The 144,179-nt window shown below is 33.4% G+C and overlaps 13 protein-coding genes across 16 annotated transcripts; 4 read left to right on the top strand and 9 right to left on the bottom strand.

Moving 5' to 3' along the window:
* Positions 1 to 56,360: 56,360 nt before the first annotated feature.
* Positions 56,361 to 58,811, bottom strand: LOC133031565 (putative disease resistance protein At3g14460). The gene is made up of 4 exons (XM_061105099.1): positions 58,763 to 58,811; positions 58,207 to 58,329; positions 57,303 to 58,104; positions 56,361 to 57,261 (listed from the first exon to the last, which is right to left on the bottom strand). Exons 1-4 carry the CDS (start codon positions 58,809 to 58,811, stop codon positions 56,361 to 56,363), a joined length of 1,875 nt encoding a protein of 624 aa, XP_060961082.1.
* A 23-nt stretch (positions 58,812 to 58,834) lies between these two features.
* On the bottom strand, positions 58,835 to 59,197 carry LOC133031564 (putative disease resistance RPP13-like protein 1). Its single transcript, XM_061105098.1, has one exon. It carries the CDS (start codon positions 59,195 to 59,197, stop codon positions 58,835 to 58,837), a length of 363 nt encoding a protein of 120 aa, XP_060961081.1.
* Positions 59,198 to 59,235: 38 nt separating this feature from the next.
* Positions 59,236 to 60,036, bottom strand: LOC133031563 (putative disease resistance RPP13-like protein 1). The gene has a single exon (XM_061105097.1). It carries the CDS (start codon positions 60,034 to 60,036, stop codon positions 59,236 to 59,238), a length of 801 nt encoding a protein of 266 aa, XP_060961080.1.
* Positions 60,037 to 61,853: 1,817 nt separating this feature from the next.
* On the bottom strand, positions 61,854 to 66,230 carry LOC133031562 (putative disease resistance protein At3g14460). The gene is made up of 5 exons (XM_061105096.1): positions 65,943 to 66,230; positions 64,870 to 64,922; positions 64,696 to 64,765; positions 63,433 to 64,560; positions 61,854 to 63,329 (listed from the first exon to the last, which is right to left on the bottom strand). The coding sequence occupies exons 1-5, from the start codon at positions 66,228 to 66,230 to the stop codon at positions 61,854 to 61,856; spliced, it is 3,015 nt and encodes a 1,004-aa protein (XP_060961079.1).
* A 57-nt stretch (positions 66,231 to 66,287) lies between these two features.
* Positions 66,288 to 67,688, bottom strand: LOC133031561 (putative disease resistance protein At3g14460). The gene has a single exon (XM_061105095.1). The coding sequence runs from the start codon at positions 67,686 to 67,688 to the stop codon at positions 66,288 to 66,290; it is 1,401 nt and encodes a 466-aa protein (XP_060961078.1).
* Positions 67,689 to 67,743: 55 nt separating this feature from the next.
* Positions 67,744 to 68,976, bottom strand: LOC133030837 (putative disease resistance RPP13-like protein 1). The gene is made up of 2 exons (XM_061103751.1): positions 68,356 to 68,976; positions 67,744 to 68,319 (listed from the first exon to the last, which is right to left on the bottom strand). The coding sequence occupies exons 1-2, from the start codon at positions 68,439 to 68,441 to the stop codon at positions 68,115 to 68,117; spliced, it is 291 nt and encodes a 96-aa protein (XP_060959734.1). The 5' UTR covers positions 68,442 to 68,976; the 3' UTR covers positions 67,744 to 68,114.
* An 11,650-nt stretch (positions 68,977 to 80,626) lies between these two features.
* On the top strand, positions 80,627 to 91,863 carry LOC115723477 (protein DETOXIFICATION 25). Of its 2 annotated transcripts, none has more exons than XM_030652967.2 (9): positions 80,627 to 80,877; positions 81,372 to 81,655; positions 88,397 to 88,938; positions 89,521 to 89,607; positions 89,702 to 89,758; positions 90,146 to 90,384; positions 90,753 to 90,871; positions 91,440 to 91,526; positions 91,706 to 91,863. In XM_030652967.2, the coding sequence occupies exons 2-9, from the start codon at positions 81,377 to 81,379 to the stop codon at positions 91,766 to 91,768; spliced, it is 1,473 nt and encodes a 490-aa protein (XP_030508827.2). In that variant the 5' UTR covers positions 80,627 to 80,877; positions 81,372 to 81,376; the 3' UTR covers positions 91,769 to 91,863. The 2 variants fall into 2 exon arrangements, with proteins under 2 accessions (XP_030508827.2, XP_030508828.2); XM_030652968.2 differs by lacking the exon at positions 80,627 to 80,877 and adding an exon at positions 80,941 to 81,053.
* A 6,691-nt stretch (positions 91,864 to 98,554) lies between these two features.
* On the top strand, positions 98,555 to 101,328 carry LOC115723215 (14 kDa zinc-binding protein). Its single transcript, XM_030652651.2, has 5 exons — positions 98,555 to 98,770; positions 98,870 to 98,927; positions 99,564 to 99,653; positions 100,899 to 101,016; positions 101,114 to 101,328. Exons 1-5 carry the CDS (start codon positions 98,580 to 98,582, stop codon positions 101,179 to 101,181), a joined length of 525 nt encoding a protein of 174 aa, XP_030508511.1. The 5' UTR covers positions 98,555 to 98,579; the 3' UTR covers positions 101,182 to 101,328.
* Positions 101,329 to 108,267: 6,939 nt separating this feature from the next.
* On the top strand, positions 108,268 to 110,725 carry LOC115723926 (protein PHYTOCHROME KINASE SUBSTRATE 4). Its single transcript, XM_030653387.2, has one exon. It carries the CDS (start codon positions 108,395 to 108,397, stop codon positions 110,216 to 110,218), a length of 1,824 nt encoding a protein of 607 aa, XP_030509247.2. The 5' UTR covers positions 108,268 to 108,394; the 3' UTR covers positions 110,219 to 110,725.
* Positions 110,726 to 112,097: 1,372 nt separating this feature from the next.
* Positions 112,098 to 115,198, top strand: LOC115721875 (uncharacterized). 3 transcript variants are annotated; one of them, XM_061104371.1, is made up of 6 exons: positions 112,098 to 112,480; positions 112,674 to 112,715; positions 113,500 to 113,670; positions 113,842 to 113,931; positions 114,050 to 114,169; positions 114,999 to 115,198. In XM_061104371.1, the coding sequence occupies exons 1-6, from the start codon at positions 112,250 to 112,252 to the stop codon at positions 115,053 to 115,055; spliced, it is 711 nt and encodes a 236-aa protein (XP_060960354.1). In that variant the 5' UTR covers positions 112,098 to 112,249; the 3' UTR covers positions 115,056 to 115,198. The 3 variants fall into 3 exon arrangements, with proteins under 3 accessions (XP_060960354.1, XP_060960355.1, XP_030506829.2); XM_061104372.1 differs by having other exon boundaries at positions 112,100 to 112,435; XM_030650969.2 differs by having other exon boundaries at positions 112,110 to 112,435; positions 112,545 to 112,715.
* Positions 115,199 to 116,099: 901 nt separating this feature from the next.
* LOC115723035 (uncharacterized) lies at positions 116,100 to 121,799 on the bottom strand. Its single transcript, XM_030652432.2, has 3 exons — positions 121,453 to 121,799; positions 118,255 to 121,333; positions 116,100 to 117,977 (listed from the first exon to the last, which is right to left on the bottom strand). Exons 2-3 carry the CDS (start codon positions 121,309 to 121,311, stop codon positions 116,433 to 116,435), a joined length of 4,602 nt encoding a protein of 1,533 aa, XP_030508292.2. The 5' UTR covers positions 121,312 to 121,333; positions 121,453 to 121,799; the 3' UTR covers positions 116,100 to 116,432.
* A 13,477-nt stretch (positions 121,800 to 135,276) lies between these two features.
* LOC115723344 (rhomboid-like protein 14, mitochondrial) lies at positions 135,277 to 137,689 on the bottom strand. Its single transcript, XM_030652787.2, has 2 exons — positions 137,226 to 137,689; positions 135,277 to 136,490 (listed from the first exon to the last, which is right to left on the bottom strand). The coding sequence occupies exons 1-2, from the start codon at positions 137,433 to 137,435 to the stop codon at positions 135,678 to 135,680; spliced, it is 1,023 nt and encodes a 340-aa protein (XP_030508647.2). The 5' UTR covers positions 137,436 to 137,689; the 3' UTR covers positions 135,277 to 135,677.
* Positions 137,690 to 141,554: 3,865 nt separating this feature from the next.
* On the bottom strand, positions 141,555 to 143,870 carry LOC115724083 (uncharacterized). The gene is made up of 2 exons (XM_030653537.2): positions 143,719 to 143,870; positions 141,555 to 142,893 (listed from the first exon to the last, which is right to left on the bottom strand). The coding sequence occupies exon 2, from the start codon at positions 142,853 to 142,855 to the stop codon at positions 141,656 to 141,658; it is 1,200 nt and encodes a 399-aa protein (XP_030509397.2). The 5' UTR covers positions 142,856 to 142,893; positions 143,719 to 143,870; the 3' UTR covers positions 141,555 to 141,655.
* Positions 143,871 to 144,179: the final 309 nt, after the last annotated feature.

Raw genomic sequence — 144,179 nt, 5'->3', positions numbered from 1 at the left:
ATCTTGAGTTAGCATCACCCTTTTTGGCCCACTTGCATTTAATTCAACCATGCACTTCTTTCTTCAGCAAAAGCTAAATTTTGCCGTTCCTTTTTTGTCTTTCTTCTTTCCTCCATTGAAGCTTGATTCCCGCCAACACTTCCTTCCAATTTATCCAATTCGACCAGCCTTCTCCCCAAAGCATTTTTTATCATCTGATTGTTACCAAAAGTCGATTTACTCCACAACTTGATGTTTTCTTTAACCATCTTCAATGAGCTTGGTCCTTGACCATACCAACGCCACTGCATTTTTCCACCAAACCTCAAAAAAATTGGAGGAGTTGTGATCCAACCACTGGTTATCAAACCGAAAAGGCGCGGGCTCCATTTAGGTAAATTGGAGTCCATGATTATTGGGCTGTGATCAGAGACTAATCTCACCATCATTTCTTTGTCTGACAAAAGGAAACATGATCTTCCATTTATTACTGAATAAGAATCGATCCAATCTGTTCCAAATGGGTACCGATCTGAAGTTCGACCAAGTGAACCTTTCGTTGTTTACTTTTGGATTCATAAGCCTCAACTCTTGAACTAACTCATCAAACATTCTCATACTTTTAGTACTAGAGGTACTATTCATTTTTTCTTCAACTCTTCTGACCACATTAAAATCCCCCCCTAAACACCATGATTCGCCACATATTGAACTCAATCCAGCCAATTCATCCCAAAAATCAGCTCTAATCTTATAAGAACAAGGCCCATAGACCCCTCAAAACCACCAAGGGTCTTTGCCATCAACTTGAATCAAAGTTGAAATCGAAAAATCACCTACCATCGAGTCTAAAATCGTGATGCTTCTATTGTCCCACACTATCAAAGTACCACCCGAGCTCTCTATAGCTGGGATAAGAATCAAAGCTTTGAAACGAGACCTCCAAATACTCCCAATAAAGCTTCCGTCCACTGCTTCTCTTTTTACTTGTAAAATAATTAAATCCGGCTCTTCGTTTCTCTCTATCCCTACTGCCCCTAATATCCATGTAAGAATCTTTATCGTAATCTTTTTTTGGAACACTGGACTTCTTCTGACTTTTATCATAGTTTATGTTAAAATTCAAATTTTTAATTCCCTGCTTTTCTTTTTCACTTCCTTCTCATTCCCTCCTTTACTACCTCTGCTTCCTCATTAGATACTATTGTCATTCACATGTTTGTCAAAGTTGCCAAGAGGACTTGCTCAATTTAGATTCCCCTTTATCAACTCCATCATTTCTGCTATCTATCCTTATAGGCAGTTTATGTTGCTGTTCTGCCTCACTAACACATTCTTTTCCTCTTTCTTCATGCCACAATTCATCCCCTCGATTCACCATGATGTTATCCTCATGTCACATAACTTTTATTTCACATAGAATATCTTCCATATCTTCACTGACTTCTTTCTCTTCGACACCTCCAACTCTTCAATATCATCACTGTCTGAGCTACTTACTGACATTTCTTCCCCCTGATAACTTTAATTGCAATCCTTTTTTTTTTCCTTTTGTGTTTTCAAAGATTTTTTCACAAAGTTTGCTTTAGTTTGTGAATCCTCCTTCCTTTTTCAACCTGATTTTCGCATTGAAATTTTTAATCCACTAATCCAAACAAACAATTAACAAAACTCTTCCATCCCTTTGAGTTTATTTCTTTAGAAATAATAATCGTTATCATTTTGTCTATTTTACGAACTACGAACACTCCCATTCTTCTCAAGCTGCTCCATGTTCTGCTGAAATTCTTCCATTGTTCCATATAACTAAGGTGTTGCATCAATGGTTATGGTGATCTCGTATCCTGTCAATCTAGTACTTTTGCATATTGGGATCAATCATCCATGCTTTGTTAAGGTGAGCATGAACACCTTCTGTTGTGCTCAACAACTATCAACACCTAAACGATATTTATATCCAAAACCAGTAAGTGTTAAGGATATGTTTCTTCCAGTAGCTAGTAGGGCTGGCAAATTCTTAGAGAACCTTCCATCACCATTCGAACAATGAAAGCCCCTACAGTGCATACTTTTGCATATTCTGATCAATCCTCCATTCTTCCGTGTCCACTCCATTTTTCCATATAACCAAGTTGTTGCATCAATGGATATGCTGATCTCGTAGCCGATCAATCTAGTACTTTCGCATAATGTGATCAATCATTTATGCTTTGTTAAGGTGAGCATGAACACCTTATGTTGCGTTCAACAACTATTAACACCTAAACGATTTTTATATCCAAAACCAGTGGGTGTTAAGGATAGGTTTCTTCCAGTAGCTAGTAGGGCCAGCGAATTCTTAGAGAACCTTCCACGTCCACTCCGATAATGAAAGCCCCTACAGTGCATATTTTTGCATATTCTGATCAATCCTCCATATTTCCGTGTCTACTCCATTATTCCATATAACCAAGTTCTTGCATCAATGGTTATGTTGATCTCGTAGCCGATCAATCTAGTACTTTCGCATATTGTGACCAATCATGCATGCTTTGTTAAGGTGAGCATGAACACCTTATGTTGCGTTCAACAACTATTAACACCAAAACAAGGGGGTGTTAAGGATAGGCTTCTTCCAGTAGCTAGTAGGGCCGGCGAATTCCTAGAGAACCTTCCATATCCATTCAGACAATGAAAGCCCCTACAGTGCATACTTTTGCATATTTTGATCAATCCTCTATATTTCCATGTCCACTCCATTGTTCCATATAACCAAGTTGTTGGATCAATGGTTATGCTCATCTCGTAGCCGATCAATCTAGTACTTTCGCATATTGTGACCAATCATTCATGTTTTGTTAAGGTGAGCATGAACACCTTATGTTGCGTTCAACATCTATTAACACCTAAGCGATTTTTATATCCAAAACTAGTGGGTATTAAGGATAGGTTTCTTCGGACAATGAACCTTCCATGTCCATTCAGAAAAAGAAAGCCCCTACAAAGTAAATTTTTGCATATTCTGATCAATCCTCCATATTTCCGTGTCCACTCCATTGTTCCATATAATTAAGTTGTTGCATCAATGGTTATGCTCATCTCGTAGCCGATCAATCTAGTTCTTTCGCATATTGTGATCAATCTTCCATGCTTTGTTAAGGTGAGCATGAACACCTAATGTTGCGCTCAATAACTACCAACACCTAAACGATTTTTATATCCAAAACCAGTAGGTGTTAAGGATAGGTTTCTTCCACAAGCTAATAGGGCCGGCAAATTCCCAAAGAACCTTCCATGTCTATTGGGACAATAAAAGCCCCTACAGTGCATACTTTCGCATATTCTGATCCATCCTCAATACTTCCGTGTCCACTCCATTGTTCCATATAACCAAGTTGTTGCATCAATGGTTATGCTGATCTCGTAGCCGATCAATCTAGTACTTTCGCATATTGTGACCAATCATCCATGCTTTGTTAAGGTGAACATGAACACCTTATGCTACATTCAACAACTATTAACACCTAAACGATTTTTATATCCAAAACAAGTGGGTGTTAAGGATAGGTTTCTTCGGACAATGAACCTTCCACGTCCACTCCGATAATGAAAGCCCCTACAGTGGATATTTTTGCATATTCTGATCAATCCTCCATATTTCCGTGTCTACTCCATTGTTCCATATAACCAAGTTGTTGCATCAATGGTTATGATGATCTCGTAGCCGATCAATCTAGTACTTTCGCATATTGTGACCAATCATGCATGCTTTGTTAAGGTGAGCATGAACACCTTATGTTGCGTTCAACAACTATTAACACCTAAACGATTTTAATATCCAAAACAAGTGGGTGTTAAGGATAGGCTTCTTCCAGTAGCTAGTAGGGCCGGCGAATTCCTAGAGAACCTTCCATGTCTATTGGGACAATGAAAGCACCTACAGTGCATACATTCGCATATTCTGATCAATCCTCTATACTTCCGTGTCCACTGCATTGTTCCATATAACCAAGTTGTTGGATCAATGGTTATGCTCATCTCGTAGCCGATCAATCTAGTACTTTCGCATATTGTGACCAATCATCCATGCTTTGTTAAGGTGAGCATGAACACCTTATGTTGCGTTCAACATCTTTTAACACCTAAACGATTTTTATATCCAAAACCAGTGGGTGTTAAGGATAGGTTTCTTCGGACAATGAACCTTCCATGTCCATTCGGACAATGAAAGCCCCTACAAAGTAAATTTTTGCATATTCTGATCAATCCTCCATATTTCCGTGTCCACTCCATTGTTCCATATAATCAAGTTGTTGCATCAATGGTTATGCTCATCTCGTAGCCGATCAATCTAGTTCTTTCGCATATTGTGATCAATCTTCCATGCTTTGTTAAGGTGAGCATGAACACCTTATGTTGCGCTCAATAACTACCAACACCTAAACGATTTTTATATCCAAAACCAGTGGGTGTTAAGGATAGGTTTCTTCCACAAGCTAGTAGGGCCGGCAAATTCCCAAAGAACCTTCCATGTCTATTCGGACAATGAAAACCCCTACTGTGCATACTTTCGCATATTCTGATCAATCCTCCATATTTCCTTGTCCACTCCATTATTCCATATAACCAAGTAGTTGAATCAATGGATATCGTAATCTCGTAGCCGATCAATCTAGTTCTTTCGCATATTGTGATCAATCTTCCATACTTCGTTAAGGTGAGCATGAACACCTTATGTTGCGCTCAACAACTACCAACACCTAAATAATTTTTATGTCCAAAACAAGTGGGTGTTAAGGATAGGTTTCTTCCAGTAGCTAGTAGGGCCGGCGAATTCCTAGAGAACCTTCCATGTCCATTCGAACAATGAAAGCCCTACAGTGCATACTTTTGTATAATCTGATCAATCCTCCATATTTCCTTTTCTATTCCATTGTTCCATATGACCAAGTTGTTGCATCAATAGTTATGCTGATCTCGTAGCTGATCAATCTAGTACTTTCGCATATTCTAATCAATTTTCATGCTTTGTTAAGGTGAACATGAACACCTGATGTTGCGCTCAATAACTACCAACACCTAAACGATTTTTATATCCAAAACAAGTGTGTGTTAAGGATAGGTTTCTTCCAGTAGCTAGTAGGGCCGGCGAATTCCTAGAGAACCTTCCATATCCATTCAGACAATGAAAGCCCCTACAGTGCATACTTTTGCATATTTTGATCAATCCTCTATATTTCCATGTCCACTCCATTGTTCCATATAACCAAGTTGTTGCATCAATGGTTATGCTGATCTCGTAGCCGATCAATCTAGTACTTTAGCATATTGGGATCAATTATCCATGCTTTGTTAAGGTGAGCATGAACACCTTCTGTTGTGCTCAACAACTATCAACACCTAAACGATATTTATATCCAAAACCAGTGGGTGTTAAGGATATGTTTCTTCCAGTAGCTAGTAGGGCTGGTAAATTCTTAGAGAACCTTCCATCACCATTCGGACAATGAAAGCCCCTACAGTGCATACTTTTGCATATTCTGATCAATCCTCCATTCTTCCGTGTCCACTCTATTTTTCCATAAAACCAAGTTGTTGCATCAATGGATATGCTGATCTCGTAGCCGATCAATCTAGTACTTTCGCATAATGTGATCAATCATTTATGCTTTGTTAAGGTGAGCATGAACACCTTATGTTGCGTTCAACAACTATTAACACCTAAACGATTTTTATATCCAAAACCAATAGGTGTTAAGGATAGGTTTCTTCCAGTAGCTAGTAGGGCCAGTGAATTCTTAGAGAACCTTCCACGTCCACTCCGATAATGAAAGCCCCTACAGTGCATATTTTTGCATATTCTGATCAATCCTCCATACTTCCGTGTCCACTGCATTGTTCCATATAACCAAGTTGTTGGATCAATGGTTATGCTCATCTCGTAGCCGATCAATCTAGTACTTTCGCATATTGTGACCAATCATCCATGCTTTGTTAAGGTAAGCATGAACACCTTATGTTGCGTTCAACATCTTTTAACACCTAAACGATTTTTATATCCAAAACCAGTGGGTGTTAAGGATAGGTTTCTTCGGACAATGAACCTTCCATTTCCATTCGGACAATGAAAGCCCCTACAAAGTATATTTTTGTATATTCTGATCAATCCTACATATTTCCGTGTCCACTCCATTGTTCCATATAACCAAGTTGTTGCATCAATGGTTATGCTCATCTCGTAGACGATCAATCTAGTTCTTTCGCATATTGTGATTAATCTTCCATGCTTTGTTAAGGTGAGCATGAACACCTTATGTTGCGCTCAATATCTACCAACACCTAAACGATTTTTAAATCCAAAACTAGTGGGTGTTAAGGATAGGTTTCTTCCACAAGCTTGTAGGGCCGGCGAATTCCTAGAGAACCTTCCATGTCTATTGGGACAATGAAAGCACCTACAGTGCATACTTTCGCATATTTTGATCAATCCTCCATACTTCCGTGTCCACTGCATTGTTCCATATAACCAAGTTGTTGCATCAATGGTTATGCTGATCTCGTAGCCGATCAATCTAGTACTTTCGCATATTGGGATCAATCATCCATGCTTTGTTAAGGTGAGCATGAACACCTTATGTTGCGTTCAACAACTATTAACACCTAAACGATATTAATATCCAAAACAAGTGGGTGTTAAGGATAGGCTTCTTCCAGTAGCTAGTAGGGCCGGCGAATTCCTAGAGAACCTTCAATCTCCATTCAGACAATGAAAGCCCCTACAGTGCATACTTTAGCATATTTTGATCAATCCTCTATATTTCCATGTCCACTCCATTGTTACATATAACCAAGTTGTTGCATCAATGGTTATAATGATCTCGTAGCCGATCAATCTAGTACTTTAGCATATTGGGATCAATCATCCATGCTTTGTTAAGGTGAGCATGAACACCTTCTGTTGTGCTCAACAACTATCAACACCTAAACGATATTTATATCCAAAACCAGTGGGTGTTAAGGATATGTTTCTTCCAGTAGCTAGTAGGGCTGGCAAATTCTTAGAGAACCTTCCATGACCATTCGGACAATGAAAGCCCCTACAGTGCATACTTTTGCATATTCTGATCAATGCTCCATTCTTCCGTATCCACTCCATTTTTCCATATAACCAAGTTGTTGCATCAATGGATATGCTGATCACGTAGCCGATCAATTTAGTACTTTCGCATAATGTGATCAATCATTCATGCTTTGTTAAGGTGAGCATGAACACCTTATGTTGCGTTCAACAACTATTAACACCTAAACGATTTTTATATCCAAAACCAGTGGTTGTTAAAAATAGGTTTCTTCCAGTAGCTAGTAGGGCCAGCGAATTCTTAGAGAACCTTCCACGTCCACTCCGATAATGAAAGCCCCTACAGTGCATATTGTTGCATATTCTGATCAATCCTCCATATTTCTGTGTCCACTCCATTGTTCCATATAACCAAGTTGTTGCATCAATGGTTATGCTCATCTCGTAGTCGATCAATCTAGTTCTTTCGCATATTGTGATAAATCTTCCATGCTTTGTTAAGGTGAGCATGAAAACCTTATGTTGCGCTTAACAACTATTAACACCTAAACGATTTTTATATCCAAAACCAGTGGGTGTTAAGGATAGGTTTCTTCGAATAGCTAGTAGGACCGGCGAATTCCCAGAGAACCTTCTGTGTCCATTCGGACAATGAAAGCCCTTACAGTGCATACTTTTCTATATTCTGATCAATCCTCCATATTTCCTTGTCGATTCCATTGTTCCATATAACCAAGTTGTTGCATCAAGGGTTATGCTGATCTCGTAGCCGATCAATCTAGTACTTTCGCATATTGTGATCATTCTTCCGTGCTTTGTTAAGGTGAGCATGAACACCTTCTGTTGCACTCAACAACTATTAACACCTTAACGATTTTTATATCCAAAACCAGTGGGTGTTAAGGATATGTTTCTTCCAGCAGCTAGTAGGACCGGCGAATTCCTAGAGAACCTTCCGTGTCCATTCGGATAATGAAAGTCCCTACAGTGCATACTCTTGCATATTCTCATCAATCCTCCATATTTCCTTGTCGATACCATTGTACCATATAACCAAGTAGTTGTCTCAAGGGTTATGTTGATCTCGTAGCCAATCAATCTAATACTTTCGCATATTGTGATCAATCATCCATGCTTTGTTAAGGTGAGCATGAAAACCTTATGTTGCGCTTAGCAACTATTAACACCTAAACGATTTTTATATCCAAAACCAGTGGGTGTTAAGGATAGGTTTCTTCGAATAGCTAGTAGGACCGGTGAATTCCCAGAGAACCTTCTGTGTCCATTCGGGCAATGAAAGCCCTTACAGTGCATACTTTTCTATATTCTGATCAATCCTCCATATTTCCTTGTCGATTCCATTGTTCCATATAACCAAGTTGTTGCATCAAGGGTTATGCTTATCTCGTAGCCGATCAATCTAGTACTTGCGCATGTTGTGATCATTCTTCCGTGCTTTGTTAAGGTGAGCATGAACACCTTCTGTTGCACTCAATAACTATTAACACCTTAACGATTTTTATATCCAAAACCAGTGGGTGTTAAGTATATGTTTCTTCCAGTAGCTAGTAGGACCGGCGAATTCCTAGAGAACCTTCCGTGTCCATTCGGATAATAAAAGCCCCTACGGTGCATACTCTTGCATATTCTCATCAATCCTCCATATTTCCTTGTCGATACCATTGTACCATATAACCAAGTAGTTGTCTCAAGGGTTATGTTGATCTCGTAGCCGATCAATATAATACTTTCGCATATTGTGATCAATCATCCATGCTTTGTTAAGGTGAGCATGAAAACCTTATGTTGCGCTTAACAACTATTAACACCTAAACGATTTTTATATCCAAAACCAGTGGGTGTTAAGGATAGGTTTCTTCCAATAGCTAGTAGGGCCGGCGTATTCCTAGAGAACCTTCCATGTCCATTCGGACAATGAAAGCCCCTACAGTGCATATTTTTGCATATTCTGATCAATCGTCCATACTTCTGTGTCCACTCCATTGTTCCATATAACCAAGTTGTTGTATCAATGGTTATGCACATGTCCTAGCCGATCAATCTAGTATCTTTCGCATATTGTGACCAATCATCCATGCTTTGTTAAGGTTAGCCTGAACACCTTATTTTGCGTTCAACAAGTATTGACACCTAAACGTTTTTTATATCCAAAACCAGTGGGTGTTAAGGATAGGTTTCTTCCAGTAGCTAGTAGGGCCAGCGAGTTCTAAGAGAACCTTTCACGTCCACTCCGATAATGAAAGCCCTACAGTGCATATTTTTGCATATTCTGATCAATCCTCCATATTTCCGTGTCCCCTCCATTGTTCCATATAACCAAGTCCTTGCATCAATGGTTATGTTGATCTCGAAGCCGATCAATTTAGTACTTTCGCATATTGTGACCAATCATGCATGTTTTGTTAAGGTGAGCATGAACACCTTATGTTGCGTTAGAACATCTATTAACACCTAAACGATTTTTATAAACCAGTGGGTGTTAAGGATAGGTTTCTTCGGACAATGAACCTTCCATGTCCATTCGGACAATGAAAGCCCCTACAGTGTATATTTTTGCATATTCTGATCAATCCTCCATATTTCGTTTCCACTCCATTATTCCATATAACGAAGTTGTTGCGTCAATGCTTATGCTCATCTCGTAGCCGATCAATCTAGTTCTTTCGCATATTGTGATCAATCTTCCGTGTTTTGTTAAGGTGAGCATGAACACCTTCTATTGCGCTCAACAACTATTAACACCTAAACGATTTTTATACCCAAAAGCAGTAGGTGTTAAGAATAGGTTTCTTCCAGTAGCTGGTAGGATCGGCGAATTCCTAGAGAACATTCTGTGTCCATTCGGACAATGAAATCCCCTACAGTGTATACTCTTGCATATTCTGATCAATCCTCCATATTTCCTTGTCGATTCCATTGTTCCATATAACCAAGTAGTTGCATCAAGGGTTATGCTGATCTCGTAGCCGATCAATCTATTACTTTCGCATATTGTGACCAATCATGCATGCTTTGTTAAGGTGAGCCTGAACACCATATTTTGCGTTCAACAACTATTAACACCTTAACGATTTTTATATCTAAAACCAGTGGGTGCTAAGGATAGGTTCCTTCCAGTAGCTAGTAGGGCCAGTGAATTCCTAGAGAACCTTCCATGTCCATTCGGACAATGAAAGCCCCTACAGTGCATATTTTTGCATATTCTGATCAATCCTCCATATTTCCGTGTCCACTCCATTGTTCCATATAACCAAGTTTTTGCATCAATGGTTATGCATATCTCGTAGCCGATCAATCTACTTCTTTCACATATTGTGATCAATCTTTCATGCTTTGTTAGGGTGAGCATGAACACATGATGTTGCGTTCAACAACTATTAACACCTTAACGATTTTTATATCCAAAACAAGTGTGTGTTAAGGATAGGTTTCTTCCAGTAGCTAGTAGTGCCGGCAAATTCCTAAAGAACATTCCATGTCCATTCGGACAATGAAAGCCCCTACAGTCCATACTTTTGCATATTCTGATCAATCCTCCATATTTCCGTGTCCACTCCATTGTTCCATATAACCAAGTAGTTGAATCAATGGTTATGGTAATCTCGTAGCCGATCAATCTAGTTCTTTCGCATATTGTGATCAATCTTCCATACTTCGTTAAGGTGAGCATGAACACCTTATTTTGCGCTCAACAACTACCAACACCTAAATAATTTTTATATCCAAAAAAAGTGGGTGTTAAGGATAGGTTTCTTCAAGTAGCTAGTAGGGCCGGCGAATTCCTAGAGAACCTTCCATAACCATTCGAACAATGAAAGCCCCTACAGTGCATACTTTAGCATATTCTGATCAATCCTCCATATTTCCTTGTCAATTCCATTGTTCCATATAACCAAGTTGTTGCATCAATGGTTATGCTGATCTCGTAGCCGATCAATCTAGTATTTTTGCATATTGTGATCAATTTTTCATGCTTTGTTAAGGTGAGCATGAACACCTTATGTTGCGCTCAATAACTACCAACACCTAAACGATTTTTATATCCAAAATCAGTGGGTGTTAAGGATAGGTTTCTTCCAGTAGCTAGTAGGACCGGCGAATTCGTAAAGAACCTTTAATGTACATTCGGACAATAAAAGCCCCTACAGTGAATACTTATGCATATTCTGATCAATCCTCCATACTTCCGTGTCCATTCCATTGTTCCATATAACCAAGTTGTTGCATCAATGGTTATGGTGAATCGTTCCATCTTCCTCAAAAGATTTGAAGACATCCATCAAATCCTCTTTAATAACTTCCCAGCTAGCTTGAAAGACTGCAATACTAAAACCATCAGGACCTAGAGCCTTACTACCTTCACAATTAAAGACCGTACTTTTAATTTCATCTTCTTCAAAAGGCCTTTCTTGTTGTCCCGCCAAAAAATCCAAAATTTTTTACCCCTTAATTCCTTCAATATTTCTCCCTCTTGTCTTCTCAGAAGTGTATAATCTCTTAAAAAAAATCTCTTCAACCCCTTAATTCCTTCAATATTACTCCACAACTTGATGTTTTCTTTAACCATCTTCAATTTACACATGAGCTTGGTCCCCGACCATCCCAACGCCACTGCATTTTTCCACCAAACCTCAAAAAAATTGGAGCAGTTGGGATCCGGTTATCAAACCGAAAAGGCGCGCGGCCCCATTTAGGTAAATTGGAGTCCAGGATTATTGGGCTGTGATCAGAGACTAATCTCACCATCATTTCTTGTTTGACAAAAGGAAACATGATCTTCCATTTATTACTGAATAATAATCGATCCAATCTGCTCCAAATAGGTACCGATATGAAGTTCGTCCAAGTGAACCTTTTGTTGTTTACTTTTGGATCCATAAGCCTTAACTCTTGAACTAACTCATCAAACATTCTCACACTTTTAGTACTAGAGGTACTATTCATTTTTTCTTCAACTCTTCTGACCACATTAAAATACCCCACTAAACACCATAATTCGCCACATATTGAACTCAATCCCCGCCAATTCATCCCAAAAATCAGCTCTAATCTTATAAGAACAAGGCCCATAGACCCCTCAAAACCACCAAGGATCTTTGCCATCAACTTGAATCAAAGTTGAAATCGAAAAATCATTCTTCCCCTCTTTCTTCATGCCACAATTCATCCCCTCGATTCACCATGATGTTATCCTCATGCCACAAAACTTTTATTTCACATAGAATATCTTCCATTTGTTCACTCACTTCTTTCTCTTCGACCCTTCCCAAGTCTTCTATATCATCACTGTCTGAGCTACCAACGGATATTTCTTCCCTCTGATAATTTTAATTGCAATCCTTCTTTTTTTTCCTTTTATGGTTTCAATGATTTTTTCACCAAGTTTGTGAATCCTCCTTCCTTTTTAAACCTGATTTTTGCATTGTAATTTTTACTCCACTAATCCAAACAAACAGTTAACAAACTCTTCCAACCCTTTGAGTCTCTTTATTCAGGTATAATAATCGTTGTCATTTTGTTTATTTTACTAACTACGAACACTCCCTTTCTTCCCAAGCTGCTCCATGTTGTGCTGAAATTCTTCTACTGTTCCATATAACCAAGTTGTTGTGTCAATGGTTATGGTGATCTCGTAGCCGATCAATCTAGTACTTTCGCATATTGTGATCAATCATCCATGCTTTGTTAAGGAGAGCATGAACACCTTATGTTGTGCTCAACAACTATCAACACCTAAACGATATTTATATCCAAAACCAGTGGGTGTTAAGGATATGTTTCTTCCAGTAGCTAGTAGGGCTGGTAAATTCTTAGAGAACCTTCCATATCCATTCAGACAATGAAAGCCCCTACAGTGCAAACTTTTGCATATTTTGATCAATCCTCTATATTTCCATGTCCACTCCATTGTTCCATATAACCAAGTTGTTGCATCAATGGTTATGCTGATCTCGTAGCCGATCAATCTAGTACTTTAGCATATTGGGATCAATTATCCATGCTTTGTTAAGGTGAGCATGAACACCTTCTGTTGTGCTCAACAACTATCAACACCTAAACGATATTTATATCCAAAACCAGTGGGTGTTAAGGATATGTTTCTTCCAGTAGCTAGTAGGGCTGGTAAATTCTTAGAGAACCTTCCATCACCATTCGGACAATGAAAGCCCCTACAGTGCATACTTTTGCATATTCTGATCAATCCTCCATTCTTCCGTGTCCACTGTATTTTTCCATATAACCAAGTTGTTGCATCAATGGATATGCTGATCTCGTAGCCGATCAATCTAGTACTTTCGCAGAATGTGATCAATCATTTATGCTTTGTTAAGGTGAGCATGAACACCTTATGTTGCGTTCAACAACTATTAACACCTAAACGATTTTTATATCCAAAACCAGTGGGTGTTAAGGATAGGTTTCTTCCAGTAGCTAGTAGGGCCAGCGAATTCTTAGAGAACCTTCCACGTCCACTCCGATAATGAAAGCCCCTACAGTGGATATTTTTGCATATTCTGATCAATCCTCCATATTTCCGTGTCTACTCCATTGTTCCATATAACCAAGTTCTTGCATCAATCTAGTACTTTCGCATATTGTGACCAATCATGCATGCTTTGTTAAGGTGAGCATGAACACCTTATGTTGCGTTCAACAACTATTAACACCAAAACAAGTGGGTGTTAAGGATAGGCTTCTTCCAGTAGCTAGTAGGGCCGGCGAATTCCTAGAGAACCTTCCATATCCATTCAGACAATGAAAGCCCCTACACTGCATACTTTTGCATATTTTGATCAATCCTCTATATTTCCATGTCCACTCCATTGTTCCATATAACCAAGTTGTTGGATCAATGGTTATGCTCATCTCGTAGCCGATCAATCTAGTACTTTCGCATATTGTGACCAATAATTCATGTTTTGGTAAGGTGAGCATGAACACCTTATGTTGCGTTCAACATCTATTAACACCTAAGCGATTTTTATATCCAAAACTAGTGGGTATTAAGGATAGGTTTCTTCGGACAATGAACCTTCCATGTCCATTCGGAAAAAGAAAGCCCCTACAAAGTAAATTTTTGCATATTCTGATCAATCCTCCATATTTCCGTGTCCACTCCATTGTTCCATATAATCAAGTTGTTGCATCAATGGTTATGCTCATCTCGTAGCCGATCAATCTAGTTCTTTCGCATATTGTGATTAATCTTCCATGCTTTGTTAAGGTGAGCATGGACACCTTATGTTGCGCTCAATAACTACCAACACCTAAACGATTTTTATATTCAAAACCAGTAGGTGTTAAGGATAGGTTTCTTCCACAAGCTAATAGGGCCGGCAAATTCCCAAAGAACCTTCCATGTCTATTGGGACAATGAAAGCCCCTACAGTGCATACTTTCGCATATTCTAATCAATCCTCCATACTTCCGTGTCCACTGCATTGTTCCATATAACCAAGTTGTTGCATTAATGGTTATGCTGATCTCATAGCCGATCAATCTAGTACTTTCGCATATTGTGACCAATCATCCATGCTTTGTTAAGGTGAGCATGTACACCTTATGTTACATTCAACAACTATTAACACCTAAACGATTTTTATATCCAAAACCAGTGGGTGTTAAGGATAGGTTTCTTCGGACAATGAACCTTCCACGTCCACTCCGATAATGAAAGCCCCTATAGTGCATACTTTTGCATATTCTGATCAATCCTCCATATTTCCGTGTCTACTCCATTGTTCCATATAACCAAGTTGTTGCATCAATGGTTATGTTGATCTCGTAGCGATCAATCTAGTACTTTCGCATATTGTGACCAATCATGCATGCTTTGTTAAGGTGAGCATGAACACCTTATGTTGCGTTCAACAACTATTAACACGTAAACGATTTTAATATCATAAACAAGTGGGTGTTAAGAATAGGCTTCTTCCACAAGCTTGTAGGGCTGGCGAACTCCTAGAGAACCTTCCATGTCTATTGGGACAATGAAAGCACCTACAGTGCATACCTTCGCATATTCTGATCAATCCTCCATACTTCCGTGTCCACTGCATTGTTCCATATAACCAAGTTGTTGGATCAATGGTTATGCTCATCTCGTAGCCGATCAATCTAGTACTTTCGCATATTGTGACCAATCATCCATGCTTTGTTAAGGTGAGCATGAACACCTTATGTTGCGTTCAACATCTTTTAACACCTAAACGATATTAATATCCAAAACAAGTGGGTGTTAAGGATAGGCTTCTTCCAGTAGCTAGTAGGGCCGGCGAATTCCTAGAGAACCTTCAATCTCCATTCAGACAATGAAAGCCCCTACAGTGCATACTTTAGCATATTTTGATCAATCCTCTATATTTCCATGTCCACTCCATTGTTACATATAACCAAGTTGTTGCATCAATGGTTATAATGATCTCGTAGCCGATCAATCTAGTACTTTAGCATATTGGAATCAATCATCCATGCTTTGTTAAGGTGAGCATGAACACCTTCTGTTGTGCTCAACAACTATCAACACCTAAACGATATTTATATCCAAAACCAGTGGGTGTTAAGGATATGTTTCTTCTAGTAGCTAGTAGGGCTGGCAAATTCTTAGAGAACCTTCCATGACCATTCGGACAATGAAAGCCCCTACAGTGCATACTTTTGCATATTCTGATCAATGCTCCATTCTTCCGTGTCCACTCCATTTTTCCATATAACCAAGTTGTTGCATCAATGGATATGCTGATCACGTAGCCGATCAATTTAGTACTTTCGCATAATGTGATCAATCATTCATGCTTTGTTAAGGTGAGCATGAACACCTTATGTTGCGTTCAACAACTATTAACACCTAAACGATTTTTATATCCAAAACCAGTGGTTGTTAAAAATAGGTTTCTTCCAGTAGCTAGTAGGGCCAGCGAATTCTTAGAGAACCTTCCACGTCCACTCCGATAATGAAAGCCCCTACAGTGCATATTGTTGCATATTCTGATCAATCCTCCATATTTCTGTGTCCACTCCATTGTTCCATATAACCAAGTTGTTGCATCAATGGTTATGCTCATCTCGTAGTCGATCAATCTAGTTCTTTCGCATATTGTGATAAATCTTCCATGCTTTGTTAAGGTGAGCATGAAAACCTTATGTTGCGCTTAACAACTATTAACACCTAAACGATTTTTATATCCAAAACCAGTGGGTGTTAAGGATAGGTTTCTTCGAATAGCTAGTAGGACCGGCGAATTCCCAGAGAACCTTCTGTGTCCATTCGGACAATGAAAGCCCTTACAGTGCATACTTTTCTATATTCTGATCAATCCTCCATATTTCCTTGTCGATTCCATTGTTCCATATAACCAAGTTGTTGCATCAAGGGTTATGCTGATCTCGTAGCCGATCAATCTAGTACTTTCGCATATTGTGATCATTCTTCCGTGCTTTGTTAAGGTGAGCATGAACACCTTCTGTTGCACTCAACAACTATTAACACCTTAACGATTTTTATATCCAAAACCAGTGGGTGTTAAGGATATGTTTCTTCCAGCAGCTAGTAGGACCGGCGAATTCCTAGAGAACCTTCCGTGTCCATTCGGATAATGAAAGTCCCTACAGTGCATACTCTTGCATATTCTCATCAATCCTCCATATTTCCTTGTCGATACCATTGTACCATATAACCAAGTAGTTGTCTCAAGGGTTATGTTGATCTCGTAGCCAATCAATCTAATACTTTCGCATATTGTGATCAATCATCCATGCTTTGTTAAGGTGAGCATGAAAACCTTATGTTGCGCTTAGCAACTATTAACACCTAAACGATTTTTATATCCAAAACCAGTGGGTGTTAAGGATAGGTTTCTTCGAATAGCTAGTAGGACCGGTGAATTCCCAGAGAACCTTCTGTGTCCATTCGGGCAATGAAAGCCCTTACAGTGCATACTTTTCTATATTCTGATCAATCCTCCATATTTCCTTGTCGATTCCATTGTTCCATATAACCAAGTTGTTGCATCAAGGGTTATGCTTATCTCGTAGCCGATCAATCTAGTACTTGCGCATGTTGTGATCATTCTTCCGTGCTTTGTTAAGGTGAGCATGAACACCTTCTGTTGCACTCAATAACTATTAACACCTTAACGATTTTTATATCCAAAACCAGTGGGTGTTAAGTATATGTTTCTTCCAGTAGCTAGTAGGACCGGCGAATTCCTAGAGAACCTTCCGTGTCCATTCGGATAATAAAAGCCCCTACGGTGCATACTCTTGCATATTCTCATCAATCCTCCATATTTCCTTGTCGATACCATTGTACCATATAACCAAGTAGTTGTCTCAAGGGTTATGTTGATCTCGTAGCCGATCAATATAATACTTTCGCATATTGTGATCAATCATCCATGCTTTGTTAAGGTGAGCATGAAAACCTTATGTTGCGCTTAACAACTATTAACACCTAAACGATTTTTATATCCAAAACCAGTGGGTGTTAAGGATAGGTTTCTTCCAATAGCTAGTAGGGCCGGCGTATTCCTAGAGAACCTTCCATGTCCATTCGGACAATGAAAGCCCCTACAGTGCATATTTTTGCATATTCTGATCAATCGTCCATACTTCTGTGTCCACTCCATTGTTCCATATAACCAAGTTGTTGTATCAATGGTTATGCACATGTCCTAGCCGATCAATCTAGTATCTTTCGCATATTGTGACCAATCATCCATGCTTTGTTAAGGTTAGCCTGAACACCTTATTTTGCGTTCAACAAGTATTGACACCTAAACGTTTTTTATATCCAAAACCAGTGGGTGTTAAGGATAGGTTTCTTCCAGTAGCTAGTAGGGCCAGCGAGTTCTAAGAGAACCTTTCACGTCCACTCCGATAATGAAAGCCCTACAGTGCATATTTTTGCATATTCTGATCAATCCTCCATATTTCTGTGTCCCCTCCATTGTTCCATATAACCAAGTCCTTGCATCAATGGTTATGTTGATCTCGAAGCCGATCAATTTAGTACTTTCGCATATTGTGACCAATCATGCATGTTTTGTTAAGGTGAGCATGAACACCTTATGTTGCGTTAGAACATCTATTAACACCTAAACGATTTTTATAAACCAGTGGGTGTTAAGGATAGGTTTCTTCGGACAATGAACCTTCCATGTCCATTCGGACAATGAAAGCCCCTACAGTGTATATTTTTGCATATTCTGATCAATCCTCCATATTTCCGTTTCCACTCCATTATTCCATATAACGAAGTTGTTGCGTCAATGCTTATGCTCATCTCGTAGCCGATCAATCTAGTTCTTTCGCATATTGTGATCAATCTTCCGTGTTTTGTTAAGGTGAGCATGAACACCTTCTATTGCGCTCAACAACTATTAACACCTAAACGATTTTTATACCCAAAAGCAGTAGGTGTTAAGAATAGGTTTCTTCCAGTAGCTGGTAGGATCGGCGAATTCCTAGAGAACATTCTGTGTCCATTCGGACAATGAAATCCCCTACAGTGTATACTCTTGCATATTCTGATCAATCCTCCATATTTCCTTGTCGATTCCATTGTTCCATATAACCAAGTAGTTGCATCAAGGGTTATGCTGATCTCGTAGCCGATCAATCTATTACTTTCGCATATTGTGACCAATCATGCATGCTTTGTTAAGGTGAGCCTGAACACCATATTTTGCGTTCAACAACTATTAACACCTTAACGATTTTTATATCTAAAACCAGTGGGTGCTAAGGATAGGTTCCTTCCAGTAGCTAGTAGGGCCAGCGAATTCCTAGAGAACCTTCCATGTCCATTCGGACAATGAAAGCCCCTACAGTGCATATTTTTGCATATTCTGATCAATCCTCCATATTTCCGTGTCCACTCCATTGTTCCATATAACCAAGTTTTTGCATCAATGGTTATGCATATCTCGTAGCCGATCAATCTACTTCTTTCACATATTGTGATCAATCTTTCATGCTTTGTTAGGGTGAGCATGAACACATGATGTTGCGTTCAACAACTATTAACACCTTAACGATTTTTATATCCAAAACAAGTGTGTGTTAAGGATAGGTTTCTTCCAGTAGCTAGTAGTGCCGGCAAATTCCTAAAGAACATTCCATGTCCATTCGGACAATGAAAGCCCCTACAGTCCATACTTTTGCATATTCTGATCAATCCTCCATATTTCCGTGTCCACTCCATTGTTCCATATAACCAAGTAGTTGAATCAATGGTTATGGTAATCTCGTAGCCGATCAATCTAGTTCTTTCGCATATTGTGATCAATCTTCCATACTTCGTTAAGGTGAGCATGAACACCTTATTTTGCGCTCAACAACTACCAACACCTAAATAATTTTTATATCCAAAAAAAGTGGGTGTTAAGGATAGGTTTCTTCAAGTAGCTAGTAGGGCCGGCGAATTCCTAGAGAACCTTCCATAACCATTCGAACAATGAAAGCCCCTACAAAGGCATACTTTAGCATATTCTGATCAATCCTCCATATTTCCTTGTCAATTCCATTGTTCCATATAACCAAGTTGTTGCATCAATGGTTATGCTGATCTCGTAGCCGATCAATCTAGTATTTTTGCATATTGTGATCAATTTTTCATGCTTTGTTAAGGTGAGCATGAACACCTTATGTTGCGCTCAATAACTACCAACACCTAAACGATTTTTATATCCAAAATCAGTGGGTGTTAAGGATAGGTTTCTTCCAGTAGCTAGTAGGACCGGCGAATTCGTAAAGAACCTTTAATGTACATTCGGACAATAAAAGCCCCTACAGTGAATACTTATGCATATTCTGATCAATCCTCCATACTTCCGTGTCCATTCCATTGTTCCATATAACCAAGTTGTTGCATCAATGGTTATGGTGAATCGTTCCATCTTCCTCAAAAGATTTGAAGACATCCATCAAATCCTCTTTAATAACTTCCCAGCTAGCTTGAAAGACTGCAATACTAAAACCATCAGGACCTAGAGCCTTACTACCTTCACAATTAAAGACCGTACTTTTAATTTCATCTTCTTCAAAAGGCCTTTCTTGTTGTCCCGCCAAAAAATCCAAAATTTTTTACCCCTTAATTCCTTCAATATTTCTCCCTCTTGTCTTCTCAGAAGTGTATAATCTCTTAAAAAAAATCTCTTCAACCCCTTAATTCCTTCAATATTACTCCACAACTTGATGTTTTCTTTAACCATCTTCAATTTACACATGAGCTTGGTCCCCGACCATCCCAACGCCACTGCATTTTTCCACCAAACCTCAAAAAAATTGGAGCAGTTGGGATCCGGTTATCAAACCGAAAAGGCGCGCGGCCCCATTTAGGTAAATTGGAGTCCAGGATTATTGGGCTGTGATCAGAGACTAATCTCACCATCATTTCTTGTTTGACAAAAGGAAACATGATCTTCCATTTATTACTGAATAATAATCGATCCAATCTGCTCCAAATAGGTACCGATATGAAGTTCGTCCAAGTGAACCTTTTGTTGTTTACTTTTGGATCCATAAGCCTTAACTCTTGAACTAACTCATCAAACATTCTCACACTTTTAGTACTAGAGGTACTATTCATTTTTTCTTCAACTCTTCTGACCACATTAAAATACCCCACTAAACACCATAATTCGCCACATATTGAACTCAATCCCCGCCAATTCATCCCAAAAATCAGCTCTAATCTTATAAGAACAAGGCCCATAGACCCCTCAAAACCACCAAGGATCTTTGCCATCAACTTGAATCAAAGTTGAAATCGAAAAATCATTCTTCCCCTCTTTCTTCATGCCACAATTCATCCCCTCGATTCACCATGATGTTATCCTCATGCCACAAAACTTTTATTTCACATAGAATATCTTCCATTTGTTCACTCACTTCTTTCTCTTCGACCCTTCCCAAGTCTTCTATATCATCACTTTGTCCGAGCTACCAACGGATATTTCTTCCTACGATAATTTTAATTGCAATCCTTCTTTTTTTTCCTTTTATGGTTTCAATGATTTTTTCACCAAGTTTGTGAATCCTCCTTCCTTTTTAAACCTGATTTTTGCATTGTAATTTTTACTCCACTAATCCAAACAAACAGTTAACAAACTCTTCCAACCCTTTGAGTCTCTTTATTCAGGTATAATAATCGTTGTCATTTTGTTTATTTTACTAACTACGAACACTCCCTTTCTTCCCAAGCTGCTCCATGTTGTGCTGAAATTCTTCTACTGTTCCATATAACCAAGTTGTTGCATCAATGGTTATGCTCATCTCGTAGCCGATCAATCTAGTACTTTCGCGTATTGTGATCAATCTTCCATGCTTTGTTAAGGTGAGCATGAACACCTTCTGTTGTGCTCAACAACTATCAACACCTAAACGATATTTATATCCAAAACCAGTGGGTGTTAAGGATATGTTATTTCCAGTAGCTAGTAGGGCCAGCGAATTCTTAGAGAACCTTCCATATCCATTCAGACAATGAAAGCCCCTACAGTGCATACTTTTGCATATTTTGATCAATCCTCTATATTTCCATGTCCACTCCATTGTTCCATATAACCAAGTTGTTGCATCAATGGTTATGCTGATCTCGTAGCCGATCAATCTAGTACTTTAGCATATTGGGATCAATCATCCATGCTTTGTTAAGGTGAGCATGAACACCTTCTGTTGTGCTCAACAACTATCAACACCTAAACGATATTTATATCCAAAACCAGTAAGTGTTAAGGATATGTTTCTTCCAGTAGCTAGTAGGGCTGGTAAATTCTTAGAGAACCTTCCATCACCATTCGGACAATGAAAGCCCCTACAGTGCATACTTTTGCATATTCTGATCAATCCTCCATTCTTCCGTGTCCACTGTATTTTTCCATATAACCAAGTTGTTGCATCAATGGATATGCTGATCTCGTAGCCGATCAATCTAGTACTTTCGCATATTGTGATCAATCTTCCGTGCTTTGTTAAGGTGAGCATGAACACCTTCTGTTGCGCCCAACAACTATTAACACCTAAACGATTTTTATATCCAAAACCAGTGGGTGTTAAGGATAGGTTTCTTCCAGTAGCTAGTAGGGCCAGCGAATTCTTAGAGAACCTTCCACGTCCACTCCGATAATGAAAGCCCCTACAGTGCATATTTTTGCATATTCTGATCAATCCTCCATATTTCCGTGTCTACTCCATTATTCCATATAACCAAGTTCTTGCATCAATCTAGTACTTTCGCATATTGTGACCAATCATGCATGCTTTGTTAAGGTGAGCATGAACACCTTATGTTGCGTTCAACAACTATTAACACCAAAACAAGTGGGTGTTAAGGATAGGCTTCTTCCAGTAGCTAGTAGGGCCGGCGAATTCCTAGAGAACCTTCCATATCCATTCAGACAATGAAAGCCCCTACAGTGCATACTTTTGCATATTTTGATCAATCCTCTATATTTCCATGTCCACTCCATTGTTCCATATAACCAAGTTGTTGGATCAATGGTTATGCTCATCTCGTAGCCGATCAATCTAGTACTTTCGCATATTGTGACCAATAATTCATGTTTTGGTAAGGTGAGCATGAACACCTTATGTTGCGTTCAACATATATTAACACCTAAGCAATTTTTATATGCAAAACTAGTGGGTATTAAGGATAGGTTTCTTCGGACAATGAACCTTCCATGTCCATTCGGAAAAAGAAAGCCCCTACAAAGTAAATTTTTGCATATTCTGATCAATCCTCCATATTTCCGTGTCCACTCCATTGTTCCATATAATCAAGTTGTTGCATCAATGGTTATGCTCATCTCGTAGCCGATCAATCTAGTTCTTTCGCATATTGTGATTAATCTTCCATGCTTTGTTAAGGTGAGCATGAACACCTTATGTTGCGCTCAATAACTACCAACACCTAAACGATTTTTATATCCAAAACCAGTGGGTGTTAAGGATAGGTTTCTTCCACAAGCTAGTAGGGCCGGCAAATTCCCAAAGAACCTTCCATGTCTATTGGGACAATGAAAGCCCCTACAGTGCATACTTTCGCATATTCTGATCAATCCTCCATACTTCCGTGTCCGCTGCATTGTTCCATATAATCAAGTTGTTGCATCAATGGTTATGCTGATCTCGTAGCCGATCAATCTAGTACTTTCGCATATTGTGACCAATCATCCATGCTTTGTTAAGGTGAGCATGAACACCTTATGTTACATTCAACAACTATTAACACCTAAACGATTTTTATATCCAAAACCAGTGGGTGTTAAGGATAGGTTTCTTCGGACAATGAACCTTCCACGTCCACTCCGATAATGAAAGCCCCTATAGTGCATACTTTTGCATATTCTGATCAATCCTCCATATTTCCGTGTCTACTCCATTGTTCCATATAACCAAGTTGTTGCATCAATGGTTATGTTGATCTCGTAGCCGATCAATCTAGTACTTTCGCATATTGTGACCAATCATGCATGCTTTGTTAAGGTGAGCATGAACACCTTATGTTGCGTTCAACAACTATTAACACGTAAACGATTTTAATATCATAAACAAGTGGGTGTTAAGAATAGGCTTCTTCCACAAGCTTGTAGGGCTGGCGAACTCCTAGAGAACCTTCCATGTCTATTGGGACACTGAAAGCACCTACAGTGCATACCTTCGCATATTCTGATCAATCCTCCATACTTCCGTGTCCACTGCATTGTTCCATATAACCAAGTTGTTGGATCAATGGTTATGCTCATCTCGTAGCCGATCAATCTAGTACTTTCGCATATTGTGACCAATCATCCATGCTTTGTTAAGGTGAGCATGAACACCTTATGTTGCGTTCAACATCTTTTAACACCTAAACGATATTAATATCCAAAACAAGTGGGTGTTAAGGATAGGCTTCTTCCAGTAGCTAGTAGGGCCGGCGAATTCCTAGAGAACCTTCCATATCCATTCAGACAATGAAAGCCCCTACATTGCATACTTTTGCATATTTTGATCAATCCTCTATATTTCCATGTCCACTCCATTGTTCCATATAACCAAGTTGTTGGATCAATGGTTATGCTCATCTCGTAGCCGATCAATCTAGTACTTTCGCATATTGTGACCAATCATTCATGTTTTGTTAAGGTGAGCATGAACACCTTATGTTGCGTTCAACATCTATTAACACCTAAGCGATTTTTATATCCAAAACTAGTGGGTATTAAGGATAGGTTTCTTCGGACAATGAACCTTCCATGTCCATTCGGAAAAAGAAAGCCCCTACAAAGTAAATTTTTGCATATTCTGATCAATCCTCCATATTTCCGTGTCCACTCCATTGTTCCATATAATCAAGTTGTTGCATCAATGGTTATGCTCATCTCGTAGCCGATCAATCTAGTTCTTTCGCATATTGTGATTAATCTTCCATGCTTTGTTAAGGTGAGCATGAACACCTTATGTTGCGCTCAATAACTACCAACACCTAAACGATTTTTATATTCAAAATCAGTAGGTGTTAAGGATAGGTTTCTTCCACAAGCTAATAGCGCCGGCAAATTCCCAAAGAACCTTCCATGTCTATTGGGACAATGAAAGCCCCTACAGTGCATACTTTCGCATATTCTAATCAATCCTCCATACTTCCGTGTCCACTGCATTATTCCATATAACCAAGTTGTTGCATTAATGGTTATGCTGATCTCATAGCCGATCAATCTAGTACTTTCGCATATTGTGACCAATCATCCATGCTTTGTTAAAGTGAGCATGAACACCTTATGTTACATTCAACAACTATTAACACCTAAACGATTTTTATATCCAAAACCAGTGGGTGTTAAGGATAGGTTTCTTCGGACAATGAACCTTCCACGTCCACTCCGATAATGAAAGCCCCTATAGTGCATACTTTTGCATATTCTGATCAATCCTCCATATTTCCGTGTCTACTCCATTGTTCCATATAACCAAGTTGTTGCATCAATGGTTATGTTGATCTCGTAGCGATCAATCTAGTACTTTCGCATATTGTGACCAATCATGCATGCTTTGTTAAGGTGAGCATGAACACCTTATGTTGCGTTCAACAACTATTAACACGTAAACGATTTTAATATCATAAACAAGTGGGTGTTAAGAATAGGCTTCTTCCACAAGCTTGTAGGGCTGGCGAACTCCTAGAGAACCTTCCATGTCTATTGGGACAATGAAAGCACCTACAGTGCATACCTTCGCATATTCTGATCAATCCTCCATACTTCCGTGTCCACTGCATTGTTCCATATAACCAAGTTGTTGGATCAATGGTTATGCTCATCTCGTAGCCGATCAATCTAGTACTTTCGCATATTGTGACCAATCATCCATGCTTTGTTAAGGTGAGCATGAACACCTTATGTTGCGTTCAACATCTTTTAACACCTAAACGATTTTTATATCCAAAACCAGTGGGTGTTAAGGATAGGTTTCTTCGGACAATGAACCTTCCATGTCCATTCGGACAATGAAAGCCCCTACAAAGTAAATTTTTGCATATTCTGATCAATCCTCCATATTTCCGTGTCCACTCCATTGTTCCATATAATCAAGTTGTTGCATCAATGGTTATGCTCATCTCGTAGCCGATCAATCTAATTCTTTCGTATATTGTGATCAATCTTCCATGCTTTGTTAAGGTGAGCATGAACACCTTATGTTGCGCTCAATAACTACCAACACCTAAACGATTTTTATATCCAAAACCAGTGGGTGTTAAGGATAGGTTTCTTCCACAAGCTAGTAGGGCCGGCAAATTCCCAAAGAACCTTCCATGTCTATTCGGACAATGAAAGCCCCTACAGTGCATACTTTCGCATATTCTGATCAATCCTCCATATTTCCTTGTCGATTCCATTCTTCCATATAACTAAGTAGTTGCATCAAGGGTTATGTTGATCTCGTAGCCGATCAATCTAGTACTTTCGCATATTGTTACCAATCATACATGCTTTGTTAAGGTGAGCATGAACACCTTATGTTGCGTTCAACAACTATTAACACCTAAACGATTTTTATATCCAAAACCAGTGGGTGTTAAGGATAGGTTTCTTCGGACAATGAACCTTCCATGTCTATTCGGACAATGAAAGCCCCTACAGTGTATATTTTTGCATATTCTGATCAATCCTCCATATTTCTGCGTCCATTCCATTGTTCCATATAACCAAGTTGTTGCATCAATGGTTATGCTCATCTTGTAGACGATCAATCTAGTTCTTTCGCATATTGTGATTAATCTTCCCTGCTTTCTTAAGGTGAGCATGAACACCTTATGTTGCGCTCAATATCTACCAACACCTAAACGATTTTTATATCCAAAATCAGTGTGTGTTGGGGATAGGTTTCTTCCACAAGCTAGCAGGGACGGCGAATTCCTAAAGAACCTTCCGTGTCTATTGGGACAATGATAGCCCATACAGTGCATATATTTGCATATTCTGATCAATCCTCCATACTTTCGTGTCCACTCCATTGTTCCATATAACCAAGTTGTTGCATCAATAGTTATGCTGATCTCGTAGCCGATCAATCTAGTACTTTCGAATGTTGTGACCAATCATCCATGCTTTGTTAAGGTAAGCATGAACACCTTATGTTGCGGTCAACATCTTTTAACACCTAAACGATTTTTATATCCAAAACCAGTGGGTGTTAAGGATAGGTTTCTTCGGACAATGAACCTTCCATGTCCATTCGGACAATGAAAGCCCCTACAAAGTATATTTTTGCATATTCTGATCAATCCTACATATTTCCGTGTCCACTCCATTGTTCCATATAACCAAGTTATTGCATCAATGGTTATGCTCATCTCGTAGACGATCAATCTAGTTCTTTCGCATCTTGTGATTAATCTTTCATGCTTTGTTAAGGTGAGCATGAACACCTTATGTTGCGCTCAATATCTACCAACACCTAAACGATTTTTAAATCCAAAACCAGTGGGTGTTAAGGATAGGTTTCTTCCACAAGCTTGTAGGGCCGGCGAATTCCTAGAGAACCTTCCATGTCTATTGGGACAATGAAAGCACCTACAGTGCATACTTTCGCATATTTTGATCAATCCTCCATACTTCCGTGTCCACTGCATTGTTCCATATAACCAAGTTGTTGCATCAATGGTTATGCTGATCTCGTAGCCGATCAATCTAGTACTTTCGCATATTGGGATCAATCATCCATGCTTTGTTAAGGTGAGCATGAACACCTTATGTTGCGTTCAACAACTATTAACACCTAAACGATATTAATATCCAAAACAAGTGGGTGTTAAGGATAGGCTTCTTCCAGTAGCTAGTAGGGTCGGCGAATTCCTAGAGAACCTTCCATATCCATTCAGACAATGAAAGCCCTACAGTGCATACTTTTGCATATTTTGATCAATCCTCTATATTTCCATGTCCACTCCATTGTTACATATAACCAAGTTGTTGCATCAATGGTTATAATGATCTCGTAGCCGATCAATCTAGTACTTTATCATATTGGGATCAATCATCCATGCTTTGTTAAGGTGAGCATGAACACCTTCTGTTGTGCTCAACAACTATCAACACCTAAACGATATTTATATCCAAAACCAGTGGGTGTTAAGGATATGTTTCTTCCAGTAGCTAGTAGGGCTGGCAAATTCTTAGAGAACCTTCCATGACCATTCGGACAATGAAAGCCCCTACAGTGCATACTTTTGCATATTCTGATCAATGCTCCATTCTTCCGTGTCCACTCCATTTTTCCATATAACCAAGTTGTTGCATCAATGGATATGCTGATCACGTAGCCGATCAATTTAGTACTTTCGCATAATGTGATCAATCATTCATGCTTGGTTAAGGTGAGCATGAACACCTTATATTGCGTTCAACAACTATTAACACCTAAACGATTTTTATATCCAAAACCAGTGGTTGTTAAAAATAGGTTTCTTCCAGTAGCTAGTAGGGCCAGTGAATTCTTAGAGAACCTTCCATGTCCACTCCGATAATGAAAGCCCCTACAGTGCATATTTTTGCATATTCTGATCAATCCTCCATATTTCTGTGTCCACTCCATTGTTCCATATAACCAAGTTGTTGCATCAATGGTTATGCTCATCTCGTACTCGATCAATCTAGTTCTTTCGCATATTGTGATAAATCTTCCATGCTTTGTTAAGGTGAGCATGAACACCTTATGTTGCGCTCAATATCTACCAACACCTAAACGATTTTTAAATCCAAAACCAGTGGGTGTTAAGGATAGGTTTCTTCCACAAGCTTGTAGGGCCGGCGAATTCCTAGAGAACCTTCCATGTCTATTGGGACAATGAAAGCACCTACAGTGCATACTTTCGCATATTCTGATCAATCCTCGATACTTCCGTGTCCACTGCATTGTTCCATATAACCAAGTTGTTGCATCAATGGTTATGCTGATCTCGTAGCCGATCAATATAGTACTTTCGCATATTGTGACCAATCATCCATGCTTTGTTAAGGTGAGAATGAACACCTTATGTTGCGTTCAATATCTTTTAACACCTAAACGATTTTTATATCCAAAACCAGTGGGTGTTAAGGATAGGTTTCTTCGGACAATGAACCTTCCATGTTTATTCGGACAATGAAAGCCCCTACAAAGTATATTTTTGCATATTCTAATCAATCCTCCATATTTCCGTGTCCACACCATTGTTCCATATAACCAAGTTGTTGCATCAATGGTTATGCTTATCTCGTAGTCGATCAATCTAGTACTTTCGCATATTGTGACCAATCATCCATGCTTTGTTAAGGTGAGAATGAACACCTTATGTTGCGCTCAACATCTTTTAACATCTAAACGATTTTTATATCCAAAACCAATGGGTGTTAAGGATAGGTTTCTTCGGACAATGAACCTTCCACGTTCATTCGGACAATGAAAGCCCCTACAAAGTATATTTTTGCATATTCTGATCAATCCTCCATATTTCCGTGTCCACTCCATTGTTCCATATAACCAAGTTGTTGCATCAATGGTTATGCTCATCTCGTAGACGATCAATCTAGTTCTTTCGCATATTGTGATTAATCTTCCATGCTTTGTTAAGGTGAGCATGAACACCTTATGTTGCGCTCAATATCTACCAACACCTAAACGATTTTTATATCCAAAACCAGTGGGTGTTAAGGATAGGTTTCTTCCACAAGCTAGTAGGGACGGCGAATTCCTAGAGAACCTTCCGTGTTTATTTTGACAATGAAAGCCCATACAATGCATACTTTTGCATATTCTGATCAATCCTCCATACTTCCGTGTCCACTCCATTGTTCTATATAACCAAGTTGTTGCATCAATGGTTATGCTGATCTCGTAGCCGATCAATTTAGTACTTTAGCATATTGTGGCCAATCATCCATGCTTTGTTAAGGTGAGCATGAACACCTTATTTTGCGTTCAACAAGTATTAACACTTAAACTTTTTTTATATTCAAAACCAGTGGGTGTTAAGGATAGGTTTCGTCCAGTAGCTAGTAGGACCTGTGAATTCCTAGAGAACCTTCCATGTCCATTCGAACAATAAAAGCCCCTACAGTGCATATTTTTGCATATTTTGATCAATCCTCCATATTTCCGTGTCCACTCCATTGTTCCATATAACCAAGTTGTTGCATCAAGGGTTATGTTGATCTCGTAGCCGATCAATCTAATACTTTCGCATGTTGTGATCATTCTTCCGTGCTTTGTTAAGGTGAGCATGAGCACCTTCTGTTGCACTCAACAACTATTAACGCCTTAACGATTTTTATATCCAAAACCAGTGGGTGTTAAGGATATGTTTCTTCCAGTAGCTAGAAGGACCGGCGAATTCTTAGAGAACCTTCCGTGTCCATTCGGACAATGAAAGTCCCTACAGTGCATACTCTTGCATATTCTCATCAATCCTCCATATTTCCTTGTCGATACTATGTACCATATAACCAAGTAGTTGTCTCAAGGGTTATGTTGATCTCGTAGCCGATCAATCTAATACTTTCGCATATTGTGATCAATCATCCATGCTTTGTTAAGGTGAGCATGAAAACCTTATGTTGCGCTTAACAACTATTAACACCTAAACGATTTTTATATCCAAAACCAGTGGGTGTTAAGGATAGGTTTCTTCGAATAGCTAGTAGGACCGGCGAATTCCCAGAGAACCTTCTGTGTCCATTCGGACAATGAAAGCCCTTACAGTGCATACTTTTCTATATTCTGATCAATCCTCCATATTTCCTTGTCGATTCCATTGTTCCATATAACCAAGTTGTTGCATCAAGGGTTATGCTGATCTCGTAGCCGATCAATCTAGTACTTTCGCATGTTGTGATCATTCTTCCGTGCTTTGTTAAGGTGAGCATGAATACCTTCTGTTGCACTCAACAACTATTAACACCTTAACGATTTTTATATCCAAAACCAGTGGGTGTTAAGGATATGTTTCTTCCAGTAGCTAGTAGGACCGGCGAATTCCTAGAGAACCTTCCGTGTCCATTCGGATAATGAAAGCCCCTACACTGCATACTTTTGCATATTTTGATCAATCCTCTATATTTCCATGTCCACTCCATTGTTCCATATAACCAAGTTGTTGGATCAATGGTTATGCTCATCTCGTAGCCGATCAATCTAGTACTTTCGCATATTGTGACCAATAATTCATGTTTTGGTAAGGTGAGCATGAACACCTTATGTTGCGTTCAACATCTATTAACACCTAAGCAATTTTTATATGCAAAACTAGTGGGTATTAAGGATAGGTTTCTTCGGACAATGAACCTTCCATGTCCATTCGGAAAAAGAAAGCCCCTACAAAGTAAATTTTTGCATATTCTGATCAATCCTCCATATTTCCGTGTCCACTCCATTGTTCCATATAATCAAGTTGTTGCATCAATGGTTATGCTCATCTCGTAGCCGATCAATCTAGTTCTTTCGCATATTGTGATTAATCTTCCATGCTTTGTTAAGGTGAGCATGAACACCTTATGTTGCGCTCAATAACTACCAACACCTAAACGATTTTTATATTCAAAATCAGTAGGTGTTAAGGATAGGTTTCTTCCACAAGCTAATAGCGCCGGCAAATTCCCAAAGAACCTTCCATGTCTATTGGGACAATGAAAGCCCCTACAGTGCATACTTTCGCATATTCTAATCAATCCTCCATACTTCCGTGTCCACTGCATTATTCCATATAACCAAGTTGTTGCATTAATGGTTATGCTGATCTCATAGCCGATCAATCTAGTACTTTCGCATATTGTGACCAATCATCCATGCTTTGTTAAAGTGAGCATGAACACCTTATGTTACATTCAACAACTATTAACACCTAAACGATTTTTATATCCAAAACCAGTGGGTGTTAAGGATAGGTTTCTTCGGACAATGAACCTTCCACGTCCACTCCGATAATGAAAGCCCCTATAGTGCATACTTTTGCATATTCTGATCAATCCTCCATATTTCCGTGTCTACTCCATTGTTCCATATAACCAAGTTGTTGCATCAATGGTTATGTTGATCTCGTAGCGATCAATCTAGTACTTTCGCATATTGTGACCAATCATGCATGCTTTGTTAAGGTGAGCATGAACACCTTATGTTGCGTTCAACAACTATTAACACGTAAACGATTTTAATATCATAAACAAGTGGGTGTTAAGAATAGGCTTCTTCCACAAGCTTGTAGGGCTGGCGAACTCCTAGAGAACCTTCCATGTCTATTGGGACAATGAAAGCACCTACAGTGCATACCTTCGCATATTCTGATCAATCCTCCATACTTCCGTGTCCACTGCATTGTTCCATATAACCAAGTTGTTGGATCAATGGTTATGCTCATCTCGTAGCCGATCAATCTAGTACTTTCGCATATTGTGACCAATCATCCATGCTTTGTTAAGGTGAGCATGAACACCTTATGTTGCGTTCAACATCTTTTAACACCTAAACGATTTTTATATCCAAAACCAGTGGGTGTTAAGGATAGGTTTCTTCGGACAATGAACCTTCCATGTCCATTCGGACAATGAAAGCCCCTACAAAGTAAATTTTTGCATATTCTGATCAATCCTCCATATTTCCGTGTCCACTCCATTGTTCCATATAATCAAGTTGTTGCATCAATGGTTATGCTCATCTCGTAACCGATCAATCTAATTCTTTCGTATATTGTGATCAATCTTCCATGCTTTGTTAAGGTGAGCATGAACACCTTATGTTGCGCTCAATAACTACCAACACCTAAACGATTTTTATATCCAAAACCAGTGGGTGTTAAGGATAGGTTTCTTCCACAAGCTAGTAGGGCCGGCAAATTCCCAAAGAACCTTCCATGTCTATTCGGACAATGAAAGCCCCTACAGTGCATACTTTCGCATATTCTGATCAATCCTCCATATTTCCTTGTCGATTCCATTCTTCCATATAACTAAGTAGTTGCATCAAGGGTTATGTTGATCTCGTAGCCGATCAATCTAGTACTTTCGCATATTGTTACCAATCATACATGCTTTGTTAAGGTGAGCATGAACACCTTATGCTGCGTTCAACAACTATTAACACCTAAACGATTTTTACATCCAAAACCAGTGGGTGTTAAGGATAGGTTTCTTCGGACAATGAACCTTCCATGTCTATTCGGACAATGAAAGCCCCTACAGTGTATATTTTTGCATATTCTGATCAATCCTCCATATTTCTGCGTCCATTCCATTGTTCCATATAACCAAGTTGTTGCATCAATGGTTATGCTCATCTTGTAGACGATCAATCTAGTTCTTTCGCATATTGTGATTAATCTTCCCTGCTTTCTTAAGGTGAGCATGAACACCTTATGTTGCGCTCAATATCTACCAACACCTAAACGATTTTTATATCCAAAATCAGTGTGTGTTGGGGATAGGTTTCTTCCACAAGCTAGCAGGGACGGCGAATTCCTAAAGAACCTTCCGTGTCTATTGGGACAATGATAGCCCATACAGTGCATATATTTGCATATTCTGATCAATCCTCCATACTTTCGTGTCCACTCCATTGTTCCATATAACCAAGTTGTTGCATCAATAGTTATGCTGATCTCGTAGCCGATCAATCTAGTACTTTCGAATGTTGTGACCAATCATCCATGCTTTGTTAAGGTAAGCATGAACACCTTATGTTGCGTTCAACATCTTTTAACACCTAAACGATTTTTATATCCAAAACCAGTGGGTGTTAAGGATAGGTTTCTTCGGACAATGAACCTTCCATGTCCATTCGGACAATGAAAGCCCCTACAAAGTATATTTTTGCATATTCTGATCAATCCTACATATTTCCGTGTCCACTCCATTGTTCCATATAACCAAGTTATTGCATCAATGGTTATGCTCATCTCGTAGACGATCAATCTAGTTCTTTCGCATCTTGTGATTAATCTTTCATGCTTTGTTAAGGTGAGCATGAACACCTTATGTTGCGCTCAATATCTACCAACACCTAAACGATTTTTAAATCCAAAACCAGTGGGTGTTAAGGATAGGTTTCTTCCACAAGCTTGTAGGGCCGGCGAATTCCTAGAGAACCTTCCATGTCTATTGGGACAATGAAAGCACCTACAGTGCATACTTTCGCATATTTTGATCAATCCTCCATACTTCCGTGTCCACTGCATTGTTCCATATAACCAAGTTGTTGCATCAATGGTTATGCTGATCTCGTAGCCGATCAATCTAGTACTTTCGCATATTGTGATCAATCTTCCGTGCTTTGTTAAGGTGAGCATGAACACCTTATGTTGCGTTCAACAACTATTAACACCTAAACGATTTTAATATCCAAAACAAGTGGGTGTTAAGGATAGGCTTCTTCCAGTAGCTAGTAGGGCCGGCGAATTCCTAGAGAACCTTCCATATCCATTCAGACAATGAAAGCCCCTACAGTGCATACTTTAGCATATTTTGATCAATCCTCTATATTTCCATGTCCACTCCATTGTTACATATAACCAAGTTGTTGCATCAATGGTTATAATGATCTCGTAGCCGATCAATCTAGTACTTTATCATATTGGGATCAATCATCCATGCTTTGTTAAGGTGAGCATGAACACCTTCTGTTGTGCTCAACAACTATCAACACCTAAACGATATTTATATCCAAAACCAGTGGGTGTTAAGGATATGTTTCTTCCAGTAGCTAGTAGGGCTGGCAAATTCTTAGAGAACCTTCCATGACCATTCGGACAATGAAAGCCCCTACAGTGCATACTTTTGCATATTCTGATCAATGCTCCATTCTTCCGTGTCCACTCCATTTTTCCATATAACCAAGTTGTTGCATCAATGGATATGCTGATCACGTAGCCGATCAATTTAGTACTTTCGCATAATGTGATCAATCATTCATGCTTGGTTAAGGTGAGCATGAACACCTTATATTGCGTTCAACAACTATTAACACCTAAACGATTTTTATATCCAAAACCAGTGGTTGTTAAAAATAGGTTTCTTCCAGTAGCTAGTAGGGCCAGCGAATTCTTAGAGAACCTTCCATGTCCACTCCGATAATGAAAGCCCCTACAGTGCATATTTTTGCATATTCTGATCAATCCTCCATATTTCTGTGTCCACTCCATTGTTCCATATAACCAAGTTGTTGCATCAATGGTTATGCTCATCTCGTACTCGATCAATCTAGTTCTTTCGCATATTGTGATAAATCTTCCATGCTTTGTTAAGGTGAGCATGAACACCTTATGTTGCGCTCAATATCTACCAACACCTAAACGATTTTTAAATCCAAAACCAGTGGGTGTTAAGGATAGGTTTCTTCCATAAGCTTGTAGGGCCGGCGAATTCCTAGAGAACCTTCCATGTCTATTGGGACAATGAAAGCACCTACAGTGCATACTTTCGCATATTCTGATCAATCCTCGATACTTCCGTGTCCACTGCATTGTTCCATATAACCAAGTTGTTGCATCAATGGTTATGCTGATCTCGTAGCCGATCAATATAGTACTTTCGCATATTGTGACCAATCATCCATGCTTTGTTAAGGTGAGAATGAACACCTTATGTTGCGTTCAATATCTTTTAACACCTAAACGATTTTTATATCCAAAACCAGTGGGTGTTAAGGATAGGTTTCTTCGGACAATGAACCTTCCATGTTTATTCGGACAATGAAAGCCCCTACAAAGTATATTTTTGCATATTCTAATCAATCCTCCATATTTCCGTGTCCACACCATTGTTCCATTTAACCAAGTTGTTGCATCAATGGTTATGCTTATCTCGTAGTCGATCAATCTAGTACTTTCGCATATTGTGACCAATCATCCATGCTTTGTTAAGGTGAGAATGAACACCTTATGTTGCGCTCAACATCTTTTAACATCTAAACGATTTTTATATCCAAAACCAATGGGTGTTAAGGATAGGTTTCTTCGGACAATGAACCTTCCATGTTCATTCGGACAATGAAAGCCCCTACAAAGTATATTTTTGCATATTCTGATCAATCCTCCATATTTCCGTGTCCACTCCATTGTTCCATATAACCAAGTTGTTGCATCAATGGTTATGCTCATCTCGTAGCCGATCAATCTAGTTCTTTCGCATATTGTGATTAATCTTCCATGCTTTGTTAAGGTGAGCATGAACACCTTATGTTGCGCTGAATATCTACCAACACCTAAACGATTTTTATATCCAAAACCAGTGGGTGTTAAGGATAGATTTCTTCCACAAGCTAGCAGGGACGGCGAATTCCTAAAGAACCTTCCGTGTCTATTGGGACAATGAAAGCCCATACAGTGCATACTTTTGCATATTCTGATCAATCCTCCATACTTCCGTGTCCACTCCATTGTTCCATATAACCAAGTTGTTGCATCAATGGTTATGCTGATCTCGTAGCCGATCAATCTAGTACTTTAGCATATTGTGACCAATCATCTATGCTTTGTTAAGGTGAGCATGAACACCTTATTTTGCGTTCAACAAGTATTAACACTTAAACGTTTTTTATATTCAAAACCAGTGGGTGTTAAGGATAGGTTTCTTCCAGTAGCTAGTAGGACCGGTGAATTCCTAGAGAACCTTCCATGTCCATTCGGACAATGAAAGCCCCTACAGTGCATAGTTTTGCATATTTTGATCAATCCTCCATATTTTCGTGTCCACTCCATTGTTCCATATAACCAAGTTGTTGCATCAATGGTTATGCTGATCTCGTAGCCGATGAATCTAGTACTTTCGCATGTTGTGATCATTCTTCCGTGCTTTGTTAAGGTGAGCATGAGCACCTTCTGTTGCACTCAACAACTATTAACGCCTTAACGATTTTTATATCCAAAACCAGTGGGTGTTAAGGATATGTTTCTTCCAGTAGCTAGAAGGACCGGCGAATTCTTAGAGAACCTTCCGTGTCCATTCGGACAATGAAAGTCCCTACAGTGCATACTCTTGCATATTCTCATCAATCCTCCATATTTCCTTGTCGATACTATGTACCATATAACCAAGTAGTTGTCTCAAGGGTTATGTTGATCTCGTAGCCGATCAATCTAATACTTTCGCATATTGTGATCAATCATCCATGCTTTGTTAAGGTGAGCATGAAAACCTTATGTTGCGCTTAACAACTATTAACACCTAAACGATTTTTATATCCAAAACCAGTGGGTGTTAAGGATAGGTTTCTTCGAATAGCTAGTAGGACCGGCGAATTCCCAGAGAACCTTCTGTGTCCATTCGGACAATGAAAGCCCTTACAGTGCATACTTTTCTATATTCTGATCAATCCTCCATATTTCCTTGTCGATTCCATTGTTCCATATAACCAAGTTGTTGCATCAAGGGTTATGCTGATCTCGTAGCCGATCAATCTAGTACTTTCGCATGTTGTGATCATTCTTCCGTGCTTTGTTAAGGTGAGCATGAACACCTTCTGTTGCACTCAACAACTATTAACACCTTAACGATTTTTATATCCAAAACCAGTGGGTGTTAAGGATATGTTTCTTCCAGTAGCTAGTAGGACCGGCGAATTCCTAGAGAACCTTCCGTGTCCATTCGGATAATGAAAGTCCCTACAGTGCATACTCTTGCATATTCTCAACAATCCTCCATATTTCTTTGTCGATACCATTGTACCATATAACCAAGTAGTTGTCTCAAGGGTTATGTTGATCTCGTAGCCAATCAATCTAATACTTTCGCATATTGTGATCAATCATCCATGCTTTGTTAAGGTGAGCATGAAAACCTTATGTTGCGCTTAGCAACTATTAACAACTGAACGATTTTTATATCCAAAACCAGTGGGTGTTAAGGATAGGTTTCTTCGAATAGCTAGTAGGACCGGCGAATTCCCAGAGAACCTTCTGTGTCCATTCGGGCAATGAAAGCCCTTACAGTGCATACTTTTCTATATTCTGATCAATCCTCCATATTTCCTTGTCGATTCCATTGTTCCATATAGCCAAGTTGTTGCATCAAGGGTTATGCTTATCTCGTAGCCGATCAATCTAGTACTTGCGCATGTTGTGATCATTCTTCCGTGCTTTGTTAAGGTGAGCATGAACACCTTCTGTTGCACTCAACAACTATTAACACCTTAACGATTTTTATATCCAAAACCAGTGGGTGTTAAGGATATGTTTCTTCCAGTAGCTAGTAGGACCGGCGAATTCCTAGAGAACCTTCCGTGTCCATTCGGATAATAAAAGCCCCTACGGTGCATACTCTTGCATATTCTCATCAATCCTCCATATTTCCTTGTCGATACCATTGTACCATATAACCAAGTAGTTGTCTCAAGGGTTATGTTGATCTCGTAGCCGATCAATATAATACTTTCGCACATTGTGATCAATCATCCATGCTTTGCTTTGTTAAGGTGAGCATGAAAACCTTATGTTGCGCTTAACAACTATTAACACCTAAACGATTTTTATATCCAAAACCAGTGGGTGTTAAGGATAGGTTTCTTCCAATAGCTAGTAGGGCCGGCGTATTCCTAGAGAACCTTCCATGTCCATTCGGACAATGAAAGCCCCTACAGTGCATATTTTTGCATATTCTGATCAATCGTCCATACTTCTGTGTCCACTCCATTGTTCCATATAACCAAGTTGTTGTATCAATGGTTATGCACATCTCCTAGCCGATCAATCTAGTATCTTTCGCATATTGTGACCAATCATCCATGCTTTGTTAAGGTTAGCCTGAACACCTTATTTTGCGTTCAACAAGTATTGACACCTAAACGTTTTTTATATCCAAAACCAGTGGGTGTTAAGGATAGGTTTCTTCCAGTAGCTAGTAGGGCCAGCGAGTTCTAAGAGAACCTTTCACGTCCACTCCGATAATGAAAGCCCTACAGTGCATATTTTTGCATATTCTGATCAATCCTCCATATTTCCGTGTCCCCTCCATTGTTCCATATAACCAAGTCCTTGCATCAATGGTTATGTTGATCTCGAAGCCGATCAATTTAGTACTTTCGCATATTGTGACCAATCATGCATGTTTTGTTAAGTTGAGCATGAACACCTTATGTTGCGTTAGAACATCTATTAACACCTAAACGATTTTTATATCCAAAACCAGTGGGTGTTAAGGATAGGTTTCTTCGGACAATGAACCTTCCATGTCCATTCGGACAATGAAAGCCCCTACAGTGTATATTTTTGCATATTCTGATCAATCCTCCATATTTCTGTTTCCACTCCATTATTCCATATAACGAAGTTGTTGCGTCAATGCTTATGCTCATCTCGTAGCCGATCAATCTAGTTCTTTCGCATATTGTGATCAATCTTCCGTGTTTTGTTAAGGTGAGCATGAACACCTTCTATTGCGCTCAACAACTATTAACACCTAAACGATTTTTATACCCAAAAGCAGTAGGTGTTAAGGATAGGTTTCTTCCAGTAGCTGGTAGGATCGGCGAATTCCTAGAGAACATTCTGTGTCCATTCGGACAATGAAATCCCCTACAGTGTATACTCTTGCATATTCTGATCAATCCTCCATATTTCCTTGTCGATTCCATTGTTCCATATAACCAAGTAGTTGCATCAAGGGTTATGCTGATCTCGTAGCCGATCAATCTATTACTTTCGCATATTGTGACCAATCATGCATGCTTTGTTAAGGTGAGCCTGAACACCATATTTTGCGTTCAACAACTATTAACACCTTAACGATTTTTATATCTAAAACCAGTGGGTGCTAAGGATAGGTTCCTTCCAGTAGCTAGTAGGGCCAGCGAATTCCTAGAGAACCTTCCATGTCCATTCGGACAGTGAAAGCCCCTACAGTGCATACTTTAGCGTATTCTGATCAATCCTCCAAACTTCCGTGTCCATTCCATTGTTCCATATAACCAATTTGTTGCATCAATGGTTATGGTGAATCGTCCCATCTTCCTTAAAAGATTTGAAGAAATCCATCAAATCCTCTTTAATAACTTCCCAGCTAGCTTGAAAGACTGCAATACTAAAACCATCAGGACCTAGAGCCTTACTACCTTCACAACTAAAGACCGTACTTTTAACTTCATCTTCTTCAAAAGGCCTTTCTAGTCGTCCCACCAAGAAATCCAAAAATTTTTACCACTCAATTCCTTCAATACTTCTCCCTCTTGTCTTCTCAGAAGTGTATAATATCTTACAAAAATCTCTTCAACCACATCTTCTTCTTCATCGATAAACGATCCATCCTCCCTTTCAATTCATGAAATTGTGTTTCTTGCCTTTCTCGCACTCAACATGTCATGAAAAAATCTCGAGTTAGCATCACCCTCTTTGGCCCACGTGCATTTAGCTTTCAACCATGCACTTCTTTCTTCAGCAAAAAATTTTCCATTCCTTTTTATCTATCTTTTTTCTTTTTTTAAAGCTTGATTCCCGCCTCTTCCAATTTATCCAATTCGACCAACCTTCTTTCCAAAGCATTTTTTATCATCTGATTGTTACCGAAAGTCGAGTTACTCCACGACTTGATGTTTTCTTGTCTTTCTCGAATTCAACATGTTATGAAAAAATCTCGAGTTAGCATCACCCTCTTTGGCCCACTTGCATTTAGCTTTCAACCATGCACTTCTTTCTTCAACAAAAGCTAAATTTTGCCATTCCTATTTTGGTCTTTCTTCTTTACTCCATAGAAGCTTGATTCCCGCCAACACTACCAATTTGTCCAATTTGACCACCCTTCTCTCCAAAGCATTTTTTATCATCTGATTGTTACTGAAAGTTGACTTACTCCACAACTTGATGTTTTCTTTAACCATCTTAAATTTACACATGAGCTTGGTCCCCGACCATCCCAACGCCACTGCATTTTTCCACCAAACCTCAAAAAAATTGGAGGAGTTGTGATCCAACCACTGCTTATCAAACCGAAAAGGCGCGGGGCCCCATTTAGGTAAATTGGAGTCCAGGATTGTTGGGCTGTGATCAGAGACTAATCTCACCATTATTTCTTATTTGACAAAAGGAAACATGATCTTCCATTTATTACTGAATAAGAACGATCCAATCTGCTCCAAATGGGTACCGATCTGAAGTTCGTTTAAGTGAACCTTTTGTTGTTTACTTTTGGATCCATTAGCCTTAACTCTTGAACTAACTCATCAAACATTCTCATACTTTTAGTACTAGAGGTACTATTCATTTTTTCTTCAACTCTCCTCACCACATTAAAATCCCCCTCCCTAAATACCATAATTCGCCACATATTGAACTCAATCCCCGCCAATTCATCCCAAAAACCAACTCTAATCTTATAAGAACAAGGCCCATAGACCCCTCAAAACCACCAAGGCTCTTTGCCATCAACTTGAATCAAAGTTGAAATCGAAAAATCACCGTCCATCGAGTCTAAAACCGTGATGCTTCTAGTTTCCCACACTATCAAAGTACCACCCGAGCTCCCTATAATTGGGATAAGAATCCAAGTTTTGAAACGAGACCTCCAAATACTCCCAATAAAGCTTTTGTCCACTGCTTCTCTTTTTACTTGTAAAATAATTAAATCCGACTCTTCGTTTCTCCCTATCCCCACTGCCCCTAATTATCCACGTAAGAATCTTAATTGTAATCTTTTTTGGGAACCCTGGACTTGTTCTGACTTTCATAATAGTTTATGTTAAAATTAAAAATTTTAATTTTCTGCTTTTATTTTTCACTTCCTTTTCATTACCCTCCTCCACTACCTCTCCTTCCTCATTAGATACTATTGTTATTCCCTTGTTTGTCAAAGTTGCCACTATTATGCCAAGAGAACTTGCTCGATTTAGATTCATATTTATCAACTCCATTATTTCTTCTATATATCTTTATAGGCAGTTTATGTTGATGTTCTGCCTCACTAACACATTCTTTTCCTCTTTCTTCATGCCACAATTCATCCCCTCGATTCACCATGATGTTATCCTCATGCCACAAAACTTTTATTTCACATAGAATATCTTCCATTTGTTCACTAACTTCTTTCTCTTCGACCCTTTCCAACTCTTCCCTCTGATAACTTTAATTGCAATCCTTCTTTTTTTTCCTTTTGTGGTTTCAATGATTTTTTCACAAAGTTTGCCCAAGTTTGTGAATCCTCCTTCCTTTTCAGCCTGATTTTTGCATTGTAATTTTTACTCCACTATTCCAAACAAACAGTTAACAAACTCTTCCATCCCTTTGAGTCTCTTTATTCAGGTATAATAATCGTTGTCATTTTGTTTATTTTACGAACTACGAACACTCTCTTTCTTCCCAAGATGCTCCATGTTCTGCTGAAATTCTTCCAGTGTTCCATATAACCAAGTTGTTACATCAATGGTTATGGTGATCTCGCAGCCGATCAATCTAGTACTTTCGCATATTGTGATCAATTATCCATGCTTTGTTAAGGTGAGCATGAACACCTTATGTTGTGCTCAACAACTATTAACACCTAAACGATTTTTATATCGAAAACCAATGGCTGTTAAGGATAGGTTTCTTCCACTAGCTAGTTCGCCAATGAATTCCTAGAGAACCTTCCATGTCCATTCGGACAATGAAAGCCCCTACAGTGCATACTTTTGCATATTCTAACCAATCCTCCATACTTCCGTGTCCATTCCATTGTTCCATATAACCAAGTTGTTACATCAATGGTCATGGGGATCTCGTAGCCGATCAATCTAGTACTTTCGCATATTGTGATCAATCATCCACACTTTGTTAAGGTGAGCATGAACATTGTATGTTGCGCTCAACAACTATCAAAACCTAAACGATTTTTATATCCAAAACCAATATGTGTTAAGGATAGGTTTCTTCCACTAGCTAATAGGGCCAGCGAATTCTTAGAGAACCTTCCATGTCCATTCAGACATTGAAAGCCCCTACAGTGCATACTTTTACGTATTCTGATCCATCCTCCATACTTCCGTGTCCATTCCATTGTTCCATATAACAAAATGGTTGCATCAATGGTCATGGTGATCTCGTAGCCGATCAATCTAGTACCTCGCATATTGTGATCAATCATCCATGCTTTGTTAAGGTGAGCATAAACACCTTATGTTGCGCTTAACAACTATCAACACCTAAACGATTTTTATATCCAAGACAAATGGGTGTTAAGGATAGGTTTTTTCCACTAGCTAGTAGGGCCAGGGAATTCTTAGAGAACCTTCCTTGTCCATTCGGACAGTGAAAGCCCCTACAGTGTATACTTTTGCGTATTCTGATCAATCCTCCATACTTCCGTGTCCATTCCATTGTTCCATATAACCAAGTTGTTGCATCAATGGTTATGGTGATCTCGTAGCCGATCAATCTAGTACTTTCGCATATTGTGATCAATCATCCATGCTTTGTTAAGGTGAGCATGAACACCTTATGTTGCGCTCAACAACTATCAACACCTAAACGATTTTTATATCCAATACTAGTGGGTGTTAAGGATAGGTTTCTTCCACTAGCTAGTAGGGCCAGAGAATTCTTAGAGAACCTTCCATTCTTTTTTTGTCATTCTTTTTTTGTCTTACTTCTTTTCTCCATTAAAGCTTGTTTCCCGCCAACACTTCCTTCCAATTTATCCAATTCGACCAGCCTTCTTTCCAAAGCATTTTTTATCATCTGATGATTGTTACCGAAAGTCGACTTACTCCAATACTTGATGTTTTCTTGCCTTTCTCGAATTCAACATGTTATGAAAAAATCTCGAGTTACCATCACCCTCTTTGGCCCAATTGCATTTAGCTTTCAACCATGCACTTCATTCTTCAGCAAAAGCTAAATTTTGCCATTCATTTTTTTGTCTTTCTTCTTTCCTCCATTAAAGCTTGATTCCCGCCAACACTTCCTTCCAATTTATCCAATTCGACCAGCCGTCTTTCCAAAGCATTTTTTATCATCTGATTGTTACCGAAAGTCGACTTCCTCCACGACTTGATCTTTTCTTGCCTTTCTCGAATTCAACATGTTATGAAAAAATCTCGAGTTACCATCACCCTCTTTGGCCCACTTGCATTTAGCTTTCAACCATGCACTTCTTTCTTCAGTAAAAGCTAAATTTTGCCATTTCTTTTTTGTCTTACTTCTTTTCTCCATTAAAGCTTGTTTCCCGCCAACACTTACTTCTAATTTATCCAATTCGACCAGCCTTCTTTCCAAAGCATTTTTTATCATCTGATTGTTACCGAAAGTCGACTTACTCCAATACTTGATGTTTTCTTGCCTTTCTCGAATTCAACATGTTATGAAAAAATCTCGAGTTACCATCACCCTCTTTGGCCCACTTGCATTTAGCTTTCAACCATGCACTTCTTTCTTCAGCAAAAGCTAAATTTTGCCATTCCTTTTTTTGTCATTCTTCTTTCCTCCATTAAAGCTTGATTCCTGCCAACACTACCAATTTGTCTACCAAACCTCACCATCATTTCTTGTCTGACAAAAGGAAACATGATCTTCCAATTATTACTGAATAAGAATCGATCCAATCTGCTCCAAATGCGTACCGATCTGAAGTTCGACCAAGTGAACCTTTCGTTGTTTACTTTTGGATCCATAAGCCTCAACTCTTGAACTAACTCATCAAACATTCTCATACTTTTAGTACTAGAGGTACTATTCATTTTTTCTTCAACTCTTCTGACCACATTAAAATCCCCCCCACCCTAAACACTATGATTTGCCACATATTGAACTCAATCCCGCCAATTCATCCCAAAAATGAGCTCTAATCTTATAAGAACAAAGCCCATAGACCCCTCAAAACCACCAAGGGTCTTTGCCATCAACTTGAATCAAAGTTGAAATCAAAAAATCACCTACCATTGAGTCTAAAATCGTGATGCTGGGAAAGAATCCCTATAGCTGGGATAAGCATCCAAGCTTTGAAACGAGACCACCAAATACTCCCAGTAAAGCTTCTGTCCACTACTTCTCTTTTTAATTGTAAAACAATTAAATTCGGCTCTTAGTTTCTCTCTATCCCCACTGGCCCTAATATCCATGTAAGAATCTTCGTTGTAATCTTTTTTTGGAACCATGGACATCTTCTGACTTTTATCATAGTTTATGTTAAATTCAAATTTTTAATTCTTTGCTTTTCTTTTTCACTTCCTTCTCATTACCCTCCACCACTACCTTTGCTTCCTCATTAGATACTATCGTCATTCCCATGTTCGTCAAAGTTGCCACTATTACGCCAAGAGAACTTGCTCAATTTAGATTTCCCTTTATCAATCCATCATTTCTTCTATCAATCTTTATAGGTAGTTTATGTTGATGTTCTGCCTCACTAACAAAACTATTCCATCCCTTTGAGTCTCTTTCTTCATGTATAATAATCGTTGTCATTTTGTTTATTTTACGAACTACGAACACTCCCTTTCTTCCAAAGCTGCTCCATGTTCTGCTGAAATTCTTCCATTGTTCTGCCTCACTAACAAAACTATTCCATCCCTTTGAGTCTCTTTCTTCATGTATACTAATCGTTGTCATTTTGTTTATTTTACGAACTACAAACACTCCCTTTCTTCCCAAGTTGCTCCATGTTCTGCTGAAATTCTTCCATTGTTCCATATAACCAAGTTGTTGCATCAATGGTTATGGTGATCTCGTAGCCGATCAATCTAGTACTTTCGCATACTGTGATCAATCATCCATGCTTTGTTAAGGTGAGCATGAACACCTTATGTTGGGCTCAACAACTATCAATACCTAATCGAATTTTATATCCAAAACCAGTGGCTGTTAAGGATAGGTTTCTTCCACTAGCTTGTAGGGCCAGTGAATTCTTAGAGAACCTTCCATGTCCATTCGGACAATGAAAGCCCCTACAGTGCATACTTTTGCATATTCTGATCAATCCTCCATACTTCCGTGTCCATTCCATTGTTCCATATAACCAAGTTGTTGCGTCAATGGTTATGGTGATCTCGTAGCCGATCAATCTAGTACTTTCGCATATTGTGATCAATCATCCATGCTTTGTTAAGGTGAGCATGAACACCTTATGTTGTGCTCAACAACTATCAACACCTAAACGATTTTTATATCCAAAACCAGTGTGTGTTAAGGATAGATTTCTTCCACTAGCTAGTAGGGCCAGCGAATTCTTAGAGAACCTTCCATGTCCATTCGAACAATGAAAGCCCCTACAGTGCATACTTTTGCATATTCTGATCAATCATCCATACTTCCGTATCGATTCCATTGTTCCATATAACCAAGTTGTTGCGTCAATGGTTATGTTGATCTCGTAGCCGATCATTCGCATATTGTGATCAATCATCCATGCTTTGTTAAGGTGAGCATGAACACCTTTTGTTGTGCTTAACAACTATCAACATCTAAACAATTTTTATATCCAAAACCAGTGGGTGTTAAGGATATGTTTCTTCCACTAGCTACTAGGGCCAGCGAATTCTTAGAGAACCTTTGTCCATTCGGACAATGAAAGCCCCTACAGTAAATATTTTTACATATTCTGATCAATAATCCATACTTCCGTGTCCATTTCATTGTACCACATGACAAGGTGGTTGCATCAAGCATTATGCTGATCTCGTAGCCGATCAATCGAGTACTTTCGCATATTGTGATCAATCATCTATGCTTTGTTAAGGTGAGCACGAACACCTTATGTTGTGCTCAACAACTATCAACACCTAAACGATTTTTATATCCAAAACCAGTGGGTGTTAAGGATAGGTTTCTTCCACTAACTAGTAGGGTCAGCGAATTCTTAGAGACCCTTCCATGTCTATTCGGACAATGAAAGCCCCTATAATGAGTACTTTTGCATATTCTGATCAATCCTCCATACTTCCGTATCCATTCCATTATTCCATATATACCAAGTTGTTGCATCAATGGTTACGGTGACTTGTTCCATCTTCCTCAAAAGATTTGAAGACATCCATCAAATCATATTTAATAACTTCCCAGCTAGCTTGAAAGACTGCAATACTAAAACCATCAAGACCTAGAGCCTTACTACCTTTACAACTAAAGACCGTACTTTAAACTTCATCTTTTTCAAAAGGCCTTTCTAGTTGTCTCGTCAAGAAATCCAAAATTTTTTACCACTCAATTCTTTCAATATTTCTCCAACTTGTTTTCTCAGATGTGTATAATCTCTTAAAAAAATCTCTTCAACCACATCTTCTTCTTCATCGATAAACGATCCATCCTCCCTTTCAATTCATGAAACTGTGTTTCTTGCCTTTCTCGCATTCAACATGTCATGAAAAAATCTCGAGTTAGCATCACCCTCTTTGGCCTACTTGCTATTAGCTTTCAACCATGCACTTCTTTTTCCAGCAAAAGCTAAATTTTGCCATTCCTTTTTTGTCTTTCTTCTTTCCTCCATTAAAGCTTGATTCCCCGCCAACACTTCCTTCCAATTTATCCAATTCGACCAGCCGTCTTTCCAAAGCACTTTTTATCATCTGACTGTTACCGAAAGTCAACTTGCTCCACGACTTGATGTTTTCTTGGCTTTCTCAAATTCAACATGTTATGAAAAAATCTCGAGTTAGCATCACCCTCTTTGGCACACTTGCATTTAGCTTTCAACCGTGCACTTCTTTCTTCAGCAAAAGCTAAATTTTACCATTCCTTTTTTGTCTTTCTTCTTTCCTCCATTAAAGCTTAATGTTTTCTTGGCTTTCTCAAATTCAACATGTTATGAAAAAATCTCGAGTTAGCATCACCCTCTTTGGCCCACTTGCATTTAGCTTTCAACCATGCACTTCTTTCTTCAGCAAAAGCTAAATTTTGCCATTCGTTTTTTGTCTTTCTTCTTTCCTCCATTAAAGCTTGATTCCCGCCAACACTTCCTTCCAATTTATCCAATTCGACCAGCCTTCTTTCAAAGCATTTTTTATCATCTGATTGTTACCGAAAGTCGACTTACTCCAATACTTGATGTTTTCTTGCCTTTCTCGAATTCAACAAGTTATGAAAAATCTCGAGTTACCATCACCCTCTTTGGCTCACTTGCATTTAGCTTTCAACCATGCACTTCTTTATTCAGTAAAAGCTAAATTTTGTCATTCCTTTTTTTGTCTTTCTTCTTTCCTCCATTAAAGCTTGATTCTCGCCAACACTACCAATTTGTCCAATTCGACCAGTCTTCACTCCAAAGTATTTTTTATCATCTGATTGTTACCGAAAGTCGACTTACTCCACGACTTGATGTTTTCTTGCCTTTCTCGAATTCAACATGTTATGAAAAAATCTCGAGTTAGCATCACCCTCTTCGGCCCACTTGCATTTAGCTTTCAACCATGCACTTTTTTCTTCAACAAAAGCTAAATTTGTCCAATTCGACCAGCCTTCTCTCCAAAGCATTTTTTATCATCTAATTGTTACCGAAAGTCGACTTACTCTGCAAGTTGATGATTTCTTTAACCATCATCAATTTACACATGAGCTTGGTCCCCGACCATCCCAACGCCACTGCATTTTTCCACCAAACCTCAAAAAAATTGGAGGAGTTGTGATCCAACCACTAGTTATCAAACCGAAAAGGCGTGGGGCCCAATTTAGGTAAATTGGAGTCCAGAATTATTGGGCTGTGATCAGAGATCTATCTCGCCATCATTTCTTGCTAACAAAAGGAAACATGATCTTCCAATTATTACTGAAATCAATCAAATCTGCTCCAAATGGGTACCGATCTGAAGTTAGACCAAGTGAACCTTTGGTTAATTACTTTTGGATCCATAAGCCTCAACTCTTGAACTAAGTTATCAAACATTCTCATACTTTTAGTACTAGAGGTACTTTTGATTTTTTCTTCAACTCTTCTGACCACATTAAAATCCCCCCCCTAAACACCATGATTCGCCACATTAATTACTTGTAAAATAATTAAATCCGGCTCTTCGTTTCTCTCTATCCCCACTGCCCCTAATATCCATGTGAGAATCTTCGTTGTAATCTTTTTTTGGAACCCTGGACTTCTTTTGACTTTTATGTTAAATTCAAATTTTTAATTCTTTGCTTTTCTTTTTCACTTCCTTCTCATCTCATTACCCTCCTCCACTACCTCTGCTTCCTCATTAGATACTATTGTCATTCCCATGTTTGTCAAAGTTTCCACTATTATGCCAAGAGAACTTGCTCAATTTAGATTCCTCTTTATCAACTTCATCATTTCTTCTATCAATCTTTATATGCAGTTTATGTTACTGTTCTGCCTCACTAACACATTCTTTTCCTCTTTTCTCATGCCACAATTCATCCCCTCGATTCACCATAATGTTATTCTCATGCCACAAAACTTTTATTTTACATCACTGGCTGAGCTACTTACTGACCTTTCTTCCATTGCAATCCTTTTTTTTTTTTCCTTTTGTGGTTTCAATGATTTTTTCACCAAGTTTGCCCTAGTTTGTGAATCCTCCTTCCTTTTTCAACCTGATTTTTGCATTGTAATTTTTGACTAATCCTCCGTTTGAGTCTCTTTCTTCAGGTATAATAATCGTTGTCATTTTGTTTATTTTACAAACTACGAACTCTCCCTTTCTTTACAAGCTGCTCCATGTTCTGTTGAAATTCTTCCATTGTTTCATATAACCAAGTTGTTGCATCAATGATTATGGTGATCTCGTAGCCGATCAATCTAGTGCTTTCACATATTGTGATCAATCATCCATGTTTTGTTAAGGTGAGCATGAACACCTTATGTTGGGCTCAACAACTATCAATCTAAACGATTTTTATATCAAAAACCAGTGGGTGTTAAGGATAGATTTCTTCCACTAGCTAGTAGGGCCAGCGAATTCTTAGAGAACCTTCCATGTCCATTCGGACAATGAAAGCCCCTACAGTGCATACTTTTGCACATTCTGATCAATCCTCCATACTTCCGTGTCACATCCATGATTCCATATAATCTAGTACTTTCGCATATTGTAATCAATCATCCCTGCTTTGTTAAGGTGAGCATGAACACCTTATGTTGTGCTCAACAACTATCAACACCTAAACGATTTTTATATCCAAAACCAGTGGGTGTTAAGGATAAGTTTCTTCTACTAGCTAGTAGGGCCAGAGAATTCTTAGAGAACCTTCCATGTCCGATTATGAAAGCCCCTACAGTGCATACTTTTGCACATTCTGATCAATCCCTCCATACTCTCGTGTCCATTCCATTGTTCCATAAAACCAAGTTGTTGCATCAATTGTTATGGTGATCTCGTAGCCATTCAATCTAGTACTTTCGCACATTGTAATCAATCATCCATGCTTTGTTAAGGTGAGCATGAACACCTTATGTTGTGCTCAACAACTATCAACACCTAAACGATATTTATATCCAAAACCATTGGGTGTTAAGGATAGGTTTCTTCCACTAGCTAGTAGGGCCAGCGAATTCTTAGAGAACCTTCCCTGTCTATTAGGACAATGAAAGCCCCTACAGTGCATACTTTTGCATATTCTGATCAATCCTCCATACTTCCGTGTCCATTTCATTGTTCCATATAACCAAGTTGTTGCGTCAATGGTTATGGTGATCTCGTAGCCGATCAATCTAGTACGTTCGCATATTGTGATCAATCATCCATGCTTTGTTAAGGTGATCATGAACACCTTATGTTGTGCTCAACAACCATCAACACCTAAACGATTTTTATATCTAAAACCAGCGGGTGTTAAGGATAGATTTCTTCCACTAGCTATAGTAGGGCCAGCGAATTCTTAGAGAACCTTCCGTGTCCATTCGGACAATGAAAGTCCCTACAGTGCATACTTTTGCGTATTCTGATCAATCTCCATATTTCTGTGTCCATTCCATTGTTCCATATAACCAAGTTGTTGCATCAATGGTTATAGTGATCTCGTGCCGATCAATCTAGTATTTTCGCATATTGTAATCAATCATCCATGCTTTGTTAAGGTGAGCATGAACACCTTATGTTGTGCTCAACAACTATCAACACCTACACGATTTTTATATCCAAAACCAGCGGGTGTTATCCACAACCTTCCGTGCCTATTTGGACAATCAAAGCCCCTACAGTGCATAGTTATCCCTCTCAAAAGGAGGATAGAAAAACTATGTGATTATAAATAAAGAAAACTAGCTACTACTTGTATTAGAGTTAGGACAAATGATTTTACTAAAAGAATAAAATTTTATTTGGAAAAAAATAGTTATTTTAATAATTGAATAAAAATATTATTTTGAGAAAATAAAGAATTTGGCTAAAGGATGACAGTTTTAGTTAAAAAGAATTAGAGTTAGTAGAAAATTTTTTAAATGAATAAAAATATTATTTTGAAAAAATAAAATTATTTGTTATAGGCATGAAAATTTATTAGGAAAAGATAAGAGTTAGGAATAAAATGAATATTTTAAGAAAATAGAGAATTTCGTAAGAAGAATTGAATTTTAATTGGAAAAATAGATTTATATTACTAATGAAAAGATTATTTTGCCCAATAAAGAATTTGGCTATAGGAATGAAATTTTTATTTGGAAAGAGTAGAGTTAGGAAAAATGATTTTATTAAAGGAAAAAATATTTTGAGAAAATGATTTGGCTAATGGAATGAAAATTTTATTTCAAAAAATTAGAGTTTAGAGAAAATGATTTAACTAACGAAATAAAAAAAAAAATATTTTGAGAAAATAGATAATTTGGCTAAAAGAGTGAAAATTTTATTTGAATAAAAAAATGTTAGGAATAAAATGATTATTTTGAATAAAAATAGATAATTTGGCTGAAGGAATTTTATTTGGTAAAGATAGTTAGGAGAAAATGATTTAACTAAAGGAATAATAAATTATTAGGAAATAACAGAATTAAGAGAAAATAATTTTACTAAAGGAATAAAAATTTTTATTTTGAGAAAATAGAGAATTTGGCTAAGGAATTAAAAATTTATTTTGAAAAAATAGAGTTAAAAGAAATGATTTCACTAAAGTTATAAAAAATTATTTATAAAGAATAGAGTTAAGAGAAAATGATTTAAGTAAAGTTATTAAAAAAAACATTATGTTGTGAAGAAAGATAGTTTAGCTAAAGGAATAAGAAATTTATTTAAAAAAATTAGAGTTAGGAAAAAATAATTTACTAAAGCAAAAAATAATTTTCTAAAGGAATATATATATAAGCACCAGATTCAATCAAGCATTATGAAAACAAGAGCTAATAAAGAAAGCAATAAGAGCTGATTAAGGCATGTAGACAGACAAAGTTGCAGTTTTAACTATAAGAAATTAATCAGACTTATCTCAATTAGACCGACCAACATCCTCGCTCGCAGTGTTCATCCACCCCGTCCCCACTGCCATGATGACCTTACTGAAACTTTAACCCCTGAAACCACATTTGAAACACATCACTTTTATGCATATATATCAATGTTGACACAGTGTATGAAATGAAGGCAATTGTTAACTAAGTAAGCTCATGGTATGTGTATGTATATGTATAGCTAATTAAATGCCTTAGAATAACTCTCACAACAGAACAGAACACAACAAGTCAGATCATGGTATGTGTATACAAATAGCTAATTAAAGGCCTTAAACTAAGTCTCACAACAGATGAACTCAGATCATGGCATAGGTATAGTATGTGTATATAAGTAAAGGCATTTAACAAACTTATTTGTGGTTATGAATGATGTTGTCTAAGCAAAGTTTATGTTGTCCACATAAATAATAATCATATATATCTAATAATAATAAGTAAAGGAAGCATAAGCTATCTTGCTTCTGTAATCCCACTCTCTAAGAAGGTTAAGTAACATTAAAAAAGCTAATGCCAAGAACAGAGACACCGTTATGTACAAGTTACTTTTCTGGTGCAACCACCACAGAATTTAATGTCCGATAAATTCTAGTTTGATCAGACGAAAAGCTAATATTCAAGTAAATAATTAAAAAAACCTCACAAAAGTAATGTAACCCCACTCTCTAAGAAGGTTAAGTAGCATTAAAAAACAATTACACAGTAAATAAAGGTTTTGTTCTATTAACCCAAAATTTAATCTTATCCCACCCACAACTCTTCCCTCTTATTTTCTATATTTTCAAAAGCTCACAGCAATCAAACAGAGAAGAAACAAAGGTGTCACCTTTCTTTGAAAAAAAAGGTCTGCAATGGCCTCAACATCTGATCATCATTCCCATTCACTTCCCTAATTAGTTTATACTATATATACTATATATATACACTAATTAGTTTACCGATTTTCTGTAAAATAACTCCCAATAATCTAATCCAATCGTAAAAATAATAATAATAAAAATAAAGGTTTTGTTCTATTAACCCAAATAATGGTCTTTCCCTCTTATTTTCAATATTTTCAAAAGCTAACAGCAATCAAACAGAGAAGAAACAAAATAATAAGTGATATGAAAGAAAGAAAGAACACAATTCATAAACATTACATTCACTGTAATATAACAGAACATAAGACAGTAAGCATCAAAGGTTTAACCTTTATACAGAAACTTGAAAAAAGGTGTCACCTTTCTTTGACAAAAAGGTCTGCAATGGCCTCAACAGTCTGATCATCATTCCCATTCACTTCCCTGCCAAAATCAGAGGCAAACACCCATAGACAACACTCTCTTGTTGAATCGAGAGACTCGAGAGAGAGAACAGAAAGAGCACTTGATTCTTCAATGATTAAGGTCAGCTAGGGTTTGGGTTATGGTTGAATTGATGGAATCGTTAATTGGCGGAGGAATAATAAGATGGTGAAGAGAAAGGAAGGAGAATTGGGTTTTGGGGGGAAATCGAAATCCAACATTGCCGACCACCGTTTTTTTGACCGTTGTCAATTTAAGTTTAAAAAAAACAAAACGGTCAAAAAAGGAGTAAGTGAGCTGTCACCCACCTTTTAAATAAAAAACAACGGTCAAATACAATCACATCCTCCTTAAATGAAACTACTAAGCTAAAACAAAAATAATAATAATTTTTAATGAGAAAATATATATTTTTTTTTGACAAAAGAAAGAATTTTTATTAAATCAATAAATTGTTTATTATTACAAAAATGAACTTCGAGAAAGCATTACTCACTCAATAATTTTTATCCAACTTAGAGCTTCTTGAATCCCAATCGCTTCAACAATTTCTAGTTGAATGCTTCCTCTAGTGCAAACTGATCTAGCTTCTTATAAGCTACATGTGTAATTTTGGACCACAAAAGAATAACTAAAACATTGAGATTGTTTAAAGATTGTGGCATCAGTATTCACCTTAATTGTTTCTGCATTTGGAGTTCGCCAATGCTCATCACCATCCTTCGAATTCAAAAATCCTAAGGATGTGTCTTGTGTCTTATCACGAGCACTTTTTCTACACATGAGTTCAGATGCCATTTTTGGAGGGGAGTAATTGCAGAAAAAGAAAATTCCGAAAAGGAAGAGCCAAAAAGAGGAAATTACCTGAAAAAGAAGAAAGAGGACACAAGCTTCATTTGTTTGAATTTCTGTTCTCTTTCTTCTATTTTCTTCCTTCCTTTAAATACTTGAGGTTTTATTTTTTCAATTGTAAAAAAGAAGGCAGTAGCCATGGATGAACAATTCTTAGTTTGGATTTTATTTTCTAATTTGAACATAAACTTCTTGAGGCTTGAATGGCTATGAGTCCTTATGTTTGGTATGATTAATTTTAAGCATATTTTAACACATTTGCCCTTGTTCATTCAAGTAAGCGAAGACCCGGTCCAACGCATAAGACTACTACATGGATCCTATTTCAATGGTACAAGACCTTTTCTCAAACCTTGTGCGAATCAATCTATCTGCTTTAGATCATAAAAAAGCGTATATAACTAGTTAATAAAATGAACCAGCACTAGTCATCCCATTCTTTTTGGTTTAAACCCCTACCCTATTGTTGCAGAAGTACTTCTAGATCTCATGGAATAAGGGAGAATTTAGAACAACACTTTCCATGTCTTGCTTTCATAGAAAAAAAGAATTTAGTAGATAAAATCCTCAAACCATTACCGCAGGCCAAAATTTAATTTGGAAAAGCAAGCCAGAGAAAAGAATTGTTGTTTATTGATTGTTATTTCTTGACCATGAATAATAATTTACTAAGCTAGATCTGATTCTAGAAAGTCTAGATCTAGTAGTTACAACTTTGGATGAAGTAAGTGAATTCTTAGATTTAAGTTTTTCTTGTAAATGGAATAAGAATATTTCATTTACCTTACATAACTTGAGAATTGATGTTTAAATATTGTTCTGCCATCTGGTTTGATATAGAAATATATTGATATAAGAGGTGAAACTTAATTTGTGAATTTTGAAAAATTCTCATAAACACAAGAAAATTCTGTTATCTCTGTGTAGAAATATTGAAGTAATGTTGTAGCAAACCTATAGCAACTGGGAAATTTCTGACTAAGGGGATTAATTATTTAAGCCACTTTTTAATATATCACATTTATTGCAAACAGTTTTCTAGTAGCAGTAGCATTACTTTAAGCGAGTTTAATTACATTCCTTTTAAATTTGAATCATTGTTCAACTATTTTCATTTTTTTTTTCCGTTTTATTTTAAGTTGTAATTAGTTGGTTTTACATTATATTTTTGTTTGCAATCTATGTGAAGGCAATCTTATTTACCACTTTATTACTTGTGTGACTGCGAATACTTCCGTATATTAATTTTCACAGCAATCACATATCCCATGCTACAAAAACTCATTCAACTTAATATTTTTCAAAGGGGGGCTTTTCTCATTATTCAATTCCTTTTGCTTTCTTTTTGAAAACAAGGCACTATGGATGAGAATGACTTATTTTGAAAACAAGGCACTTTCATCATCATCTGTTATGGTTAATTATCATATTTTTATTATTTGCTTCTTAAAAGTATTTAGGAATTAGTTAAAAAGATCTCAAATTTAGAGAAACTTATAAATAACAGCAAGTAGTTTATCATGCTAACAATTTTTCGTACTGTACTATAATATAGCTAAATTTATTCATATTTATACATTAGAAAAAACCTTTGTGTGATAATATAAGTGTTTTTTTCTAGAAATTAAAAAATATTAGTACAATTATATACATTGAGAGTAGCAGAAAATTTCATTTATGGCATTGGTATGTCGCCTAAATGGACCAAGAAAATTTCATGCTATACATTTAATTTTTATTTATTTTGTGATAGTTTCTTTAGTTAGTGCAACATATTAGTAACTTCTCTTCTGATTAGGAGTTGGTTCTTGTCCAATATGGGATGGAGTTTTTTATCCTTAGAATTGGAATATATGGGATATCACTGTATTAATATACACTGATCTAGTTGTGAATATCACTACATTGTTATAATGATTTGTGGTCTCTAACTGTTTGATAGAATGTCTAATCCATTGGGATGATACATCAAGACAAGAGGAAGAGGAATTGATCAACAAGAAACAGCCTCATCATACTCATACTCATTCTCATACATACTACTTTGTTATTAATAAAGGTACATATATATATTTAATGTAATATATAAGATGATTGACTGATCCAATTTAATAGGAATGATTTGATCTTCTGTAATTGTAATTAATATGTTTCCTTAAGGGGTTATGTGATTAGAATATAAAATTTCTAAAGCTTTATTTTAATTTCTAATAAAATGACACCTGAATTGGAAAATAAAGAAAGAAGGCATTCTTATAAAGTCTGAATTCAGATATGTATAGAAGAAAAATAACAAAAACATCTCTATTGTAAATAACAGATTAGAAGAACAATAAGTTAATCAAACAAACCTGAGATGTGGTAAATGCAAGCTCATCATTCAAATTTGACATTGGGTATGTGACTAATCTTGGTCCAGTACTCCTCATTCCCACTCTCCTCCTTGTTGTACTTTTTCTTCAACAGAGGACATTTAGCTATCCATAAAGAGGTGAGGGAGGTTGGAAACCAATCTTCTGACAATGTTTGTAACTTAGGGCAGTTGTAGATCTCAAGTGTTTGCAAGGAGATGAGTTGTCTAAGCCCATTTTTATCCAGGCCTTTAAGTTTTGAAAATCCATCGATATAAAGATAGGTAATAGTAGTAGGCAGTAGGCCTTCCTCTGGATATGATTCCACATCTTCATTATTACCAGATATAACAAGAGAGGTAAGATGGGGTAGTGTTTGGCAATTCCATCTCATCCTAAAAAATACATCTGATATATCAAGTGTACACAAACTAATAGGCAGATTACCTTCACCTTCACCTTTTGGGAAAGGCTCTATCAATGGACAATCTTTAATTGTCAAGGACACTAAAGATGAGAGGGAAGTCATCTTCTTTGGCAACCACTTCAATTTAGGACAATCACGAATGATAAACTCACTCAGCTTGGGAGCAAGAAGTCCACCATTTGGGAAAGATACAAAACTACTACAATGCTCGATAAATAAAGATGATAGTTGCTCAAGAGATTTCACATTGGACATTGAGAGGGCTTCAAAGTAGTGGCTGGATTGAATACGAAGAGTTTTGAGATTGGGAAATAAATCCATATGGAGGGATCTAAAGGATGATCCACAATTCCACAAACGAAGCACCTGAAGAGGAGGGTAATGGTAGACTGGAGTGAGAGTTGTAGGCAAGCATCCACTTGTAGAAATGGAAGAAGGATTGCTTGGCTTTATTGCATGTACAATGACTTTAAGTTCTCCAAGTGCCAAAATCTCATTTCTGTGATACATGGTAATCTTGGTAGACCTAACAATGCACACTCCTTATCTCCTTCAATTTTAATATATGTTAATGAAGGAAGAAGGCGAGGCAAATCTCCGATGAGCTTATAACAGTTAATAATCTCAAGGGTTATGAGCTTCCCACATGTTGCTGCCTCTTCAGTTTGCATTGAATGCCATTTCTCCCATGATGACATGCCATAGAAACATAATGTTTCCAATGATGCAAATGGCTTTCTCAAAGAACTATTCCCGTAAAACTCAGCACCAACAGTCACTACCAAAGTTGCTCTTGAGATGTAAAGATGTTTTAGCAAAGGAAGTTGCCTAAAGGGTGGCAAATAAGAGCAATGCTTACACCCATAAAGACTTACTTCAGCAAGGTTGCTAAACGAATCATTACCAACCCAATTTGGAAATTTTGAGCCTCGGTAATTACGAATTATGAGCTGCTTCAACACTGTGTTAGGTGAAAGCATTTCAAGCACAAATTCTCCATGTTTTGGATCAACAATAACATCATTAACAATCCATTCCATACTCAGTTTCTCAAGTTGATTCTTTTCCGGTACATTCACTTGATTCGTTGCTTTCGTAACATTGACCACATTTTCTAACTTCTTAATGGAAAGCTTTCCATGTACACTTTGAAGTTTGGCCAACTCTTCCAATTTAGCACCACTATCCTTTCCCACAACAAAAGTTGTCAACGTTTGAAGATTCCTCAAATTACTTATTTGACTTGGCATCTCAACTAGGCTATCTCCACTGATAATAAGATGTCTCAAATTCATGAGATGATGCATATTTTTGGACAGAGCTTCAAGTTCGTAACAATTTTCTAATTATAGCGTTTGTAAATTGTATAACACAGTTATAGATTCAAGCAAAATCACTATCTTACTGCCAAAAAGATCTAAATAGCGAAGATGTTTTAGTTTACCAATTGAATCAGATAACTCAGTCATATGAAGACCACAAAAAGATAGAGCTCTCAAAGATATCAACATGGATAGCAGATTCTGCACTACTTCCTTAGAAATACTTATTTCAGATGATCTCAAACCTAATGTTAAAAAGGTTCACAAACGTGTAATCTCAAAATCTAGACTAGATACTTTGTTATCACGATAAAGCTCCGTGACACAACCAAGGTGACGTGTCTTCTTCTCAAACCTAACAATATCTCAATTGTGCTCTAATAAAGAACTATATTTTCCAGAAACAATTCTAGCCAAATCAACAATAAGATCATGCATAATAAAACATGTGGCACCTGTCCAGGTCGTGGAATTTACAAAAATGACATAGATGCTAAGTCATCAAAATGCTCATCGCCAACTTCTTCCATTCTTCTATTCCCCTCGAGGTGCATCACAAGATTCTCAGCCATCCATAATAAGACCAATTCCTCTCTTTGAAATTCATTAGCCTTTTGGGAATATTGAACAAAAAGCAAAACACCTTTTCAAGTGTGGAGGAAGATAGTAGTAGCTCACTTCTAAAGCAGCTGGAACAGTCTTGCTCCTTTCGTGCGTCAGCTCCCATAGATTATTCTTTGCTATGTGTTTTCATCTTTCTACATCAAACGTCGATCTCAAGAGGCCTCCTAGAACTTTAGCAGCTAAAGGTAAACCATTACACTTCTTGGCAATTTCTCTTCCGATCCTTTCTAATTTTGGGTTCTCAATAAACTTTCTAGAGTTTCCACTTGAAGTGTGCTTCACAAATAGTGCCCAACACTCATCTTCTGATAATTCTCTTAGATGATGTATATCAACAGTTCGAACGACATTTGCAACTTTTCCATTTCTCGTTGTTACTATTATTCTGCTGCCTCTTGCCGCACCGTTGAAAGGCTTCATCAATTCTGTCCATTGAACATAATCATCTTCCCAAACATCATCTAGAACAATCAAAAACTTCTTTCCCATTAACTTATTTGACAAATTAACTTGAAGTAAATTCAAATTCATGTCACTACAAGCATCACCTGGGTTAACTCTTGAATGACAGTTTTTGTCACAGCCATGGAATCAAATTTATCTGAAACATACACCCAGGCTCTAGATTCAAACTTCTTCTTTACTCGATCATCATTGAAAAAAGTTTGAGCAAGGGTAGTTTTCCCTATCGCACCCATTCCCACTATAGGAATGACACATATCTTCTCACTACTATCTTCATCCGACATCAACAACTCCATTAAAGCATTCTTGTCAGTGTCTCTACCATAAATCTCAGGTTCATCTGGCAGAGAAGTCTTCGCACGTGAACCTTCTGATGGTTTCACCTCGACAACATTCTTTTCAAGGTTCAAGTTTCCAATTTGATTAGCTAAGTACTCCAACCTCTTAAGAATTTCTTCCATATTGGCATTCCTTACACGATCAGTTGAATCAGAAGGATTAGAGAAACAAGAGAACAACTTACTTGCCTTTCGTCTCGCTTTCCTTGACTCATAAGCTTTGTTGGGTTTCATAGCATTGTATTCAATATCGCCAAAGAAGTCTTCAGCATCATCGATAGCATCAAGAAGATTGTCCAGCCACTTCTCCACAGCAGGGTTTTTGATTCTCTTGTTCTCCACTTCAAACCGAACCGCAGCAAGAGAATTGAACGTTGATTTCAACTTGAAAAGCCTCTCAGACACAACAGATGAACTTTCATTTTTTCGCTTGAAGAAGAAGTCCTTAACATAAGGAGAAGCAATCTTTTCAAGCAAAACATCAAAAGAAGCAGAGAGAAGAGCACCAATCACAAGTTCAGCCATGGGTGCTACCAAGCTCAATTACACAGAGTAGTCAAAGATTCAGAATGAGGTAATTGAAATGATGGTTTTTTCAGTTTCGTATAAATTTAGCAAAGATTATATTATTATATAACACCATTTGACTGCCTTGGTAAATTGTCCCAAATTTCTAATCTTTGTTGTGATCTTTAATTAATTCAGACCAATGAGTGAGAGGCTTTAATTTAGAAAAAGAAAATTGTAACCAATCAGAAATGAAAAGGACAAATGTAAAAATGTCTAGCAATGGAAATGTAATGAGAAAATTAATGATGATAAAGCTTTTCAACTCTGGTAGGCCATCTTGTTTTGAGTACATGTGCAACCGTCTTGTAATTTAGAGAAACTTATAAATAACAACAACGACAAGTTTTGATGCTGTAATATCATGTTTAACTATCTATACTTTAGATGTGTTTCTTCTACAGACTAAAAATATTAGTATAATTATATGACCAGTTTATGCATAACAAATTGTGTTTGTGTAGAAATGCATTAAGAAAAATGGAAGTTGGGGGAATTGGTTCTTGTCTAATTACTACATCTATGTATAATATACAACAGCGTTCCTTCACATACTGAGAGTGAGAGCTATTAAAACACAAATCATTCCTCGCAGATTCTTCTCTGAAGTTTTAAGGGTGCAACACGAGGACTTCCGAGGAGCTCATCTAATGATTGATGGGATCTGGTGCATACATTCCTCTCAGATTCTCAATATACATAAAGCCTGCCAAGACAAAGTGAATAATGAATTAAGAATTTTAACCATAACAAACCAGACAAAAATGAGACCATTTTCTCATAAAATTGGACTGAGTTCATCGTTTCTATTTCTCTTTTAAGAACTCTATTAGTTCTCCATTTATTGTACAAGGTTGGGAAGCTTGTGATGATAATGATGTATTATTACAAAAGAAACTTGTTTAACATTAGCTCTAATCTAAATTCTAAACCTTTTGACTTTTAAAAGCAGTTTTAATCAAAGTTGAAAAATTGCTCTGATCTACTGAGTTTTGTATAACAACCAAAATCACTTCCTTAGAAAAGTCAGTGTGTCTAAATGGCAGTACAACAGAGTTTTCTTTATATAAAAACATAAAAACTATCTCCTGGTCCTGTAAAAGTAAAATCTAGAAAAAGTAAAAATGCTCTAACTGGGGAAAAATGGTGTAAATTGTAATATTCAAAAGAAAAACATCAAAAACATATATTGAGATAGATAAAAGAATTGTGAAGTTGGAACATGGATGAAATAAACAAATCATCAAACAATAAAACCAAACAAAATAAAATAAAATAAACACACTTTGAATTGGAAACTATTTCATTACCTCAAATACAAATTGCAAACTATTTCTTCTAATAAAGCCTGTCAAAACAAATTTAACAATGAATTATTAACACTTGTTACAGATTAGGAGCAGAGTTTGAACAAAAACAACTCTACAGATTAGGAGCAGAGCATCTCCTATAGTACTATTATACATAAAAAAGAATGGAAGAAGAATAAGTTAATGAAACAAACCTGAGATGTGGTAAATGCAAGGTCATTATGCAATAGTGACATTGGGTATGTGACTAATCTTGTCCCAGTACTTTTTCCTCCTACTCTCATGTAGGTACTTTTTCTTCACTAGAGGACAATCATATATCCCCAAAGAGGTGAGGGAGTTTGGGAATCCGTCTTCTGGAATTGTCTCAAACACAGGGCAGAACCAAATCTCAAGTGTTTGCAAGGAGGTGAGTTGTGTAAGCCCATTTTTGTCCGGGACTCTAAGTTTTGCAAAATGCCAGATTTAAAGTTCGGTAATAGTGGTAGGCAGTAGCCCTTCCTCCGGAAATGATTCCACATCTTCTTCTATTCCATATCCATTAATAGAAAGAGTGGTAAGATGGGGTAATGTTTTCCAATTCCATTTCATCCTCAAAAGTTCATCATAGGATATATGAAGAATAGACAAATTAACAGGCAGACCATCTTCAGGCAAAGTCCCTATCAACGGACATTTTGAGATTGTCAATGACTCTAAAGATGAGAGGGAAGTCATCTGCTCTGGCAACCACTTCAATTTAGAGCAATCACGAATGATAAACTCACTCAGCTTGGGAGCAATAAGTACATTTGGGAAAGATACAAAACTACCACAATCCTTGATAGATAGAGATGTTAGTTCCTCAAGAGATTTCCCATCTGACACTGAGATAGCTTCAAAGTAGTTGCTGGATTCAATGTGAAGAGTTTTGAGATTGGGAAACAAATCCAAATGGAGGGATCTAAACGATGATCCACAAGACTCCAAATGAAGCTCTTGAAGAGGAGGGTAATGGTAGAGTGGAGTGAGAGTGGAACAATGATTCCTTGGCTTTATTGCCTCATACAAAGACTCCGAATTCTCCAAGTTATCAATGCTCATATTTGTGACACATGGTAATCTTGGGAGACTTAATAATGGACACTCCTTGTTACCTGTACTTTCAATACTTATCAATGAAGGAAGAAAGCGAGGCAAATCTCCCTCGAACTTAGGACAGCTATTAATCTCAAGTGTTTCGAGCTTCCCATATGTTGTTGCCTCTTCAGTTTGCATTGAATGCCATTGCTCCCATGATGACATGTGGCTGAACCTTAATGTTTCCAATAATGAAAACGGCTTTCTCACAGAACAATTCCCGTAAAACTCAGCACCCACCGTCACTACCGAATTGCATCTTGAGATGGAAAGATATTTTAGCAAAGGAAGTTGCCCAAAGGGTGGCAAATAGGAGCAATGCTTACATCCATAGAGAGTTACTTCACCAATGTTGCTAAACGAATCATTCCCAACCCAATTTGGAAATATTTTGCCTGGATAGTAAATAATCTCGAGCTCCTTCAACGTTCTGTTAGGTGAAAGCATTTCAAGCACACCCTCTCCATGTTTTAGATCAACATTTACATCATTAACACTCCATTCCAACCTCAATTTCTCAAGTTGCTTCTTCTCTAGTACAATAACTTGATCTAGTGCTTTGGTAATATTGACCACATTTTCTAACTTCTTAATGGAAAGCTCTCCATGTAGACTATGAAGTTCTGCCAATTCTTCTACTTTAGCGCCACTATCCTTCCCCAAAACAAAAGTTGTCAAAATTTGGAGATTCGTCAATTTGCCTATTTGACTTGGCATCTCAACCAGGCTGTCTCCATTGATAATAAGATGTCTCAAATTAATGAGATGATGCATCTCTTTAGGCAGAGTTTGAAGATGATTGCAATCTTCTAATTTCACTGTCTGCAAGTTGTACAATTTAGTTACGAATTCGGGTAAAATCACAATTTTAGTCTTAGAAAGATCTAAATAGCGAAGATGTTTCAATTCACCCATCGAACTCAACCATATGAACACCACGAAAAGATAGAACTCTCAAACATTTCAACATCGATAGCAAATTCTGTACTTCTTCCTTGGAAATATTGATATTAGAATAACTTGAATCTAATAATGTTAAAAAGGTTCGCAAACGTGTAGCTCCAAAATCATAACTAGCTATCTTATTATCAGTATAAAGTTCCATGACACATCCAAGGTGACGTGTCTTCTTCTCAAACTTAACAATGTCTTCATTGTTCTCTAATAAAGATTTATACTTTCCAGAAACAATTTTAGCCAAATCCACAAGAAGATCATGCATCACAAAACAAGATATACCTCTCCAATCCATAGATTTTACAAAAAATGACATAGACACTAAATCATCAAAATACTCACCGCCAACTTCTTCCATTCTTCTATTCCCCTTAGAGCGCATGACAAGATTTTCAGCCATCCATAATAAGACCAACTCTTCTCTTTGAATTGGATAGCCTTTTGGGAATATTGAACAAAAAGCGAAACACCCTTTCAAGTGTAGAGGAACAAAGTAGTAGCTCACTTCTAAAGCAGCTGGAACAGTCTTGCTCCTTTCATGTGTCAGCTCCCAAAGATTATTCATTGCTATGTGTTTCCATCTCTCAGCATCTAACGTCGATCTCAAGATGCCTCCTAGAACTTTAGCAGCTAAAGGCAAACCATTACATTTCTTGGAAATTTCTTTGCCGATCCTTTCTAAATGTGGGTTCTCAGTAAACTTTCTATAGTTTCCACTGGAAGCGTGCTTCATAAATAGTACCCAACACTCATCTTCTGATAATTCTCTAAGCTGGTGTGTATCAACAGTTCGAATGATATCTGCAACTTTTCCATTTCTTGTTGTTACTATTATTTTGCTGCCTTTTGCCCCACCGTTGAAAGGCTTCATCACTTCTGCCCACTGAGCATAATCATCTTCCCAAACATCGTCTAAGACAATCAAAAATTTCTTTCCCATTAACTTATTTGACAAATTAACTTGAAGTGAATTCAAATTCATCTCATTAGCATCACCCGGGGCTAATTCTTGAAGGAGAGTTTTTGTCACGACCGTGGAATCAAATTTATCTGAAACATACAAATGAAAACAGAAACCAAAATCTGTAAAGAAAAACTAATAAAGAGTAGAGATTGATACAGTGGCAATGTAAACACAAGTGATGTATTTCAATCAATTTGTTGGGATATAAATTCTTCGCAACAATCAATGCCACATCATAATCTGAATCAACATTTCTGATGGTATCACCTCATCAACACCCTCCCAAGAATATCTTCGAATGAATTTTAGAGTGAATGACAGTGTTTCTTGAGCAATCCTGAGTAAGCAATTCTGACAATAACACCTGTGTTGCAAAATGACTGTGTTTTTGTTATGAAAATTCAAAAATGCTTGTTTGGAGTTTTGTTTGTGGTCTTTCACTGTTCATTCAGATGAGCTACTTCATCATATGTCTCACTCATTATAAACACTGACTAATCAGTTACATGTTTTTATTATAGAGTGAAATTACTTCACCCTAATGCAGTTGTTATGTCACTAACAACAATCAAGATCACACTAACTAAATAGTGAGAATCAAACAAATGAATCAACCTTATTGATTTGAGTCAGCACTATACAATTCGAGATTCAAGTCTCAATTTTGCAACAATGGCGATCAACACCATGGGAACTGTATAATCAAACACACATGCATTATGCTATATGGTACATATTTTTCATAACCATAATTTATATTTATACAAAAGCTTTGGATCCATATGGTACATAATTACAGAAGCTTAGTTCCCATGTTCTGATATATGTATATTTCTTTACGAAACAAATTTCGAAATAATGAGGAAAACTATGTCCCCTCGTTAAAAAATGCAGTGATTATTTGTTAAAATGAGGAAAATGCTACATGTTACTAATGAGTTAGTAAAAGAAGTAACAGAAAGTAACTAACTAGAACACATATAGGACCTAACTTGCTAATTCTGAGTTAAGTAATACAAATACATCAGCTAAACCAGTCTTAATACTCCCCCTCAAGCTGTATTATATATGCTCATTTCTTCTCTTTAAACACCTTCAACTGAGCTGGAAACAATGGCCTTGTCAGGATATCACCAAGTTGCTCTTTCAATGAATTGAAACATGAGCTGTTTTTATGATTCTCCCATGATATCAGAATGCAATGTGGTGAGCAGATTTGTTATCAGAATGCATTGAGGCAGGTCCTTTATGATCAACTTTCAACTCTTTGAGGACAGATAAGAGCCAAACAATTTCAGAAGCAGTAAGTATTGGCCATTGAAACAGTATGATGTTTCTTACTTTTCCAAGATATCATGACAGACTTTGCAAGGATAATATTAAATTGGGTATGTGACTAATCTTGTTCCAGTATTATACATACATAAATAAAAAAGAAAATGGAAGAACAATAAGTTAATCAAAACAATCTGAGATTATATGTCGTAAATGCAAGCTCGTCATACAAATCTAACATTTGGTATGTGACTAATCTTGTTCCAGTACTCCTCATTCCCACTCTCCTTCTGAGAGTACTTTTCTGAAACCAAAGGACAATTGGAGATCTCCAAAGAGGTGAGGGAGGTTGGAAATCCTTCTTCTGACAATGTCTCCAACTCAAGGCAGCCCCAGACTTGAAGTCTTTGCAATGAGGTTAGTTGTGTAAGCCCATTTTTGTCTAATCCACTAAGTTTTGAAAATCTCCATATTTTGAGATGGGTAATGGTGGTAGGGAGTAGCCCTTCCTCTGGAAATGATTCCATATCTTCTTCATTACCAATAATACCAAGAAAGGCAAGATGGGGTAATGTTTGCGAATTTCATTTCATCCTCGAAACTGCATCATAGGATATCCAAAGTGAAGACAAACTAACCAGGTGACCACCTTCACCTTCAGGGAAAGGCTCTATCGAAGGACAATCATCGATTATCAAGGTCTCTAAAGATGAGAGGGAAGTCATCTTCTCTGGCAACCACTTCAATTGAGGGCATCCACTAATCCTTAAGTTACTCAACTTGGGAGCAATAAGTCCACCATTTGGGAAAGATACAAAATTACCACAACTCTCGATAGAAAAAGATGTTAGTTCCTCAAGAGATTTCCCATCGGACGCTGAGACAGTTTCAAAATAGTCGCTGCGAACAATACGAAGAGTTTTGAGATTGGGAAATAAATCCATATGGAGGGATCTAAAGGATGATCCACAATACCACAAATTAAGGTATTGAAGGGAATGGTAATGGCAAAGTGGAGTGGGAGAGGTAGGATTACTTGGATTTATTGCCTTGTACAATGACTCTGAATTATCCAAGTAATTAATTCTTGTGTTTGTGACACATGGTAATCTTGGGAGACTTAATAATGGACACAACTTGTAACCTGTAATTTCAATGCTTATCAATGAAGGAAGCAAGCGAGGATAATCTCCAATGAGCTCAGGACATCCATGAATCTCAAGTGTTTTGAGCTTCCCATAAGTTGTAGCCTCTTCAGTTTGCATTGAATGCCATTCCTTCCATGATGACATCTCCCTGAATCTTAATGTTTCCAATGATGAAAATGGCTTTCTCCCGGAACAATTCCCATAAAACATAGCACCCACTGTCACAACCGAATAGCATCTTGAGATGGAAAGATCTTTTAGCAAAGGAAGTTGCCCAAAGGGTGGCAAGTAGGAGCAATGCTTACACTCATTAAGACATACTTTAGCAATGTTGCAAAACGAATCATTCCCAACCCAATTTGGAAATTTTGTGCTTGGGTAATTGAAAATCTCGAGTTGCTTCAACATTGTGTTTGGTGAAAGCATTTCAAGCACACTCTCTCCATGTTTTGGATCATCAACATCATCAACACTCCATCCCAACCTCAATTTCTCAAGTTGCTTCTTCTCCAGTACATTCATTTGATCCGATGCTTTTGTAATATTGACCACATTTTCTAATTTCTTAATGGAAAGCTCTCCGTGTAAACTTTGAAGTTCTGCCAACTCTTTTATTTTAGCACCACTATCCTTCCCCACAACAAAAGTTGTCAACATTTGGAGATTCCTCAATTTACTTATTTGACATGGCATCTCAACTAGGCTATTTCCACTAATAATAAGATGTCTCAACTTAATGAGATGATGCATATCTTTGGGCAGAGCTTCAAGTTGGTGACAATTTTCTAATTTTAGTGTTTGTAAATTGTATAATGCAGTCACAGATTCGAGTAGCATCACAATTTCAGTCTCAGAAAGATCTAGGAGGCGTTTGGTTGGGAGGAATGAAAATATAGGAATAGGAATGGGAATGGGAATAGGAATAGGAATGGAATGGAATAATATTTAAAATGCATAAAAAAAAATTGACAAAAAAATCATTAATTTTTTTTTCTTGTTACATTGGAATGGTCATTCCTTTCTTTTTAAAATGGAATAGCCATTCCACCAAAATGGTGGAAAGAGCATTCCATTGGAATGTCATTCCAATACTTTAAAATGTAACCAAACAAAGGAATGGAATGAAAATTGTTTCCTTTCCATTCCATTCCATTTCATTACCTCCAACCAAACGCCACCAAATAGTGAAGATGTTTTAGTTCACCAATTGAATTAGATAATTCAGCCATACGAAGAGGATTAGAGAAACTTACTTGCCTTTCCTCAAGCTTTCCGTGACTCATCAGAATTGTTGGGTTTCATAGCATCGTATTCAATATCGCCAAAGAAGTCCTCAGCATCATCGACAGCATCGAGAAGATCATCCAGCCACTTCTCCACAGCAGGGTTTTCGATTCTCTTGTTCTCCACTTCAAACCGAACAGCAGCAAGAGTATTGAAGGTTGACTTCAACTTGAAAAGCCTCTCTCTAACAGAACTTTGATTTTCTCCCTTGAAGAGGAACTTCTCAACATAAGGAGAAGCTATCTTCTCAAGCAAAAAGTCGAAAGAAGCAGAGAGAAAAGCACCAATCACAATTTCAAGAGCCATCAGTAGCAAGCTCAGTTGCACAGCCAAAGATTCAGAAAATGTAAAGAGCAGAAGACGGAAGCAAACTTACAAATTTGAAACATTGGATGACTCAAATTACAAAATTGATATGATATTAATTCATTAGTATCTATATTACAACTTCAATTGTATATAATCTATGCTATGATTATATAATATAATGCTGTTTATGTCATTGTATGTGTGTAATAATTGGCCGGCTGCTTAAAAAAACCAAACATTTCTTAGTAATAATCAAAATGAGTAACACTACTAAGTTAAATTACAATCTAACACAAAGTCAAATACTTCACTTAGAAAGTCAATGAGCATATATAGCAAAATGAACCGAATTGTAAAATAATATTCGAAGAACACTAAGTTCAAATACATACTAATTGCAAACTCTTCTGACAATGCTTGCAACTCATGGCAGTTCCAAAGCATACTTGTTGAGTTGTTATTTGTTTATGGAAATTTGGTTGATTTCTTTTTTGATTAATTAGGATAAATATTACTTTTTGATCCAAGGGTTACTTATGTATGTATGTATGTGTTTGAAGTTTTGTTTCATCGTTTGGTTTGTGGTCTTTCACTGTTCATTGAAATGAGAATGATGAGAATCAAGATCACACTAACTAAATAATGAAAATTAACTTTATTGATTTGAGTCAGCATAAAATTAGTACTATACAATTCGAGATTTAAGTCTCAATAATGCAGCAATGGTGATCAACACCAAAATTAGTTTTCGGAAAAAATTAGGGAATAGAATTAAAGCATTTCTTGTATAACCATAATAAGTCTATTTCTTGACTTGAGCAGAAGATGTGTTAGTTTCAAATTCACATTATTAACCAATAAAATCTGTTGTAATTCAGTTTCGTTAGTTTTCTGTTATTTTAACTGTTTTGCACCTGCTTTGTATTTCTTTTGCATATAAATAAATGCCTTAACTCATTATTGAGATTTAAGCTTTCAAATTCTTTCTCTGTTCTCTACTATGTTTTCTCTCTAAAGTCTTTACTTGTTTTCTGGTTTTTTACCATTACTGTTAGCTTGCTAAGCTTCTACACACATATTTTTCATAACCATAATTTATATTTATACTAAAAAGCTTTGGATATAATCCACTCAAAAATCCATATGGTACATAATTACAGAAGCTTTGTTCCCATGTTCTGATATATGTATATTTCTTAGTGAAATCAATCGAAATAATGAGGAAAATGCCACTGAAATCACCTGAAGGCAGTCAAATTCCAATGTCAAATTGTCTAACTTCAGGTGCTTAGCAAGGCAGGAACCAAACCAGAGAGCTTCCGTTTCAGCAGCATTGATCGAAAGCGGAAGCTCGAGCCAATAATGCATATAGTCCCCAGAATTATATCATCATACATTGAACAAACCAGAGATGTGCTAAGCTCCCAAATATTATTATTTGCAATGTGTTGCCATCTCTCAACATCCAACATCGATCTCAGTAGGCCTCCTACAACTTTAGCATTTCTTGGCAATTTCTCTTCCAATCCTTTCTAATTTTGGGTTCTCAATTAACTTTCTAAAGTTTCCACTAAAAGTGTGCTTCACAAATAATTCTCTAAGATGGTGTGTATCAACAATTCCAATGACATTTGTTACTATGAAAGGCTTCATCACTTCTGTCCACTCAACATAATCATCTTTCCAAACATCATCTAGAACAATCAAAAATTTATTTCTCATTAACTTATTTGACAAATTAACTTAAAGTAAATTCAACTTTATGTCATTGTTTGAATGAGAGTTTTTGTCACAACCGTAGAATCAAATTTATCTGAAACATACACCCATCCTCTAGATTCAAACATCTTCTTGACTCATTCATTATTGAAAAGAGTTTGAGCAAGAGTAGTTTTCTCAATCCCACTATGGAAATGACACATATCTTTTCATTATTTTGATAGGTAATTTCAATTTCTTAAAAATTATAGGTCCTCTCCTCTACTTTGGCATGTGGGGTGTAAGCAAATAATAAATTATTACACAATTGTTTCTGTCAAGTCCAATTTTCATGTTTAGTGTAGTCTTATCATAATAAATGATAAGTGATAATGATAAGGGACAAGATAAAATGAAATCATTTAAGCCATGTCCAATGCTGAAATTTAAATTTAGGTTAAATCTACATCAAAAGAGTATTATTTCATTACTAATTTTAAATTACACTAAACAGTAGTATTTTTTTCTTAAAAAAAAAAAAAGAGTAGTATTTTTTTTATTATATTATTTTATTAATATAAAAAAATATTTACTTCATAAGTAAATTATTTAATTATTAAAAAATAAAAAAAAAATACAGTGTGGTCTACAATGTCTTACTATTATTAGTAGGACACTGTAGACTCCCATTAAAATAGAATGGGTTTTAAAATTCGGTTGGACTATTTTGTAGAAAAAATTACACTATATATAAATTTTTAGTGTGGCATTAGAGATGGCCTTAGATCACAAATATCTATCTCACATCAATCTTATATTTTCCCATACAATAAACAAAAAGAAATTTCAGAGCACTCAGATTCATGTAAAGAATACAATCTAGAGAAGTATTATTCATTTTTCAAATAATATTTTATGTATATTTAATTATTGTGTATTTTATATATATTAAAAATATATATTTAAATGAATATAGAGAAAAAAAAAATTAATGTATGGTGTGGTGTAAATATTTGAGATAAAATAAAAATTATAAAATTTTGATTAGATATTTTAAAAATAAAGTTAAAAAATTGATGTGAGTGCTGTCAGTACTTATTTCTTTAGAGTACTCCTCATAGCTATTTTCAATAGTAATATGCATTTTTAAATTTCTTTTCTACTTGTTTATCTTAAAGCATTCACAAATTCAAAAAAGCTACCATAATATTTTTTTTTGTCATGTTATAATTTTTTTTACTAAGCATTACTTCTATTCACAATAAAAAAATTACTTGTTAATAAATATAATGGTATTTTAGATTTTTAAAAATATAAACTTTATAATATGACTTATTTGTTCATCTGTTCTCAAGAGTCTATCATATCACACTATAATAAATATCACTAAATATGATGTAACAAATTCACGTACAATATGAGTTTTTTGTACAATAATATTTCATAATAATTATTAAATTAAATTATGTGAGATTTAATATTTAATTACACCAATAGCAATCACAATTTTATGTAGTATTAGGCACCACTGATACTTGTATTCACTTATTTTATTTATACGTATTGTTATATTCGGTACTAGTAGTGCTCAATAATTTAAAAAATTTCATTTTATTTCTCTTCCCACAATTTCAATTCGCTACAAAAGATTAATAACGAAAATCTAGATTGTTATAATATTTAGTGTCACTTTGGCACAGCTGTACTATGGAAAAAAGTAGTTGTAGCTGTGCTATGAGAAAAAATAATTGTAACTGTGCTGTGAGAAAAAACATTTGTAGCAGAACTGTGGAAAAAAGCTGAACTGAGTGTTTGGTAAATTATAAATTTCAAAGTACTGTGAGTTGTTAAGGTTTATTATAATGATAATGATAATGTTATAATCTAGTTTATTATAATCACAAATATGTAAAAACTTATTTTATATTATTTTATTTTTTATATATTTTTAATTTTTTTTCAAATATTAATTTATATGCATTTGATAAAAATAATTTATAGTATTTTTTTATTATGTTTATCAAATGTAAAAAAATTAGAAACTCCAATATATAAGAAAAATTCTAGGTTGATGTTGTTTGTTAATATTAAAATAAAATATAAATTATATCTTTTATAAAATAAGAGATTTAATAATTATTTATTTTATTATAATTAGTTTATTTTATTGTTTTTTATTTTTTTTAATATATAATAAATAAGCAAATATGGTTTTAGTGCAAAAAAATTGTTATAGTCTTTTAATCAAAATAGCTTTTCCTAAAAGTTGGGTTGAAGCAGTTTTAGCTTTTAGCTGTAGCTTCTCCAAAACTTCTTCCAAAAACTATTTTTTGACTGCTTACCAAATACATTTTTATTACAGTTTTTTTTAAAAAAAAAATAGCTTTTAGCTTTTCTAAAAGCTGTGCCAAACGGGCCTTTAATTTATTATTGACGGGATTTGAGTTGAATCTCTATTGGACTCCTATCTTGTGGGGTCTAGAGCTATATACTAATTAGTTTAGTTCAAATTATTGTTTTTTTTTAGAGGAAATTACACTCTATACCCTTTTTATATTGTCCTCTTTTATTTTTACCTTCTTTTTTAAAATCTATCATTTTTACCTCTTTTTTTAAACATTGTACCAATTTTGCCCCTATCACTTCAAGATACTCTTCATGTGATTCTTTTATGTAAGGGTATTTTGGGTACAATACATATAAAAAGAGGTATATTTCAAATAAACATAAAATTAGAGGTAAATTTGATTAATTGATAAATAAAAGAGGCATTTTTCAACTTACCCCTTTTTTTTAATCAAACTAGTATTACGGTTTTTTAGAAATTTGAAACCAAACTAATTTAGGCCTTATTATAAAAATAAATTGTATTTTTAGAAATTACTAAAAAGAAATATGTATATTTTTTAAAAAAATATTTTTTTTTTATTTGGATCCCTAAAGTAGATAGGTCCTAAACACAGGCCTAGTCCGCCTTAGTCTAGGGTCGACCTTGAATTGAGTATTATATGAACAACCCTAAATCTCGAAGTTAAGAGAAAATGTAGAAAGGTACCACAAAAAAAGCTAAAAAAAACGTTTTGTGAAGTAGTTGTCAACCAATTTACAATAAATGGAAGGTGAAAGAGACTAGATAAAGTGAATGATCAAGTAAAGTATAAAAATGGGTGGTTATGGAGGGTTATGAGAAATCATGAAAAGAGAAGAGAAGGAAAGGAAGAAGAAGAAGAGAGGGAAGGAAGTTTGTTTATATATTTAGGTAAACATCCTTTTGAACCTCAACAACTATTCTTTTGGTAATTTATATAATAAAATACCTAACCAAAAATAAAGGTAAGTAAACTTTGTTGGTGTACATTATTGTTGATATATATCAACTTGAAAATTCAACAAGAAAATCATTCATTGGCAAAGTCTTCCTTCAAGAGAGGAATTATATGGGACTTGTGGGCAATCCTAGACAAAAGGGGAATTTGGTTAATATATCTTCATCTTCATCTCCATATTAAATATTTGGGCTTAAGCTCCAAAAAGATTATAAACTTGGATATGAGCTACAAGAAGAAGATAATTATATGAAGCTAAGAAAAAAAGAAGAGAGAAATTTAATTTTATTTATCTCTTTAACTAGATTATGTTATTAATGCTTTTGGGTTTTTTTTTTTTTTTTGTGCTAATTTGAAGTCTTGCAAAACAGATATAAAATCCAAACAAAGGGAGACAAAGCTATATTGACTATATTTTTATAAGTATGTTTATTTAATTAATTAGTTCTTAAAATTAGAAAAAATAAATAAAAATTCTCTTTTTTTTTCTATTTCTCCACTATTCCATGATTCAAAATTCTTATGATAAGGCATGTTTTGTTTGCTTATTAAAAAGAAACCAATAATTTTATGATAAAGCTTGTTCAAAAAGAAATGATGATGATTTTATGATAAAGCCATAGACCTTTTCTATAGAAAAAGTAAAAAGCTTATAAGATGACTTATATTGGAAAAATACAAATCATCTTTTTGGTGTGTGTACAATTTTTGTGAAATTAATCAATGTATCATTTAAAATTTTGGGAGAAATATTAAAATGTCACTGTTTAATATTTTTTTAAAGATTAAAATGATATTATTATTAGTGTAATTAAGTATTAGATTTTTATAATTTAATATAAAATATTACTAATTAATTGTAAGGCGCTATATCTAAGTAGTGTTAGTCTTAAGTACTAATGTCTTATAACAATACTCTAATTTTGTATACATTCAAATTGCATAGTGATTACACACAACATGTGTATTAAATACTAACTATTTGTATTTTTAAATAGAGAATATATCACTTTTAATTGAATAGTTAAAATTAATTACACGTAATTAGTGTGTGCTATTTTTTTTTAAAAGCAATGAATAAATTTATTAAAAATATAATAACATTATACAAGCTAGTTATATGATCATGTTAATCAAATAAATATTATACATGCATGTCATGATTATCGCGATACTTCTATACATCCAACAAAAACCTAGATCATCATATCTAGCCAAACAAGTTGTTCATCCATCCGAAGAGCATGCACAACTAATCCATGAGCAACACAGATTAGGGATACTATTGGAAATCTGGATGACAAACTTGTAAAAACTTTTAACAATGATCTTAAAAATATTAGGGTTAGGGAAACTTCATTAAAAAAGGAATCACGGTTGTAAAATATTAGTGTGTGCTATTTTAATGTATCTAAATCATTTAGTTTATCTTATTTAATTATGAAATATGAAAATAAATATAAAAACTTTGATTCCACTACATGATTATCGAGTATTGACCCACCTCAAACTTTGGTAAGAAGCATTATGTAAAGTTTAAGCAAAGTCCAATGCAATCTATGGTATTAATATATCATATTTTTAAAGAAAAATATAGAATCTAAATTATTATATTACAAAACAAAGTAGTGAATAACTTTTATAAAGCATAGGATATGGAAAGTATTATTTAATCTTTTATAAATTATTAAAATATTTTTTCATATGACTATAATTTATGCATATATTGTGCACCTCATTTAATAAGAAATGTGATTTGTTTTTAAGTGAATAGTTTGACTTTTCTTAATAAATTAAATAATTAAATAAAAAATATGATAGTAAACTTTGTGATATTTCCTTAAGAAACCCTCTTGCTATCTCTTAAGATTTTTATGAATTTATTCATTAGTTTCTAGCCTTTGGTTAGTTGCCTCCTTAGAATTAGTTTTGGTGATTATGTGGCGAACTTAGTTTAGGAGGAACAAAAAAGTATATAATGACAAAATAATTGCTCCAAATATTATTATCTTTTGGGGTCGTGATTTTCTTGCTGACTATTAGAGATTAAAAAGTCTCAAAATAACTCTCCTTCGAGTAGGAGCTTGTCGTCCTCATCTAATAGCTCTTCTAATTCTGTTTGGGTGTCGCTTGTTTGGGGTAATGTTAAGATTAAGGTCAATGCTGCACTTGGTGCTTCTAATTGGAGATATAGTAGTTCATGAATCCACATGTGAGGCTATGGTCTCTGTTATTTGGTACAATACTTTTTCTCTTGAAATGGCAGAAGCATTAGCTTTAAAACATGATGTCGTCCAATGCCACTTACTAGGATTTCAAATTGTATTGTTTGAATGTGATTTTAAAATTTAATAACCAGATTTCTTTGGCTTTTTTTTTTGGAGTTAGTTTTAGCAGATTTTAAATATAGTTTTTTTTTTTAATTATTTTCACTATATTAGTCTTTCTTTCTGTTCTAGAACTACTAATACTGCTACCCATCGGCAAAATATGCTTTGTCGGAAGTTATTAATAAGGTATAGTGGCCTAGTTATTCTTCTTGTATCCATGAGCTCATTTTCTGAGAAAAATTAATGCAATCAGTCTCCCCTTCACATTTTCTTTAAGTTCTATGCAAGGTTGACTCTGAGTTGAAATAGGTTATAAGCAAAAAAAAAAAAAAAAAAAAATGGGCCCTTATAATAAAGATAAATGTTATTTTTTAAAAAGTATTTTTTTTTTTTTAATTTAGTTCCTAAAATGAGTGGACCCTAGGTGCGGGCCTAACCCACCTTAACCTAGGACCAACCCTGGCTCTATGCTTGAAATTAAGGTGGTCTTTGTGATTTTTCTCAAAAAAAAATATATATTTTCCTTTTAAAAAAAAACAAAAATATTTTTTATCTTCATCAACATTTTATAATTTTTTATTGTATAAACTTAATAAATAGTATTAAGAGATTAGAGATACTTGATTCAAAATACAAATACTAAATATTTAATTCTAGAAGTAGAGTGACTTAGCTAATTAGTAATTTTTTTCCCCGAACTTTGACATGTACCAAATCATGCTCTCTGAACTTTTTTGGCCGTTAAAAATTCCCCTGAACTATTGAAATTGTTAGATTTAGGGACTTTTGTCTAATTTTAGTAAAAAAATTCTAATATGGATGAAAATTCAAGGGGCATGATTTAGTACATATCAAAGTTTGAGGGGCATCATTCATTAGATATCAAAGTCTGTGGAGCATGGTTTAGTACATAAACAATCACTGAAACAGTAAAATTGAATAAAATTAGACAAAGTCTTTAAATTTAATAATTTCAATAGTTCGGGAGAAATTTTTAATGGCCAAAAAAGTTTAGAGGGCACGATTTTGTACATATCAAAGTTTAAGGAGAAAAATTACTAATTAGCGAATCTAAAATTCAATTTGTAAATACATATATGAAGATTCAAAACTGTATATTTCAATGATTTTACTGAAGAATAAATATATGAAACTTCAAATTTTATAAAAGTGACTCCATTTATCATTGAAAAAAAGTTCAAAACCAAAGTATATTATTTTCTTAGAATATTTAATAGCAAACCTAATCTATAGCTCCTAAATATTTGACATATATTTATCATAGTATATACCAATCATATCAATAGGATACATAATAGACTAATAGAATTATATATGTTTTAAAGAAAGAATTATATATGTATGTTTTAAAATCAATTTGTTGTTATATATTTCGAAAATCATATATTGGAGCAATTAATGCCTCAACACAATTCTCCTTATTCACAAACTATATGGGGCCACTAGCATAAAAACAAAATAAAATAGGGAAAAATGATATTAATTTTGTTTTTTTATATTAATGTTTATGTATTTTGCTTGGAAAAATCAAATGTTTTTCATCAATAATTTTTAATAGAATATTGATTTTATTTTTCATCAATTATTATTGATTTTTTTTCTTCTAATAATTGAAAAGAGTAAATCATGCATACAATAATAATAAAAAAAATTAAAAAAAGATGCCTTAAATTTGAAAAAGAAAACACTGATAAATTATTAAATTTATGCCACTTATAAACTTAAATTTTAAATACTTGTATTATTATTTACTTGAAGATATATATTGAAAAAAAATAATTTGCAACATAAATACTTAAGTTTATCTTCCAATTACAAATAAATACTTAAGTTTAACTTTTGGCGGTAATAATACATAAGTTATGATTCCAGAACTTTTAAAAGTACCTGACTGTTAAGTTTAAGTAAATTGTCATGTGGTAATTTCTAATTGGTCCAAACCATTAAATTTTTATTTTTAAAATAATTAATTTAAATATACCAATAAAAAGATTAAACGTGGATAATAACTTAATATTTAATGATTAGGTACCTACAGAGTTCAAAAAATATAACTTAAGTATTATTACCGCCAAAAATTAAACTTAAATATTTATTTATAATTGAAAATTAAACTTAAATATTTATACCGTAAATTAAAAGTTAAAATCTTTATAACCCACATTTCAATGTCAATCTCAATCAACTAAGAAATATGTGAAGAATCTTCTTATTAGCATCATTACAATTTTACATGTGTAGAAAATGAAAACAACATTCCCTTTAGTAAAAATAAAATGATTAACACATTTTTTCTGAAGCTTTTCTAATAGAAAGTGAAGTTTCATAGTTTTAACTTAAATTTTTGGGAAAACTTTGCTGTTGTGGGGTAACATTTTTATTTATTATTTTTTAATATGAGGGCATGGGAAATGTGCCCATTCACATTAAATAATTCAATATTTATTTTAAAATATTCAATTATTTTTTAAAATAAATACAAAATATTATAAAAAAAAATTAGATCAAAATTTTTTTTATACCGAAATAGATAAAAAGTATACCACACCAACCGTTATTTAATTTGTTATATTTCAAAATATTAATTTTATATGAACAAATAGCTCTAATTATAAAACTTATTAAACCTTTTTCAAAAAAAAAGTTATTTAAACCTTATAGTATCATATTTGAGAAAAAAAGTTAATTTGGATCATATATTTTGGTGGAATATGTATTTTGTAATAAATCAACCAAGTATATTGGACCCAATTTTTTTTTCTTAATATCCAAAATACTATATGTTTTTCTTATATATTAAGTTTTACATATTTAAAATTGAAATTGGAAAAGAAATATATTTAATTTTTAAAAAGAAAAAAAATACACTTATCTCTTCTCTCTTCCGACAAATAACTTAACCAAAAACAAACCTGCGGTGGAAGTGTAAAGATAGAAAATTGTTTGTTTCAATTCAAAATTGTATTTAAATAATTTCATATCATATTTATTTAATTTTAATTTAATAATTTTTTAATCAATCAATTGATAATTTAATAACTAATTTTATAATATTTGATAAATATGGATTGTTTTATCATTTTTGTTCACATTAACTATTTTTTTATTAAATTGTGTAATAATAAAATTTTGTTTATTGGTAATCTCTAAATTAATTTTGAGGTGGACCAACTGTTACATAGATTTTGTCGATAAATTTTTTGAGGATCATTCTTGATATGTTAATGAGTTGGTGTATAGTTTTCAGTGATACAAACTAAAGCTCTACCAAAATCTAACAGAACAACCTAAATCTCAATCAAAATCTACATAGCAACTCACAAAGAAACTACTGGAGCAACCCAAACAGTAAATTTAAAAAAAAAAATTAAAAAATAATATATGGAATAATTTATTTTATTTTTAATCTTTCAATAAAAAAATCCAAATAAATAATATTATAAATATAAAGTAAAAAAATTTTCCTGCCCAAATAGAAATTGTTCTTTATTTCAAGGTGCTCGGTGTTTTAGTACACTTTTATATTTCAGCATTGAAATTTTTTCAGTCTATTGTTATAATAATTTAGATCCACTTACAAATTTTCAATAGACTTACCAACAAATTAAATATATAATTTTTTTTATTTTACAAAAAAAGTTCTACCAATTTGAAAGTGATTACAAATGTCCAATTTTACCATATTCTATATTTGAAAGGAAAGTGAGTTGTGTCCACTCTAATTTTGAAAAGCACAGCAAATATTCCTTTCCTTGTTAAAACATAAAAGTTAATAATAATAAAAGTCAATTATGGTAATAAACACCTTAATCTTTGTCCTCTTAGTAATAATTTAGAATAATATATAAATAAATATGGTGACAAATGAGGACCTCCCCACTTCAACCTCAATCTCAAATATTTAGCACTTTTTAAATGTGTCACTTTATAATTAGTTAAAAATATTCTTTAAAAAGTTATTACATTAAATCAATATTTAATTACACCAACAACGATATTAACACGTAGGAAGATGTTAAACACCACCTGTACCTTTTAATATTTCTCGCTAAAGGACACACATAGTATCTAACACTCTTATAAAGTGTAATATTTTTAATAGTATAATTTAATATCGAATTACATTTATTTTAGTTTAATAAAAATAATAGAGTAATTTACGGTATAAATACTCAAGTTTAATTCCCAATTGCAAATAAATACCTAAATTTAATTTGTGACAGTAATAATACTTAAGTTATATTTTTGGAACTATGTAGGTACTTGATCATTAAATATTAAGTCATTATTCACGTATCATTTTTCTTATTGGTATATTTAAATTAATTTTAAATTTTTTTTAATGATTTGGACCAATTATGAATTGTCACGTGACAATTTACTTAACACTTAACAGTCAGGTACCCACAAAAGTTCCAAAATTATAACTTAAGTATTATTACTGCCAAAATTAATTTTAAGTATTTACTTAAAAAGTTAAACTTAAGTATTTATATCGCAAATTACTCAAAAAAAAAAATATATATATATAAAAAACTTTTAACCAATTATAAAACAATTCAAAATAATGCTATGTAGCTTAGCAACCAAAACAATGCTCTATAATTTTGGATAGGTAAGCCTTTGAATAAATTTAAAACAGGTTTTAATTATATTTGTCTGTATGTAGTATATCATTTAATGAATTTCACAATTTTTTTTATTTATTTTATATATGATAATAAAAAAGAAAATTAATTAATGAGGGGAAAAGAGTCCTTAAATTGCGTCTCACCTTTCACCAATCGTGGTTTATTTTCCTCCACAACCAAATTCAGCATATTCATTTTCTCAGCTCCCAAACACTTTGGTATAACTACTATTCTTCTTCTTTATATTTATATATAATATATTTATTATAAAGTTTGTCACTTGACCTATAGACGAAGACTACACATACATAAATAGACCTCTCTCTCTCACACACATATAGAAATATATATATATATTATATATTTTATTTTCCCTCATATATTTTCCGTTACTTTCTCACCTCCCAAACACTCTTCATTCATACTGGTAAGCATATTCTCCCTCTCATTTTTCTTTTCTAATTCATTTTATTTATAAATATTTTACAATAAAGTTTATTTCTTTACCATATATGATACATATACACAATCACACATTTTTTATTTTGATATATATATTTTCCACTACTTTCTCTCCTCCCAAACACTCTTCTTATCTTACAGGTAAGTCTTCTTCTTCTTCTTCTTCTTCTTCTTCTATATATATATTTTTTCTACCATTTATTTATTTATATATTTTTTACAATAAAGTTTATTTCTTTACCATATATGATACATTCTTACACAATCACACATTTTGTTATTTTTGATATATTATTTTCCATTACTTTCTCTCCTCCCAAATACTCTTACAATAAATTTTACATGCATACAAAAAAATCACACTTTTTTTTTTATATATTTTCCATTACAATTTTCACTCCAACCAAACACTCTTTTTTTTCTTCTCTATATAATTAATTTTTTTTATATTTTTTTTAGGGAAAATGGGGTCAAATAATAATGATAATAGTAAAAATGGTGGAGAATTAGAAGAGAGGCTTTTGGAGAATGAGATTGAAATTAATGAAGGTGATTTGAAATGGAGAGTTTGGAGAGAAATGAAGTTAATTTGGAAAATAGCATTTCCTTCAATGTTGGCTAGAACGACGTCGTTTGGTGTACTCGTTGTGACTCAGTCATTTCTCGGTCACGTCGCTGAGTTGGATCTCGCCGCTTTTGCTCTTGTTCAAACCCTTTTCCTCCGTTTCATTAATGGCATTATTGTAAGTATTATTCTACTAATTATTTCATCATTTTTATTAAAATAAAATAAGTCATATTCAATATTAAATTCTACTAATACTAATATTATATTTCATAAGAATGTGAGGCGTTTGATTGGGAGGAATGAAAATATAGGAATAAGAATAAAAATGGGAATATGGATAAGATAGGAATGAAATGGAATAAAATTTAAAATGCATAAAAAAATTAATAAAAAAATAATTAATTTTTTTTCTTGTTACATTGGAATGGTCATTCCTTTCTTTTTAAAATGGAATATCCATTCCACCAAAATGGTGGAAAGAGCATTCCATTGGAATGCCATTCCAATACTTTAAAATGCAACCAAACAAATGAATGGAATGAAAATTGTTTCCTTTCCATTCTATTTCATTACCTCCAACCAAACGCCACCTTAGTGACCATAATTGCCCTTTAGCATTGAACACCATTAATATCTAATACTTTCTATATATGTCACACCGTAATTTTTAGCGATAATCTTTAAAAGTTATTACATTAAGTTATAGAGAATCGCTAAAAGGTGTTACTCCTGTCTAACACTCTTCTCAGTGTTATATTGCTATTAGTTGAATTAAGTATCGAGTCCTATATAACTTAATTAAGAAAATAATTTTTAGAGAATATCGCTAACTAATCATAGGGTGCTACCTATAAAAATTGTTAAGCATCACTAGTGCTCAATACTAATGCTCTAAATTAGATAAGATCTTATACTTAATTACACCAATAATAATATTAAAACATTAGAAGATACTAAACACTATTAATATCTTTTAGCGTTTCATTTTCTCTTTAATAAATTGTTGATTTGGCTTTATTAAGGTGTGGTGGTACTTAGCATAATTATAAATGGTATTCTATATAATAAAGTGTTGTTAGGAATTGGACACCTTAAGCTATTCATCACCACATGATAAGTAGTGATTAATAAGTTGTTAACATTTTCATGTTATTTGTTGCTTATCCTAATAGTAAAGGTAGTAGAGTGTTACTTTCACATTTTAATATTAAGTCTCACATATTTTAAATTGATAATTATTATAAAAAAATTATAAATTATTCTTAAAATATGTTATACTATATTATTGGTACCTAATAATAATATTTTTTTTAATATGATAATTTCTTAAAAACACTTATGATAATATATCTTAAGAATTACATATTGTATGGGTTCCATATATTTTAATTTAATAATAATAAAGAAAATGGCTTTTTTATTTTTATACTTCAACATAATATTTTTTTTTGTATTTTTACGAAATTTTAAATAGAAATTCCTAGCGGAGTAATCTAAATCGCAACTAAAAATCGTATAGCAACCTACACAGAAATTATCGGAGAAACCACTTTAAAAACTCAAACTGTAAATTTGAAAAAAAATTAAAAAACAATAGTAATGGGTTAATTTTCTTAAAAAAAATTATTAACTATACTTGTAAAAGTACTCCCAACACAAGTTTTTCTATTTTATTGTTCAAAATATCTCATTAAAACTTTTTTTTTTATTTTTATTTTACCTCATGTATATAAATAATATATTTATAGGGATATGATTTTGTCCTGTTATTGTACTTTCACGGATTGTAATTCGTGATGTACGGCAGCCGTCAGATGAGAGAGTTATTTGATCTGACGGTTGAGATTGATCTAGGATTAATTAGGGTTAAAATGTAGAAACGTACCCTGACACTCATTTAATGTACCCTGAGACCCATCTAATGTACCACGGAATACATTCCGTAAAAGTACATCACGGGACAAAATCATATCCCTATAATTATAATACACAAATATTTAAATATTATTATATTATATTTATTTACTTTTACACTTATAACTAATCAGCTATATTATAAAAATAATAAAAAATTATAGGCACTAAAACTTAAAAATTTCTTAGCACTAAAAATTTAAACTATTATAGCTCACTTAATATACATGTATTTTAAACACTTTTTTATTTTTTTATCTATATTTTACCTTTATAAATATTATACATTAACTATTGAGACATTTCTAATACACCATACACTATATTAGTTTTAATAACAACACTCATTAAAGATATACTACTCAATATTAGGGGTGTTCACAAAGTATCCGATCCAATCCAATCCGCACGATCCAATCCAATCCGCAAAATGCGGATATCCGCACTTGTGCGGATTGGATTGGATTAAAAAATCTAAAATCCGCACTTGTGCGGATTGGATGTTGTTTGACCTCAAAAAGTAACCGATCCAATCCAATCCACACTTAATTATATATATTTTTAAAAAATTATAATATGTAATATATATTAATTAAAAAAAGACACAAACTTCTAATTTCTTAATCTTTTTTAGTAATATATTGAGTTGGTGCATTTTCTTTATTTTGAAATAAAAAGCACAAGAAACATAATTCTTATTCACATAGACACATACACATAAAGTTTAAATATATATATATATACTAGCTTATTTATTTTAGTAATTAGATACATATATATATTTTAGTGTAAATCTAAAGATAAGTATATATATATTGATATATATGTATATTGGTTTAATTTGTATATAAATAGAGATGGAAATAGATTAGTATTGGAGATTAAAAAACAATAGTCTTTTTCTTAATTTTTTTTTCTATGAAATATTAAATAATTTATTATTAAAAAAGTAACCAATCCAAAATAACCGATCCAATCCGCACTATTGCGGATTGGATTGGATTGGATTTAAACTCTTATGCGGATCGGATTGGATCCAAAATATGAAATCCGCACTTAGTGCGGATTGGATGTTGTTTGACCAAAAAAGTGCGGATTGGATCGGATGAACACCCCTACTCAATATTATTAAATAATAATATAACTTAAGTGTCATTCTATTCTTTTTTATTATTATTATTATTGCTATTCTCTAAACTAGTCTTTAATGTCATTATCATTGCTTTTTTAAACCTATGTTAACTAGTTAATATTATTATTTATTTTTTATTATAGAAAAAAGTTAAAAATATTGTAATATTATAGTTTTTAATGATTGACATTATTGACTGTTATCTAAATAAATTATTAAAGAAGTAATGGGAGTGATTCCCTAAATTTGTAATGATCAAACAAAGAGAGTAAATACAAAAGTTTTTCATTTTTTTGTCTTAAAAAGTAAAAAGAAAAGTTATATACGTTGCAACTCTACATAGTTCAATCACGTGACAACATATTTGACTCACGAAACATATGTGTTTGGCTTTTGTCATTTTACGTAATATTTTTTTTTTATTATATTATTATTGGTATAATTAAATATTAGATTTTATATAATTTTAAAAAATAATTTTTAAAAAATATAATTTGAATAAAAATACTCTTGTAATAATAAGACTTGGTGTACTACATTTTTTATGTGACTACATTTCCTATATTCCCATAATATGACAGTCCGACCATCGAATCCCATGACAGTCCGACCATCGGACCATCGGACCCATTGTTTTTTCTTTTTTTTTTTGGTTTTCGGTGGGTTGCACGGGTTGAGAGAGAGAGGAAGAGAGAAGGGGTTGGGTGGTCCTCGGAGGTCGTGGAGGTGTCGGAGCCGTGCTCTTTGGTTGAGTCGTGCATGGAGGTTGTGGGTGGTCGTTTGGGCGAGAGAGAAAGAGAGAAGCTTTGGAATTGTTTGGTTCAAATGTGAGAGGTATTATGGGAATATAAGAAATGTAGTCATATATGGCATATGGTATAACATTTAGGTTTAGAAAAATAATATTAGAGTTTATTATGTATAGAATTTCAAATTTCCCAAAATATTTCAGTAGATTTTTTCTATCTGTTTTAATATTTAGAATATTTTTTAGTATATTTTTATAAATTTGTATATTATAGTTATTTAAGATTACAATTATTTTTTATAAAACTTCTAATCATTTATATTACTGAAAATAAAATTTAAATATTTTGTTGGGTGTTCAATTTTTTTGGCTCTCTAAAATATATAAAATTTTATGTAATAATCCTAAATAATTATAAGATGCAGATCACGAAAAAAATAAATTAAAATATTCTTTTAAAAGTTGAATACCAAAATAAATATATCAAGATTTAACACTTTTCACTTTATTTATTTTATACAAGATTTCTTTTGTTATAGCTTTGATACTAATTTATGTCATTCTAATTTAATATATCAGAATATTTTTTTTAATTATATCTAATTGAAAAAAAAAGTTTTAATTCTTAAAACCTTTAAATAATTAAATATTCCTTGTCGAAAAAAAATAAATTAATAATTTAGCCCCTTTCTTGTGAGTTTTTAAATAGATGAAAGGATAATAATTATTGTTACTTATTAAATAAATAAAATGATATAAATTAAATAATAGAAGGGAATAATTAAATTGATATAAAAATCCCTTTATTTTTAAAAGTAAATAATTTTCTTGAAATGTACTATATCACATGCTTTTGAAAGATCCAATGCAGAACTTTTCAAAATATTAGCTCTAAAAAGTCACCCAATATTTTCAATTTTGATACTCTTAGTGATGTCTAATATTTTATATTGTTTATATTGTAATTAGACTAAATATTTTAGATTTTTATTCATAAAATTTAATAACTGCATAATTTAATTTAATAATTATTTAAAAAATTACTACTAATGGTTTTATAATTGTAGGGATATGATTTTGTCCTGTTATTGTACTTTCACGGATGTAATCCGTGATGTACGGCAGCCGTCAGATGAGGGAGTTATTTGATCTGACGGTTGAGATTAATTTAAGGGTAATTAGGGTTAAAAAGTAAAAACGTACCCTGAGACTCATTTAATGTACCCTGAGACTCATTTAATGTACCACGGAATACATATATCACGAGACAAAATCATATTCCTATAATTGTATTAGACACTACTAATATTTAATAATAATGTTTTTTTTTTTTAGAAAATTATCACAATTTTTACCTAATCAAATATACGATAATTTGCAATGAGTAATTATGTAATTAGTGAGGGACAAAAATACTTATTTAAAGATAAACTCAAATGTGGATGAGCAATAATTAAATAAATTAGAGAAAAACTACAAGAGTTCTTTTTTCTTTTCTTTTTTTTTTTCTTTGTTTTTTTTTTTTTTGCAAGAAAGTTCATTTCAAACTTTTAAATTCAAAATTATATTTATTTATGGGGCAATGTTATATATATTTCTGACAAAGTCAGCTTAATTTTAGATCAGAATTCAGAAACTTTAATTTGGTCCCCTCTAAACATTTTTTTATGAGAGGTCCCTTCTAATTTTTAATTTAGTATATTATCTGACAAAATCTTGTTTGTTCAGATCTTGGCTTTTCTTTTTGGTTAAATGTTTTTGTTGAGAAGACAAGTTTTTTCTTTTTTATGTATAATTTTTCATTTTTAATTAATTTTTAAATTTTCCAATGAATGGTATGGTCTCTATCTCTATTAGTTATTATTATATTATTATAAGACTATTATAAATGAGTGGTAGAGTTCATTTGACAATATTTGTAAGAGAATTGCTATGGAATATCAGTGGTACCCAGCACGCTCTAATTAATTATATTTTTTAAAAATTATTATATTAAGGGCCCGTTTGGCACAGCTTTTGGAAAAGCTAAAAGCTGCTTTTCAAAAAAGCTGTGACAAAAAGGTGTTTGGTAAGCAGTTAAAAAACAGCTTATTGAATAAATTATGGAAAAGCTACATCTAAAAGCTAAAGCTGGTACAACCCAACTTTTAGAAAAAGCTGTTTTGATTAAAAGACTTTATAATAAATTATTTTTACTAAAAATTTATTTAATTATTTATTATATATTATAAAAAATAAAAAATATTTTTTAAATGAAAAATATTTAAATTTCTAATTTTTTATTTTATTTTAAAAAAATATTTTATATTTATATTTTTATTATTAATAAATAATATCAATTTATGTTTTTTATAAACTACAATTTTATCTTTTGCAAGTGATAAAAATATAATTTAAAAATATTAAAAATTATTTTTATCAAATGCATATAAATTTATACTATAGAAAAAAATAATTAAAAATATAGAAAAAATAAAAAATTTATATAACATATTTTTTTATATATATTTGTAATTATAATGAACTAGATTAAAATATTATCATTATTGTAATAGAATTTTAACAACTCACAGCACTTTAAAAATTATAATTTACCAAACACTCAGCTCAGCTTTTTTCCACGGTTAACATACGTTGCTTTTCCCACATACAGCTACATTCTTTTCCCCATGACACTTGTTGCCAGTAACCTAAATTATATGTGACTCGATACTTAATTGTATCAAATTATTTGATATAACACATCAAAAAATGCTGGACACTAATAATATCTTTTAGCATTTCTCTATTTGTAATTTGCCTCATATTTTTTCTTCCAAAAATAAAATTATAATTTGCTCCATAGTTATAATCTTTAAAAAAACAATACACAATAATTTTCAATTTTACGTTAATAGTGATTAAAAGTGAAAAAATTGTAAATAATAATAAAGTTGTTAATATGTTATAAATTTCAAGGGAAAAAACTTTATAAAAGTCGTATGGGAGTTTCAAATCCTATTTATTCTTAATATTTTGTTGTGACTAAAATGAAATTTAGTCGCAAAAGATTTTTTTTAGTGTTATGTTATATATTATTATCCCTCTCTAATTAAAATTTTTGATTTTGGATATGAAAATAGTTGGGAATGTCAAGTGCAACCGAAACCCTATGTGGCCAAGCATATGGAGCAAAACAATACCACATGATGGGAATTTACTTACAAAGATCATGGATTGTCAACATCATCACCGCGACGATAACTTTCCCTCTCTTCATTTTCTCATCACAAATCCTTAGAGCGCTAGGCGAGGAAGAAGATATTGCCGTTGCAACGGGGCAAATCTCGATATGGTGCATACCATATCTCTATTACTTCGTGTTTAGTTTCACTATCCAAATGTACCTTCAAGCTCAACTCAAGAATATGGTGGTTGGTTGGCTTTCGGCCTCATCATTCGTGCTTCACGTGCTGTTGTCGTGGTTTTTCGTGTACAAGCTCAATTGGGGTGTGGCCGGTGCTCTTGGTGGCTTAAATATCGCGAGTTGGGCTTCGGTTATTGGACAATTCATCTACATTTTTGGAGGTTGGTGTCCAAACTCTTGGAAAGGTTTCACTACTGCTGCTTTTAGTGATATGTGGCCTGTTGTAAAGCTATCAGTGTCATCTGGCCTTATGTTGTGGTAAGTATTTTTTTGAAGCAAAACGTAAAATTTATAGTTTTTTCATAAAATAATAGTTGAACATAAAACAGAACAATTAGAAATAATAGTAGAACAACTAAATAACAACTGTAGAACAATAATAAAAACTTAATATAATACACATTATAAAATTTACACAATATTTTTTTAAAAAAAAATTACGCTCCACAGTAAAAAAGTAAAAAATTTAAAAATTTCAGTACGTGGTGTAAATAATCCAATGTTAAATTATACACGTAATTTTATGTAATTTATTTGTGGGTCCCCTAGTGAAATGATTTTCTTATGTTATTTTGCACTTTGGTCCATTTTCAATAATTCTTTACAAAATAGCCTCCAACACTTAAGACTGCTGGTCGAAATTTTAAACAAAGGTTTTTTTGTAAAGAATTATCATAATTAGGCCGAAGTACAAAATAACTTTAGAAAATAAAAGAGTCTATTTTACCAATAGAAAATAATTTTGCAAAATGACATTCATATAAAATATTATATATATAATTACTAATATTATTGATGAAATTAATATAATTATGTTTTGTTTTGTTTTGTTATGTATAGTTTGGAGTTATGGTACAATTCGATTCTGGTGTTATTAGCTGGATATATGAAAGATGCAACAACTGCCATCTCTGCTTTCTCTATTTGGTAATTAATAATTAATTAATTACAAATCCAAATTGTAAAACTATTTCTTAATTCTTATTATATTAATTAACAAAAATTAATTACATGTTTGCAGTCTCAATATTTCAGCTTGGGAGTTCATGATTTGCTTGGGATTTTTAGGTGCTGCATGGTAAGTATATATATTAATTCATTTAATGGGTTTTTTTTTTTCCCAAAATGATATTTTTCTTAAGTTACTTTGTACTTGGGTTTAGTTTTGATAATTCTTTGTAAATTTTAGATAAGTTGATCCTTAGGCTATATTGCAAAAAATTATTAAAACTAAGCCAAAGTGCAAAATAATAATAATTCTTTTTAAATTATTTTATACTTTGGTTTAATTTAATTGCTATCGGTTTTTTAATAGTAAATAAGAGAAATTCGATATTGAATTACACTAATAACAATATGACTCTTCGTGATATCTATTTAAACACTAATAAACTATCCACTCTATTATCATTTGTCATATGAATTGAATATCGAAATAATTATTTTTTGTTTGGTGGATTTGTAGTGTTCGAGTATCGAACGAGCTAGGGCGGGGAAATGCAAAAGCAGCGAAATTTGCAATAAAAGTGATTATGGGGACATCCATTGTGATAGGAGTTATCTCTTGGATTTTGTGTTTGATATTTGGTCGACAAATTTCTTATATTTTTACAGATGATGAAAAGGTGGCTGATGCTGTAGCAGATCTCTCTGTTCTACTTGCCTTTTCCATCTTATTAAATAGTATTTATCCAGTTCTATCAGGTAATTAATTATATAATTGTTATTAATGTTTTATTATTAAAAGGGTTATTTTATACTTTGGTTTAGTTTCGATAATTATATAAGAATTATCGAAATTAAACTAAGCAAAAGTATAAAATGACTTAAAAATATAATATTAAAATGTATTTATTCAATTTTATTAGGTTTTATTATTAAAAGGGTTGTTTTACAATTTGGTCTAGTTTCGATAATATTTTGCAAAATGACCTCTGACACTAAACAGAAGGTCATCTTGCAAAGAATTATCAAAATTTAGCAAAAATATAAAATGACTTAAAAAAATAAAATCTCGTAATTTACATCTATATTTAATATATAAATATATTTTTATAATTATTTTATTGTAGGTGTGGCTGTTGGTGCTGGTTTACAAGGAACAGTTGCTATAGTAAATATATTTTGCTATTATTTGATTGGGATACCATTGGGAGTTGTTCTTGCTTATGTGATAAATCTTGAAGTAAAGGTAATTTTCTTAATTAATTTTAATTTATATTTTTAATGAAAATGAGTATTCTGCTATTTATCTCGAGCAATTTCATAATTTATGTTGGATAGCCAGATTCGTCGACATTTTGAAAAAGTTAGCGGTTGAGCAACTTTTTCAAAGTTGTTGACTAATCAACCTCATGGGCCATATAGCCGATCTTGAAATTTAGTAGGCTATAGAAAAAAAAAAATTGAATCCTTATTATGAAAAAATATAGTATTTTTTAAAAATCAAGAAAAAAAATATGTAATTTGATGAGGAGAATTTGTTTTTGGGTTCCTAGGCTAGATGGGCCCTAGACACAGGTTTAGCCCGTCTATACCCAAAGCAGCACCTAATAGATCGGGAATAGTGAAATTGTTCCAATCGGAATGAATAGCTTTATTATTATTTATGAATAAGTAATAATTAGTGAAAATAATTAATATATTTTAATATTATTTTATTCAATAATATTCTTATGTCGAAATAGTTACCATTAATTTTTTAGGTGGAATTAATCATTGGTTTAAAGTATGTTAATTATGGATTAATTAATATGTAGGGATTGTGGATTGGAATGTTGTGTGGAGTATTAGCACAAACAATTACACTTTCGATTATTACATGGAAAACAGATTGGGATCTTCAGGTACCTTCACTAATTATATTTACATATAACTTATATAAATTAATATACATACTATCATTATTAATATTTATAAAAAAAAAATTAAAAAAAAAACGAAATTACCTACCCTAGAAATCTGAATATTTTTTTACTAATGTATTATGAAACTAATTAATTGTGTTATTGCTATGCATTTTTAGGTCCGAAAGGCATCTGAACGACTTAACCGATGGTTCTTGAAGCCCGATGATGAACTCAGTTAATTAGCATTAAACATATTTAAATTTTATGCTATTGAAGCCCTCATATGTCATAACTTCATCTTTTAAAATATATTGCACACATAAATTTTGGTTTATTTATAGTAGTGTGTGTCTTTTATATTAGTGTAATAGACAAATATATTTTTGAAAAATAGGAGACATAGTTCATTAAAGAACTTTTTTTAAACCATAAAAGGGTAAATACCATTTTGGACCCTATGTTTTGCAAAAGTTACAGATTGGACCCTATGTTTTGTTAAATGACAAAATGGACCCTGTATTTTCTAAAATAGTAAAAATAGGACCCTGAGCTTAATTTTTGACAACTTTTTTTTTAATACAACCAACTTGAAGACAATGCTTAATACGAATAGATACAAAAAATGTAAACAGTTTTGTCATAGCACTTTTAGATCGGTTTATAATTAAACTTTATTTTGACAAAAAAATCAATTCAGGGTCCTATTTGTACTATTTTAGAAAATACAGGGTCCATTTTGTCATTTAACAAAACACAGGGTCCAATTGGTAACTTTTACAAAACAGAGGGCCCAAAATGGTATTTACCCACCATAAAATGAAGTAGATTTACATAACTTATAAATAAATTTAATTTACATAGATAATGCAGTTACTCTCAAAGGCCTATTATTATTTATCAAAATGTAATAATCATTTGAAAGAGTATAAATTTGTTACAAATTTGTAATTGTTGTAATAACTCACAAAATTATCACATTAAGGATGTAAAAATGAGAGTTACAATGTTTTGGTATCAAGTGACAAATAATGATGTTACAAAAATGACACAAGAAATTACAGGCGACATGTCACTTGAGCGTTTTAGGTCATTTTGAATGTTGTTAACCACTTGGTAACAATACCAAGTGTTGGAATGTTAAGAGAATAATTTGATAGAATTTCTTAATACAATAAAGAAGAATTGAAACTGAGCAGAGAGAGAAAACAGGGGAGATGAACTGAATGAAAAGTGAGGGAAATTGTTACTGCTCAATCAATGAAATTGAGTCAGTAAGAATCCTTTTTATATTAACACAAGTCGAGCAATTACAATAGAGTTAGTTAGGATCAACAACTAATTGTAACAGAATTACATCAATTCTTTAACAGAATAAACTGACCCTAAACTAACACGTGACACAATGAATTAAGTAATTGCTGTTGATTCACTTGTCTCAACTTCAGCTTCAGATATTCCAATATACAATTTTGTGAGTGAAAAATATTGAAGTTTTTAAGTGTATATTCTCATGGATTATACATGATAGGCTTTGGTTGTTGCTTGGTTCAATTTTGTGTTATTCAAGGGCTTCAACATTATCAAGACTAGCGTAATCGATTCTCGAATTTACTTAGTGATATTCATTATCAGTTATCTTTTTTTCTTAATATAATTATTAAACATATTCGTAAAACTACTAATTATGCAGCACATGGTTTTACTAGATATGTTTTTAGGAGGATATTGATTCTCTTTATATGGCAGATTTTAATGATTAATAATAGAGCATATTTACTCTCTAAAAAAAACTAAACAATTAAGAGAATCTAAAGATACTTATACATAATAGCTAAGGTGTACTATAACTACAACATAATACATCATTATGAAGTGAAAAAAGTTATAGTTATAAGTTTTTCACATGTCAAAAATGGATTTTGTTCTATTAGGGCAAAAGTATGTCCCTATCGGGGTCATGTCTTATTAGATGAATGAGACAAAAAATGTTATTTTTCAAAATGCTTTATATAAAATGATCTTTTTATAATATTTGAACACTTTGCTAGCATGTAAGAACTTGTTAGTATGAATTAATCGCGGAGAGATTCGATATTCTTTTTCCTAATATATTTAAGAACATGTCTATTCAAAGAGAAACGCTAAGAGACACCAGTATACTTATCACTTTTCAAGATTTTATTTTTATTTGTGTAATTAAGTATCGTGTCTTATATAGTTTAATGTAATAACTTTCATCGGTAATTAGTCACAAGACTCTAGGCACCAAAGCAATTAGGCCTAACCCTCAGCATAGGCGGGCTAGGCCTGTGCCTAAGGTCTACCTAGCCCAAAGTAGGGCCGGCAAAACGAGTCAGACACGATAACACGACTAAAATCTGCACAAGAGTTAGCGGGTTTGGGTTTGCCTTAAATAGATTTGATTCGTGTTCGGGTTGACTCATTTAACTCGTTTAATAAATGAGTCATGTTCGAGTTGACACGGCTAACACGAAACTGACCGTTATATGACCTATTTAAAGTTATTTTAGTACTTTGACATGTCATAAATGAGTTATAAACGTGTTAAATACTTTGTAAACGTGCCATTAGTTGTCATGTTTAAACAAAATATACTTATAAATGTGTTACACGGATCGTGTCGTGTCAACCCATTTATAAATGGGCAGGACCGGGTCTGAGTTGAAATGGGTCATAGGCAAAAAAAAAATTAGGGCCCTTACTATAAAGATAAATGGTAGGGGTGAGCAACGGTCGGTTTGGTCGGTTTTTTACACAAAAAAAAATCCAAAATTCGGGTTTCGGTTTTTATGGTTCTAATCCGAAAACCGACCGACCATTATAAAAATATAAAAAAACTGACCGTTTATCCACGGTTTTGGTCGGTTTAAACCGACCAAACCGAACTTTATTTTTTTTTTTTTAAAAAAAATAAGTTTTTAAATTTTTTATAAATATTTGAAAACCAAAAAAATAAAGTATTGTATCAAATATCATATAATTTAAAAATAAAACTTTCTTAGTTAAATAAATAATGTAAAATAAACTTTTTTAAATTTGTTGAAATTATTTGCGCTACTAATAGGATAATGAGTTATATTAAAAAACTAGTATTATTTTATGAATGTGTGTATATAATACGTAAATGCATCAAATATCATCCATAATCAAAATTATATATCATATGCTTAAATAATGAATAATTGAGACTTTAAATAAAAAAGATATAAGTAAAATTATTTTAATAAGATTGTATATTAAATATGTACAAAAATAATATATATTATATATAATATATATGTTCGGTCGGTTCTCGGTTTAATCGGTCAGTTTGCTATTGACACTAAAACCGACCATGTTAAGGCGGTTTTAACCAAAGGCGGTTTTTTCGGTGTTCGGACGGTCGGTTTACTCGGTTTAGTCGGTTTCTTGGATTTTTTGCTCACCCCTAATAAATAGTATTTTTAAAAATTATTAAAAAAAAAAAAAAAAAAAAATATAGGACGTGATTTTCTCTGGTTTTGCCCTTGCAGGCCGGGAGGGTGGTGCTATGGCTAAAACAAGGTCCGAGAATCGTGGAAAATCAAAATGCGCTACTAAAATCTCACGAAGAAAGGCCGGGAAATGGCAACGGCGATGCGATCTTCTTTGAGGCGATGGAGCGAATTGATGAAATTGGCCCACTGGAAGTCACAGATGAAGAGGAAGTCCCAGGGGAGGATCGGTTCTTTGAGGGAGAAGATCGACAGGAGTTTCGTCCTCTGTCCCCTGATACTTCTCTGAGGATGATTCAGAAGCAAGATGAGGTTAGGGAAGATGCTCGGAATGATTTTCTGCATTTCCTCATGGCAAATAACCAATGTAACAATGATCTGCGACAAGGTAAGGATTCCATTCCCCCTATTTTGCGTTCAAATTCTGTGATGAGAAACCTAGAAACTTCATTTAAAGATACGGAAGCGGGCGAATGGGAAAGTAAAAATCACTTTTGATGACATTGAAGAGGAAATTTTGTTTTGGAAACCTTCAATTGTGTGCTATGTTCTTGGAGTTAATCCTCCATTGCACATTCTTGAAGGTTTTGCCAAAAGGATATGGTACGATCGGAGTTGACGGGGTTAAAGCATTGGCTCATGGAATTTTTCTCATCAGATTTACATCTCTTGAGTTTAGAGATCGGGTTATGAATGGGGGTTATGTTTTTAATAGAAGACACGTAATCTTGAAACCTTGGAACCACAATATTAATTTCAAGAAAGAGGATGTCAAGTGTGTACCCATATGGATACAACTTGAAGATCTTGAGCGAAATATTGGGGCCAAGGTCTCTCTTCAAAATTGTTGGGCGAGATTGGTAAGCCTCTTTTGGAGGACTACATTACTAAAAATCGGGAAAATTTGGCCGAACTATGCTCGAGTTCTAATTGAAGTACGGATGGATCGGCACCTCCCATCCATGATTGAATTCGAAAATGAACATGGTTGTATTACTTCGGTGAGTGTCGAAGTACGAGTGGAGGCCGATCACATGTTCTCATTGTCTTGGGATTGGTCATTCGGTGAGAATGTAAAAAATGCTGCTACCACTCTTAAGCAACAATGGGTGGTCGAGAATGATAAAGAAAACGAAACATTCGAGGTAGATTCGATGGCTTTACCAAGATTGCTTCGAGGGCTAGAGTAGACAAAAATAAAGAACGAGCATGCCTACTACGGTAAGGATGGGGAACACTTTTCGGGCACTTAGTTTTGAAGAACAAGATGGGAACATTGAGGAAAGACATGGTGAATATGGTGTTGACATGGTTAGCAATGGTGAACGGAGAATCTTGATGATACGAGAGGGGGGAGGACCCTCTCTTTCCAATGGATAGATTGTTATGTTGGAATGTAGAGGGGCCAATCATCAATCTAAACAACGGTTAATCAAGCATTTCATTTTGGCTCAAAAAGATTGATTTTGTTGGTCTCCTTGAGACAAGGGTAAAGGCTTCAAAACTTGGAGCCTTGTACTCGGAAATGTTTTTAATGGTTGGTGTTTTTCTTCGAATATTGCTTGGCACTCGGGAGGGAAAATTGTGATTGCGTGGAATCCTTGCGGATTTCTTGTTGATATTATCAAATGTACTAGTCAACTAATGCATTTGAAGGATTTAATAGCCTACTCACGGTTATTTATGCTTCAAATAGTAGGGAAGAGAAGGTCTTTGGAAGGATTTATGTGATCTTCTACTAGTGAAAATTGGTGTATAATGGGCGATTTCAATGATATTCTTGCCAGGGTAAGGACTCATCTGATTTCCTTACTTGTGTCAAATAGTAGGATGTTAAAGTAAGAACGAGAATGATAGGTCTTATGGCCAATCAAGCTTGGATTGGGAAGTATGAATTTCTTTGGCAGGTATTTCTTAATGAGGGGCTCTTTGACCATGAATTATGAATGCATAATAAATATTTGTGAGAATATTAGTTTAATTTATTTTTTTTCAATTATTTTAATTATTTTTTTTATTTTACCTTAATGGATACCCGATGGATTCCCCATAACCGATGGGTATTCCCCTACCCCGAATCCGTTGGTTATTAGACGGGGATGGGGCGGGGATGGGGGTATAAATAGGTAGCGGGGATGGGGGCGGAGATTGATAATATACAAAGTCAAGCTACAAAACGGCCATATTTGCAGGAGAGTTTGCATCGAGATGGAAAGGCTAGCCGTGAGCGGTTGATACAAAAGCGACGAGGCTTATTCATATGTTTAAACAAAGCTAAATTGGAGTGGATTCAAGATGGAGACTCGGGTCTGCCTTATTTCATGCTTGCATTAAGCATAGAATAAGGCAAACCCAAGATCCTTTCCATAGAAAATCAAGGGGCAAAGTTGAGCGGATCTGAACTTATTTACATCGGCATTCTGGAGTTGGATTCAAAAGCTTACTTGGAAGCTTCAAAGAGAATCAAGGTTGTAGATAGCAAGGTATCTTAGAAATGGCCGAATTCTCTCTCCAAGTCGGTGATTCACTTATACGGTGTTCACTAAAGATGAGATCAAAAAGGCGATCCAATTTCTTGTTCTGACGGAAACAAATCTCGGGGCGAGATGGATTTTACTGAGTGGATTTTATCAAGACAATTTGGGAGATTATTGGTGAGACATATGTCTTTGAGTGCAATCTTTTACGAGTTCGAGTAACATCTTAAAAGAAATCAAGTCTCATGTAATAACTTTTATCGCTAACTAGTCACAAGACTTTAGGCACCAAAGCAATTAGGTCTGATCCTTGGTATAGGCAGGCTAGGTTTGTGTTTAGGGTCTACTTAGCCCAGAATAGGGCCAGCAAAACGAGTCAAATACGATAACACGACTTGAAACTTGCACGAGAGTTAGCGGGTTTGGGTTCGCCTTAAACGGGTTTGGATCGTGTTCGGGTTGACTTGTCTAACCCCTTTAATAAACAGGTCGTGTTCAGGTTAACACGGCTAATACAAAACTGACTCGAATGACCTATTTAAAGTTATTTTATTACTTTAACATGTCAGAAATGAGTTATACAGGTGTTGAATACATCATAAGCGTGTTAGTGTCGACCCGTTTATAAACTGATCGTGTTCGAGTTTTATTTTCGATCATGATTATTAAATGAGTTGTGTTCGGGTCAAGTATATACCTCTTATAGTTCTTAACACAACACGAACACGACCCGCGAACACGAATTACTACCCCTAATCCAAAGGCCTAAAAAAATTAATCTCTTCTAAAATTATACATTTTTTTAACTAATTTTGAAAAATATCATATTTTTTTTAAATAAGAGCCATTTTTTTTTCTTATGATCCATTATACTTCAGGTCCGAACCTAGCAATGCTCCTATTCAAGTCACTATAATGGATCTCTATATGTATATATTTTGGCTTAAAAATTGTTGTAACATTTTGTGTCATTTTTCAAAAAAATACAATAAAAAAGTTTTATGTGATGTGATGTGTTAGTATTTCATTGGCCTTAAATAGGAAGAATCAAAAAGTTTGGTCTCAAAAAAAATGGTGAAATGAGAAAGATAAACATAAACAACAAAACTGTGTCAGAATCGAATTTGATGATAAATAGGAGCCGTTTTGCAGTACTAAACTCACATTTCTCAACAACCCTTTTTCCTCCTAAACCTTCCCTACTCTCTACTTCCATGGCTTCTGAGAAAGAAGCTGCCTTGGCTGCTCTTCCTTCTGATTCTCCCACCATGTATGTATCTCTCTTTCTCACTTTCATCTTTTCTTTCATGTATTTAGATTCATCAAATAGAAAAAAGATTGATTTTTCTTTTTTATTTGAAATGTGTAGATTTGACAAAATTATCAGCAAGGAAATCCCCTCTACTGTGGTTTTTGAGGATGATAAGGTACTCTCATTCCATTCCATTTTGTATAATTGTTTTTGGGGATTTTTTGTATGAAGAAAATAAAAAACTAATCTTAGCTGCTTATTTATGCTAATGGCATTCAAATATGTTTGATTAAGGGAAAATTGAGAAATGGGTATTATGTATTTGTGTGTGGTTTTGTGTATTGTGTTTGATGTTTGCTGTATGATATATGAATATTTTTGGACTGAATTTGTAAAATAGGACAAAAATTGAAGATTACACTCAAAATAGGAAAAGGGATTTTTTTCCTTTGATCATGTTAAAGAAAGTATTTTTGACTGAGTTGTCCAAAGCTATAAAAGTAAAGTGTTTTCAAGCTTTCAGCTGTATCATAATTAGATTTTAGATATCTCAATTCATGTCAATCATAATTATTGAGAATTTCTGTGTGATTTTCTGAGAATTTCTCTTAATTATTGAGTGGATCTGTTTAATGGAAATCTGATGGCTTTGGAGGGGTCAGTGTGCACATAATATTGAGATATTTCCTACTGAATTCAACACATATGTCCTAACTAAATACTCATTACTTGTGTTTAAGTGAACTTATCAGTTACTTGATATGATGATGCTTTAGCAGATAATCATCTAGTTCTGTTGTATTTGATACAGGTTCTTGCTTTTAGGGATATATCTCCTCAGGCTCCCACACACATTTTGATCATTCCCAAAGTTAAGGATGGTTTAACTGGTCTTTCCCAGGTATTTCATAGTTCTTTTTATTTTCATTGTAACTCGCCTTTCACATGCGTAGTTTCTTTTTTCTTTGTAAACCAAGAATTTCCCATTTTTTTTTCTTTTTATAAAATCTAATATAAATTTTGGCTCCTAAATGCTGTAGCTTGTTGATACAACAGGAAATTATATCGTTTGATTATCGAGTTTGCCAAGGAAGGATTCTTTCTTGTTAACTAATTCTTTAGATTTCTCCATGTTGTCAACTGAAAAAGAAACTAAAACTTTGTTCATTCATATATGGTTTCTAGTTGCTACCTTGTTAGGCCCTAGGATTAGTATGGTGCGTTAGAATATAGTAAATAAAAGGGTGTGTGACTCATTGTATTGGGGGTTAGTTTTGAGAGTTAAGAGGGTTTGCAATGAATTGAGTATTCTCTCTTTGCATCACAGGGGCCTAAGGGCTCCCATAGTTTGGCTACTGTTTTATTGGTTTTAAAAAACTTGAGCTTGAAAAACTTGGTTCTTATCATAACTTAAATAATGTTAAGTTGGGAAGATAGGTTAAGTATTTTTGGGAAAAGTAATAAGTATGATGATATGTTCAATGAGTTTATGCTTCGAAATAAGAACTCAAAGCATTCGGAGAGTTTCTGGTGGTTTATGTTCAAAAAAATGTAGTGAAAGGAAAAGGGAAAAAGAAAGTCTATATGCATTTTAATGTAGAACTTTTAATGGTGCAAAATAAGGTTAAACCCGAAATGGAAATAGAGTAGAAAAAGTTAGGATGTTCATGTGCTTGCTACCGTGAAAGACCAAGTTTGTGGTTTCTTGTGAATGGTGGTGAGCCTAAGCACAAGCCATTTTAAAAGATAAGCTCACTTTATGGTCAGAAATTCACAATGTTCTATGGATGAAATTTGTTCGAGTGTATAAGTAAATATACTTCACTTTCTATAACAAGTGTTGATCTTTATCATATCTGTTTAGTTATGGATTTTTTTCAGTGTGTTGATATTAGTCTCAATATAGGATTTTGGAGGCTGAGTTGTCATATTCTTAGAGGCCGAGATGATTGATTAAGTGTGGCTAATACTTAGATCGCTATTGGTTGGCTAGTTAGGAGTGTCTTTGTTCCCCTAGCCTATAAATTCTTATGCTGAATTTTGTGAGATACCAAACTGTCTCGAAAAGTTTAAAACTTTCTCATTCTTTCAAGTATTGGATTAGATCAATAAGTATCATCTTCTTTCTCTGTACTTTGCTTACCAGGCTGAAGAGAGACACTGTGACATTCTTGGCCGACTTCTTTACACAGCTAAGCTAGTCGCCAAGCAAGAGGGACTCGATGATGGCTACAGAATTGTGATCAACGACGGGCCACAAGGATGTCTGTATTCTTAGAGTTCTAATTTTTTACGATAATTCTATTACGTCTTAATATGTATATCCGAAACTAACACAACAATTAATCTCTTGCTTTGCAGGTCAATCTGTTTATCATATTCATGTCCACCTGCTCGGGGGACGACAAATGAACTGGCCACCTGGCTAAAGAACGATTCGATTTGCAGGTCATCGGGACAAAGATTGTGTGTCTCTTCAATAGATTGTTTAGATTATCTTCCTTTGCGTAATGTCAAAGACTCAAAACTAGTTTTAACAACAATAATTGGATTGTTTCTGATGGCCTTTTGTTGTTTCTGATGAGATTTGTTTTAGTTCATGGTGTTATGAGGTATGCATACATGCTGTCATCGCAATGAGCGTGAGCATGTATGACACTCGAGTACCTTATGTGTTGTCACTGACAACACACTCGAGTACCTAGCAACGAGCTTGCAGGTTTCGAGTGCTTGAACTTTGAATCGAACCATGTTAATTAGATTAATCCAACTTAATGATAAACTTCTATAAAAAAATGGGCTAATTTGAATTATACTAATCCATTTTTTGTGAGGAGCCTTTGTTGAATCCATTCTATACTCAACTTTGATCAAATTTAATTATATTGATAAATTTTATCGATTAAATTTATGTGCATAAAATACATATGATATCAAATTACAAAATACGATATAAATATTATTAAAAACACAATGTACCAAAATTGTATTTCAATCACAATTAACCAACAAGAAAATAATTAAATTTCGAAAACACAAAATTTAAAGAAAAATAAATGAAATACGCAGAATAACAAGAACACTGAATCAAAATTAAAATATTTACATTGATGTTTCTACATGAACAATAAAAGAACCAATTATACTAATTCAACTAACAAATTGGCTTACTCCAATTCAATAGGTTTTGCTATGAAATCATGTCTACAATGGGAGTGTTACAATGGAAGGCTCGAGAGTTTTTGAGCAATAAACACCCAGCATAGAGATTCACTCGAGCAAGAACAATAGGACACTTTTACAACTCGAATTCTTGAACATCAAGACAAATCACAAACCTTCTCCCTCTCTCACCTTCTACTCTTACAAAATCTCTTAATGTGTTTTTTAAAATCCAATCCTAATTCTCAACCTTTCTGAACTTTAGTCAAAAATTGACGTAAAAGTTCTAATTAAATAGGTAGCCAAAATAAGTGATTGGCTACCTAGAGAACAAATCAAGTTGTAACAAATGTCTCAACGAAAGGAAACTAAATAAAAAAATCAGTTGTTAAACATACAAACTAACTAACCGAAAATCAATCATAGTTAAAGCATTTGAGTTAGTTATGTGAGAATTACAATTACTACATTAAATGGTGTGTCTACACATACAAAATAAATATTATCATTATTATTATTATTATTATTATAACATCCACACATTTGATTTGATAGATGTTTAAACATGAGTAATACTAGTGTAGACAAGGTACCCCATACCAAAATGCCTTTTCACATTTGCTCTTTTCTTTACCAATTGACACTTTGCTTAATGGGTATGACATATCCCAAAATTTCAATAATTGACTAATCAAATTGTCCATACAACTTTATTTACACCAACTTTTTCTTTACTACTCATAGTACTCTTTGTTTTATATAGTTGGACATAAGTATATGTTTGGTTTAATTGATCACTAGACTTTTCACTAAAATTTGGTAACCTTGTAGGAGAGCACAATTTTCAACCTCTAATTTTTATGACCTTAAATATTTTTTCCTAGTATTTATTTCAACTTTTTTTTGCTTCCCTTTTTCTTCATTGATTTTGTTTTTGTTTTTTGTTATTGGATTCAATGGGTTGAATTGATCACTCACTTCTCACTAAAATTTGATACCTTAAATATTGAAGTTAATTAGGTGTCTTGAATATTCAAAAAATTCCTTAAAAAAGAAAAAAAGGTTCAAAATTTGAAGTCTAGCATAATTTGTAGTTTGAATACTAAAGTTCTTAATAATTTCTAAAAATTTAATGTGATATATATCCATATGAATATTGATTTATAATTTTTTAGTGATGTATTTTTAATACATCCTTTTTTTAATAAAGATGATAATAATGATTAGAACGAATGAGTTTTCTTTCTTTCTTTTTCAAAAGAATCCTAATTTTCTTTTAAATCTTTTTCTCCACCAAATATAAATTGGAATATTATTAAAATTCATGGGATCTACTATATGAATTTTCTTATCCACTAGTATAATAATATATAAATATACATAGATACATGATTTGTGATTGATGTATAATTATATACATGCAAATATATATTAAACAAATTGGTGATAATAAACCCATTTATAGCTAGGTCCGGAAAATGAATAATTACAAAAGAAATTATTTGTAGTATTCTAATAATTAGTTATAGATTCCATTCACATGATCATCTAAGAAAAATCCTTTTCACCTCAATTAAACAAGAGCATTAAAAATAGTAGAAAATCTAAGTATTTTCTATCTAACAATTTTCATGTATATAAATATAAATATGTGTATATTGAATTATATATAATATTTATGTATATATATGTATAATATAAATATAATAATAATCTTATCTGCCACCCAATAATATAAAGTCCAAATATTATGAATTATGATTAATTTATGATTGAGTATGGTGATATATATGAACTTACTTGGATTATTACATAGACAAAACTATCAATTCTAGCTCTTCCATCTTATCCATCTAAATTCCAAAACATCTCTTCATACATAAATTGTTTTCACATAAATAAAATAAATATTTTAGCAAATGAGAAATTCATTGGTGTATGATAGAAGAGTAATGATATGCATTAAAATTAATATGCATCAAAGTATTAACACTCAAATAAGATCATATAATTCATATCCTTCACCCTAATAATAAATAAATAAAAATTGACACATTAATTAATTTTGAATAATAATAAAGATATTGTTTGAAAAAAAAAATTAAAGATAAAGATATTATAACAAAATAGATACTTAGTAATTAATAAGTAGAGAAATAATAATAATAATAATAATAATAATAATAATAATAATAATAATAATGTATTTAATTCTTATATTAATGCAAAGAGTATTACTATACATTAACTTAAAAACTAGTACTATATAAAATAAAATCTTAGTGCATGCAGTGCAGCCTTACTTGAAAAAGTGGTGAGAACTTGTCTAAAAATATAGATAAATATCCATGTGTATATATCTATAGCTACTCTTTATTTTTATTTTATTTTTATGTTTTTATATATATTTAATATATATTGGTTTGACAAGTTGCAAGTACTTCTTCCTTCTTCTCTCTATAAAGCCAAAATTCTTTCAATAAATAGCCAATTATGGATCTAACTACCAATAATGCATTATTTTCTATATAATAAATGTACACACAAATTTATACATTATATATGTGAAAACACACACATGCCCTACACACTTCACTAGACTTAGCTAGCTATAAAAAATACATGGAAGCATTAATTTAGCAACATTTTGCTCAATAAGTGTGATGCTTCTTTTAATTTCTTTTTCTAATAATAAATATTAATTTTGAAGTAGAAAAAGCTAGCTAATTTATTCTTATTTTTTTTAACAAATTTTGCAGATCACCAAACCAATTAAAAGCGACATTGTATAACTAGTATAGAAGAAATTATTAATCTTTATAAAACATTTATAAAAGGAAAATATTTATTAAGTTTAATCTATGTATATTGTAGTTATTATTTATATTTTTGAAAGGAAGACACGTGACATTCTTAATACAAAATTAATTGATTAAGGCCTGCTAAAAAGTTCAACGAGATAATGGGCCAAGATTATATAGAGAGATGGGCCTCACAACCATTCAAGATATAGAAAATTTGTGTTCGGGGTGCCCCACCCCACTTAAAAAAAGAAGCGGTCAAGATCCTCCAGATAAGCGATTGGAATACGTCTTGAAGGGTTCTCTAAGAAACAGCCTACTGAGACCCAATCTCATGTCCAATCAAGTTCATGGGTCGAATCTATCAAGAGAACTTGATTCATGTCTCATATTTGTCCAGATGACAAATTATTCATATCTTAATCTGGACCTCTCTAGATCCGGAAGGGCATCTCACCCAAAATAAAGAAAGGTTCTCTGATAGCCTTCTGGATGAGCAGAAGGGAATACATCTAGAAGGGCAACCTAAGAGGAGCTCCGGAAGCCCTTACTAGCATGGCAATCCACTGATGCCGAATTCCACAAGATCAAGTCCTTGTCCTTGCGTCAAACCAAAGGAGTGCATATACCACCAAGAGAAGGATACCCCGTGTCCAACAGTCACCTCCCTAACACAAGAGTGTACGAAAACAGTGCATGCATGCTGCCTGTCAACATTAAGTGACCCCTATCCGTACAGAAGATCATGGCCTCACGGGCTGGGCCTCATTCCATGGGCCCAAAGTCATTGTATTAAGTGTATTTACCCCATTGGTAGATTAAGTTTAATGCAAACCCTAACAGGTCACGAGTATACTATACTCAGATCCTAGCATATAAATACAACATTATACTTTCATTGCAAAGGGTTGGAAGATTGTGATTCAAACACTATGCCAATGTCTAAAGTTCTTAAGCCATTCTAAGAACACTTGTATAATACATCCAAGGCTATTTAGCCCAATACAACTAACTTGTAAACTAAGATTCTTTAACGTTCCAACCACAAGAAAATTATCATCTCTATTTCTTCATTTTGATTTATTTTCTTTAGTTTTATTATATTTCGTATCAGTTGGCAAAAATCTCAGTAAACAGTAGTATATTAAAAATGGATTATATCTAATTTGATAAATAATATTAATAAAAAAAATATTTTCGATCAATATTGTCCAAGGTCAACCCTGTGATGCGGTGGTTTTTGATTAAAAGAAAATTTATTGGCCCCTTAATTAAATATGTAGTATTTTCAAAATCATATACGAAGAAAAAATATGTATATATATTTTTAAAAAGAAAAATATATATTTTTTGAGCCCCTGGCATGAGCCTAGCCTGCTTTAGAAACTCTGCTCTACACACCACCAGATGAACATGAGAGATGCAATTACGTCGGTCAGCCACCATGGGCGATCAATCTAGATGGCAACTTGAAAATTTTCAAATGAAAGTAAAACTTATTTGTGAAGCCAATAAAGCAAAGCAAGACAACAAGAGTAGGGATTAATTGAGTCCCTAAATTGCCTTAAATTTAGGGATGTGTTATTACTTTTTCTTAGGCAAAAACCCTAGCCTTATTTTGAGGCTCAATTTTCTTTAGGGTTGCCCTACAAAGAAACATATCAATTATATTATAGAGGTTATAGACAAGACACACAACACCCCACAACAATAGACAATACTATACCTTTGTCAAATATTAATGTCAAATAATTATATAATGGACCTTCTAAAACATTCCCAATATGACTTTGCAATAATAATTTCACTATTACAAATTTTGTGATTTGTTAGCTTCTGCCACCATTCTGTGCCACCAAATTTGTGTTGAGGCCACATGTATGTTCCATACTCAAAATGTCAATATATAAACTCATGATCTGTATATATACACACACTTCATCATTTCTCAACTCCAAAAAAAGAAACCCTACATAAATATATTAATATACATATATATATATATGATCATATCAAACCTTCTGTCATTTTTGTTCATATACAGTTTGCAAAAACAAATTAGCTTTTAATTCTCGATGGATAATAATAATAATAATAATAAAATAGCTTCCCAAGATTGATAAAATAATATAATATTGAAACTCAATCATAAGTTCATATTTATTTTTTAAAAAAATTAAATCATAAGTTCATATATATAACCCTTGCATACGTACATGTTTCAATGTACTTGAATAATTCTAGTTCATTTTTATTTAATATTTTGTGATTATAATTAATAATAATGGTTCAAATCTGATGGAAGTTCTTCTGTCCCTTTTATTGTTATGTAAGTTTGAACTTGGAGAGAGTAGAATTATAAGTTACTTAGATTAAGAGAATACGAAACTTAAATAGGGCCTATTTGGAACATAAATTCATTGGTTAATTGAAAATTAAATTAGTTTTTATTTCTACCAAGTTAATTAACCCCATACTAAATGCTCGGTCTTGGGCATAGATAGGTTAGCCCTGTGTTTAGGGCTCACTAGTTTAAAACCACTATTTTTTTTAAAAAAAAATTACACATGTTTTACTGATTTTAAAAAATATCATATTTTATGCTAAATAAAAGCTATTTTTTTTTTAATCCATTAAATTTCAAGGGGAACCTTGCAAAGCCTCATAATGTATGTGAAACAACATTACAAGAGATAATATACTATTATTAATGAATTTTATTATGATATATTATTTAGAACAACAGAACTTATATATTTTAATTTAATAAATTATAAAAAAAAATTACTAATGACAAATAATAATACTCAAATTAATATGTTGATTCATTATTAAAAATAATGTTTCTAGTATATAAATTTTTGTCCAAACACTCCTAACTATTAAGTCATAATCCTATGATAAAGTTTTAATAGTTAGATAAATATTATGTTTGTGATTTAAATTATCGAAAAATAAATTTGTGTGTGTATTTTGTCCCATATTGTTTGTGTGGGTAATTTGTGAAATTTATATTACATTCATAACTATCTAATCTTAATCCTACGATAAAATTTTAGTAATTAAATAAATATTATAGAAAATTTTGCCATCAATGAGAGTTTTTTAATTTGTTTTATGTATGATCGTCTTTTTAAGACTACTTATAAATTTTTTTAAAAATTCTAAATAGCTTATAGCACCAAAAATAATGTTTAAACAATTATTTATTACACCTATAAAAAAAATAATCGCACGTACAACAAAATATATAAATCTTATTTTTGATTCTGTAAACCGCTTGTGATTTTTTGAAAATATATAAATCTTATTTTTAATATTGTAAACTACTCGAAATTTTTTAAAAATTTACAAGTGATACTAAATAATTACAACGTAGCTGATGATAAAAAAATTAGACTAATTTTTAAAAAAAAAATGTTAAAACAAATAAAGAATTTACCAAAACACTCCTTTTAGAAGTGAAGTGAGACTTACCCAATAATACTATATGTATGTGATTGAAAATATTGGTATTGGTTTAATTGAATAATGAAACTCCTATCTCATGTAATAATAGTATAATATATAGTCATATTTATATGTGGCTTATTTTGAGCCACGTCTCCCAATACCATCTTTTTCTCTCATTGTTTTTGGTATGTGACTTAACACATAACTATATATAAACACACATAATATGTATATACACCATATTCATAATCCAAACTATGTGTATTTACACACATACACAATACCATATATAAATTTATCTCAAAATCATCAAAAGAAGAAAGATCACAACAACAATGATGATTTGATGATGATGAAGATGATAACAATGGAGGAGAGATCATCAAGAGTAGAGAAAACCAATTCAACTCCAACAATAATGGCTGACGACTCAACTGAGATAAGCATATTCGATGCTCAAAAATACTTCAACGACCTCAACCTTCTAAACCCTCCTCAAAAACCCACTTCCACTCCCGCCGTCGCCGGCGCCGGCGCCGCCGTATCCGGCGGCGGAGGTGGCGGAAACCGAGTTTCACCTCTAGCCGAAAACATCGCCGAGCCTTCCAGATTCTCCTCAGCCTCTTCCTCAATCGATAGCTATAACAATATCAACAATAAAACTCACCGGAACTCACAGACGATGAGAAGAACCCGATCTTTCCGATCAACCGCCACCACACCCACCGCCTCTTCCGAAGCCAGCTGGAACAGTCAAACCGGTCTCCTCTCCGCTCCTCCCGGATCCTTATCCGTCTCATTCAAACACCCACTTTCTTCCGACAAACGCACGGCGGCCCCGGCGCCGGCGCCGCCGTTCTCCGGCGGAGTCAGGTGGCTAAATTTAAGAAGAAAGTGTCCTTGTCTCTGCAAAAAATCCGTTCAAGTCAAAGAAAATCCTGTACGGACAATATCGGAAAGTCATATCCCGATACCGCAAATAGCATTACCACCATCGCCGTCGCCGTCGCCGCCGCCTGCGGCGGCCGAGAGATTAGTACATTGTAGTATTAAGTCAACAATGGCTGAGATTAGATCTGGTACAATTGGTAATAATACTAATTTCGAACAGAATTGGGGAAATATCAATTCTCATCATCACCATCATCATCAAATGAGAAGATCGTTGCAGAGTAATAATAATGGAAAATCAAATATTGGGTTTACTTTTCCAATTCTGAATAATCAAGCTTCATCATCATCATCAACAACAATGGCGGAATTCGAAGATCCAGCTAGAGATTCACTCGAGATATTCAGTCCACCATCTCATAGTAATCGAATATCATTAAATAATAACACTCGTAATTTCACTTTCTTAACTAGTCCCACATCGAGAATGAGAACACTCAACGCCCCCTTTATTAATAACACCACCAATGGTCAAATCAGTAATATTACTTATGTCGACGTGGACGACGGAGCAAGCGATGCCAGCTCAGATCTTTTCGAAATAGAAAGTTTTACAACTCAGCAAACGACCACAACTGAATCCACAACGACCACAGCGGCTCACCCTTCCATGTTCCTTTTCAACCGCCAACGGCGAGATTCCCTCGAAGAAGCGGCCGCAATGCGGCGGTTTCCTCCGATCTCCGCTGCTTTGTATCATCCGATTTCGGGTTTGACGGCGGCTGATTATGGTTACGAGCCTAGTGAAGCTAGCATTGATTGGAGTGTGACTACCGCCGAGGGGTTTGATAGAGCGAGCGTGGCTAATGCTTCCGAGGCTGATTTTGGGGAATATTTGGTTGCGACGTCGTCGGGGCAGCCGCCACATGTGGCGGCGGTGGAGAAGAATAGGAGGAGGTCTTCGGGTAATGGGTTGTTGATGAGTTGTAGGTGTGAGAAGGCGGTAAGTGTGGGGCCAGGTCCGAGGCCGATGTCAAGGGTTGTGACTCGGCCGAGCTCTTCTAGTGGTGGCGGTGAGCGTGCACGGGCGGTGGGGCAAGGGATTTCGCTTTCGTCGAGCTCTACTTTGGCCATGTGGGCGGTGGGCCAGAAAGGTTGAATTTTGTCCAATTCCGAGTTGTATTGAAAGAGTTATGGTCAAAATACGAGTTTTTTTGTGGGGCTAGGTCAAGCTCGACGGGTGGTGTCTGTGGCGGTGAGCACGGACGGGTTTTGGGGCCGGGGATATCGCTTTCGTTGAGCTCTACATTGGCCATGTGGGTGGGTCAGAGAGAATTAGGGTTTTCTTTTTTACAAACATGTAGTGTGCATGGGTGCATGCATGGCTAAGACTCTATCCAGTTCCCTCTCTTTATATTGCTTGGTTATTATTTACTATTTATTTTTGTTTTATTCAATTTTAATTCTTTATTTTGTTTGTAAGTAGTAATAGTAGTAGTAGTAGTAGACATTTTTCCATGATGGTCATGTTATGTGTTTTGTTTTTTTATGTTAGAGTTTGTGTTTTTAATGATTTTAGTTTCGATTTTATGTTGGGATTGTGGAATATTCGTGTCTGTCTGTTATTAATATTTAGGAATTATTTAATAACACTTGGTTGCTATAATACAATTTCTGTCGATGAATCTAACAAAATGCCTCAATTATAATGTTTCTATAATGGATGAGATATTATCATGTTTTTTTAAGTTAATTAAAGTGAATCTTATAAGTATTTAATAATTAACTTATGTTAACTTTTTAGTTTCTTAATTATTTTAATTGTATTTGTTATGAATAACTTGACACTAACTCATAAACCATTTCCTAAATTATGGCATAATTATTGTAATTAAAAATAATAAGATGAACTTGTCATGATGATATACAAATATTTTCACTTTTTTCAACAAGTTTTGTATATCAATTTTAATGTTTCTCCACGTAAGACTGATTGAGAGTTAATATTCTATTGTAAGACGAAAAAAAAATTACTTAAATGCTTATCTAATAATAAAATTTAACATAATATACTCCTAATTTTAGAACTAGTGTATGAATCCGTTTCAAAAAAAAAAAAAAAAGAACTAGTGTATGAGTATTTAAAGTTATTATACTTAGTTACAGTTAGTTTAATTAAATAAGATTTTTATACTGTAATTATATACCTGTGATTTCTAGCTATATCGATAAAATATCTCAAAATATAACCTTTGAGAGAAATTCCCAATTATTCCCAGATTATTTCCATAATTTGGAGAATATTATTTTACAAAAAAATAATTAAGAGAACAAAATTCTACAAATATAATAGTAGAGGGCAAATATTATCTATTATTTTTTTGAGGGGAAAATGTTATCTAATATTACTTCATATAAAGAAAAGTATTATTATTATTATTATTATTATTATTATTATTATTATTATTATTATTATTATTATTTTTGTAAAGATACGTTCGTTAATGATAAATTAGACTTTTCCGGTCGTTACAGAAAATGTTTATAGAAATAGTAGCAACATTAAGATACCCAAAGTGGTTATGAGTAAAAACTTATCTAACGACATTATGAGCCATAAAGTTACAAGTTCTAGCAGTAATACAAAATAAACAAGAAATAAAAGAATGAGCGATTCCTTTACAAAATAAAGAGTATTTTTCAATTTCCTATATGAAGTCTAAGTCGTTGAGAGAGTTGATTACAACTTTAGAATCATTTTCTACCAGAATAAACTTATGCCCTTTGTCCTTGGCAACCTCAAGAGCCAAATAAACCGTTGCAGCTTCACTACAAAAGCATCAGAAAAGTCTAACTTGGCCGTATATACCCAAGCCACCTTACTCAAGTTATCTCGAGCAACAATTGCAACACACATATGCTCCCCTCCTACTTTAACATTGCAATTTAATTTGAGTCAATCTTGGGGGAGGTTTCCAAGCTGCGGGAGGGATCGAAGATGATGAAGGAAAAAAAAAAATATTATCTAGTATTACAAAAAAAAATATATTATCTAGTATTAGGGACATAAGTGTTACAAAACAAAGAAAAATGAGGACTAAAGTGTTATAAACAAAAAATTGAGGTACCTAAAGTGATATAATAAAGAAAAGTTCCAAAAGAAGAAGAAAAGAAAAAGAAGAAGACAACAATGGAGATTGGAGAAAACTCACTGTATCAGCAATTACACAAGCTGTCAGGGGTGAAGTCAGAAGAAGCCCTTGACCAATTAATCTCAGCTCTCTGGCAAACCAGGAAGACTGGTCTCCGTGGTCACCATGACAAGTCTCATTTCAAGACCCTTCTCAATCTCCCTTCTCTCTCAGACCTCGACCCTGTAATCAATTTCCTCCTTTTCTTCTTAAATGGAGTTTTTTGCTTGGTGGGTTTTGGTTTTTGTGTGCTCTTGTGAATGAAAGTTTTGCTCTTTTGTGATTTTTGAACAGGTTTTAGCATGTCTTCGTTGTATGATTAGAAAATGTGCTTATGGAAATTTTAGTGGAGATGATGTTCTTAAGGTTGTTCCACCTGATTTGCCTATTGAGCTTCAGAGAATTCTTTTGATTTTGTTTCAGAAGTATCAGAGTCAGTGGAAACAAGATGTTTCAAAGGAACAGGTTCCTCTCTCTCTCTCTCTAATCTCAATCTCAATTGTGTTTCACTACTAAGTTTTATGTAGTGGATTATATTGAAACTCTTGCATTGAATCAAATTACATAATAAAAATATTTCAGCTTGAATGTACAAAAATTCCAATATTTGCTTCAATTTCAGCTCTCTCTAAGAGTCTATCTTTAGTAGACACAATGCCCTGTTGAGATTAAGCTATACTTCCATTCTGAATTAGAAAGAAAGAAAAAAAGGGTGTTTTAAATTATACGATTTGGACAAGAACAAAAAAACTCTAGCAAATAGCAAAAACTATGAGCAATTCTATTAGCAGACCGATAAATAAACAATAAAGAGACATCGCTCATACAAATCAAAAAGTTTTCGACAATCATCAACTACTAGAGCAAACATCAAACTCATAGATAATTGACTATGAATAGCATGAACCGCTACTTAACAATCTGTCTCAAGGACCGCCATCAACCATTCCTTATCCTTAATCCAACTTAAAGCTTATTGGATAAATGCGACGTTTTAAAATGAGACATTTTAACACACTTTTGAGTGAGGTTGATTAGTAAATTAGTGTGAGGTCTTTGTAGATTTGTCTTCTCCTACATGTGTACATCAAAATTGAATATTTGTATAATTAAAATAGTTATGAGGTGAATGAGAAATTGTCAACTAAAGTGAGCTAAATGAGAAGATGAATATACAGGATTTATGCTTGTATTTTAATAGCTTACTTTCTTATTTCTTATGCTCTTATTCATTTTGTAAATTCCCTAGCGTTTATTGCCAAGGACCAATGTTTCATATCATGATAAACTGAGCACACCACAAACTTTCACACCTTTCCAACCTTCGTCGAATACTTCGGCTCGCCAGAATGATCCTATTGCTCAATTAGATCAGACTGGTATTGGAGCTGCATCCACACCAATTGTCCCCGAAAACATGGTAGGAGGAATGAATCTCTTACTTGTTTTGTTTTTTGGTTTCGGTTTCTTTTGTTGGGGGTTTGATTTTATTGTATTTTGTTCTTTGGACAAGCACATACAATCAATCTATAGCTGAACTGAAATGAGCAGTTGGTTGGTTCTAATAAATGGCTATTCAACTAATCTGCAGGGATCTTTTCCGAACCTCAAGTCGATGACTTGGAGCATGGAAAATTGCAGCTCAGACCAAGCAAAGAAAGTAGCAATTATCTCTCTAAAGGTTTGCAGATAATTTATAACTGTCTATCATTCTCTTATCTGTTTGTATAGTTTACATAAGGATGCATAATTTTTTTGCTTTCTTACACCGAAAACATTTTCTCATTTTGTTTTGGTAGCTGCAAGACTATTTGAAATCTTCTTCAGGTGAAGTGGAAGTGAAGTTTCAACTCACTAAAGATACACTTGATGCTATGTTGAGATCATTGACTTACATTAATGATCAACTTTCTGGAATGGTAAGCTAAGCTGGATGTTTTCGATTTTCATTTACATTGTTTGGCCTTGATGAAAGAAACAATATTGGTAGAGTCAGTCTAGGAGAAAAGAAAAGAAAAAAAGAACTTAAAGCTGAGCCTCATAAGGAACTAGAGGCATACCGGTTAGGCCAGCATTGACCTAGCCATGAATACCCGAAATCCATCCAAATCTGCAACACAGTTAAAGGAGTTCGGTTATTGTTTTCTCACGCCCAAACCCGAACTCAACACATCTTTTTCTTAGTCATTTGAACTTAGAAGAAGAAGTTGTATTAAAGTTTCAATCGGACAAACGCGAACAATGTGCCCCCTAAGTAGTTTGGATTCTCTCTTTTTAGTTTTGATAAGCAAATTTATTCATACATTCTTTCTTTAATGCATTGTAACATAGAAATGAAACTTCAAATTGACATTGGTAAGAAATTATAATAAAAATGAAAGAAAACTGATCATTAGTGTAACTTCTTACAGAAAAGCTAAAAGGTTAATTAAGAATGTATTAATTTCTCATGATTTTTTTGGAAAGCTTGTTTGGAACGAAAACTATATTCTAACTATTTAATTAGAGGTAATTGAAAAAACTTCAATTCACTAAGACAAGCGCGAGAATTAGTGTAATTATATCGAAACATGTATAGGCTTTATTTCATTTGTAAATTACTAACTGTACTGCCAAACATGACAATGAATATCGAAAGTGCTATTTGACATCCACAATTTCGTAGCCTTTCGCTTTTCATCTGTCTAGAATTGCAGTTATGGTAACTTCCAAACACGCATTAATTCTGAATTAACTATAAAATTGCAGGTTGGAAGTTCTTCGGAGGAACCGATACAGAAGAAGCAAAAGCAGACAGATACTTGAGCTTAACTTTGATTTTGTTTGGCTCATTCAGATTACATTTTAGTGTATAGACACTAACCTTGTAGAATATATAATCTTATGTGTAATAACAATCTTAACAAAACATGTTACATTGTAATTCATTTGTTTTTCTTTCTTTTTTTACAAGGATTGTTGATTTTGATCAGAAACATGTGATATGCATGTTTGTTGTTGTAGTAATTTGGATCATACACGATAACTCGATTCAGACACGAATTGACTAACATGGTAAATTATAAAATTTAAAAACGGGTAAATACTATTTTGGATCCTGTGTTTTACAAAAGTTACCAATTGGACTCTCTGTTTTGTTAAATGACAAAATGGATCCTGTATTTTTCAAAATGGTACAAATAGGACCCTTAATTTAATTTTTGACAACTTTTTTTTAATATAACCAACTTGAAAATACGAACAGATACAAAAAATGTAAATAGTTTTGTCATAACACTTTTAGATCGAATTATTATTAAATTTTATTTTGATAAAAAATCAGTTCAGGATCCTATTTTTACTATTTTGGAAAATACAAGGTCTATTTTGTCATTTAACAAAACAGAGGATCCAATCAGTAACTTTTGCAAAACATAGGATTCAAAATGGTATTTACCCTTTAAAAAACTATATGGGAAAAAAATGAAATAGGTATTTTTATAAATATATTTTTAGTCATTTTCATATAATAAAAATTAGAGAACATAAACTTTATGATGAGTTAATTTAACTTATTTTGTAGAACAAAAATATTTTTTTAAAAAAATTCAACTAATTTAATCTTTAAATAAATAAAAGCAAAGTCTTATTGAAGCTTCTATCTCAATTTGTATATAATCTATTTCTTCCTCAACTCACCATACTTTGGAAGAAAATTATTGTAAAGTCAATCATTGCATTTAAAAAAGAAAATAAGTTCCACTTTATGATTGCCCTTATAAACTTTCACTCTCAAGATTTACAACTTTGGTCATGCAATCAATACAAGAATCAATTACTTGTGAGTTAAGGAAAAATAAAATCAAGGGAAAAGAGAAAAAACAAATATTTATAGGATCAAAATCTCAACATCTACATCCAAAGGAATAAATAAATTACAATGTACATAAGTACAATATCAACAACTATAAACATGTTTTTTTTTCTTCTCAATAAAACTGAACAACTCACTCTCACATTGTCAAACAAGAGATGGGAAAATTTTTCAAACTTCAAGAAATCAAACCAAAACTCATTCTTGAAGAAACCAATCAAAAAAATACCAAAGAAAACCACACTACCAAGATCAAAAACTGATACTCATAACAAATAAATAATAAAAAGAAAAATCCCAAGCTGCAAAAGTGTTAACCATTTTTGTTCTCACTCAGAATCACTTGAGCTCGAGCTCGAGCTTGAGCTGGAACTCGAACGAGATTTTGCTTTACGAGGAATTGACTTATCTTTAGTTTCGTCCGTCATTGCATTTGGTGGTTCATCAGCAGAAACTGAGGATTCATGTTTCGGTTCATCAGCAGCATTCGAGCTACCTTCTTTGACACCAGTTGCTACGTTGTCTGGTTCCATTTCGGTGGAAGAACTCACTACTTCAGCTGATTTATTCTCAGAGTGCAAGGGTGTTGAAAGCTCATCAGAACTACTTTCCGAGACTTGCTTCAACGCTGTATGAATATCATCCAAAGATCGAGCTTCAACAACTTGAACATTAGAGGCGGTTTCAAGGGAACTCGATTCATTTACTCCAACTTCAGCTAATATGTTCTCAGAGTTCGAAGGTGTTGGTGTGGGAAGCTCATCAGAAGCCATGTGAATATAATCTGAAGATCGAGCTTCAATCACTTGCACATTAGATGCGGTTTCAAGGGAACTCGATTCATTTACTCCAACTTCAGCTGATTTATTCTCAGAGTTTGAGGGTGTTGGTGTGAGAAGCTCATTAGAAGCCATGTGAATATCATCTAAAGATCGAGCTTCAATGACTTGATCATTAGAGGCGGTTTCAAGGGAACTCGCTTCATTTACTCCAACTTCAGCTGATTTATTCTCAGAATTCGAGGGTGTTGCGGGAAGCTCATCAGAAGCCATGTGAATATCATCTAAAGATCGAGCTTCAACCACTTGCACATTAGAAGCGATTTCAAGGGAACTTGCTTCATTTACTCCAACTTCAGCTGATTTATTCTCAGAGTTCAAGGGTGTTGGGGGAAGCACATCAGAAGCCTGAATATCATCTAAAGATCGAGCTTCAATGACTTGCTCATTAGAGGCAGTTTCTGATTTATTCTCACCGGGACTACTTTCAGAGACGTGCTTCAAAGCCGTGTGAATATCATCCAAAGATCGAGCTTCAACAACTTCCAATTCAGAAGTAGTTTCAACGGAACTTTTGAGTTCTTCCATAATCTTTTGCTCCTCAATTATACTAGGAAGAATCACTTCCTCAACATCTGCTCCCTCATGAAGTTGCTTAAAAGCCAAATCAATATCATCAAGTGACCTTGCTTCAAGAACTGGTAATACCGGGCTTGTTTCTATCAGCTCGGGGCTGGTATTTCCAACATTAGCTTGCTCTAGCATCAGCTCGGTAGGGAGTGGTGGCTCATCAAATTCTTTCACACTGAAATCCCCAACTGTATCCAACTCAGACAGTAACTCTTCATCAATATCCTTTATTTCATCAACCTCTTCCTTGACATATTCTTCTACCAAAAGCCGAGTGTTGTTATCATTATCAGTTCCATCGAGAATGCCATTCTTCAGATCAATTTCGCTAGAGAATGGTTTATATTCAAGAATGTCAGCTGGGATTGCAGCAGAATCAGAAGTCTCAGAAGGTAAGTTGGTTGAAACTTTGTCCTCAACGCTTGAATCCTCCTCGTTAGTCTTTTCCACGATAACAGCTGGTTCCTACAAGATATCAGAGTGCCCCCATAATTAATCTTCCATGTCATGATCGAAATAGTTATGATCAACTGTTGATGACATCAAAAGTACTTAGCAAAACTATGAACAAAAATGCTTTTGATAAGAAAAAAACATAAAAGACCCTTGATAGAACAAAGTAACAATCTTTACCAGTTTCGAATAAAAAACCATTTTTGTTTAACATATAAGAAAGAAAAAACAGGCACAAAACTCCAAAAGAAAAAATGTCAAAGAAAAAAAAAACAGCTGTATGACTTACATCAATAATACCATGATCACCACCAGCACATGCTTCATCCATAGGTTGCTGTTTCTCCAATTCTGATGGAGACTTTTCTACAGATGCCATGTCTTCATAATCAGTACTCGAAGAAGCCTCTGTCACATCAAAGTCCTTGACTTGACCGGCATTGTTTGCATCTGAAGATGATGAGTGGAGTTGGTCCTGTTCAACCTGAGTAATTTCTTCTTCTTGTGTTGGATGATCCAATTTATGGTCATTCTCGGAAGAACATGGATGGATCATCGAAGATTGCTCGATTACATGTTGAATGACTTCATCCTTGAATGTCTCTTCTTCTACCAATGATCTTTCAGATGAAAAATCTAATTGGATTTGATCCTGATCAAGATGAACCATTTCTTCTTGAACCACTGGCTGTTCCACAAAAGATTCAGACTCTAAAGAAGACAGATTGGAACAAACCGACGCCTGCTCAGCAACAGTTGAAGATTGATGTTCCAGTTGTGGAGTGGAAACTAGATCTTCCAAAGATATCTGATCACTTAAAGCCACTGTTGTATCCAACTTCACATCTTCATCTTGGAGCACTGCAATGGGGATTTCAACATCACGAGTTGACAAGCTCGCATTCTCATGCTCGTGAGGAATTTGTCTTTCCTCATTTATAACCTCAGGCTCTCCAGATGAAGCTAGAACTTCACCCGAGTCTAATGGAATTTCATCTCCTGCATCTACCTTAGGGGAATAAGAATCCATCTCTTCACAAACAGGTGACTCTCGGGATTCAAACAAAACAACATTTTCTGCTGAGGTTGGAGGGTTAATTACTTCAGACATTTCTACTTGCAAATCCGATGAAACAGAGGATAAAGAGAGTAACCTTTCAGCCGTCGGGGGGCTTATATCATAAACAGGGTCCTTATTCTGATTCTCCTCCAAAGAAGGTTCTGCTGAAATGACCCCAAAACTTGGTGAATCGTCCTCATTTTTCATATCGGTTATTGGTTCATCCACTTCTGATAATGAAGATAAGCTAGACCCGCTACTGTAATCCTCTCTGCCAACTTGTTCTGGTTCGACATGAGCAGCTGCTTCTCCTCTTTCAGACACATTCGAATCCATTTCGTGGTGATCTTCCACTTCCCCTAAATCATCTTTGGCTTCATCATCATCATGTTGAATATCTCTTTGAGAAGCCTGTGCCATATCCACTGATTCAACATCTTCAGACGATCGACTTCCCCGTTCGAGAAGATCAGAAGCCTGGTAAATGGTGGAAAGTAGTTCTTCTTTCGAAAAATCATGTTCAATAATGAGTCTCTTCTCATCTGCATCAGCCAATGAACTCACAGAATCTGTATCAGGAACTGAGCTCAACTTTGACTCACTAAGTTCACTTGATTGCCTCTGGAATGATGGATGATAGCTTGTTCCTTCTGAAGCCATTCGTTCTGGCACGAAAACAGGCTTCCACTTGATGTTTTGCTTCTCTTGTCTCGAATTTCCCAACCCCGACGGTCCCATGCTGAAACTTTCATACCTACGAAACATGTCTTTTTGGTGAAAAGGCAAAAACTCCTGCTCGAAATTGTCTCCCTTGAGATCAGGTTTCTCTTCACTAGAGTCATAAGGAAGATCAAATGGATTTCTTCTTGGCAACAAAATTGAAGGAGCCGAGCCAGGAATAGGCGGTAATCCCATATGATCATACGAATCGAACGGAGCATCAAAAGGGTTTTGTCTAGCTGTCGAAATTGGTGCAACATTGAAAGGAAGATCAACACTATCTAAATCTATTAAATTCTTCTCAGCCAATAATCTAAAGCTTTTTCTTGCTCTTCTCCTCGCAATGAGATTCTCCAACCGTTGGTTCCTTTCGAGTTCTGAAGTCCCTAAGTCCATAAGATTCTTTTCATCATCTTCTGTCCATTTGATTGCAGACTTACTTTCATCCTCCTTCCCAACATGTTGTTCTTCTTCTTCATCATCTTCATCATTGTCATCGCCACCATCCTCTTCTACCTCATCATCTCTATGGTTTTCAGATTCTGCATCAGACTCAATACTATCACCACTATGATGAGAGTCCTCCGAAGCACCATCAGACTCATCGTGGGATATAAGAGGAGCCTGCGTCGTTTCTTCGTCTAAAAGAGGATGTAATTCATCAAGCATTGGAATTATGTCAGCCATTGAAGCATCAGGTGATGAACTCTCCGCTCTATCAGAGTCCGAATACGAGGAATCATCATCATCCTCATCCTCATCTTCATCCTCATCCTTATTTTTACCAGCTTCATCATCATCATCACCGCCACCACCAGGCGAAGAGGACTCCAACTCCAAGTGATCTTCCTTGTGAGCACTAAGAGACTCTTCAAGCGATTTAGTGAATTCCTTCAAAAGAATCTCATCCCCCAAATCTTGAACCAAAGAATACTCATTCTCAACACCTTTCTCATCACTCAAACCCCCTTCAACTCTCAATTCCTCCTCAAAAGTTTCCTTTTTCATTTCAAACTGAAAATCAACAAACTCTCTCTCATCTTCCTCCTCAATCTCACCCTTAATCTCACTATGAATTTCTCTTGAACTCTCATCAATGAGTGGCACACGATCAAGTGAATCAACATCAGTCTCCAACTCAACCCTAACCCTTTCATCATCAAAAGACTTCACTCCTACCCCAACTCCTTCTCTATCATCTTCAACATATCTTTCTATAATAAAGCTCTCATCTTTATCAACAACAATTGTACCATTCCCAGAAACCCCAACAGCTCTAAGAGAACCAACATCATGTGTTAGTTTCTCCTCCTTTTCGATTTCGATTTCGGGTATGTTAGACTGCCCAAAACTCAAAAGGGTTCCAAGCAAAATAGCAGTACAGACCAAAACAGGTGAAGCAGACAAAAACAAAGAAAACAGAAATGGAAATGATCTGTACATAAACATCAAAAACAACACCATACCCACAAGAAAAGGATGATATTTAACTGATCTAAAACAAGCTTTGATCAAAACTATTGCCAATTTCCTCATCCGTACTCCAATTTCCATTAAAGATCCCATTTTTTTTTGTGTCGAAAAATTCCTACATAGTTCAAATTATGATAATCAATCAACACTATAGATCCACAAAACAAATAATTACTCAATAAAGAAAACACAAAACCCAACTCAAAAAATCAATATGATCATAAAGAAACTCACCTCAAAAGTTGGAAAATTGGAAATCCAAGAAGAATCTGAAGAATAAAAAAAAAAAGAGATTTTTATTTCTAAGCACAGAGATTATTAAGGTGATACTATCAATCCAGCTTGGACCAGAGAGAAAGAGAGAGATTGAATAAGAAAAGGAAAATCGCAAGGGAAAATGAAAGCAAATGTGGAAAAAGAGAGAATCTTTGGCTTTGCTATGTACTTTTGGGCCAAAAAGAAATGATTTTTAGAACAGAGATGATAAAACAGCCATGGTGGGTAGCTGTAATTTTTTTTCTAGAGAATGGGGCGGCACGTAAAGGAGAAAAAGAAATGGGAAAATATGAAAATCAAAAGAAAAATACTTTCTTTTTTTGCTATTTTATATGTTTATATCAATATGATATTATCATTAATAATTATGGGATCATGGGATTATTTAAAGATGTAATCTTTTTGTATAGTGATTCTTAGTGATAAAGATACAATTTTTAATTTTAACATCACCTTTTTACAATTTTATTTGGAACCATTTTGATCATAAACAACAATTTATAATTATACATGTAACAAAATATGTACTAAAAATAACAATATTATATATATGTATAATGTATATATATATATAGTGTAAGTCTTTGGATGTAATATTTAGTGTATATTTTAATACTCACACAATTACAATTTTATTTGGGACCATTTTGATCAAAAACAACAATTTTAGATTGGTGTGTATGTTTTCAATCTATTATAATGATATATGTAACAAAATATGTACTAAAAATATCAATATTTTTTTTTATAGTGTAAGTCTTTGGATGTGATATTTTAGTGCATATTTTAATCTTTATTACTAGTTGGCTTCTTACTTTTCATTGTTTAATAAGGATTGTTTTTACCTATTCAAATTTGCAGTGGTTGGTTTTGTCATCTTACTATTGAGGAGTGGAGGAATAAAACACATTAAAGTTAACATGTTTCATGGTATTTTCATAATCCTTTTTTATTTTTATTTTTTGGAAATGATTATGTTCATAACATGAGATCACAAATAATAGAACTATTATCTTTTATACTTGTAAAAAAACAAGAAAAAAAAAAGAACTTTTTAAGTTACATTTTGAATAATCTACTTTAAAAGAGTTCTTAATCACCAAAAAATACATTTTAGTGTAACTTTTTTTATTATTATTTGATTAGAATAAGAAGTTGATGAAGTTCTTTATAAACATAATATTTTTTTCAAGGAAATCATACAAACACTTCTCAAAGTAATATTTGACAAAATCAGCCTCGAAATCTCCAAAATTCAAGAGTTTAGAAAATTAAATAATCCCAATCTTAATTAGTTTCATCTTGCATTAAATTGGGTTACTACATTGCATTAAAAATGACAATTTATATGGTTGTTAGGTACTAATACATTGAATAGTGTTTCTCTTGATATAATAATGGAAAAGAATCTACTAAATTTGACTAAAATTAATACTCTATTTAATTAAATATATAAATCGAGAATGTTAATGGGTAGATGTGAAGCTTAATTTAATATATAAATGGAGAATGTTATATAATTAATTAAATAATTTTTTTTAAAGAAATAATAAAGAGAAATTTTGACAACTGTGAGTGTGTGTGAAGTGGTGTAATTATTAGAGATGTTGGTCTCTTTTTTTGAGAAGTATTTTTAATTAAAAATGTTTGATTGCTTTGTTTACAAGTTGGGAGTTGGGAGTTGGAAGCTGTGCTTGACACAGATTTTGTTCTCAAATGATCTTTCTTTCACGTTCTCTTCCCTATCATATATAATTAAAATTATTTGTAAATTTTTAGAAAATTTTAAAATGTTTATCATATTAAAAATAAGATTTAAACAATTATTTATCACAAGTATAATTTCTCTCATATTACAATTATTTTAATATTGTTATAATTTTTTAATAACAACTCTTTTTTAATATTATGATTTTTTTATTATACTTATTTTAATAATATTTTCAAAAAGTAATTATATAATTTTTAATTACGTTATATTTTAAGAATTATTACACAATATTATTATAATTTTTTTAACAAAAACTATTTATTAATGTTACAATTTTTTAATAATAACACTTTGAGTTTGTTAATATAAACATTAACCAAAATAATACTTATCATTTGTCACAAATAAAATCTAAATGTAATTATAAATTCATAAAATCTAATAATACAATTCTTACATTAACCAAATTAAATATTAATACATGTGTGACAAATATCAAATTGGTGTGAAGAATCTGTAGCTTGCATCATTAACATCATTGATGGACTCACTATTGACTATACTAAATTTAACCAAAACTAAATTTAACCCAACTTGAGGTCGGAGAATGTCTCGTCCGGAGATGGCCATGGCCACATCTCCGACCTCAAGTTGTATTGAATCTAACAGGGAGGACATTTTGTTTATTATGATAAAATTGACCGTTTACAACTTGACAAAAATTGTCAAAAAATTTGTAAAGTGCGGCATTTAGTAATCCATAAGTAAGTTTAAGAAAATAGAGGATCCAAAATAAGAGAGAGAGCCAGCCGAAAAGAGGAATTAAAATACAGAGTAGCAAAACCGAAGCGAGAGCACCAAACAAGAAGCTGAACTTTGTTGAAATGGAAATGATCTCAGTATTCTCGTTTGTTGCATTATTATTCTGCTGCAGTGTTGCGTAGTTCCATGAGAAGACATAAGCAATGAAAGCCACAAAAAATGCTGAGATCATTGTTAGAATTTGTGAATAAGGTGAATGAGGTTCCATCCCAAAACCAATTGGCAATGGGAGGAGTAGCCCATTCCTCTTATATATTCTATTTTCTTTCTACACATTAGCAATGTGGGACTCTCTAACATCCCCCCTCAAGATGGTAGCTATTTTATTTGCTCACCATCTTGGACAACTCGATCATAAGCGGCTCTTTTTTGGCTCACTATCCCTGATCACAAGTGGCTCTTTTTGCTCTACTTTTCGGATCGGTATTTTTTGGATTTTTGGTGGCTCTTTTTTATTTTTGGCTCACTATCCCCGAATCACGAGTGGCGTTTTTTGACTTTGGCTCTTGGATCAAATTTTTTTTTTTTTGGCTTTTTGGTGGCTCTTTTTTTTTTTTCGGCTCTACTTCGATCGGTTTATTTTTTGGGGTTGAATAGTCGCTAGAGTTTTTTTTTTTTGTTTTGCTCTGATACCATGTTAGAATTTGTGAATAAGGTGAATGAGGTTCCATCCCAAAACCAATTGGCAATGGGAGGAGTAGCCCATTCCTCTTATATATTCTATTTTCTTTCTACACATTAGCAATGTGGGACTCTCTAACAATCATCGCAAATTGTGTGTCGAATGGAGAAAAGGGCTTTGATTGAAATTTTATTTGGATAAAGGCAGCTAAGATAGATATGGTGAACATAATAATTGTATGATCCCACATTATTCGTTTCCTGATTTTACTTAAACCAGATCAAGTGTTTCCATGCTAGCTCCTAAAAAGAGTTATATTTTCTTTTTTTCATAAGTGAAAATAGTTATATAGTTGTGGGGGAAAGTCCTTCCTCAATGAAGACAAAAATGAAGTGAAGTCTGATTTTTTGGGGGAAAGTCCTTCCTCTTAAAATTAGTAATAGTCTGATTTTTTGGGGGAAAGTCCTTCCTCTTAAAATTAGTAATAGTCTGATTTTTTGTTTCACACCGGACAATAACAAATTTCTAAAGTTTTTTTATAACTCTTAAAATTCCACACAAAGATTATAATGAAATATGAAGTGAGGCCCTACCTGTTGAACAAATATTTGTGTAGAATATTACACAAATATTTATGATATTTTGTCATGAATCATAACTTTTTATTTTTATTTTTAAATTTAGATTTTAAGTTTGCTAGTGCCACATATAATCAAATAACATATATATTTAATTATTTACCCTAATTAATATGGAAAAAAAAATAGAATGTTAATTTTCAATATATAAAGATAAATAAAAATAAAAAGTAATCTAATAGTTATATAAATGATACTTTTTATCACCATAGAAATAATTTGGAACCTTAAAAAATGCAATAACAAAAAATAACATAGTAAAACAAAAAAATTATCCAGATACTTTCTCTGAACACTATAGAAGTAACTATAAAAGTAATTTAAAACAATTAATAAAGATAATGATAGAAGGAAACTACTTATTTTAACATTATTAAAATAACCTAAATAATTACATGCATAACAAATAGTAACCTAGTACTTTTAAATGCCATAAAAACTAACATATGTCAGAGACAACATCACAAAGTAACCCGATACATTTTTAATACCACTACCATTACACATGTAGTCTATTGGCAACATCAAAAAGTAACATAATATTTTTTTAACTCCACTACCATTACACAAGCAACTTATTGGCAACATCAAAAAGTAACTCGATGATTCTAAAGTAACCTGGTACCTAGAATATTAGTTGTGTACTATTTTGACTGATTTTAATGCAAACATAACATTTTTTTTTTTCATTTTTGTCTTTTATTATATTTTTGAAAGTAACTTGGTACTTGAAATATTAAATTTTCTTGTTCTTCTATATTTTTTTACACATGTAACCTATTAATAATATCAAAAAGTAACCCGATATTTTCTAAAGTAACTTGGTACCTGGAATATTGAATTTTGTTAGTAACATAATTTTCTATCTTTTGTCTTTTATTTTACTTTCTAGAGTAATATTTGGTACCTAAAATATAAAATTTTGTTGATGTGCTATATTTTTTACACATATGTAACCTATTCGCAACATCAAAAAGTAACTCAATATTTTCTAAAATAATTTGATACCTGAAATATTAAATTTAGTTGATGTGTTATATTTCTTACACAATGTAACTTATTGACAAATCAAAAGTAACTTGATGTTTGCTAAAGTAACTAGAACCTGAAATATTAAATTAGGTTTAGTGTGTTATATTTTGACTGATTTTAATGCAAAAGTAACATGTTTTTTTGTTTTTGTCTTTTTGTCTTTTATCCTGTTTTCTAAAGTAACTTGGTACCTGAGAATTTAAAAAATTATCATTGCATTCTTTTATAAAATATAATATCAAAATGTTAATTTATATTCAAATAAATAAAAAAATACTTTGTAACGATTAAATCAAAAATAAAATAAACCGTCTACAAATATTAATATAAAATAGATTTTTTTAAAGAAAAAATAAAATATAAATTTAAACTAAGAAAGAATAATTATGTAGAGTTAAAATAAATAAAATAATTATAATATAAAAATAATATAAATGTATATATATTAATGATTTGCTTTAAAAAAATATTAAAAATCTCTAAACATAAGTTAATAAAATGAAAATGTGGCTTTATTTAATAAAAACTTAAAAATATAGAAATATTTTTGCATACAACTAACTTAAATTGTAAAAAAACCATAAGTTAAATCAATCTCTAATTTTTTCATATTTATATAATGGGGATTTATGTAATCCCTCACTTGTGATTTGAAGTGTGAGATCCCTCACATAAGACAAATTTTATTTACTATAGTTTCAGGTTAAATTTTTACTTTTGACCGTTTATAACAAGTTTGGTGACTGTTTTCAATAGTTATATTGAGAAATAAATTATTTTTATATTGATTTATTTTTTTGTTTTTAAATGACATTTAATTTTGAGGGATAAAATTGCCAATTTAGTTTTTTCTATTGTTTGGAGAATTGTATGGATAACAAGGAGAAATGTATCTTGAAAGAAGAAATTTGTATTATTGAATTGTGTGAGTTCCAGAATATTTAATCAAACTAGAGTGATTACTCCAAAATTTCTATTGCATATATATATATATATAAAAATAAATATATTTTGCTGGGATATATATGATTTTGTCTCGTTATTGTACTTTCACGGATTGTAATTCGTGATGTACGACAGCCGTCAGATGAGGGAGTTATTTGATCTGACAGCTGAGATTGATCTAGGGGTAATTAGGGTTAAAAAGTAGAAACGTACCCTGACACTTATTTAATGTACCTTGAGACCCATTTAATGTACCACGGAATACATTCCGTGAAAGTACATCACGGGACAAAATCATATCCCATATTTTGCTAACAAGGAAAACAAAATTATATCTAATATTACGGATATATTGAAGCAACAATATATATCTCCTAATTGAAGAGACTAAAAAATTTAATTTTTAACTGATAATTGGATTTGTTCACAAATTAGTTTAGTTGGATATTTATTTTTCTCGAACCTAGTATTCTATTTAAAAAAATCTCAAAATTAAACCAAACCAATTAAATGCTCAAATAAAACTAAATCAACTTATAAACAAATTGGTTTAGTTTGAAACCATATTTGTAATTCGTAATTGCTCTTATGTTTTAAGTAATTATTCTTTTTCTTACTAAATTTTTTTTTATAAAATTTTTAATACATAAATATTAGCAATAAAAATATATCTTCAAAATAATATTAAGCCAATATCAATATATAGCTTAAAATTGTTCCCAGATATCAATATTTTATAAATAAAAAATATTAAGCAATGAAAAAAATATATGGAAATATTGGTACTAGAACTTCATGGATATATCAGAGGTATTTTCAATATCAACAGAAATTTAAGAAAATTTAAAAATATCTTAAATATTTGTCTAACAATATGAAAAATATTGATATAACACGCAAGTGCACTTATTATTTTTACAAATAACTCGAATAAAGTGTGATTGTTTTCACGAGATTTGTAGCTAAGTACCAATTAATTAAATTCTTATTTCTATTTGGCAATCAAAAATTAGATTTTAAACTAACAAAGAAATAACAAAAATTGAAAAATGAAAGCAATAAACAAGATTTGAAAAAAGATTTAAATTCATATTCATACATTGTAACGGTACAAGAGAACTAAGATAATACGTTGTGAATAAAATGGTCAGGAACTATAATAAACAGTTGCTAATACGTTTTACTGATGCACGTCACTTGGTGTGAGAAATTTTGATTCAGATTGTTGATGTAGTTTGGATCTCGATAAAAGTATTGTATATAAGAAAGATTATATATAACAGGACCAACATGCAATTAGCCTGTCTTTACTATAAGGACCAGCTTAAATTAGCCTAAATTCTCAGAAATCATGAACTCTTGTTCATGTTATTAGATTTTTTGATTCGCTTGCTAAAATCCTTCAGAGACAAGATTCATAACTTTTATTTTGGGAGTCTAATAATGTAGATGGCTAGGAACTTGATTTGTTCCCTTTAAGTGTTAATTCTGGGACTGAAAAGCTATGCACAAATTTAGGTCGTAAAGTAGATTTTACTAGTCAGTTAATGGTACTAAATGATAAAGAGGTAATTAGAAGGGTGAAATAGTAATTTGACCAATTCCAATTATGAACCAATACAAGGAGGGTAAACTACTGGTATTGATTATATCAATGGACACTGTAAGTAACTCACTAAATATAAGTAACCAATATATGCAAAGAGCTGACTATTGGGTTCCTTAAAAGGTATTATGCTCGTGCATTAAAGCAGTTGGACAATAGAGGACCACCATTCGTACAGGACACGTGTTGCCAAAAGGTTTAACCTTGAAAAATAAATTCCTGGAATAATCGTCTAAAAAAGGTGTAGGGGTGTGCGCACTACCATGGTTTGACACAGGGAACAAGATATGACCGTGTTAGAAAAAGCATAACCGTCGCTCGGCGATCCGGGTATATCCTCAAGGTAGATGTCCGCATCTCTTTTGGGCGATCAACGTCCGTGATAGGCCTTTCGAGTAACCTTCTGGGTATCACTTTAGGCCAAATTTGATCATGGGCACTCCAAAACTCGGAGTAGGGGTAAGCCTTCCATGCCTAGGATGGCATGCTGAGGCTAGGTAAATCTCCGTGTATCCTTTGGTCTTAATTTATTCTGGATTCGCGGGGCCTCTCCATGATTCATTAATTAAAGGACTTTATTAAGTCTAATTAATAAATAAGTTAAATAGAAATTTTATTTGATAATTAATTTTAATTATTAAATAAATAGTTTTGACATTTAAAAAATTAAAATTAGAAAATATGGTATTTGTGAAAGAAAAGATAAATTATTGAACAAAATGGCAAAATTGTCACTAGTGGGGCCCATTATATGGTCGACCACTTTAGGAGAATTTTTGGCTAATTTTTATCATTTTTTAATGCCATATAATTAAATCTAACCCTAGGAGAAATCCTATATAAGGAATAAGATGACTCTCATTCTCATCCAACCTATTATTCTAATTTTTTAACTTTGTGAGACAACTAGAGACTTGAGAGTCTCCTTCTATAGAATTCGAATCTCCCTCTCTCTCCTTCTTCTTTATTTTCGAGCATTATAGTGAAAGAGTACATGCCCACCCATAGCAATTCAAGTACTCAATCATAGTGTGTAAGACTATGAAGAATCCAACACTTGAAGGAGAATTGAGCTCAGATCTTGATAATACTCTACGACAGAAAGGAACAAGGGTTAGAGATCTGAGTGGAAGGAGACATATTATTTTGCTGCAACCAATGTAAGGTTTTCTTAACTTTAAATGTGTTTAATTCCATTGTTTTAGAGAATTCATATTTAGAGTGTTAATCAACATGCATGTTAGTAAATTTAGATCCTGATAAAATATTTCCAACAAGGAGACCATCCATAAAAGCAAGAAGTATTACCTCGGGGAGCCCCTTCTTCAACCACGGCGACTTCCCGAGTGGTTACATTATTTAAATAATAGATGCAAGCGATGTAGTCGCGGTCCTCTTCATCCTCAAGCACTGGAACTTGCTGCCATGTAGGGTACTTGGGGTCCTTATAGCCATAGTGCATTGATCTTTTCCGAGAAGACTGCAGGACTTCAAGTTATGGTCATGAAGCAGGAAATCAGCTGTTCGTAAGCCAAAATTCTATCACAAGATTAGGGCTTAGTAATTAGGGTAAATGCTATTTTGGACCCTGTGTTTTGCAAAAGTTACCGATTGGACCCTCTGTTTTGTTAAATGACAAAATGGACCTTGTATTTTCTAAAATAGTAAAAATAGGACCCTGAACTGATTTTTTATCAAAAGAAAATTTAATAAGAATCCGATGTAAAAGTGTTATGACAAAACTGTTTACATTTTCTGTATTTGTTTATATTTTCAAGTTAGTTATATTAAAAAAAATTGTCAAAAATTAAGCTCAGGGTCCTATTTGTACCATTTTAGAAAATACATATTTTGTCATTTAACAAAACAGAGGATCCAATTGGTAACTTTTGTAAAACATAAGGTCCAAAATAGTATTTACCCTGGTAATTATGAGTGTAGTACAAATTCAATGAATTACTCAAATATGAGCAAAGTGAAACAAAACAAACACATTACAAAATTAAAGTTAAATATTCAACAAACAAATAAAATTAAAGTTTATGTTTTTTTTAATAAAATGTTAAGGTTAATTAAAGTTAATTACATTTATTTTAATATTAATTTATGTTTATTTTGCTAAAAAAAACCGCAATTTTTTATTTAATAATATCACCAAATTATTAAATATCCACTATTATGTAAAATTATATATGAGAAAGGAAGATATAAATTCAAATAAGAACAAATTTTCTCCAAAATTTTCTCTAAGGTTGCCTAACTTTTTGCTTTTTCAAAAATAATTAATGGTTGAGAATAAATAGAGGAATCACACACCACAAAATAAAGTGAAGTATTACATAATTAGCCTTATATAATTTAAGGAAAAAATACATATTTTACGTAATCCCATAACAATCGTCATCGAATAAAATCCACACTGACACTAAATTTTGAGTTTAAATCAACTACCAAAAATTTTCAAGATTAGAATTTTGAGCTGTTTATTAAAATTTTGGTGATCTGGCAAAGCACATAAAAAACATAACATAAATAAAAGACGCGTATTTTGCAAAAAAAAAATAATAAAAGACGCGTGGGGTTTTTTTTTTTTTGAGTGTAAAGACGCGTGGGTTACACGCGTTGGTGAAAGGAAAAACATATAAGATAAATTCTCTTATATGTATATTGTTCTATATATATCACGTTTTTCCTTTTTTTTTTTTTTTTTTTTTTTGTTTTTTAAATGAATTGTTTTATGACCAATTATATAAAACCTCACTAATATTTGAGGGATGTGAAACCTCAATATATTTTAGGCTAATTAGTAATTTTTCCTTTCGAACTTTGACATGTACTAAATTGTGCCCCCTGAACTTTTTTGGCCGTTAAAAATTCTCCTCGAACTATTGAAATTGTTAAATTTAAGGACTTTTGTCTAATTTTAGTAAAAAAATTCTAACATGGATAAAAGTTCAAGGGGCATTATTTAGTACATATCAAAGTTTGAGGGGCATGATTTGGTAAATATCAAATTTTGGGGAGCATGATTTAGTACATAAACAATCATTGAAACAGTAAATTGAATGAAATTAGACAAAAGTCCTTAAATTTAACAATCTCAATAGTTCGAGGGGAATTTTTAACGGCCAAAAAAGTTCAGGGGTACAATTTAATACATGTCAAAGTTCAGGGGAAAAAATTACTAATTAGCTTATATTTTAAACCATTAGATTGATATAAAATATGTACTTTTGGTATCTTATGATTAAGATAGCTTCATTTATAGTAAAGGTATATGAATTTTAGCTGAAATTAGTAACCGGCCAATATTAGTGTACCATTATCTATTAAATAATTTTTTAAAATTAAAAAAGTAAGTACTTACTTAAAAAAAATGAATGAATAAATAAGTAGTAGTAGCACTTTAATTAAATTACAATAACCTATTTTTTTTCAAAATTACAGTGTAACTTATGTTATTTTTTTTTAAGTGACACATGTTATTACTAAATGTCATTTTATTTACTACTTGCTTGAGGCTAGCTCAAGAGAGCCTCAAGTGACCATAAGAGAATATGTGTGTGTTGGAGGTCCTGAGTTTGAGTCCCAAAATATACATTATAATATATAAACGCTTAAATTAAAAAAAAAAAAAAAATCTCATTTTATTTTGTTTTTTTTTTTCCTATTTTGTGCTTGTAATATTTCAAACTTCAATTATTTTATGATGTTCTAAAAATTTAGGTTTTTCTAATTAGATTTTGTTAGAAACAAATAATAAGTTAGTAAGAGATTATTGGGTAAGTCTACCATGCACTTAAAGGGTATTTCGGTAGACCTCTTATCTATTTTGACATCTAAGACAAGACCATCTCCAATAGATGGTGTATATTTTGGATTAAATTTGGCCTATTTTTTGTATTTGTCCTCCAATACACAATGTGCAAATTAGCTATAACAGTAAATATTACCATTAATCGCCGCACGCGAAGCGCGGCCTGTTTCCTAGTATCTATATAAAGAAGAGATATGAAGCGATGATGTGACATTTTAAAATTACTCCAAATACTTTTAATTATTTTCTCCTTAATTAATCTCACTTTTTAATTTTTTATTAGGGTAAAATGATTTAAAATACAATTTTATCCTTAATCTTCTCTTCTTTTTTAATAATTTATAAATATTTATATACAATTCAAAAAAAATTAATTATTTTAATTTTTTCATTAAAAAGAAAAATACACGTTAAGTATATAAAATAATTATATATGTTAACAAGTCTTTTTAAATAGTTTGGATATTTTTTTTCAAAAAATTAATTATTCTAATTTTTTTTCTCAATTAGTTTTTTTTTTCTTTAATTTAGTATTAGGTTCTTCACTATAATATTATTTTCATAATTTTTTTTTTGATAAGTATATTATTTTCATAGTTGATTATTAAGTATTATGAAATTCTTTTCTCAACAGGTACATAACTTTTTTTAATATTTGATATGATTTTATTATTTACAACAATCAAATTAATTAAATATAACTATTATAATGTTAACTATATATAGATATTAAAGTACTAGTATTTTGTTATATACACAACTTATAGTACATAACAAGATAACATCTAACTAAACTACACAATATTAGTATGTGAGTATATGATATTTACTCTGAATATAAATTATTATTCATTATATGAAATATTGCTCCATATATATAAATTAATTTTCTAAATATATTCTGTACAAGTTAGTTCACGGAATAAATTATTATTCATTGTATGCATATATTGCTTCATATATATACAAGTTAGTTCATAGATATAAATTATTACTCATTGTATGCATATATTGCTCTATATTTATACAACTAAATTCTTGGATATAAATTATTACTCATTGTATGTATATATTGCTTTCTATATATACAAGTTAGTTTCTGAAAATCTAAATTTACTAAATAAATGAATTATATTAAGTTTACATTTTGAATCCTACACAAAACAAAAGTCATAATTTTACTAAATTATCCACCCATTAAATAATAGGAATAATTGCGGCAAAAGTTTCCAAAAATTTAGATTTGATGCAGATTAGTCCCCAAGGTGACATTATCTGTAAGTCCGTTGGTTCCTTTTTTAACTGATCCGTTAAACTCAAACAAAGTGCCACGTGTCAATTTTTTATTGGTCCAAATAATAATTTTAATTAAAAAAATTAAAATAAAATAAAAATTAAAAAATATATTTTAAAATTATAAATTTATTTTATTATATATTTTCTTTTGTTTTTTTCATTTTTTTTTTCTTGTTTATCTTTTTCATCATCCCAGCCAAACACGAGAGTTCAACCGTAGCTCCACCACGATTTGTGGCCTCCATTCATGGCCTGCGGTGACCGGAGCACCACCACTGTCGCCCACATCCGAGAAGGAGAAAAGGAGAAAGACGGACAGGAAAGGCGCTCGAGGGTGGACTGTCAGGGTTCGGGTTTTGATTTTTCTAGGTTCGACGAGAAGAGATAAAGACGAGATAGAGAAAGGGTGGGCTCATGAGATCGGGCAGGAGGGAGAACTGGGTTTTGGGATCTGGTGTTGCAAGTTTGTTTTTTTACAGAAAAAAACCCCAAAACATAGTGTTGTTTTTAGGCCAGATCCGTGGTGTATGCGCGAGGAGGAGATGAACTCTTGGTGGTCTTCGACTGTGAAGGCTAGATCTGTGGTGGTGGCCTCCATTTTTGACGACGAAAGGCAAAGCTTCGTCAATGGCAAAAGAACAACCCAACCTCAGCACTTTTGGTTCTTAATACATATATGAATCATAACACACAGTATCTTATCACACATTGTCATCACATACGATAATCTACTCTCACTCATACTGATCAGACATGAAGTGTAACCTATCCTACCTCGAGCTATTCTCACACTCGACTATATTACATATTAAAATAATTTAAATATTATTATAAATTAAAATAATTTTTTTATTTATTATTTTTTATTATTATATAAAAAAAATATTATAATAGAACTGCACAAAAAACAGCTATATTCCTTAATTTATTTTAAAAAATAGGTAAAGAAATTGTTGAAATGCTCTTAAAGCACTAATAGCTCATAAAGTATAAATATAAATAAATATTGTTAAAAAGAAACTCCATCAAGCTAAAATAGTTCAAAATTTTAACTCAGTGTTTCTTCAAATATTGTATTCTGAATGCTAATTATTCAATGAAGTTATTATTTCATTTTTAAAAAAAAAAAAAAAAAAAAAATATTGTATTTTAACATATATGTAAATATTGATATATTTTTTAAAAAATTCTTATAGCATTAATTACAAATAGAGCAGTAATTAACCGATTATTTTAATTTAAATATTCATTTAAATATCAGAAAACTATTTTACAAATTCAATTTTAAATATCTTTGCAAAAAAAATAAAATTATATACTTCCATTTCTGGGAAAGAAAAATTCAAACTTACAAATTTAAAATATACATTTTTTTTTTCAAAAGACCAAAAACAAATACTAAATTTGCAGTTCAGAAACTTATTTACCAATTAAACTCTCTAACTTAGGACATCCTTTCTATATCGTTGAATAATGAAAAAAAAAAACATATATAATATTTTCCCATCAAACTTTGCCATTTAAGAGTTGAAGAGTTTGGTCTTAGAATAAGCTCTGTTTGTGTGTATATTCCTAATTCAGGGAAGGAATGAGAAACCATCAATGGCAGATCAATTTCGATTTCTTCATATACATCTTTGCCAAACTATATGATAGTCTCTAACCCCCAAATACATCAAAACCCCATTAAATCTTTACCTGTTAAATCTTTCAATTCTCCTTCGGCGTAGCTCATCTAGAGAAAGGCGATCATCCGAACCCCTCGAAAATGGAGGACTAAAACTCGATAAATCATCCCCATTCCTACTGGTGCCACACATCTCACATATGCTTAACAAGCCATAATTATCATAGGTGCAAGCAGGGCATCTCCAAGTGGCCTGAGATTCAGCTCTTCCTCGCCTATTCCCGCCCCCTCCAACATATCCCCTACCAGATATTCTTCGTCTCCTCCATCGAAACAAGTCCTTAACAATCCTCATTGGCCATGTTACAAAGCTCGTGAGACCTTGACTGAAAGCTCCAATGAGGATAGAGAGCGGGTCGGGTCCAGAAAAACTACCCTTCAACCGAAGATAAGCAATCCCAGCCAGAATTCCACCCAGATGACCGAGGAAGGAAACCCCGGGAACAAACATTTGGATAAGAATCAGTTCTGCCCAAGCAGCATAGCGAGATGGGACTATGAGTCCATAAACGTCGGTGTAGTTTGAAGACTGTGCGTTGAGGACTACTTTCATGGCAAATAAGACCCCGGAAAATCCAACTGCATACTCAGAGTAATATGGTTTTCCATAATCGAAGAACAATAGAAGCGACTTGGCAAGCAGAAGGGTTATTCCTTGGGACATTGCGAGCAAAGAAGCAACCATGGATGCGAATTCAACACTCGACATTGAAGTTTCGAGCTGAACGCCTTTCCATAAGAGTGACAACATGTTGTAAAACAAATGAGGCTCGCCAATGTGATAGAATGGCGACAAGAAAAATCGCTTCAAGTCCCCATACTGTTGGAATTAATCAACCATATCAAGCTAATAATTATAAATAGTCTACAAATTCAAAAGGTTTCAACAGTTCATAAAAATCAAAGAATTTCCAGACTTAAAATGATTATCAATGATCAAACTAATAATGATGATCACTCGTATCAAACTAATAATAACTCTACAAATTCAAAAACATAAAAAATCAAAGAATTCCCAGACTTAAAATGATTATCAAAGATCAAACTAATAATGATGATCACCCAATCATTACAAATTCAAAGAGTTTAATTGTGTCCAACAAAATCAGAGAATTCCCAGACTTAAAATGATCATCAATGATCAAACTACAAACCATACAATTAAATTGGTAAGGAAAGAAATTCTAAAACACCATGAAAAATATCAGTCCTACGCCTACCAAATAATTTCTCTGATTCTTTGATAAATTCTTCCTGTTTACTCAAATCATAAATTCAGTTAAATTGGACTGAAACTAAATCAGTGGGGAAAAAAATGCCCAATTAACAAGTTCTTTAATCATAATTATAGATATGTAATTGTTATATTGGATTAAGAACCTTAAGAACTCAGAAATTAAAAAACACACCAATTATCCCCAAATTTCTAATTCTTATACGAAAGTTAAATTTGAAAACTTTTGTATCTGAATTGAATATTACTGAATCAAAACAGCAGAAATAATAACAACAAGAATCAATCAAAACTCCTAAAGATCATAAAGGAAATCGGTACCTTGAAAATGAGACGAGGATTGAACCAGACTTCATCAATGGTAGGAAGAATCGAATCGAGAAAAGCAGGTCTCAAATAGATAAGACAATTAGCAGCCATAAGTCCGGCAGTGACGGGAGGCTTCCTCTCCAACCTTCGATAATGGAGGACGGTTTCAAGTGCCAGAAATGGCAACAAACCCCTGGTTCTACCGCCTCCTCTTCCCGCCATAGCAAAACAACTTTTATTAGCCCTAAAATTAAAAATGAGAGATCAATTTGGGAACTTTAGAGCGTTTAGAGTGTGGGTGTTTGAAGGTACAACAATGGCGGAAGGAAATGGTGTGAAATTCTTGGGCTTTAAGGAAAGAACAATCAATGGGTCTTTGGAGTGTTCTAGACACTTCACTTGTTCCTTCTATTTTCTCTCAAGTTTTCATTTTTGTTTTTTCTTTTTTAAATATAGAATAATAATTTAATAAATAATGAGTGTTAATTAATTATAACCTTTGTGAAAATACATCTCGAAATATTTTATTTTAATTTTTTTTTTTTCATAATAATATTTATTATAGTTACAATTTTAATTTAATTTTTTTTAACATATCTAGTAAATATATTTTTACGCTTCATGTCCTTTTTTACCTTTTTTTTACATTTTTATTTATTCTCAGTTATTTAAACTTTTTTACATTTTTTATTTTTCAATTTTACTTTTTCAAAAGTTCAATAATTACAAATATACCTTTACCATGCATATGTCATGTTTTATCCATTCTAACACCCCACCTCCTGCATATCTGTCCTATTCTTCTTCTTCTTTTTTTTCTTTTTTTTTCTCTGTTTCTCTTTCCTCTGTTCTTCAACCTCCATAGCCCACGATCACCCAGTCGAAGCCCTTACCCACATTTTTTCTCAACCTCCCATTTATGCCACTATCTCTATTTTGTTCGATAATCTCTGTAAGTTCTTCCTCCCCCATTGTGTTCTCTTCTTCTATAAATGACCACCACTAGAAGTGGTTCGAAGTCCCCATCTCCAGCTAAAAAAAATTCTAAAAATTCATATAAAGTTGATCTTAAGATGGGTTTGAAGCGCATTGCTAAGAAAGTAATGGGTGATGTTCCAGAGCCATCTGCTACTAAGAAAAGACCCTTTCCAAATAAGGTCGAGTCTCGTAAGGCAAAGAGAGCGAAACCTTCGAAGTCTACAAAGGATGTAAGTTTGGTTTTGTTGTTTTTCAATTTTTGTTTAGTTTTTTTCTAGTTGTTGTGTTTTTTCGTATTACATTTTGTGTTTTAAATTTTGCCCCCTTATTGTTCTAGGTTATATCCGATTCTGATTTTGAGAACGAAATGCATGATGGGAGAGAAAAGCCTAAAGTTAAATCCAAGGTATTATTACCTTGATTTTTATCATTTTATTGAGTTTGTTTTTACAGTAACTATTTTGTTTTTTTTTTTTTGTCAATGTTTTACTCGTTTATCATGACGGTTTTATGTATTCTGTCATTCTTTTTGTATTTCTTTTATGTATTTTTGTTGATGTTATTTTTGTGTTGTTATTGAGTTATTTTTTAGTTGTTTTTATATTCATCTATTGCTGTAGTTTTTTCTTTGTTGTTTTCTGGTTGTTGTATGGTTGATTATGATGTCACAGTCCCTGTTCCTAGAAAAAATGTATCGTCTTGAACTGATCCAATTGTGTGCGCAGATAGTTGTTGCTTGGAAGTTGTTGCTGGGTTGTTTCCAGATTGCTGCAAATCTGCCTGTGTTGAGTTGTTGTCATCCCAATGCCCATTGCTCTGTACCAAAATTTGTAATGGTTCCGTATCCTGAAATAATGTAAATTATTTATTTGTTTCAATTTCAGAAGTTGCAAACAACTATTTCAATCTGGCAAAACAACTACTAAACAACTCTTTCTAGCAACAACATTTGCAGATAACATTTTGATCTGGACGACTATTTTAATCTGTCAAATCAACTATTAAACAACTATTTTAAAGCATTCAGTAATTAATAAGAATAGATTCATCATTTCTCGTTTGCAGATTCCAAACAACCATTATTTTACTGGAAAACAACTTAGAAACAACTGTTTGCAGATTAAAACTCTGTAGCATATAATTATATGCATTAATATTTGTTTTATGCAAACCGTTGTTTTTTTGTTCAAATTCACCAATATTTTATTATTATTTCAATTTATTCCAGTTTTCCTCAATTAATAACAAATTCTCATTTATGTAGAATAAAAGATTGGAAGATGTTCATGAAGAAATTGTATTACCTTCAATTATTTCTCTGATTCAATCATGGGTGAGTTTCAATGATTACAGATCTCATTCTCTTCGATTCTTCTCCTCTGAAGGCGTTGGGCTTTTGACTTAATGTTGTTTTTGAGTTTTTTTTTTTTTGTACAACAATGGAGGTTGGATAATTTTTTTTTCCCTTTTTGTATTTGGATTTTCGGGATCTGAGTAGTTTTTCTTTGAGATCTACATTTTTTTAGATATGATTTTCCTAGTTTTGGAATGAAAATGGTTGAAAATGGTTGTTGGGGTTCTACAGCTGGGTCACGAAGAAGGAGGATCCCCTCCGTTTTTTTTTTTGCAGGTATTTTTGTAAATAACAACTTTTAGTTTCTATTTTTGTTTATTTTCTCTATGTAGGTCATAAATGTAATTTTTTTCCATTTTCAGTTTATTATAGAAAAAATCCCAAACATAAATATAAAAAAAAATTGTTGCCGATATCATAATTTTTTTTTTTTTGAAAAATTTAATACATACATTTTGTCATAAAAAATGAATAATTTAAAAATGGGTAAATAGTGGCATAAGTATTTAAAGTTTCAAGTTTGTAAGTGGCATAATCCCAATGTTTATTTTTAGCGGCATAAGTACCCAATGTTTGTAAATATATAGTATCAGTTACTTTCAAATGTTCCTTTAATAAATTCAGAACGGAGTCTGTCTTGACAAAACTGGAGGAAAATTACAGTTTTACAAATATTGGGTACTTATACCAAACTTTGGGTACTTATGCCGCTATTTACCCTTTAAAAAAATATAAAAAACAATTAAAAAAATTACAAAAATACAATATGCACGAAATTTTTAATATTTTTATGATTTTTTTTAGATTTTATTTACATAAAATACAATCTTTTTATGTATTTTTATGTTGTACTTTTATTTTTTTTGTTGTTGTTTTTTATTATTTGTATATTATTTTTTATGTTGTTTTGAATCTTTTGATGTTGTTCTCTTGTTACTTTTATGTAGTTTTCTTATTTATTTATTTTTTGTGTGTGTTTTTTATAGAATATCGTAAAAATGTAAAAAAAAAAAAAAAATTTAAAAATGTAAAAATTTTACAAAAATTATTAATTTATGTAAATATCCCTAAAAAAAATTGAAAAAAATATTCTAGGTGTGAAGGTTGAGTAAGAAGTTAATAGATGAAATTCCTCTAAATATATAAATGAATGAATGAAGAGTGCTAATTATAATTTTCGCGCCTGAAAATATGTGTCGAAATAATTAAAGGCGAAAACTCTCTCTATATATATAAATGAATGAGGAGTGCTAATTACAAAACCAATCGCAATTTTTGCAAAGTTATAGTGACTTTAACTAAGCTTAAAATTAAAGGGTTGCTTTTATTGTGTGGTGTAGCAGTAGGGATTGCGTATCTTTCTTTGCTTGGGTCAAGATTTCAAAACTCCCCACAACCCTTCTCGAAAAGGATTAAAGTATTGGCCCTTCTAAAGGTTAGCTTGTCGTATGTGGTGTCATCTGTGTGATAGAAACTATTTAGGTAGTTACCTAGTTATCGATGACTTAATCAAGGTAAGGTGAAGTATAAACCCTTATAGTTGACATGTGGTTTTTGAAATTGTTAAAATAACTGAAGAAGCAGTGAAGAGATTTACACTGTGTAATCACCTTATTTATATATATAAATAATAATGATACGTGCACACATAAATTATATATAAACATAATACATACATATATCACAAGTCACTTTTAATAAGTGAGACTATTTGCAATTACTTACCACATAAATGTGTAATATTTGTGTGTAAATCCTGTTGCACATATCATTACTTATATAAAATAAATAAATATTACCAATTTTCCATTTTGTTCTTTATCTTTAAAAGACTTCAGCTTTTCAATCACTAACTCCTAATGTTTTTTTTTTGAAATGAGAGCTGCAATGCAACAAAGGGATTTAAGCTCTCTTTTCTTATTAAGTAGCAAATTAACACAAAACCATTAATCCTACATATTAAAACTCAGTATATGATTATGAATATAAACTTGAGTAAGAGAAAAACATTAAAAAGAAAAATTAAAGGATGAATAATTCATTCCCAAATAATTAACATTACAATGACAGCAAAATTTTTGACTCAAAAGTAACTATAACATGTTCTACCTTAGCTACCTTGAACTAACTTTGACTTTTCAAATTTTTCAATCACATTAGCCACAGAACAGAATAGTCTTGAATCCAAGGCTAAAGAACAAACCACTGACTCTATGGATATGAGTTCTTCATGAAACCCGGGATGCAACACCAGAGCCGAAAAGTTCCCATCCAACACTAAACCGAGACATCTCGCAACATCTTCGAGCTTAGGAACCCAATCACAAGCCTTCAAACCGAACAAGGTTGATGCCTTTTGGCAAGGAACAGCTTGAGGAAACCTTTCATACTTCTTCAGCCACTTTCCCAAATACCGAATTAAGCTCTTCATCTCTTTCCCATTCAACTTGCTAAAGGCTGAAGATAAGACAACATCATCGATATTCACTGATGCCAATAGATAATGCAAACACAGCTCTTGAGAAGAGAAATTATCATATGCCAACATGAGCAAAACCGCAGCCTCCTTTGCGAGGATAGAATTTTCTACCGAGAGAGTTTTGTCAGTGGCTTTCTCCATGGCAAACAGTGCTTGTTTCTCCCATTCGTTTCGAACATTTAGCATGGTATTATCACTAGCAGCTTTTTTGGAAAAACTAAGGAAATACTTCAAGATGGCGAGCAACTCTGATGAGCCAAGATCAGATGCCTGTTTAATGCAATGACAAAGTAGGTCTGATCTCTCACTTGCTACGAGTTTAGGAACCAAACTAGGATAACAAGAATTTACAACAAGGCCATATGAAATCAAGGTCTCTACCAATTCCCAAATCTCAAAAACAATGCAGGCTTCCAAAACCAAAGCAGCAACATCTTTGCCCATACAGAACCCTACTTTCTCAACTAAGACCTTAGTATACCCACTGTTGGAAGAAGTAACCCTAATCGAAAGTCCAAGTTTCTCATTAACATTCTCAAGGAACGACTTCAGAGTCTCCAAAAATTCCTCTTTAGCAAAAGTAGTTGGATTTTTGAGCTTTCCCTGAAGCTTAGTAAAGAAATGCTTGCACAAGTCAATAATCTCAGAATCTAATTGAGAGATTTTCCATCCGGTAACCGGAACAGCAAGATTTGAGGCACACAATTCACTATCTTCTAGATTCAAATTGGGGAAAATGGAATCCGGGTCAAGAACAACTGGGTAATCTGGTGGAGTAGTGGGTGTTTGGGCACTGACTGTGGCCTTTGTTATCAGTTCAAGCAACGTCATTGCAGCTTAAAATGGCCAAATCTTAAACTTTCCAAAATCTGTATTCATTCAATAAAAGAAATGTATGAAGTCAAATTACCATTCAAACCCAAAAATTTAAAGGCCTCATTTGGAATCAGTAATTGGATAAATTACTTAATTGAAAAACTATAGAAATGGAAAAACTAACAATAGACAACAATGAAGAATATGGCAAGATCTAACCACTTTAACCTTAATCCCTAGTAAATTATTTCAACATTGAAGCATATCTCTCTTATCCCGTATCTCTTAACTATTAACAAATGTCTATCTAACCTTATTTTGTTTTGCTTTTAACAGATTCTTGGGTTTAAAGAGAATATACCCAATGAAAAGTTAACTTTAACAGTATTCTATATTACTAATTTACTAAAGACAATCTTAACAGCATTAGGCATGCACAGCACAAGTTACAAAATTTACAACATTTCCATGAACTTTTCAGAACCATTCTCAAATGGAAGAAATCTGAAATTCAAATTAACTGAAAGTGTAATTGCCTTTATACAGATACTTTAATTACTAAAAATATGACTACAACAGTACAAGCACATTTCAAAAACACTAACTATTTTTCATCTTGTGAAGAATTTTTCGAAAAAATATTGACACTCAAATAAATTTTCAAGCATAAAACTGTATACACCACAAAACAAATCATTATTCTTAAGAATAGGAATCAATCAGAGAATGTCTTTGAAATTTAGAAAACATCGTATTCAAGCTAACTAATCAGATTGGAGATAAACAGTAGCACTATTCGAAATTCAAAGCTAATTCAATACGAATCAACAAAAAAATAACATAATAAAACAAATATCGAAGGAAAAAGAAATTCATACCTATGAGTGAAGTAGTGATTATAGATTTTCAGTAACTGAGAGAGAGAGTTGAGATTTAGAAGAAGGTAAAGGTAGGTTCTTTTGGTTTGGGTCTGCTAAAACCCTAAAACCCTAATACAAATTGGGATTTGAGTTAAGGAAGAAGAGAGTTGGTTGTGTTGTTGTATGGGTTTGGGCTTATGATAATATGGGCCCGCTAATAAAATGGATTTGGGCTTATGATAATATGGGCCGGCCAATAAACTCGATTTGGGCTTACCATTGTCCAGGTAAAATAGAGGAAATTGCACTCTATACCCTTTTTATATTGTCCTCTTTTAGGGAAATTTTATTTACACCCCAAAAAGTTCTAAAGGCACCCCATTTTAATATTTTTTTATTTTATATAAAATTTATATTTTTAATTGTACTAATTTTTTTTAATTTTTTTCTTTCAATTCATATTCTTAAAAAATATACCT

This window comes from Cannabis sativa, chromosome 9 (genome assembly GCF_029168945.1).
Source record: "Cannabis sativa cultivar Pink pepper isolate KNU-18-1 chromosome 9, ASM2916894v1, whole genome shotgun sequence".
Classification (NCBI taxonomy): Eukaryota; Viridiplantae; Streptophyta; class Magnoliopsida; order Rosales; family Cannabaceae; genus Cannabis; species Cannabis sativa.
The sequence above is the reverse complement of the archived record's forward strand: the minus strand, read 5'-3'. Positions and strand labels throughout refer to the sequence as shown.

What these genes read in the sequence shown, in the direction of transcription:
- LOC133031565 (XM_061105099.1), bottom strand. Translation starts at nt 58,811, where the DNA reads ATGGGAGCTGACGCACGAAAGGAGCAAGACTGTTCCAGCTGCTTTAGA. An exon ending in TGAGTTATCTGATTCAATTG is followed by an intron (nt 58,105 to 58,206) that starts GTAAACTAAAAC and finishes CGCTATAATTAG; the next exon opens with AAAATTGTTACGAACTTGAA. An exon ending in AAAATTGAAGGAGATAAGGA is followed by an intron (nt 57,262 to 57,302) that starts GTGTGCATTGTT and finishes CATGTATCACAG; the next exon opens with AAATGAGATTTTGGCACTTG.
- LOC133031564 (XM_061105098.1), bottom strand. Translation starts at nt 59,197, where the DNA reads ATGGGAAAGAAGTTTTTGATTGTTCTAGATGATGTTTGGGAAGATGAT.
- LOC133031563 (XM_061105097.1), bottom strand. Translation starts at nt 60,036, where the DNA reads ATGGCTGAACTTGTGATTGGTGCTCTTCTCTCTGCTTCTTTTGATGTT.
- LOC133031562 (XM_061105096.1), bottom strand. Translation starts at nt 66,230, where the DNA reads ATGGAATCATTTCCAGAGGAAGGGCTACTCCCTACCACCATTACCCAT. An exon ending in AGATTAGTCACATACCAAAT is followed by an intron (nt 64,923 to 65,942) that starts GTTAGATTTGTA and finishes GTAACTGATTAG; the next exon opens with TCAGTGTTTATAATGAGTGA. An exon ending in CTTGGGAGGGTGTTGATGAG is followed by an intron (nt 64,561 to 64,695) that starts GTGATACCATCA and finishes ACTCTTTATTAG; the next exon opens with TTTTTCTTTACAGATTTTGG.
- LOC133031561 (XM_061105095.1), bottom strand. Translation starts at nt 67,688, where the DNA reads ATGCTACTCGAATCTGTGACTGCATTATACAATTTACAAACACTAAAA.
- LOC133030837 (XM_061103751.1), bottom strand. Translation starts at nt 68,441, where the DNA reads ATGGCTCTTGAAATTGTGATTGGTGCTTTTCTCTCTGCTTCTTTCGAC. An exon ending in GCTTCTCCTTATGTTGAGAA is followed by an intron (nt 68,320 to 68,355) that starts GTTCCTCTTCAA and finishes AAGTTCTGTTAG; the next exon opens with AGAGAGGCTTTTCAAGTTGA.
- LOC115723477 (XM_030652968.2), top strand. Translation starts at nt 80,963, where the DNA reads ATGATACATATACACAATCACACATTTTTTATTTTGATATATATATTT. An exon ending in ACACTCTTCTTATCTTACAG is followed by an intron (nt 81,054 to 81,371) that starts GTAAGTCTTCTT and finishes TATTTTTTTTAG; the next exon opens with GGAAAATGGGGTCAAATAAT. An exon ending in TCATCTGGCCTTATGTTGTG is followed by an intron (nt 88,939 to 89,520) that starts GTAAGTATTTTT and finishes TGTTATGTATAG; the next exon opens with TTTGGAGTTATGGTACAATT.
- LOC115723215 (XM_030652651.2), top strand. Translation starts at nt 98,580, where the DNA reads ATGAGAAAGATAAACATAAACAACAAAACTGTGTCAGAATCGAATTTG. An exon ending in TGGTTTTTGAGGATGATAAG is followed by an intron (nt 98,928 to 99,563) that starts GTACTCTCATTC and finishes TATTTGATACAG; the next exon opens with GTTCTTGCTTTTAGGGATAT. An exon ending in CAACGACGGGCCACAAGGAT is followed by an intron (nt 101,017 to 101,113) that starts GTCTGTATTCTT and finishes CTTGCTTTGCAG; the next exon opens with GTCAATCTGTTTATCATATT.
- LOC115723926 (XM_030653387.2), top strand. Translation starts at nt 108,395, where the DNA reads ATGTATATACACCATATTCATAATCCAAACTATGTGTATTTACACACA.
- LOC115721875 (XM_030650969.2), top strand. Translation starts at nt 112,250, where the DNA reads ATGGAGATTGGAGAAAACTCACTGTATCAGCAATTACACAAGCTGTCA. An exon ending in AAGATGTTTCAAAGGAACAG is followed by an intron (nt 112,716 to 113,499) that starts GTTCCTCTCTCT and finishes TAAATTCCCTAG; the next exon opens with CGTTTATTGCCAAGGACCAA. An exon ending in CAATTGTCCCCGAAAACATG is followed by an intron (nt 113,671 to 113,841) that starts GTAGGAGGAATG and finishes ACTAATCTGCAG; the next exon opens with GGATCTTTTCCGAACCTCAA.
- LOC115723035 (XM_030652432.2), bottom strand. Translation starts at nt 121,311, where the DNA reads ATGGGATCTTTAATGGAAATTGGAGTACGGATGAGGAAATTGGCAATA. An exon ending in GTGATCATGGTATTATTGAT is followed by an intron (nt 117,978 to 118,254) that starts GTAAGTCATACA and finishes GATATCTTGTAG; the next exon opens with GAACCAGCTGTTATCGTGGA.
- LOC115723344 (XM_030652787.2), bottom strand. Translation starts at nt 137,435, where the DNA reads ATGGCGGGAAGAGGAGGCGGTAGAACCAGGGGTTTGTTGCCATTTCTG. An exon ending in ATCCTCGTCTCATTTTCAAG is followed by an intron (nt 136,491 to 137,225) that starts GTACCGATTTCC and finishes TAATTCCAACAG; the next exon opens with TATGGGGACTTGAAGCGATT.
- LOC115724083 (XM_030653537.2), bottom strand. Translation starts at nt 142,855, where the DNA reads ATGACGTTGCTTGAACTGATAACAAAGGCCACAGTCAGTGCCCAAACA.